Source organism: Triticum aestivum, chromosome 3A, assembly GCF_018294505.1.
Source record: "Triticum aestivum cultivar Chinese Spring chromosome 3A, IWGSC CS RefSeq v2.1, whole genome shotgun sequence".
Classification (NCBI taxonomy): domain Eukaryota; kingdom Viridiplantae; phylum Streptophyta; class Magnoliopsida; order Poales; family Poaceae; genus Triticum; species Triticum aestivum.
Genome location: NC_057800.1, coordinates 57946602 through 58090780, shown reverse-complemented (window position 1 = coordinate 58090780; position 144179 = coordinate 57946602). Strand labels below are relative to the sequence as shown.

Genomic DNA, 144179 nt, shown 5'->3' with positions numbered 1-144179 from the left:
ATGGCGCCCGTGCGTGCAGTGCATTCGGTGAGTGCATACGTTTCAGTGCATCTCATGTTGACCCCGACCACCATCCTCCATCGCCGTCCGTCTCATGCTGCCCCTCCTGACCGCGCGCCCCTGGATCCGGGCAACCAGGCCTGTGCGCCATGCCACGCGCGGCCCGCTGGACTTCGACCGCTGGGGGTGTGGTGGTGGTGGGCTGCAACTTCATCTCCCTTATGCCTGCAGGTGCCGCCATGGGCATCTCAATCTTGTCTCCCATCACAGGCATTCAGTTGAGGATAGGGCGCCGCCGGCTTGCAGTTCGCTTGGTTCCCCACGCTGTGGTGCGGTGCGTCACCGTCGCTCTATTGCACTTTGGGACCTTCTTTTTCTTCAGATTTTGCTTGTCTGCAGTTCGCCTATGATCTTGGTGCGGTGCCGTGGATGTGCCAGCGGCCGCTCTCTGTGTGGTTGGCCACGCTGTCCTTTGCAGATCGCTGGAGTGAGAGAGGAGGTGCTCTACATGGCGTGTTGCAGTTCCTGGTGCCACTCTAGTGCAGCTCGGTTTGTGCAAAAAAGTGGAGTTCTTTTTTTGTTGTTGTAGTAGTTCCTCGTCATTGTAATTTGTGTGTGTTTGTACTATGGATTAAAAAGAGGATCACTGTAGTTCGTTCGCCCCGGCTCGTAGTCCAGATATGTACAGATCGCATCTCTCTCGGAAATATTCATTGAAGAAAACAACAAAAAAATTGTTTAGGTGCAGCTCACTTGTTTCATTGCCGCAGTGATCTTCTCTCTCCCAGTGGTTCACTATGTTGCCGAGTGCAAAAACAAATTGGAAAAGTTGATTTTTTTAATGCAGCTCACTCTGTTGTTGTGTGCAGTAGAAAGAATATTGGAAAAAGAAAAATTGATGCAGTGCACTCACCTCGTCCCTGCAGTACCAACGCTCGACACGAAGTGCACTCCACCACGTTTGGAAAAATTTACGTCCCACAAAAAAAACCATGTAGTGCACTTGCCCATCTAATGACGTGCGGTATTCCGTCTGAAGCAGTGCGTTCTTCTTTCCCCGTCCGAGAAAAAATACGTCTAAACAAAAAGAAACCATGCAGTGCCCTTGACCATCTAATGAAGTGCGATATTTCGTCTGAAGCAGTGCGTTCTTCTGTCCGATGCAGTAAATATGACGATTTTGGTCTCACGAAGAACAGAGTGTCCGCTTTTCGGTAAAATCGAAACTGCTCTTAAACCGTAAGGTATTAGAGAGAGTGCTCTACATGAAAAAGTTGCGTCTCGTCGATATCTTTCTAACAGCGTATGATTTGAATTATTCTGACCAGTCGTTCGTAAAAATTTCGCGAAAAAACAGCCGCTGCCTCTCGAAGTCAGCCGCACAATTTTCAAAATTAAGTAAAATCCGTAAGGAATCTCAAAACCATTTCAACATATGAAAGTTGCGCCTTGTCCATAGCTTTCCAACGGCGTATCATATGTCTCGTTTCGACAAACGGTTAGAAAACTAGAGCAAAAACAGTATCGAAAATTTCAAAAAATTTGAAAAATAGAGTTCCGTGATTTAGTAAATTTGAAACTGCTCTTAAACCGTAATGAATTAGAGAAAGATTTATATATGAAAAAGATGCGCCTCGACGATATCTATCCAACAGTGTATCATTTGATTCATTCCAACAAGCGGTTTAGAAAAAAAAACATGAAAAAACGCTTGCTGCCACTCGTCATCCGCCGCACTATTTTCAAAACTGCTCTTAAACTATGTGGAATATCGAAAAGTGTTCAACATGTCGAAGTTGCGCCTAATCCATAGCTTTTCAATGGTATATTACACGCCTCATTCCGATAAACGGTTAAAAAATTAGAGCGAAAACAGTACCGAAAAAATAACGCGTGCAGTTTTTTTTCCGACGAGAAGTTCACTAGTCTCTATTGCAGTGCTCGTCGTCAAAATGATGCAGTGCGCTTCTGTTGAGCGTGCAGTGCTGAAGTGGTGTGCAGAATAGTTATTCTGCTAATATTACCAGAATAGATTGTCTATATATATATATTTATATATATATATATATATATATATATATATATATATATATATATATATATAGTTATATGATCTCTTATGCTAAATTAACAATTTAATCACAATTTCAAGTATGAATCATAAACGTCATTGAGAACCAACAAACTCTAATCTCAGTCCTTGAGACAATTACAATTTATCATAACATAGGAAATAGTCAATATAAGAGCTTTTCAGCAAGTCCACATACTCAACCATCTTTTAGTCTTTCACAATTGCTAACACTCACGCAATATTTATGGGTATGGAGTTTTAATCGGACACAAAGAAAGATAGGGGCTTATAGTTTTGCCTCCCAACTCTTTACCTCAAGGGTAATGTCAACAATAATAGTTCATGCAAACCCACATCTAATTAGCCATATATATCAGGATCTTTCCAACACATTATGCTTGCCAAAGGATAAAATGTAAAAAAGGAAAGGTGAAGATCACCATGACTCTTTACATGAAGTATAAGAAAAGAATAAAAGATAGGCCCTTCGCAGAGAGAAACAGAGGTTATCATGCGCTTTCATGGTTGGATGCACGAAATCTTAATGCAAAAGAACGTCACTTTATATTACCACTTGTGATATGGACCTTTATTATGCAGTTCATCGCTTTTATTTCTTCCATATCACAAGATCGTATAAAGCTTATTTTCTCCACACTAATAAGTCATACATATTTAGACGGCAATTTTTATTGCTTGCATCGATGCCAACTTACTTGAAGGATCTTACTCAATCCATAGGTAGATATGGTGGACTCTCATGGCAAAACTGGGTTTAGGAATATTTGGAAGCACAAGTAGTATTTCTACTTGGTGCAAAGAATTGGCTAGCAAGAGAGGGAAAGGCAAGCTCAACATGTTGGATGATCCATGACAATATAACTTATCTCAGATGTAAGAAAACATAATCCATTACGTTGTCTTCCTTGTCCAACGTCAACTCTTTAGCATATCATACTTTAATGAGTGCTCACAATTATAAAAGATGTCCAAGATAGTATATTTATATGTGAAGCTCTCTTTCTTTATTACTTCCTATTAATTGCAATGATGACCAAAACTATGTTTGTCAACTCTCAACAACTTTTATTCATCCTACTCTTTATATGTGAGCTCATTACTCTCCATAAGATCCATATGATCTCTTTATTTCTTTTTGTTTCTTATCTTTTATTTTATTTCCTCAAGATCATAGCAAAATAATCAAGCCCTTGACTCGACACTAATCTTTATTATATATAGCTCATGGACTCGATTACATAGAAGAATCATAAAACAAAACTCACAACTAGATCATACTAAACTTTATTCTACTAGATCAAGATATTATCAAAAGGATTGAACTAAGAAAAATGGTAAAGATAAAAGTGATGGTGATACCATACCGGGCACTCCCCCAAGCTTGGCAGTTGCCAAGGGGAGTGCCCATACCCATCTGTTTATGTCTCCTTCTTCGGGAGTGGTGATGTGATATTCTTGGTGATGATGCCCCTCAAGATACGATTCTCTTCTTCAAGCTTATTGACATGCTGCTTGAGGCCCATTATTTCTTTTCGGAGCTTGCCACTGACAGCTAAAGGTCCTTTCACCCATGGATGTTGCATAGCTGCGGGAGAACAAGTAACACTCTTTTTCATATTTTCATAAGAAAGAAATCTAACATTGGAAGAGATGACCGAGTTTGGAATGGCTGAGCTCTGTAGTTCCCCCATCGTGAATCCAGATCGAAAACAAGAAGTGACTTCTTGATCCTCTTCCATGGCATCTATCCTTTTCAAGTCAGCCTCCATCTCTTCTTCCGTTGATGGCCCAAACACTACAACAAAAACCCCACCACAGCAACGCATACCTACCAACGATGATAACATGTGTTGTTATTCCACCTCCCACTCCCACGCGGAGCTAACCTCCATCTGCCCACCTCCACATTATCTGTACCTCCACTGTGCGAATATCACGCAGCCAACTGTACAGTTGATTGAAAAGAAAAGTAAAAAGGTTATGCCTCTAAGTCGTGCTTCGACACGTAGGAGATATAGCCACATGGAGGGCGTTACAAGTTGGTAATCAGAGCCTTCCCCGACCTTAGGAGCCCCCTGCTTGATCGAATCGTTGGCGTTGTTGAGTCTAGAATAATGTTTTGAGTCATTTAGGATTTATATATCGGAGAGTTAGGAATTTTTTTACTCCTCAGTCCCTTCGTCGCTCTGGTGAGGCATCCTGACATTGAGTTTTGACTCTTCTCTTCTCAAATTTCACAAAAAAAAATTTAGGATCACGCGGGTATCTTGGAATCGCTTTGATGGTTTTGTGACGAGAACATTGTTCTTGGTGCCTCCTATCATTTAGGGGTTGTGGCAGTGTCCCGGGGAGTTGAGCTCCGAGGTGTTGTCGTCACAATTTTATCGTTGAGATTCTGGAATACCTGAGTTTCGCTGACATCGAAAATCTCTTTTATGCAGTTGTTGGTGAGATAACCTCGACGCCACCCAGTACTGGGGCGGGAGTTCGGGAGTATTGCCATTACTTGTATAACGGATGCTTTTCGAAGGTTGAGGTAAATGATTTCCGAAGGTTTCTCGGTTATGTGTTGAAGGATGGATACAGCTGGATGTAGGATTTGCTAGATTTGGATGAGATATTATGCTTCCCCTGTATCCCCAACACCTAATTGCATAACCGGAAAGGTTCGGGAGTTTCATAGGCGGGAATTCTTGTAGCTCTAGTTCTTCTTCCACGGATATTTGGTTTGAGATTGGGTAATCCTCACCAAGTATTTGTTCTTGTCCGTACCTTGTTTTTATTCTTCTACCTCAATTCTAAGTGGCTTCTCAATTTATGGAAATGTGACCATTTCAATTGGAATTCATTCGTTCATCTTGTTCGGATGTGAAGACTTTATGTTGCAATTTCAATCCATTTGATTCAGCTTGAATATATGTCGGTCATGATGCTAACGGATGTCACCTTCTTCAGGATGGCTCCTCCAACGCGCACGACTCTGAATCCTGATCCGCCACCACCAGCTCCACCTCCGGAGGCATGGCAAGTTGTGATGGCCGCTACCAATGCAAACACGCAGCTGATCATGCAACTTCTTCAAGAGCGCAACCAAGGGAATCATGGCCATGGCAACAATCAGAATCAGTTTGCTACACTCAACCAGTTCCTCGCTAACCAGCCAAAGACCTTCAGCAATTGTGTTGAGGCAACAGACACTGATGATTGGCTCGTGGACATATGCAAGCATTTCGAGTGCATCAACGTCAGGCCTGAGGACTTTGTCAAGTTTGCCTCCTTCTAACTCAAAGACCAAGCTGCAGAATGGTTTCAGCAGTACAAAGATTCCAGAGGAGGCCGTGTGATTACCTGGGATGAATTCCTTCAAGACTTCAAAACTCATCACATTCCTCAGAGTGTTGTTGAAAGCAAGCGTGAGGAATTCCGCAACCTGAAGCAAGGCACTATGTCTATTTACCAGTACAACATCATGTTTCAGAAGCTCGGCCGTTTCGCTAAGCAAGACGTCCCTGACGAGAAGAGCATGATATACCAGTTTAGGGGTGGTCTTAGAGAAGAACTCGAGCTAGCTCTCATCCTTTTTGAGACCAAGAAGTACGATGAGTTTTACAACATGGCAATGAAGCAAGAGGCTGCCCAACTGAAGTGCGATGCTTCCAAGAAGCGAGTCAGAGATGCAACTCCTTCTTCCTCAACTCAAATGGCTAAGCAGCAAAAGTATTGGCTACCTCCTCCTTCGTTCCGTCAGCCTTATCAGCAGAAGAGCAAAGGTGGCAGTGGATCTTCCCACCCACCCAACCCAGGCTTTCAGAACAAGACTTCGTCTCAAGCTCCAAGATCAAGTGCTCCGTATCACCGTCCGCTCTCGGAGGTCACGTGCAACAAGTGCCAACAGAAGGGTCACTATGCCAACAAATGCTTCAATCAGAGGCGTCTTCCTCCTCCTCCTGTGAGATCTGCAAGTACCGCAGTGGTCAAGCATAACCCCAAGCACACCAAGGTCAACTTGATGAACGCAACTCAGGTAGAGGACTCGTCAGATGTCATCATGGGTAACCTTCTTGTTAACGATATTCCAGCAAAAGTACTTTTTGACTCTGGTGCATCGCATTCTTTCATGTCATTCCCATTTGCATCGGAGGACAATTTTGGCACTAAGGCATTACCTAAAGCATTGCAAGTTGTTTCTCCGGCTAAGCGTCTGAGTTCTAGCATGATGGTTCCGGATATTTCTATCATGATGGGTGATTTCAAGTTTCTGGCTTCTCCAATGGTCCTTGGTAACTCGGATATTGATCTTATTCTTGGAATGGATTGGCTTTCTAAGCACAAGGCTCAGCTTGATTGTGCCGCCAGGCAGATTCAATTGACTCATTCGTCTGAGGATGTAATTGTCTTTGCCGCAAGGGATAATACTATCCGTCTATTTTCTCTCCATGAGAAGGATGAGCTGGATGCCATCTCTCAAATTCTGGTCGTTTGCGAATATCAAGACGTCTTTCCAGAAGAGCTTCCAGGAATGCCTCCGCACCGGCCAGTTGAATTTGTCGTCGATCTTGAGCCTGGCACGGAACCTATTTGCAAACGTCCTTATAAGCTGGGACCTAAAGAGTTGAAGGAGCTGAAGAAGCAACTCAATGAACAAGAGTGTATGGGTCTCATCCGACCTAGTTCTTCTCCGTGGGGTTGTGGAGTTCTTTTTGTGAAGAAGAAGGATGGAACGGACCGACTCTGTGTTGACTACCGTCCATTGAACAAGAAGACTATAAAGAATAAGTACCCACTTCCCAACATCAACGAGCTATTTGAACAACTCAAAGGTGCTCAAGTATTCTCCAAACTTGATCTCCGTATGGGCTATCACCAGATTCACATTCGTGAAGAAGATATCCCCAAGACAGCGTTCAGAACAAGCTATGGTTCATATGAATACACTGTCATGTCTTTTGGCCTCGTCAACGCTCCTCCGACATTCTCTCGCATGATGAACTTCATCTTCAACCCCTACACAAATGACTTCGTCTTGGTCTACCTCGATGATATTTTGGTCTTTTCCAAGAACAAGGAAGATCATGCTAAGCACTTGCGTTTGGTGCTGGATAAGCTCACAGAACATTAGTTCTATGCCAAGTTTTCAAAGTGCGAGTTTTGGCTCGATGAGGTTCTCTATCTTGGACATATCATCTCTGCCAAGGGCATAACGGTTAATCCTGAGAAGGTGTCTGCAATTGTGAATTGGGAACCACCTCAGAACGTGAAGCAACTCCGCAGTTTCCTTGGGCTCGCAAGCTATTGTCGAAGGTTCATTGAGAACTTCTCAAAGATCGCAAAGCCTCTTTCCAACCTTCTCCAGAAGCACGTCAAGTACGTCTGGTCTCCTGATTGTGACATCGTTTTCAACACCCTGAAAGAGAAATTATTCATTGCTCCAGTTCTGACTCTGAAAGTGCGTTATATCGACTAGAGGGGGGGGGGGTGAATAGGCGATTTTTATGAAATTCTTCACTGAGGAATTTGCCGGTGAGGAAATTCCTTAGCGAAGAACTACTAGCAGCGGAATAAGTACTCAAAAGTAAACATAACAGAATACAAGCATAGTCATTATGATGAAATGAAGACATGCACAGAGTACAGGAAGCGTAATCACAGGATAACACAGGATGAAGACAAACAGACTAAAGAAATTGAACTGAGGAAATTGAGAAAGTCTTCAGTCAAAGTCTTCAAACACAGATATAAACAAACACACAACACAATTATGAGGAAATAAAAGAGTTGAGGGAATAGAACCAGTAAGCTTGGTGAAGACAATGATTTGGTAGACCAGTTCCAACTGCTGTCTCAGTTGTACGTCTGGTTGGAGCGGCTGAGTATTTAAACTCGAGGACACACAGTCCCGGACACCCAGTCCTGAACACGCAGCTCAGGACACCCAGTCCTCACCGTATTCTCCTTGAACTAAGGTCAGACAGACCTCGTCCAATCACTCGTGGTAAGTCTTCAGGCGACTTCCAAACCTTCACAAACTTGGTCACTCGGCGATCCACAATTCCTCTTGGATGCTCTAGACCATGACGCCTAACCGTATGGAAGAAGCACAGTCTTAAAAGGTAACAAGCGTCAGATCCACGCAGGATCAATCTCTTCAGTGATGCTCAATCACTTGGGGTTTGTAGGTGTTTGGGTTTTGGGTTTTTGGTTTTTCCTCACTTGATGATTTTCGCTCAAAGTGCTCAGAGGATGGGTTGCTCTCAAATGACAAGTGTCAGTTTCTCTCGGAGCAGCCAACCAGCTAGTGGTTGTAGGGGGTGGCTATTTATAGCCTAGGGAGCAACCCGACATGATAAGACATAAATGCCCTTCAATGATATGACCGTTAGGTGGATAGATATTTTGGGACAGCTGGCGCATAGCACAACAATGGTCGGAATTTTTAGTAGCAAAATCCTCAGGGCTATCATGTTCCTCACTGTGTAGGCAATCCGCACTGGCGAATTCCTAACTCCTCAGTCAGGACAAATTCCTCAGAGACCAGAAAAACTTCGTCTCTGTCACTGAAGAAATTGACTGAACTTTATGAGATTTCCAATGGCTTCACTCGAAGGGATTGGTAGGTGTAGGATTTTGAGTTGAGCATCACATGGAAATTTTTTCTTAGTATTTCCTCAACCCCCTTTAACAGTACGGTGTTTCCTATGACTCAAGAAAGAGAAAAACAAAACTATGAAAACGAAAGTCTTCAAGCTTCATATTCCTCGCATGAATATCAAGTCTTCACGGACACACCAATTTCTTCACTTTCAAAGTCTTCATGAAAGTCTTCAGAAATATCAAAATCTTCAGTCGAAGATATTTATTTTTAGGGGTCAACTTTTCCTGTAAATATCAAACTCCTCATAGACTTATAGACCTGTGTACACTCACAAACGCATTAGTCCCTTAACCTATAAGTCTTCAATACACCAAAATCACTAAGGGGCACTAGATGCACTTACAATCTCCCCCTTTTTGGTATTGATGACAATATAGGTTAAGTTTTCAATGGGGATAAACATATGAAGTGTAACTACTGATATTGAGGAATTTGATTGCAAGATATAGAGGAACCCCCCTGAAGATGTGCATAGTGATGAATTTGCTTTTGAAGAAATGCACACTTGAAGAGTTGAATCATGGAGATCCCCCCTATATCTTGTAATTCATACACGCATTTAACATATAATATGAAGAATTTGAAATGCATGATGAAATATGGTGCCTGATGAAATTCAGCATGCGTGCAATAATATTAACGAGGAATAAGCATGCAGAATAGTGCATCAAAAGTATCAGAGCACCATCGGGTTTAAGATTACAACTCGATCCAATAAAGTTTCAGAAGAACGAGAGTTGTAACTTAAAAAAAACGCCCATATAGTAGACCCGCTTGAAGACTAACTCATATTTCTCCCCCTTTATCATCGAATGACCAAAATGATCGAAAATGAGGACTAATGCCCTTGAAGATAATCATGTTGATGAAGGAGCGCCAGCGTTGTTGGGGTCGTTTGTTGCTGTAGGGCCTGCTACTGTGTCGTCCAAATCTTCATGTTCATCAGTGTCGCGCGTTGAAGAATATGAGCTGGTCACCAGAGAAGGAACCTTGACCTTCTTGAATTTCTTCGGTGGAGGTGCAGACCAGTCAAAATCTTCTTTGAGACCCATGTTCTTCAGATCTTCTTCACCATACAGATGTGACAGGATTGCCCAGGTGCGACCGAAGACTTGATGGAGGTAGTAGTGGTTTTTCTTCACTGCATTGTGTGTGGCAGTCATATTGTGAAGAAGTGAACCAAATTGACACTTAACCCATTTGTGATTTCGATCCACCTTCTGGTGAAGACTAAGCAGAAGTTCACGGTCAGTCATCACGCGCGGAGCAGTGGCTTGAGGAGTGGACTTGGGTGCATTGGCAGAGTCATGTGTGGCAGAGTCATCATTGGTGGAATAAGATGCAGCTTTGCGAAACTGACCATCCAATGGACGAATGCCTTCATCTATTACAGCTGGTGCCTTGCCCTTTCCATCAACTAAGGAATATGTCTGCTTGAGGACTTCAATTGGGGGCAAGCAGCTGAGGTGATTCTGGAAATCAGCTTTGTAGTTGAGTGAAGACCTTGTCCTGAGGAATCTCATAATCCAAGGTGCATAAGGCTTCAGCTCAAACAGAGACAGTGCAACATTGGCCATAGTCCTCATGAAGAAATCGTGATAATTGACAGGAATGCCATGAACGATGTTGAATACCAGATTCTTCATGATGCCAACAATTTCCTCATCAGATGAGTCATGGCCTTTGATGGGACTGATTGTCCTTGTAAGAATACGATAGACAGTTCTGGGCACGTACAACAATTTCTTCACGAGGAATTTGGTTCTTGGTGCTTGACCTGGCTTCAAAGGTTTCATCAACACATGCATGTAATGATGTGTGAGCTCAGGTTCACTGTAGATGCAGCGAGCTTCTTCAACGGAAGGACTGAGTGGTAGAGCACGAAGCAATTCAGAGGCTGGTGCAGTGTAGTGAGTGTTTTCAGACATCCAGTCCAGCACCCATGAATTCACATCTTCAGCATCTCAGGTGATGTGCAGCGTTGCATAGAATTGAAGAATCAGTTCTTCATTCCAATCGCAGATGTCAGAGCAAAAGTTTAGCAGTCCAGCATCGTGAAGAACACTAAGGACTAGTGCGAAGCACGACAGAGATTCCATATCCACGTGAGGAATATGCTCATGGTAGAAGATCTTCTCCTTGTTGAACAGCACTGAGGAATAGAAATTGGCTTGACTAGCAGTCCAGAAACGCCTCTTCCTAATGCGAGCATAGTCATATGGGTTGTAATCTTCGAAGAATACGTGCTCACCGAAGAAATCATCACCCTTGAACTTTTTCTTGTGTGAGAATGGATCCTTTGGCTTCGACAGAGGAGTGTTAGTGAGTTGCATCACGACCTCAGGAATCTCAATCGTAGGTTCTTCAGGCTGAGGAATTTCTGGTTCCTCCTCAGTGGCAGTCTGTGTCGTGGTTTTGTCACGGCAGATGTCCTAGAGAAAGGACTTAGTCGTGGAGCCATCGTGACGGGTTAGCTTGAAGGGGTTAAAGCAGACACAGGGACGCAAGAGAGTTTATACTAGTTCGGCCCCTTCAATGAAGGTAAAAGCCTATGTCTAGTTGTGATGGAATTGATGGGGTTTCGATGACTAGGGAGCAAACAAGCTTCGCCTATGTCTCGAGTTGTTGTCTGTTGTTCCTGAACCGCCGCCGAGTCATCCCCTTATATACACGGGTGACTCCCGTCGGCTTACGGAGTCCCAATACCGGCTCATAGATGTGTCCGGTTTGGTCTCTACTTATTTCTAACTTATAATACAAGTTAACTACTAATGCCGGTTTACGGCTGCAGGCCTTGAACTGACCATGGGCCTTGAGCCCTCCTCTGTCTACTTGGGTTTTAACATACTTAACTACTAACGAAGTTAACCCGGCCCAGATTGACCGGTTTACGCCCAGTAGTAATATCCCCAACATTAGGCCCCAGATTGATTTGAACGGGTTCATGTCAATCCTTTAACAAAAACTTCATCTTCAACGTCTTCTCATAAATTGGTAAACCGCCATGATGTCATCTTCTCTGATTACTGTAAACCGGAGTGACGTCACCTGTCATAATGAAGATATCCATTATGCTTCTTTATTTAATATATCTGCAGAAATCGAGGCGACAGCTCCGTTTTGTGGCCCCTTGATTGTCGCACCTAACACATGTCTTTTTGCCTTATAAATAGGACCGAAGGGTTATTTCCTTTCTCTTTCCCTTCTTCCCCTTCTGCTTCGTCTTCCTCGCATTGCCCGGCTTTAGAGCTCCGCCTCCACCGTCGACCTCTGCCTCAACCTTGGCCGCTGCATCAACCTGGGCGCACCAGAGCATCGCGGCAACCTTCCGCGTCTTCCTCAGCTCCGGTAAACCTTCTATCCTTTCCCCTGCAGATCTGTTTTAGGGTTTCACAGTTCTTCAGTATTCATCGTCTGCCTCTTGCTCATACGATAGATCTTTAGATGAATCCGCAAATCTTTACTCTGTGCAATGATAGTTGTTTGACCTTCGCCTTCACTTATGCATCTCAAAACCATAGATCTATATGAACGTTTTGCTCATTGGTTCAGTACTACTCCTTTGAACCTCTAAGTATTTATCTCTTTTCTGAACTTGCTTCAGATCCAATGCTATAAGGAAATCTTGTGAAACCTGTTTCTGCGTACTTGTCCATCCGCAATGCTTAGATCAGGAGGTTTAACCTTATAGAATTTTTTCCCAAACTGGTATATGCCATTAGTCCCCTTATTGAACCGCCAGATGCTTGTTGCTTCATAAAACTTCGGTTCAGATAGTTCTGTCTCCGGTTTAACAGTGCCCATACCAATGTATCTTGATCAAATGCATTTTTGAACCGGGATCTTCTACCTTGTAGATTCCATCATGGCCAAGCAAGTGTATGAGTGCAATTGGGTTCCTTCTCGCATCACAGAGGCTCAACTGGACGATTTAGTCCTGATTGGCGCTTTAGGCAGCAAAGATACCATCCATTGGAGGGCTCCTGGCAAAGAATGCCCTCCCACACCTCGAGAAGGAGAGGTTGTTGTTTTCATAGATCACTTAGCCCGGGGCTTTAAGCCGCCTGGCTCTAAATTTTACCGGGATGTTTTAGCCGATTTCCAGCTCCATCTACAAGATACTAGCCCCAACTCTGTTACAAATATGTGTCACTTCCAAGTGCTCTGTGAAGCGTTCTTTCAAGAGGAGCCCACAGTGGAATTGTTCCGAGACCTTTTCCATCTAAACCGCCGTACTGAGTTTACTAACGGCTCCAATACGGAGTTGGGTGGCGTGGCGATTCAGAAAAGAAAGAGGTCACATACCCTCACGCCAAACTCCATAGCCACCCCAAAGAATGGAATCAGACATGGTTCTACTGCAAAGACACCTCCCCTGCTGGTGAGAATCCCTTGCCTGGCTTTCGTCCGGAGCGGCTCAGCAATACACACCCTTTTCCACAAAGATTGACTGCACAAGAGAGAAGCAAATATGCTCCTCAACTGTCAAAGCTCAGAGCCTTTATGGCCAACGGTTTAACAGGGGTTGATCTCGCTCGCTGTTGGATATCATGGAGCATACTGCCCCTTAGTCAGCACTCCGGTTTGATGTGCGAGTATACTGGCAGTGTTGATGACCCACTGCGACATTCCAAAATCCAGCTCACCGATGAAGAAATCACAGAGGCTGTGAATAAGATGATGAATGAACCGGAACACGTCTGTGCTAGAAACGGCCTGCTTCCCTTCTGTGCCACCAACAAACTGCCAGTTGTAAGACTTTGATTTTTCTTTTTGCTGAATCTGTTAATGATATATCTAGTCTTTGTTTAATATTAGTGTCTATGTAATCAGGGAAATGATCCGTTTTGGAGCAAGAAACTGTCGCAGGAGAAACCAGAAAAGCCAGATAAACCGGAAAGAGCAACTCGGCAAAAGACTAAAGCTGTGAAGAAGACTGCCCACAGGAAAAGAACCACTTCATCTTCTAATCCGGCCCCTGATGATGATGTGGATAATCCGGACTTTCAGGTAGATCTTGACTCACTTGGTTTATTTTTCACGCGTCTTATTGATGATGATATTTGTCAGGATGATGCCGAAGCCAGCCACGCGGATGTTGCAGAGGTAATTATTCTCTCTTCCGATTCAGAAACTTTGCCTTCACAAAAAATCCGTCAGGCAAACCAGAAAGTTAATTTTCTCATCCTCTTGCTTATTTGGATCCTTAATTTCTTATGAAGACCCAACAACACGAAGCTCGTCGCACAACCCGGCACAGCGGCCAGGTAGTTACCTCCGCCGATTTACCGAACAGTCCGGTTCGGAAATGCCATTCAGAGGTCTCTAATTTGCTTGTCAGTGCTTGTCCTAAAGCGGGCTGCTTTCGTCAACCTCTTAATCCGTCTGACTCCGATTACCAGGTTACTTCCCACTCATCTTCTGGCGAGTCATCGGCTACTCAGCTCCCACCGCTCAAAACGGTGCTTGGGTAAGCTATACTTATTGTGATGTTTGCAGTACATCGCCTTAGAACATATGCTGTATTTGATTTTGTTATTCTTCTCAAGGCCAAACCTAGGCCAAGCAAGAAGGCCCGCCTGGACAAAGCGGCCGAAGAAGATGTCGTTCTTGAACCAGGCAAGACACCCAATCTTGAAGCGGCTATTCCTAAGGATATACCCAACGATCCACCGCAGCAAGACGATGGTCTTATTGCTGAAGAGAGACCTACTGATGCCTCAGGTCCTGTCAATCAGCCCACATGTTCCATCCGGATTGAAAGCTCCACCGGTCCAGCAAAACCTACTAACAAGCCAACAGCCCCAGTGCAAACCGGCGGTACCCAGGATGATGAGGTTATCATTACTGGCACTGGCCATACTGAGCCAAGAAATCCTGTCGCTTTATCCAAACATTCTGCCAAGGAAGAATGGGCTGCCTTTGGCAAAGGCAAGTGGAACGCTGATCTGACAACTTATGCTACTCTGAACGCCCAAGATATCCATTCCGGCTATCTGAACCGGTTGTATACCAGTCGCGACTATGAAGCCGGTCTGGTTAATATGATGAAAGATAAATATGAGGTAACTTCCATATGCTCCTTCCTGCTTGTATGCTTCCATTCTTGCTGACTCTCCTAGCCCCCAAGGGGCGGTTTGTAATATTCTTTCAAACCGGGACTTACTATCATAAATCTTAATACTTTGAACTTTTGCCGATGTAGCCCCCAAGGGTCGGTTCAACTTAGCGTAGTTAAACCGGTACTTTAAGTAATTGAGATTGCCGCATCAGAATATATATACGAGCAAATAACCATTACCCCCCAAGTGCCAAGTTGAATACTTATATTGATCTTGGGACTTTGCAAGAAATTGAAAGATGAAGATCGAATATGCATTAGCCCCCAAGTGCTAAGTGCATAACTTGTTATGTGATTGGTACTTGAATCCTTATACCGATTTGTTGAAGCATATATCTGTATGCATGCAGGCGGAGCTGAAGACGAAAGAAAACCAAGTCACCGATCTCCAAGAAAACCTGAAAACCCAACAGGCTGAAACCTCCAAAGCAAAAGAGGAGTTGGCTAGCGCTTTAAGCGCCATGGAACATCTTAAGGAGAGCTTCAAGAAGAAACGGGCAGATTGGGCCACTGAAAAGTCCGCTTTGATCAAACGAGCAGAGGATGCCGAGGCTGCACTAAAACCAGTGGCGGATGAACTGACCAGCATAAAGCGACACGTGCATGCCATGACTACTGCTATCTTTGGTAAGCCAGTTTGCCTTCCGAATTGGCTCTGCCTTCTTACAGAGTCGCCGGTTTATTAACCCTTTATGGTATTTCAGGGACATGCATTGGTCACTTGGGGTCAGATGTGCGGAAGAAACTGAAAGCCGCCTATACATTGGTTGAACAATTGTATACTGGTGCCCAGCGGATCATCTGTACCACATCTCATAACAAACTGGCGCCCACTTTGATTCAAGATACTCTGATGAAACTGTCGGTGCTTCCTACCCGGGTTGAAGAGTTGAAGAAATCTGCTGCTCGAACCGGTGCAATCAATGCCTTAATCCGGGCAAAAGCCTGGGTGCCAGATTTTGATCCTATTGAAGCTGCTCAGGGCTATCCCAGCTTGAAGGAAGACGGGTCAGAATTTGATGAAGAGGATCTGTGAGCAATAAACCGGGAGGTACGTCCACTAGCTTGTCAATTAGCTGAAGAAGCAGACTTGTCTCATTATCAAGCCCAATATGACAGTCAGAACAAGCGAATAGCTGCACCAATCCATGAATCGGAAAATCTGATCCCTCCAATCCGTAAGCATACTTACGCTCCCGATATTGACTCGTCATTGCTGATCCATGATGAAGCTGTTTTTCAAGCATTAATGGGAATCGATTGGACAACTATGGATTTCCAGCCACTGGGTAGAGAAACGGAGGCTGAAGCGGCGCAGGATGACCCACAACCATCAGGCCAGGCTGGTGACCAAGCTTGAACCGGAAGCCGGTTTTAAAACTGCCTCTCCTTTGCGAAAAACAATTATATTATTATGGGCACCATGTTGCCTTGTAATAGGCTAGCTAATACTTTTGATGTTGATATGCCTTCGTGCATAATTTGTTCTTCCTGTGGTGATGAACTTTCCAAAGCACTTTCTGAAATGAGAAATTCATCAAGTGCCACCGCGGTTGTACCGTCAGGCGGAATATGATGTCTGCATATATGAAATCAAAACATCCAAAACAAAATTTTAAGTATATGATCAAAATTTTGAGATACATAATACCTGCCATCGTTGAGCGTGAAGTTGGCTTGGCCAATCTTGAAGCGGAGTTTTGCAAACCCACACTATTGAGGAGATAACAGCTCCTGTATATATATGACTCTGGTTTACCATGTAAACCGTGCCGGGTTATAATAAACATCGTGTTGCTCCATAAGAGGATGTTAACAACAAGGATCAAACCGGGCAAATATTCTTCGGATTGACGTGAACTGTGTTCCGTCAATGGATTGGTTAAAAAACTTTGTCGGTTTTAAAAAACGCAATAAAAGCAAAAAAAACCCTTCAAAGAAAAGTGTAAATCAAGTGCAATGACAAAACGTTGCAAAAAAAGGTTTATTTGAGCTGATCAGATGGTGTTACCATGGCCGAACACGACCAAGCTCCCGTTAGGTGTAACTATGGTTCTAGTCAGCCAGGTCCCCAAATGAAACCGTGGCATTTATGCCGATCAAGTGGCATGGTCATGGTTCCGGTTCGACCAAGCCCCCAAGTGATTCTGTGGCCTTAAGTCGATCAAGAGGCATGACTGGTTCAGACATGACCAAGTCCCCAAGTGATCTGGTGGCTCTCGCCTATCAAGAGGCATGGTATTGGTTCGGACACGACCAATCCTCCAAGTGATATAACACGATGCTTTTAGCAAAGCGAACTCAAGGGGTAAACCGGAAGCCGCTTTAGAATAACTCCGTGTAATCACACATGATGTAAAAGAACAGATACCCCGCTTTAGCTGAGGTTCCGGTTTATTATATTTAATCATAATATATACATTGTCGTAATATGTACATAAGTATAGCCAATGGCTCAGGTATAGTAAGGCCGAAGATGAGCTATGTTCCACGGCCTGTTAGTCTCCTCCTCTGATGTACATGAGTCTTTATGCTCTCGAATATCGATCAGATAGTACGACCCGTTGTGCAGATTCTTGCTGACCATGAAAGGCCCCTCCCAAGGTGGGGATAACTTATGCATATCAGTCTGATCTTGGATGAGACGAAGCACCAAATCTCCTTCCTGAAAGGTTCTGGTTCTGACTCGGCGACTGTGATAACGATGAAGATCCTACTGGTAAATCGCCGATCGGGCGGCTGCGATGTCACGCTCTTCATCCAACCGGTCCAAAGCATCTTGCCGTGTTGTCTCGTTGTCCGCTTCAATATAAGCCGTTACACGAGGTGAATCATGACGGATATCACTGGGGAGAACCGCCTCCGCTGCATAAACCATGAAGAATGGTGTGTATCCTGTTGATCTGTTGGGTGTTGTATTGATGCTCCATAACACAGATGGTAATTCTTCTACCCAACAACCCGGCGTTCTCTGCAAAGGAACCATGAGCCGGCGCTTGATGCCTCTCAAGATCTCTTGATTAGCTCTTTCTTCTTGACCATTGGACTGTGGATGTGCCACTGATGAAACGTCGAGCCGGATGTGCTCCCGTTCGCAGAACTCCTTCATAGCACCTTTGGACAAATTGGTACCATTATCTGTGATAATACTGTGCGGAAAGCCAAACCGGAAAATCACCTTTTTGATGAACTGAACTGCCGTGGCCGCATCACACTTGCTAACATGTTCTGCCTCCACCCACTTTGTAAACTTGTCAACCGCCACCAGGAGGTGGGTCTTCTTATCTTTGGACCTTTTGAAAGGCCCAACCATATACAGCCCCCAAGTCGCAAACGGCCAAGTAATTGGAATCATTCTCAATTCTTGAGCTAGTACATGAGCACATCTTGAGAACCTTTGGCAACCATCACATCGTCTGACCAGATTCTCCGCATCAGCATGAGCAGTTAACCAATAGAAGCCATGGCGAAACGCTTTAGCCACCAGAGACTTTGAACCGGCGTGGTGACCACAATCTCCTTCGTGGATCTCACGCAAAATTTCACGGCCTTCTTCAGGAGACACACAGCGTTGAAAAGCTCCTGATACACTGCAATGATGCAACTCGCTGTTGATGATAGCCATGGACTTGGATCGCCGGATTATCTGCCGGGCCAGAATCTCATCCTCTAGCAACTCGCCCCAGTTCTTGTACGCCAGGTAAGGAAGCGTCCAATCCGGAATAACATGAAGAGCTGCCACCAATTGAGCCTCCGGACCAGGAATAGCCAAATCCTCTTCACCAGGGATCTTGACCGACGGGTTGTGTAGCACATCCAGAAAAACATTGGGCGGGACCGGTTTGCGCTGAGAGCCCAGCCGGCTTAAAGCGTTCGCCACTTCATTTTTCCGCCGGTCCACGTGGTCCACCTGATAGCCTTTGAAATAACCTGCAACAGTATCCACCTCCCGACGATACGCTGCCATTAGTGGGTCCTTGGAATCCCAAGTGCCAGACACTTGCTAAGACACAAGGTCCGAGTCACCGAAGCACTTAACTCGACTTAGATTCATCTCCTTAGCCATCCGGAGACCATGGAGCAAGGCTTCATACTCAGCTGCATTGTTAGTACAAGGGAACATTGAGCGGAGAACATAACAAAACTTATCACCTCGTGGGGAAGTTAATACGACTCCAGCCCCCGAGCCTTCCAACTGCCTGGATCCGTCAAAATGGATGGTCCAATACGTGTGATCCGGCTTTTCTTCAGGTGCTTGCCTTTCCGTCCAATCATTGATGAAATCAACAAGTGCTTGAGACTTAACCGCTGTCCGAGGCACATACTTCAAACCGTACGGCCCCAGCTCTATGGCCCACTTTGCAATCCGGCCAGTTGCTTCCCGGTTCTGGATGATATCTCCCAAAGGAGCAGAACTGACCACCGTAATTGGGTGCCCTTGGAAATATTGTTTAAGCTTCCGGCTTGCCATAAAAACTCCATACACCAGATTCTGCCAATGCGGATACCTTTGCTTGGACTCGATTAGCACCTCGCTGATATAATAGACCGGTCGTTGAACCGGATGCTCCTTGCCTGCCTCCTCTCGCTCCACCACAATAGCCACGCTGACCGCCCGAGCGTTAGCAGCAACATATAGCAGTAACGGCTCCTTGTCAATGGGAGCAGCGAGCAAAGGTGGATTGGCCAACTGCCGCTTTAAGTCCTCAAATGCTTCATTAGCGGCGGAGCTCCAAACAAACTGATCCATTTTTTTCAACATCTGATACAAAGGGATTGCCTTCTCACCAAGACGACTGATAAACCGGCTTAACGCGGCAATCCGGCCTGCCAGGCGTTGAACATCGTTGATACACTTCGGTTTAGCCAGGGAGGTGATAGCCGTGATCTTCTCCGGATTAGCCTCAATTCCCCTGTTGGACACCAGAAAACCCAATAACTTGCCCGCCGGTACATCAAAGACACACTTGTCTGGATTAAGCATCATCTTGTATGTTCTCAGGTTATCAAAGGTTTCCTTCAAATCATCAATCAGAGTCTCCTTCTCCCTGGACTTAACCACGATATCATGCACGTAAGCATGTACATTACGGCCAATCTGCTTGTGAAGACAATTTTGTACACACCGTTGGTAAGTTGCCTGGGCACTCTTGAGCCTGAAGGGCATAGACACATAGCAGAAGGCTCCAAAGGGAGTTATAAATGCTGTCTTCTCCTGGTCCTTAACTGCCATTTTGATCTGATGATAGCCAGAATACGCATCCAAAAAACTTAAACGCTCACAACCCGCCGTAGCATCAATAATTTGATCAATACGGGGGAGGGCAAAAGGATCTGCTGGACAAGCCTTATTAAGATCTGTGTAATCCACACACATGCGCCAGGTGCCGTTTTTCTTGAGGACCAGCACCGGATTGGCAAGCCACTCAGGGTGAAAAACTTCAACAATAAAGCCAACTGCTAAGAGCATGGCTACCTTTTCTCCAATCGGCTTGCGTCTTTCTTCGTTAAACTGGTGGAGGAACTGTTTCACCGGTTTATATTTAGGATCCACATTAAGTGTGTGCTCAGCGAGTTGCCTCGGTACACCTGGCATGTCAGAGGGCTTCCATGCAAAAATGTCCCGATTCTCACGGATGAACTCGATGAGCGCGCTTTCCTATTTCAGATCCAAGTTGGCACTGATGCTGAACTGCTTGGACGAATCGCCAGGTACGAAGTCAACAAGCTTAGTTTCTGCTGCCGATTTGAACTTCAGGGTCAGATCATGCTCCGTAGTTGGCTTCTTCAACGGAGTCATGTCCGCCGGATCAACATTGTCTTTATAGTACTTCAACTCCTCGGTGGCACAAACCGACTCTGCATAAGCTGCATCTCCTTCCTCGCATTCCAAAGCGATTTTGCGGCTTCCATGAACCGTTATTGTCCCTCTGTGACCCGGCATCTTGAGCTACAAATACACATAACAGGTCCGTGCCATAAACTTGGCGTAAGCCGGTCGCCCAAACAGGGCGTGATATGGACTCTGGATTTTCACCACTTCAAACATCAATGTCTCCGACCTGGAATCATGGTCATCCCCAAAGGCCACTTCCAGAGCTATCTTACCAACGGGATACGCTGATCTGCCTGGCACTACACCATGGAACACTGTATTAGACGGTTTGAGATTTTTATCTGTTAGTCCCGTACGACGGAAGGTCTCATAATACAGGATGTTAATGCTGCTCCCTCCGTCCATGAGCACCTTGGTGAACTTATAACCTCCCACCTGAGGCGCCACCACTAGAGCCAACTGACCCGGATTATCGACCTAGGGAGGGTGATCCTCTTTGCTCCATATGATTGTTTGTTCCGACCAACGTAGATAACGGGGTATGGCCGGTTCAACAGAGTTGACCGCCCGCCTCTGAACCTCTCGGTCTCGCTTGTCCAAGCTAGTGGTGAAGACATGGTACTGCCCACTACTCAACTGCTTTGGGTTGCTCTGGTAACCTGACTGTTGCTGTTGTTGGTTGTAACCACCCTGGTTGTTCTGACTATTTTGACCATTATGTCCGCCCGGATTACCATTGAATCCTGAACCGGAACTTCCTCCACCGTAACCCGACCCGGATCCGGAGCCACCGCCAGATTCATGATCATACCGGAAATTATTAGAATTCTTGAACTCCTGCATAATAAAGCAATCCTTCCAAAGGTGGTTTGCTGGCGCCTCCTTCGTCCCATGTCTTGGACAGGGCTGGCTTAGCAGATAGTTTAGGCGGTTTGGGTTAGGGTTGGGCGCTCCACTACGATTTTTCGGTCTACCCTTGCGTTGCTGGCCATTGTCCTGTGCGTTGGTATTAGCCACAAAGTCCATGTTACCATCCGCTTTACGCTTGCCTCCACCACCATTGCCTGCCCAGTGATGCTGCTGACCTTTGGAGCTGCTGTTCTTCTTCCCTTTCCCTGTCTTGTCATCATTAGATTCGGGATCCTTGGTACTATCAGAATCAGCATATTTCACCAAAGCGGCCATGAGGGTCCCCATGTCAGTGCAATGACGCTTCATCCGTCCCAACTTCAGCTTCAGGGGCCCAAACCGGTAGTTGCCTTCTAGGGTTAATACTGCGGTGTCAGTGTTGATGCGGTCTGAGGAGTTCAACACTTGTGAAACCCGGCGCACCCAATTAGTCGTTGATTCTCCTTCCTCCTGGACGCATGCAGCTAAGTCCACTATCGACATAGGCTGTTTACAGGTATCCTTGAAATTGCTAATAAACTGGGCTCGTAATTGGGCCCATGAACTGATAGAATTAGCCGACAAGCTTTTTAACCAAGTACGGGCCGTTCCTTCAAGCATCATGGTGAAGTATTTCTCACACGCCACGTCATCCACATCAAGCATTTCCTGGCCATCTCATAGCTCTCCACCCATGTCTCTGGAGGTTGATCCGCCGTGTAATTTGGTACCTTGCGTGGGCCTTTGAAATCCTTGGGCAGGCGCACGTTGTGTAAAGCCGGGATAAGGCAAGGCACCCCCAAAGAACTAGAAGTAACACCAGGTTCAGTCAAGGTGGTTGGACGAACCAGCGTGAGCTGCCGAGCCTGATGCTGTGTGGCTAACTCGGCCTCCCTGCGCGCGCGGGCCCGGTCCACCACTCCCTGAGCGTTATCAGCACCACCCGCCGGGTTGTTGTCACGGGGTGCCCCACGTTGTTCATTACTCGACACTGCTGGTTCATCCATATGTCTGCTATAGCTCCGGCTTGGACGGGGGGTCGAGTGGATCCGGTCGCGGCTGTACGAGTATGCTTCCTGTTGGGCCAAAGCTGTCCTCAGAAGTTCCTTGACCCGTCGCGTCTTTACTGCCTGCGGCGAGTCACCTTCAATTGGAATGGCCTCCAGCCATGCAGCAGCGACAACAAGATTGTCCATTGGGTTGGAGTAGTGACCCGGAGGTGTCAAAGCAGCCTGAGGTATAACGGTGTTTTGACGAGGCGGGTCCATCTGACAAGGCTGAACCGGTGCACCGGTCCCAGGGGTTTCTTCCCGGTTTCCCTCCAGCGGATTGCCGGCTCTTGGTCCTGGAGTGTTGAAAAGGTCTCTGGCCTCGAAAACCGGAGGTAAGCGGGATCGGTGCTTCCTCCTCATGACTTCATGAGACGCACTCTGGTCCAACATAAGCCTGTAGGCCTGTGCGTCTAAAGCGGCCCGCTCTGCGGCCATCCTGGTGTCCTCAGCCGCCAGATCCGCCTTGGCCTGGGTGATCTGTTCCTTTACCTTTGCAATCTCCGCGTTGTGAACGTCCTAATCCGGCGGATTAACTTCCGCCATAAGCACAACCAACGCATCAAATAGTTCTGATAGAACCTGAGCCGGCAGGCGCACAGGGCCTCCTGCCTCGGCAGCCGTCACCGCTGCTGAACCGGAGATCGTTGCCACAGCTCTCGAAGAATGAAGCGCTGCTTGTGTTCCGGCCATAAATATTCCAACCCGGTTGGGCAGATCAGAGGGGTCCGGAATACTGTCGCCATCGGAACAGCTCCCAATCCGGCCATCTTGTAGCTGATAAAGAGATTCGGTTTCTCCGGTCAAAGATTCGTCACCGGAACAAATGATGGCCACGTCACGAAATTCCGATCCGTCCTCATAACTTCCTCCATGGATGACTCCCACGAAGGCACGCTTCATGGCCGGTTTAACCCGGGCAGATTGCGCACGCTGAGCCGTCTCGACGAGGTCAGTTCAGATGTCCGGCTCAGGGCCCGGTTCACCGATCTTGCCAATGAAAACGTGAATGCTACCAAAGGGGACCCGGTACCCGTACTCAATTGAGCCGGCCTCGGGGCCCCAGCTTGCGTCGTCGATGTAGAGCTTGCCGCGACGACTCTTAGTCATCCGGCCTACAGCATAGCCCTCGAGTCCTTCAAAGCGGCCCTCCAAGAACCAGAAACCATTATGCGATTGCCCCACGGTGGGCGCCAACTGTCGTGGTTTTGTCACGGCAGATGTCCTAGAGAAAGGACTTAGTCGTGGAGCCATCGCGACGGGTTAGCTTGAAGGGGTTAAAGCGGACACAGGGACGAAAGAGAGTTTATACTAGTTCGGCCCCTTCAATGAAGGTAAAAGCCTACGTCTAGTTGTGATGGAATTTATGGGGTTTCGATGACTAGGGAGCAAACAAGCTTCGCCTATGTCTCAAGTTGTTGTCTGTTGTTCCTGAACCGCCGCCGGGTCGTCCCCTTATATACACGGGTGACTCCCGTCGGCTTACGGAGTCCCAATACCGGCTCATAGATGTGTCCGGTTTGGTCTCTACTTATTCCTAACTTATAATACAAGTTAACTACTAACGCCGATTTACGGCTACAGGCCTTGAACCGACCATGGGCCTTGAGCCCTCCTCTGTCTACTTGGGTTTTAACATACTTAACTACTGACGAAGTTAACCCGGCCCAGATATGCCGGTTTATGCCCAGTAGTAATATTCCCAACAATCTGCGTCGTTGGTTGTTCAGCAGTAGTAGTTTCTTCAGCGCTAGTGGCTGGAATTTCCTCATGGACAGATGCACTGGGATGAGTTTCTTCAGATCCCATGTGAACAGTTTGTGTGGGGGACTGAGGAATTTTCTGTAGAGGGGTGAACATTGGAGAGTTTGGATGCTGACTTTCCCAGAATTCATCACTGATTACGGGTGTGGAGCAGCCAATGTCCACATCTTCATCTTCCATTTCTTCAACGCCAGCCTCTTCAGCTGTGAACTGAGGCATAGGCGAGGAGATGATAGGTGTTGAAGGGATCACATCCACTTCAATTTCTTCATCCAATGGTTTAGACGAAGCAGCGGAAGGAGTTTCTTCATCAGATCCGCTGGGGATCACATATTCTTCATCAAAAGGAACAAGGTCCTTTGATGACCTGGTTGAGATGGGAACAACATCAATCGGATTTGCAAATGAACTTGTCATAGGCTTCATTTTCTTCGGAGCTGAAGAATCTGAAGCAGCTGATGCTTTCCTTTTCTTCACTGCAGCACGCTCTGCAGCCTTGGTCTTCTTCACATCCGATGCAGATGGAATAATTGGAGTTGAAGTTGGTGCAGGAGCAGCTGAGGAATTCAGTTGATTTTCTTCAGGCACAACTGATGCAGTTGCCCTGAGTTCTTCAATTTCTTCAGGTGGACCACTAGTGGGTGCCCTGGCAATTTCTTCATTGGCTGGAATGCAGTCATCAGCCCTGGAACTCATATTTTCTTCAGCAGCCTGATTGTCATCAACGGTGCTGGCATTTTCTTCAGTAGGCTGAGCAGATGCTTCAGCCTGAGGAATTTCCTATTGCGTTGGGGCTACAACATTGGAAGTGAAGTTATCCGCAAGTTTCACAAAACGAACCTTGGCTCCAAGCCAATCAACGCGATATGCGTCAAAGTCATCACTGAGTTTCTTAATCTCAGTATGAATAGTGACGAGTTCTTCAGTTGTCATAGAGACAACGTTTTTCTTCAGATAACGCTCTTTCTTGTACTGCGCTTTCTTGATCTGCCTGGCTTTCTCAAATTTCCACTTTTCTTCTTGAATGAAGTGGGTCAGCATGTGACTCTGTCCAGGAGTCATCTTGAAGTCAGGAAAGGGAGTGTTGAGGTCCTTGTGCCAATCATCAATGTAGTCGAGGATCAGCTTGGGATCCAAAAGTAGTGGCACCTCTAATCCTTTGGCTCTAGCGGCTCTGACTTGCCTGCCTCTGATGATTTCTGCAAGTTCATCATCATCAGCTTCGTCTTCATCAGACGGCACTTGGAAAGCGACTTGCTTCTTTTGCGGACTTGAGCGAGGACCTCGTCCAGCAGTGGCCTTTGTCTTCGGCAGTGAGGGGCCAGCTGAGGAACTTGGTGCAGCTGAGGAACTAGCTGAGACACCTGAGGCAATGGAGATGCCGGCAGTCCTTTGGCATGAGGTGAGATGCACAGGTGCTGAGGATTAAGTCGGAACAGCTGAAGGCTTTGGCGGAGGAGCTGAGGACTTTGGAGGAACAAGAGCAACATGAGGAATTTGCCGTGAGGGCTTTGAGGATTCTGGCCGTGAGGGCATTGCTGAGGAACTTGGCCTTGAGGGCATTGTTGGTGAAGCACTTGGCTTGCGCGCAGGCTTCTTTGACATAGCCTTCTTTGGCTTGATAGCAAAGGCCTCAGCAGAGGCAGCAGCAGCAGAGTCTTCATTAAATTTCCTCACTGCTTCTCTAGCTTGCTTAGCCAGCTTGGCTTGGCGCTTGGCCCATTCATTAGGATAGTCCTCAGCATGCTTGAGGCTGGTGGGATCAGCAATTTGGCCAGATGCCAATGGAGCTCTTGGGCATGGAGGATTGAGTGCGAATTTCTTCATGTACTTAGGAGTGACGTATCTGTACTCCCTCCACTCTCTTGCCCATCTCCTCTCTATCTTCTGAATGTGCACTTTGCGCTCATTCTTGATTTCCTCAGTAGGTGTGCAGTACCCAGCATATATGTCATCAGGGATCTCAAACGCTATATTTACCTCAGGCCTCTTTCCTCCCTTCTGTGGCTTTTTACCATCAGCCATTTTCTTCAGTTGAGGAATTTGAACAATTGAATTCTCTGAAGAAGTATGCAACTTTTCTTCGAGGAACGCTGCAAATGAGTTAAGTTGATGAGAACCTAGTGATTCAGCAGCTGACATGTGTACCTGTGAACAGAGTATAGTTGCGAGGAATTTGGAGAGGTCATATGCGTTCTCAGAGGGTTTTTCAAAAGAGCAAGTTAGAGGAATTTGACCAGATGAGTCTTGAAGAATTTCCCTAAGCGTTCTTTGTCTTAGGTTCCAGAGATGTGTAGATTAAAAATCCACACATTTGAGGAATCTTGAAGAAAAAACATGGCTTAGAGAAACGAGTCAAGAACAGATTACTTGTGAGGTGTTTAGTGTGTGAATCTATGAAGAAAAACACCTTTAAAGATTTTGAAGATAATCATTCGAATCAACGAGGGTAGTAAAAGTAACTTTTAATTACCCTGGACGAAGAACACGACGAACTGGAGTGAGGAGATGTGAAGTTCGTCTGTGCAGATCTTCCACGCCCTAACTTGGCGGAGGAAGACAGCTATGGCGACGGTGGAGTGAAGATTTCCGCGGTTGGCGCGAGTACGTCGGCGACGAGGTCGAGGCAGTGAAGCTCTTCCTCACCGGCGGGGATGAAGTAGCAGCGGTGCTAGGGTTTGAGAAGCTCGAGCTGGAGAGAGAGGTCGAGCGGAGTAAAAGAAGTGAGGAAGGGAAGGAGGGGTATTTATAGCCACGGTGAAAAACTATTCGCCCGAAGAAATTGGACGAACGTGCCCCTGACCCTTCTCATTCGCATGACATGTGTCACCCACGTAGTGAGAGGTGGAGATCGTGTTAGATCATGGGTGAGTGGATAAGTGTATCGTGGGATGCGGAACGGTTTGAGCGGCAAAGCCAAAAATTTCGATAAGATAGGTTTTAAAGTTCCGTTCGCAATTTCTTCAGCTGACAAGGACACAGTCAAGATTTTGAACGAGTTTCAAATAGAACGCACATGAAGAATTTGTAAACAGATTGGGTTGAGTATAGCATAGAGGGGAAGGGTCCGATCACATTCACTTAGCAGAGAACCAACTTGAAGAAATAGCAATAAGTGAATGCTGTAGAGGACATAAACTCATATATATATATATATATATATATATATATATATATATATATATATATATATATATATATAAAACCAATGAAGAAAAACGACGGAACCAGTGAAGACTATGCAAAGTTGAAGAATATGAATAATTTGAGGAATTTCAACTTTTGGTGGTGGCGTGACCCACCGTATAAGAATGATGATTTCAAACACCGCGTACAATTATCGTAAGGTTCTGAGAATCAAATTCTGTTGGGGAACGTAGCAGAATTTTAAAATTTTCTACGCATCACCAAGATCAATCTATGGAGTCATCTAGCAACGAGGGGGGAGAGGAGTGCATCTACATACCCTTGTAGATCGCGCGCGGAAGCGTTCAAGAGAACGGGGTTGATGGAGTCGTACTCGTCGTGATCCAAATCACCGATGACCAAGTGCCGAACGGACATCACCTCCGCGTTCAACACACGTACGGTTGGGAAGACGTCTCCTCCTTCTTGATCCAGCAAGGGGGCAGGAGAGGTTGATGAAGATCCAGCAGCACGACGGCGTGGTGGTGGATGCAGCAGGATCCCGGCAGGGCTTCGCCAAGCGCAAGCGGGAAGGAGAGGTGTTATGGAGGGAGAGGGATGCGCCAAGAGCAAGGGGTGCGGCTTCCCTCCCTCCCCCCTCTTTATATAGGGGCCTTGGGGGGGGGGGCGGCGCCGGTCCTAGGAGATGGATCTCCAAGGGGGGGCAAGGGGTGGCTTCCCCCAAAGCCAAGTGGGGGGCGCCCCCACCCCTAGGGTTTCCCAACCCTAGGCGCAGGGGAGGCCCAAGGGGGGGGGGGCGCACCAGCCCACTAGGGGCTGGTTCCCCTCCCAATTCAGCCCATGGGGCCCTCCGGGATAGGTGGCCCCACCCGGTGGACCCCCGGGACCCTTCCGGTGGCCCGGTACAATACCGGCGACCCCCAAAACCTTCCCGATGGCCAAAACTGGACTTCCTATATATAAATCTTTACCTCCGGACCATTCCGGAACTCCTCGTGACATTCATGATCTCATCCGGGACTCCGAACAACTTTCAGGTTACTGCATACTAATATCTCTACAACCCTAGCGTCACCAAACCTTAAGTGTGTAGACCCTACGGGTTCGGGAGACATGCAGACATGACCGAGATGCCTCTCCGGTCAATAACCAACAGCGGGATCTGGATACCCATGTTGGCTCCCACATGCTTCATGATGATCTCATCGGATGAACCACGATGTCGAGGATTCAATCAATCCGTATACAATTCCCTTTGTCAATCGGTACGTTACTTGCCCGAGACTCGATCGTAGGTATCCCAATACCTCATTCAATCTCGTTACCGGCAAGTCACTTTACTCGTGCTGTAATGCATGATCCTGTGATCAACCACTTGGTCACATTGAGCTCATTATGATGATGCATTACCGAGTGGGCCCAGAGATACCTCTCCGTCATACGGAGTGACAAATCCTAGTCTCAATTCGTGCCAACCCAACAGACACTTCTGGAGATACCTATAGTATACCTTTATAGTCACCCAGTTACGTTGTGACATTTGGCACACCCAAAGCACTCCTACGGTATCCGGGAGTTGCACAATCTCATGGTCTAAGGAAATGATACTTGACATTCGGAAAAGCTACAGCAAACGAACTACACAATCTTTGAGCTATGCTTTAGGATTGGGTCTTGTCCATCACATCATTCTCCTAATGATGTGATCCCGTTACCAATGACATCCAATATCCATAGTCAGGAAACCATGACTATCTTTTGATCAACGAGCTAGTCAACTAGAGGCTCACTAGGGACGTGTTGTGGTCTATGTATTCACACATGTATTACGATTTCCGGATAACACAATTATAGCATGAACAATAGACAATTATCATGAACAAAGAAATATAATAATAACCATTTTATTATTGCCTCTAGGGCATATTTTCAACAGTCTCCCACTTGCACTAGAGTCAATAGTCTAGTTACATTGTGATGAATCGAACACCCATGCAGTTCTGGTGTTGATCATGTTTTGCTCTAGGGAGAGGTTTAGTCAACGAATCTGCCACATTCAGGTCAGTATGTACTTTACAAATCTCTATGTCTCCATTTTGAACACTTTCACGAATGGAGTTGAAGCGACGCTTGATATGCCTGGTCTTCCTGTGAAACCTGGGCTCCTTGGCAAGGGCAGTAGCTCCAGTGTTGTCACAGAAGAGAGTCATCGGGCCTGACGCATTGGGTATGACTCCTAGGTCGGTAATGAACTCCTTAACCCAGACTGCTTCTTGTGCTGCCTCCGAGGCTGCCATGTACTCCGCTTCACATGTAGATCCCGCCACAACGCTTTGCTTGCAACTGCACCAGCTTACTGCCCCACCATTCAAAATATACACGTATCTGGTTTGTGACTTAGAGTCATCCAGATCTGTGTCGAAGCTAGCATCGACGTAACCCTTTACGACAGGATTACTTTGGTACCTTCCTACCAAACTTACGGCAAGGTTTACATCAGGTCTGGTACATAGCATAGCATACATGATAGACCCTATGGCCGAGGCATAGGGGACGACACTCATCTTTTCTCTATCTTCTGCCGTGGTCGGGCATTGAGCTGTGCTCAATCTCGTACCTTGCAATACAGGCAAGAACCCCTTCTTTGACTGATCCATTTTGAACTTCTTCAATATCTTGTCAAGGTACGTACTCTGTGAAAGCCCAATGAGGCGTCTCGATCTATCTCTATAGATCTTGATGCCTAATATATAAGCAGCTTCTCCTAGATCCTTCATTGAAAAACACTTGTTCAAGTAGGCCTTTATGCTTTCCAAGAATTCTATATCATTTCCCATCAATAGTATGTCATCCACATACAATATGAGAAATGCTACAGAGCTCGCACTCACTTTCTTGTAAATGCAGGCTTCTCCATAAGTCTGCGTAAACCCAAACGCTTTGATCATCTCATCAAAACGAATGTTCCAACTCCGAGATGCTTGCACCAGCCCATAAATCAAGCGTTGGAGCTTGCACACCTTGTCAGCATTCTTAGGATCGACAAAACCTTCCGGCTGCATCATATACAATTCTTCCTTAAGGAAACCATTAAGGAATGCCGTTTTGACGTCCATTTGCCATATCTCATAATCATAGAATGCGGCAATTGCTAACATGATTCAGACGGACTTCATCTTTGCTATGGGTGAGAAAGTCTTATCGTAGTCAACCCCTTGAACTTGTCGATAACCCTTAGCGACAAGCCGAGCTTTATAGATGGTTAGGTTACCATCCGCGTCTGTCTTCTTCTTAAAGATCCATTTATTTTCTATGGCCCGCCGATCATCGGGCAAGTCAGTCAAAGTCCATACTTCATTTTCATACATGGATCCTATCTCGGATTTCATGGCTTCCAGCCATTTGTCAGAATCCGGGCCCGCCATCGCTTCTTCATAGTTCGAAGGTTCACCGTTGTCTAACAACATGATTTCCAAGATAGGGTTGTCGTACTACTCTGGTGCGGAACGTGTCCTTGTGGACCTACGAAGTTCAGTAGCAACTTGATCTGAAGTTTCATGATCATCATCATCAACTTCCTCTCTAGTCGATGCAGGCACCTCAGGAACATTTTCTTGAGCTGCGCCACTAACCAGTTCAAGAGGTAATACTTCATCAAGTTCTACTTTCCTCCCACTTATTTCTTTCGAGAGAAACTCTTTCTCTAGAAAGGACCCATTCTTGGAAACAAAGATCTTGCCTTCGGATCTGAGGTAGAAGGTATACCCAATAGTTTCTTTAGGGTATCCTATGAAGACGCATTTTTCCGATTTGGGTTCGAGCTTTTCAGGTTGAAGTTTCTTGACATAAGCATCGCATCCCTAAACTTTTAGAAACGATAGCTTAGGTTTCTTCCCAAACCATAATTCATACGGTGTCGTCTCAACGGATTTCAACGGAGCCCTATTTAAAGTGAATGCGGCAGTCTCTAAAGCATAGCCCCAAAATGATAGTGGTAGATCGGTAAGAGACATCATAGATCGCACCATATACAATAGAGTGCGATTACGACGTTCGGACAGACCATTATGCTGAGGTGTTCTAGGTGGCGTGAGTTGTGAAACTATTCCACATTTTCTTAAGTGTGTGCCAAATTCGTGACTCAAGTATTCTCCCCCACGATCTGATCGCAAGAACTTGATTTTTCTGTCACGTTGATTCTAAACCTCGCTCTGAAATTCCTTGAACTTTTCAAAGGTCTCAGACTTGTGTTTCATTAAGTAGACATACGCATATCTACTCAAGTCATCAGTGAGGGTGAAAACATAACGATAGCCACCGCGAGCCTCAACACTCATTGGACCGCACACATCAGTACGTATGATTTCCAATAAGTTGGTTGGCCGCTCCATTGTTCCTGAGAACAGAGTCTTGGTCATTTTACCCATGAGGCATGGTTCGCACGTGTCAAATGATTCATAATCAAGAGACTCCAAAAGTCCATCTGCATGGAGCTTCTTCATGCGTTTGACACCTATGTGACCAAGGCGGCAGTGCCACAAGTATGTGGGACTATCATTATCAACCTTACATCTTTTAGTATTCACACTATGAATATGTGTAACATTACGCTCGAGATTCATTAAGAATAAACCATTCACCAACGGAGCATGACCATAAAACATATCTCTCATATAAATAGAACAACCATTATTCTCGAATTTAAATGAGTAGCCATCTCGAATTAAACGAGATCCTGATACAATGTTCATGCTCAAAGTTGGCACTAAATAACAATTATTGAGGTTTAAAACTAATCCTGTAGGTAAATGTAGAGGCAGCGTGCCGACGGCGGTCACATCCACCTTGGAACCATTCCCGACGCGCATCGTCACCTCGTCCTTTGCCAGTCTCCGTTTATTCCGCAGCTCCTGCTTTGAGTTACAAATGTGAGCAACCGCACCGGTATCAAATACCCAGGAGCTACTACGAGTACTGGTAAGGTACACATCAATTACATGTATATCACATATACCTTTAGTGTTGCCGGCCTTCTTGTGCGCTAAGTATTTGGGGCAGTTCCGCTTCCAGTGACCACTTCCCTTGCAATAAAAACACTCAGTCTCGGGCTTGGGTCCATTCTTTGGCTTCTTCCCGGCAGCTTGCTTACCGGGCGCGGCAACTCCCTTGCCGTTCTTCTTGAAGTTCTTCTTACCCTTGCCTTTCTTGAACTTAGTGGTTTTATTCACCATCAACACTTGATGTTCCTTTTTGATTTCCACCTCTGTTGATTTCAGCGTTGAATATACCTCAGGAATGGTCTTTTCCATCCCCTGCATATTGAAGTTCATCACAAAGGTCTTGTAGCTCGGTGGAAGCGACTGAAGGATTCTGTCAATGACCGCGTCATCCGGGAGATTAACTCCCAGCTGAGTCAAGCGGTTATGCAACCCAGACATTTTGAGTATGTGCTCACTGACAGAACTATTTTCCTCCATCTTACAGCTGAAGAACTTGTCGGACACTTCATATCTCTCGACCCGGGCATGAGCTTGGAAAACCATTTTCAGCTCTTCGAACATCTCATATGCTCCATGTCTCTCAAAACGCTTTTGGAGCCCCGGTTCTAAGCTATAAAGCATGCCGCACTGAACGAGGGAGTAATCATCAGCACGTGACTGCCAAGCATTCATAACATCTTGGTTCTCTGGGACAGGTGCGTTACCTAGCGGTGCTTCTAGGACATAATCTTTCTTGGCAGCTATGAGGATGATCTTCAGGTTCCGGACCCAATCCGTATAGTTGCTGCCATCATCTTTCAGCTTGGTTTTCTCTAGGAACGCGTTGAAGTTGAGGACAACGTGGGCCATTTGATCTACAAGACATATTTTAAAGATTTTAGACTAAGTTCATGATAATTAAGTTCATCTAATCAAATTACTCAATGAACTCCCACTCAGATAGACATCCCTCTAGTCATCTAAGTGAAACATGATCCGAGTCAACTAGGCCGTGTCCGATCATCACGTGATACGGACTAGTCAACAACGGTGAACATCTTCATGTTGATCGTATCTTCTATATGACTCATGCTCGACCTTTCGGTCTTCAGTGTTCCGAGGCCATGTCTGTACATGCTAGGCTCGTCAAGTCAACCTAAGTGTATTGCGTGTGTAAATCTGGCTTACACCCGTTGTATTCAAACGTTAGAATCTATCACACCCGATCATCATGTGGTGCTTCGAAACAACGAACCTTCGCAACGGTGCACAATTAGGGGGAACACTTTCTTGAAATTATTACGAGGGATCATCTTATTTAAGCTATTGTCGTTCTAAGCAAATAAGATGTAAAACATGATAAATTTCAAATGCAATCAAATAGTGACATGATATGGCCAATATCATTTGCTCCTTTTGATCTCCATCTTCGGGGCTCCATGATCATCGTTGTCACCGGCATGACACCATGATCTCCATCATCATGATCTCCATCATCGTGTCTTCTTGAAGTTGTCTCGTCATCTATTACTTCTACTACTATGGCCAACGCTTTAGCAATAAAGTAAAGTAATTACATGACATTTATGTTGACACGCAGGTCATAAATAAATAAAGACAACTCCTATGGCTCCTGCCGATTGTCATACTCATCGACATGCAAGTCGTGATTCCTATTACAAGAACATGATCATCTCATACATCACATATATCATTCATCACATCCTTTTGCCATATCACATCACAAAACACTTGCTGCAAAAACAAGTTAGATGTCCTCTAATTGTTGTTGCAAGTTTTTATGTGGCTGCTATAGGTTTCTAGCAAGAACGTTTCTTACCTACGCCAAAACCACAATGTGAATTGCCAATTTCTATTTACCCTTCATAAGGACCCTGTTCATCGAATCCGATCTGACTAAAGTGGGAGAGACAGACACCCGCAAGCCACCTTATGCAACTAGTGCATGTCAGTCGGTGGAACCAGTCTCACGTAAGCGTACGTGTAAGGTCGGTCCAGGCCGCTTCATCCCACAATGCCGCCAAATCAAGATAAGACTAGTAACAGCAAGATAATTGACAATATCGACGCCCACAACTGCTTTGTGTTCTACTCGTGCATAGAAACTACGCATAGACCTAGCTCATGATGCCACTGTTGGGGAACGTAGCAGAATTTGAAAATTTTCTACACATCACCAAGATCAATCTATGGAGTCATCTAGCAACGAGGGAGAGAGGAGTGCATCTACATACCCTTGTAGATCGCGCGCGGAAGCGTTCAAGAGAACGAGGTTGATGGAGTCATACTCGTCGTGATCCAAATCACCGATGACCAAGTGCCGAACGGACAACACCTCTGCGTTCAACACACGTACGGTTGGAAGACGTCTCCTCCTTCTTGATCCGACAAGGGGGAAGGAGAGGTTGATGAAGATCCAGCAGCACGACGGCGTGGTGGTGTATGCAGTAGGATCCCGACAGGGCTTCGCCAAGCGCAAGCGGGGAGGAGAGGTGTTACGGAGGGAGAGGGAGGCGCCAAGAGCAAGGGGTGCGGCTGCCCTCCCTCCCCTCTCTTTATATAGGGGCCTTGGGGGGGGGGCTCCGGCCCTAGGAGATGGATCTCCAGGGGGGGGGGGGCGGCGGCCAAGGGGTGGCTTCCCCCCAAGCCAAGTGAGGGGCGCCCCCACCCCTAGGGTTTCCCAACCCTAGGTGCAAGGGAGGCCCAAGGGGGGGGGGGGCGCACCAGCCCACTAGGGGCTGGTTCCCCTCCCAATTCAGCCCATGGGGCCCTCCGGGATAGGTGGCCCCACCCGGTGGACCCCCGGGACCCTTCCGGTGGTCCCGGTACAATACCGGCGACCCCCGAAACCTTCCCGATGGCCAAAACTGGACTTCCTATATATAAATCTTTACCTCCGGACCATTCCGGAACTCCTCGTGACGTCCGGGATCTCATCCGGGACTCCGAACAACTTTCGGGTTACTGCATACTAATATCTCTACAACCCTAGCGTCACCGAACCTTAAGTGTGTAGACCCTACGGGTTCGGGAGACATGCAGACATGACCGAGATGCATCTCCGGTCAATAACCAACAGCGGGATCTGGATACCCATGTTGGCTCCCACATGCTCCACGATGATCTCATCGTATGAACCATGATGTCGAGGATTCAATCAATCCATATACAATTCCCTTTGTCAATCGATACGTTACTTGCCCGAGACTCGATCGTCGGTATCCCAATACCTCGTTCAATCTCGTTACCGGCAAGTCACTTTACTCATGCCGTAATGCATGATCCCGTGATCAAACACTTGGTCACATTGAGCTCATTATGATGATGCATTACCGAGTGGGCCCAGAGATACCTCTCCGTTATAAGGAGTGACAAATCCCAGTCTTGATTCGTGCCAACCCAACAGACACTTTCGGAGATACCTGTAGTGTACCTTTATAGTCACCCAGTTACGTTGTGACGTTTGGCACACCCAAAGCACTCCTACGGTATCCGGGAGTTGCACAATCTCATGGTCTAAGGAAATGATACTTGACATTCGGAAAAACTACAGCAAACGAACTACACGATCTTTGAGCTATGCTTTAGGATTGCGTCTTGTCCATCACATCATTCTCCTAATGATGTGATCCCGTTATCAATGACATCCAATATCCATAGTCAGGAAACCATGACTATCTTTTGATCAACGAGCTAGTCAACTAGAGGCTCACTAGGGACGTGTTGTGGTCTATGTATTCACACATGTATTACGATTTCCGGATAACACAATTATAGCATGAACAATAGACAATTATCATGAACAAAGAAATATAATAATAACCATTTTATTACTGCCTCTAGGGCATATTTCCAACAAATTCTTCATTAATTTCTTCACACTAAGAGTGTTATTCTTCATTGATTGAAGAAAAACGTTTCTTCATGTGTTGCACATCTAAGTCATCAATTTTGCATAAGTGTTAGGATGAGTGTCCTTTTCAAAGAACATTCGAAGATTCTAGGATATTTAGATCACACCGCAACTTGCTAAATCTCTTCTCATCCAAGGGCTTTGTGAAGATATCGGCTAGCTGTTTTTCAGTCTTCACATGCTCAATAGAAATGTCGCCCTTCAACACATGATCATGAAGAAAATGATGACGAATCTGAATGTGCTTTGTCTTCGAGTGCTGAACTGGGTTGTGAGCAATCTTGATGGCACTCTCATTGTCATAGAAGAGAGGCACATTCTTCATGTTGACGCCGTAGTCCTTGAGAGTTTGCTTCATCCATAGCAATTGGGCACAGCAAGAACCAGCGGCAATGTACTCAGCTTCAGCAGTAGATAGTGATACGCAGTTCTGTTTCTTCGAGGACCAACAGACCAAAGATTGTCCGAGGAAATGACATGTACCAGATGTTGACTTGCGGTCCACACGATCACCAGCATAGTCAGAGTCAGAATATCCAATGAGATCAAAAGCCGAGCCCTTGGGGTACCATAATCCAAGTGTTGGTGTGTGAGCTAGATATCGAAGAATATGCTTCACAGCCTTATGGTGTGATTCCTTTGGTGTAGCTTGAAATCGGGCACACATGCAAACACTAAGCATTATATCTGGCCTAGATGCACATAAGTACAATAAGGAACCTATCATGGAGCGGTATACCTTATGATCAAAGTCAATACCATTTTCATCAGTGTACATATGGCCATTTGTGGGCATAGGAATTTTGAGGCCTTTGCAATCTTGCATGCCGAATTTCCTCAGTACATCCTTGAGGTATTTCTCCTGAGATATGAATATGCCATTGCGTTATTGACGAATTTGAAGACCTAAGAAGAATTTCAACTCTCCCATCCTAGACATTTGATATTTTCATGAAGAGTTCCTTCAAGGTATCATACCAAGCCCGTGGGGCCTGCTCGAGGCCATAGAGGGCCTTGTTGAGTCTGAAGACTTTGTCAGGATTCTTTGGATCTTCAAAACCTGGGGGTTGAGCAACATATACTTCTTCCTCAAGCTTACCATTGAGGAATGCACTTTTCACATCCATTTGATATAAAGTGATATCATGATGGTTAGCATAAGCAAGTAATATGCAAATAGCCTCAAGTCTAGCAAGAGGTGCAAAAGTTTCATCGAAATGAATTCCTTCAACCTATGTGTAGCCTTGAGCTATGAGTCGTGCCTTATTCCTCACCACAAGGCCATTTTCATCTTTCTTGTTGCGGTAGATCCACTTTGTGCCGATGATATTGTGCTTGCGAGGATCTGGACGTTTGACCAGTTCCGAGACATTGTTGAGCTCGAACTGATGTAATTCTTCTTGCATGGTCTGAATCCACTCAGGCTCCAGAAATGCTTCATCTACCTTAATGGGCTCTGTAATTGAGACAAAAGCATAGTGCCCACAAAAGTTAGACAAATGTGAAGCTTTTGAGCATGTGAGAGGACCTGGCGCTTTGATGTCATTGATGATCTTTTCAACTTGCACTTCTTTTGCAATGCGAGGATGAGCTGGTTGTCATTGAAGAATTTGATCAGCGTTTTCTTCAGCACCATTTTCTTCAGCATTTTCTTCAGGTGCATTAGCTCGATGTTCTTCATGTTCTGGAATGAATTCTTCAGCAGATTCTTCAGTAGGAATGACATCCTCAGTAGCCTTGAACTTGATAGTTTCCTCAGGTGTTGGTTCATCTATCACAGTAGGTAGGTGCTCTCTTTGAGAGCCATTATTTTCATCGAACCGCACATCTACATTTTCAACAATTTTGTGAAGAACGTTGTTGAAGACTCTGTAGGTGTGCGAGTCCTTTCCGTAACCAAGCATAAAACCTTCATGTGCTTTCGGTGCAAATTTTGAGTTGCGATGAGGATCTCTAATCCAACATTTAGCACCTAAGACTTTGAAATAACTTACATTGGGTTTCTTATTAGTGAGGAGTTCATAGGCAGTCTTTTTGAAGAATTTGTGAAGATATAATCTATTGATGATGTGGCACGCAGTATCAATTGCCTTAGTCCAGAAATGACGAGGCGTTTTGTATTCATCAAGCATAGTGCGAGCCATCTCAGCAAGAGTCCTGTTCTTGCGCTCCACGACGCCATTCTACTGAGGAGTGTAAGGAGCAGATAACTCATGAGTAATACCAAGTTCATCAAGATAGTCATCGAGACCAGAATTCTTGAACTCAGTGCCATTGTCACTTCTGATGTGCTTGATCTTCACACCAAAGTTGGTTGAAGCCCTCAAGGAAAATCGTTTGAAGACTTCCTGCACTTCATGTTTGTAAGTAACAAGGTGTACCCATGTGTAGCGAGAATAATCATCAACAATAACAAAGCCATATTGGGATGCTTCATTTGAAATAGCAGCATAATGATTAGGACCAAAGAGATCCATGTGAAGCAATTCAAACGGGCGAGTGGTGGTCATGATAGTCTTTGCTGGATGCTTGGCCTTCGTCATCTTCCCAGCTTCACAGGCTCCGCATAGGTGATCCTTGAGGAATTTGACATTCTCAATGCCAATGACATGCTTCTTCTTCGCAAGCGTGTGGAAATTCCTCATGCCTGCATGACCAAGTCGTCGATGCCAGAGCCAGCCTTCTGAAGCTTTTGCAAGTAAGCACACGGCTGGTTGTGGTCCTGTAGAGAAATCAATAATATACAGGTCTCCTCTCCTAAAGCCTTCGAAGACTTTGGAATTGTCAGCTTCCATAACCACAACACAACGGTACTTGCCAAAGACAACAACCATATCAAGATCACAAAGCATTGAGACAGACATAAGGTTGTATCCTAAGGACTCAACAAGCATGACTTTGTCCATGTGTCGATCCTTTGTAAAGGCAACCTTACCTAGACCCAATAACTGACTTTTGCCTTTGTCAGCAAAGATGATATGCTTCAGATGCGATGGAGATAATGGAGCATCCATCAATAGATTCTTGTCACCAGTCATGTGGTTTATACATCCACTATCAAGGACCCACTCAGTGGCTTTGGGTTGATCATCCTGCAGACGAATTAGTGCAGCTTACAAACTCATATACTTCATCAGTGAAGAATATGACATCAATTCATCAGATCAATTTCATCAAGTAAAAGAACTAATAATGCAATATGAGGACGTGAGAAATGAAAGTTCATTTCTTCATGATTAGCCTGCGTCCTATCAGGCATGCTCAGGTCTCCAGCAAATTCTTCAGACGATTACGTGCGTCTGGAGACCTGACCCTGCAGAAGAGATTAGTTATTTTTCTTCACCACCCACATCTGAAGGGGTGGCAAAGAGTTCATCATTCTGTGAGCTCCATATGAGAAGGATGGCATAGAAGCCAGTCCATTTCGTTTCACATAAGAGGGGTTAGAGTAGGCATGAGAGTATGCAGAGAAATTCTTCGAGGACTTATGGACATAATGATTTGAAGAGTAATGCACATATCCATAATCCTTAGATCTTCCCTGCGAAACAGACGGGTTAGCACGATGATGTTCATGTGAGGACTTTGATCCTTTTGAGGAATTTGATCCATGTGAGGAGTTTGGTACGTATGAGGACTTGGATCCATATGAAGAATTTGATCTGGGGTTCCTATTCTTCACAGGTGGCGTCATGATGACATTCACCTGAAGATTTTCAAGGCATCTTTTGGGAACCAAGATTTTCTTCATAGGGGAGCCGTTCCTGCAGTTAGTGCCAACATATCTAGGAAATACTTCACCATTCTGATTTTTGAACAGTTTATAGTTGGAGTCAATTGACTCATCATTAGAATGAGGAGATTCACATGCAAATCCAGATAAGTTAGATGGATTAACTGGAGGTCCCTTTGCAGCAACCCATGTAGTTTTGGGGTACTACTCAGGCTTCCAATATGTACCATCAGTATTGAGTTTCCTCTCAAAGGAGATACCCTCTTTCCTAAGGTTCCTGTTGAGGATCTGCTTTTTAAGCACATCACAAAGAGCCTGATGCCCTTTGAGGCTTTTGTACATGCCTGTCGTGTACAATTCCTTCAGCCCTGCATCGTCAGTGATACTAGCAATGTCCTCAGATGAGGAATTAGTGATAGTAGAGGCATGTGAAGAATTTGAAACATTAGCAGCATTTGAGCATTCAGGTGAAGAATTAGCAGATTCACGTTCAATGCACTTCAAGCATGGAGGAACAAATTCTTCCTGAGAAGCGCTGATTTGTTGAGCAAGTAATGAATCACGCTCCTTCTGAAGATCTTCATAACTCACTCTTAGATTCTCAAGATCTTGCTTTCTTTGAAGAAATTCATAAGAAAGCTTCTCATGATCAGATAAAAGAGTGTTATGTTGATCTTGAAGGGTGTCATACTTAGTATGAAGTCTCTGAAGACTTTCAACCAAAGCTTTTGACTGATCCATTTCTTCACCCAACATATCATCGCTCTTATTTAGCATGTAGTAAACCTTTTCCAAAGCTCTTCGTTGTTTAGTGGCAAGGGAACCAAGTTTGACATAGCTGGGTCCAAATTCATCACCAGATTCATCATCACTAGACTCGGATAGGTAGCATTCAGTTACCTCAGCATCTTTTGCCATAAGGCATGATGCAGAAGATGATGATTCTGGTTCGAATGTCATTGCTTTGAGAGATTCCTTGAAGTCCTCAAACCAAGGATCATGACAGGTTCGATGACCTTCATAGACCTCAGAGAGACAGTCCCAAACGAGCTTCGCATGATCGAGATGCATGATATTCCTGAACTAATTCTGTGACAGACTGGAGCAGATGACATCCTTCGCGGTGAGGTTGAGAAGAGTGTACTTGCGAATGTCATCAGCTTCCGCCATCTTGTACAGATCGGTCAGACCAATCTCTGTGACGGTCCACAGCTCGCTGTTCATTGCCATGAGGCGTTTCTTCATCATGGCCTTCCACTTGGGATACTCGTGACCGTCAAAGATGGTGCATGTCACTTTCGTCATACCTGTGGTCGACATAACTAAAACTCCAGGCGGTTAAACCAAAATCACACAGAACAAGGGAGTACTGTGCTCTGATACCAATTGAAAGTGCGTTATATCGACTAGAGGGTGAGTGAATAGGCGATTTTTATGAAATTCTTCAACGAGGAATTTGCCGATGAGGAAATTCCTTAGCGAAGAACTACTAGCAGTGGAATAAGTACTCAAAAGTAAACATAACAGAATACAAGCATATTCATCATGATGAAATGAAGACAGACACAGAGTACAGGAAGCGTAATCACAGGATAACACAAGATGAAGACAAACAGACTAAAGAAATTGAACTAAGGAAATTGAGAAAGTCTTCAGTCAATGTCTTCAAACACAGATATGAACAAACACACAACACAGTTATGAGGAAATGAAAGAGTTGAGGGAACAGAACCAGTAAGCTTGGTTAAGACAATGATTTGGTAGACCAGTTCCAACTGCTGTCTCAGTTGTACGTCTGGTTGGAGCGACTGAGTATTTAAACTCGAGGACACACAGTCCCGGACACCCAGTCCTGAACATGCAGCTTAGGACACCCAGTCCTCACCGTATTCTCCTTGAACTAAGGTCACACAGACCTCGTCCAATCACTCGTGGTAAGTCTTCAGGCGACTTCCAAACCTTCACAAACTTGGTCACTCGGCGATTCACAATTCCTCTTGGATGCTCTAGACCATGACACCTAATCATCTGGAAGAAGCACAGTCTTCAAAGGTAACAAGCGTCGGATCCACGCAGGATCAATCTCTTCAGTGATGCTCAATCACTTGGGGTTTGTAGGTGTTTGGGTTTTGGGTTTTTGGTTTTTCCTCACTTGATGATTTTCGCTCAAAGTCCTCAGAGGATGGGTTGCTCTCAAATGACAAGTGTCAGTTTCTCTTGGAGCAGCCAACCAGCTAGTGGTTGTAGGGGGCGGCTATTTATAGCCTAGGGAGCAGCCCGACATGATAAGACATAAATGCCCTTTAATGATATGACCGTTAGGTGGATAGATATTTTGGGACAGCTGGCGTATATCACAACAACGGTCGGAATTTTGAGTAGCAAAATCCTCAGGGCTATCATGTTCTTCACTTTGTAGGCAATCCGCACTGGCGAATTCCTAACTCCTCAGTCAGGACAAATTCCTCAGAGACCAGAAGAACTTCGTCTCTGTCACTGAAGAAATTGACTGAACTGTATGAGATTTCCAATGGCTTCACTCGAAGGGATTGGTAGGTGTAGGATTTTGAGTTGAGCATCACATGGAAATTTTTCCTTAGTATTTCCTCGACCCCCTTTAACAGTATGGTGTTTCCTATGACTCAAGAAAGAGAAAAACAAAACTATGAAAACGAAAGTCTTCAAGCTTCATATTCCTCGCATGAATATCAAGTCTTCACGGACACACCAATTTATTCACTTTCAAAGTCTTCATGAAAGTCTTCGGAAATATCAAAATCTTCAGTCGAAGATATTTATTTTTAGGGGTCGACTTTTCCTGTAAATATCAAACTCCTCATAGACTTATAGACCTGTGTACACTCACAAACACATGCATTAGTCCCTTAACCTATAAGTCTTCAATACACCAAAATCACTAAGGGGCACTAGATGCACTTACAGACTCCTCCTAATGAATCCAATCCGTTTGAGGTCTTATGCGATGCTTCTCTTCAAGGTCTTGGTGCAGTGTTGATGCAAGAGAAGAAATTTGTGGCTTATACTTCTCGCCAGTTGAAGCCCAAGAAAAGAACTACCCCACTCACGACCTCGAGTTGGCGGTAGTTTTCCATGCTCTTTTGACTTGGAGACATCTGTTATTGGGACGAAAAGTGGACATCTTCATTGACCACAAGAGTCTCAAGTACATCTTCACTCAGCCTAATCTCAACCTCAGGAAGACTCGTTGGGTCGAAATGATTCAAGAGTATAATCTGAGCATCGAATATACTCCAGGCAAGGCCAATGTAATTGCTGACGCATTGAGCAGGAAGGCTTACTGCAACAGTCTGATTCTCAAGCCTTACCAACCCGAGCTTTGTGAAGCTTTCCGCAAACTCAACCTGCAAGTTGTTCCTCAAGGTTTCCTCGCCAACCTTCAAGTCTCTCCTACTTTGGAAGATCATATTCGCGAGGCTCAACTTCTTGATGCTATGGTGAAGAAGGTGAAGATTGGGATTTCCAAGAGTCAACCCAAGTACAAGTGCTATCGCCTTGATGACAAGGATACTCTCTTCTTCGAGGATCGCATTGTTGTGCCTAAAGGTGACCTTCGTAAAGTCATTATGAACGAGGCTCACAATTCACTCCTCTCTATCAACCCTGGGAGTACAAAGATGTACCAGGACCTCAAGCAGTCGTACTGGTGGACTCGAATGAAGCGCGAGATTGCTCAGTTCGTGAATGAACGTGATGTCTGCAGAAGAGTGAAGGCAGAACACCAACGACCAGCTGGTCTCCTCCAACCTCTTGCCATTCCAGAATGGAATTTTGACCACATTGAGATGGACTTCATGACGGGATTTCCAAAGTCCAAGCGTGGCAATGATGCTATATTCGTTGTCATCGACAAACTCACTAAAGTGGCTCACTTCCTACCTATCAAAGAGTCTATCACAGCATCTCAATTGACAGAGCTATATACTTCTCGAATTGTCTCTCTGCACGGCATTCCGCAGTTGATATCTTCAGATCGTGGCAGCATCTTCACCTCCAAGTTTTGGGATTCTTTTCAGAAGGCCATGGGCACCAACATCCGTTTCAGCACAACTTTTCATCCTCAAACTAGTGCCCAAGTCGAGCGTGTCAATCAAATTCTTGAAGATATGCTCAGGGCTTGCATTATCTCTTTCGGTATGAAGTGGGAAGATTGTCTTCCATATGCCGAGTTTTCCTACAACAACAGCTTTCAAGTGAGTTCGGGCAAGGCCCCATTTGAAATTCTCTATGGCAGGAAGTGCCGTACTCCTCTCAACTGGTCAGAGACTGGTGAACGTCAACTTCTTGGCAATGACTTGATCACAGAGGCAGAAGAGATGTGCAAAGTCATTCGTGATAATCTCAAAGCAGCGCAATCGCGCCAGAAGAGCTACGATGATAGTAAGCATCATGAATTGGCTTTCGAGATCGGAGACCATGTTTACCTCTGTGTCTCTCCAATGAAAGGTACTCATCGCTTTGGTATCAAAGGGAAGCTTGCCCTAGATATGTGGGTCCTTTCAAGATCGTCAGCAAGATAGGCGATCTCGCCTATCAACTCGAGCTTCCCTCCAACTTTGCAAACGTGCACGACGTGTTTCACGTGTCGCAACTCTGCAAGTGCTTCAAGACCCCTGACCACACCGTCAACTTCGAAGACATTGATCTCCAAGAAGACCTCTCTTATCATGAGCACCCAGTTGCTATTCTTGAAGAAACTGAGCACAAGACTCGCAACAAGTCAATCAAATTCCTCAAAGTCAAGTGGTCACATCATTCCGACCGTGAAGCCACCTGGGAACGCGAGTGAGGGAGTCCTGGATTAGGGGGTGTCCGGATGGCCGGACTATACCTTCAGCCGGACTCCTGGACTATGAAGATACAAGATTGAAGACTTCGTCCCGTGTCCGGAAGGGACTTTCCTTGGCGTGGAAGGCAAGCTTGGCGATACGGACATGTAGATCTCCTACCATTGTAACCGACTTTGTGTAACCCTAACCCTCTCCGGTGTCTATATAAACCGGAGGGTTTTAGTCCGTAGGATAACATACAGAACAACAATCATACCATAGGCTAGCTTCTAGGGTTTAGCCTCTCCGATCTCGTGGTAGATCTACTCTTGTACTACCCATATCATCAATATTAATCAAGCAGGACGTAGGGTTTTACCTCCATCAAGAGGGCCCGAACCTGGGTAAAACTTCGTGTCCCTTGCCTCCTGTTACCATCCGGCCTAGACGCACAGTTCGGGACCCCCTACCCGAGATCCGCCGGTTTTGACACCGACATTGGTGCTTTCATTGAGAGTTCCTCTGTGTCGTCGCCGTTAGGCTTGATGGCTCCTACGATCATCAATAGCGATGCAGTCCAGGGTGAGACCTTCCTCCCCGGACAGATCTTCGTCTTCGGCGGCTTCGCACTGCGGGCCAATTCACTTGGCCATCTGGAGCAGATCGAAAGCTATGCCCCTGGCCGTCAGGTCAGATTTGGAAGTTTAAACTACACGGCTGACATCCGCGGGGACTTGATCTTCGACGGATTCGAGCCACTGCCGAGCGCGCCGCACTGTCACGACGAGCATGATCTAGCTCTGCCGCCGAACAGTGCCCTGGAGGCCGCACCCGCATCGGCTTCGACCCTTAATTCGGAGCCAACTGCGCCGATCGAGGATGGGTGGTTGGACGCCGCCTCGGGGGCTGCGATCCCAACGGCGATCGAGCCGAACACCAGCCCCGCACTCCGCGAGACTCGTGACTCCAAGGAGCCGGACTCCTCTCCGGACTCCGAACCCTCCGCGCCCCTGCCGATCGAATCCGATTGGGCGCCGATCATGGAGTTTACTGCCGCGGACATCTTTCAGCACTCGCCTTTCGGCGATATTCTGAAGACACTAAAGTCTCTCTCTTTATCAGGAGAGCCCTGGCCGGACTACGGTCAGCAAGGTTGGGATACGGACGATGAAGAAATTCAAAGCCCACCCACCACCCACTTTGTAGCCACTGTCGACGATTTAACCGACATGCTCGACTTCGACTCCGAAGACATCGACGGTATGGACGCCGATGCAGGAGACGATGAAGAACCAGCGCCTATTGGGCCCTGGAAAGCCACCTCGTCATATGACATATACATGGTGGACACCCCAAAAGAAGGAGATGGCGATGGAACAGCGGAGGATGACCCCTCCAAGAAACAGCCTAAGCGCCGGCGTCAGCGGCGCCGCTCAAAATCCCGCCAAAGCAAATACGGTGATTCCAGCACGGGAGATAATAATACTCCGGAGAGTGCCGAAGAAAACCCCCTCCAGCAAGATTCAGCACAGGAGGATGGAGAAGCCAGCCCTCATGAGAGAGCGGCAGACAGAGAGGTCGAGGACGATAATTATATGCCTCCCTCCGAAGACGAGGCAAGCCTCGACGACGACGAATTCGTCGTGCCAGAGGATCCCGTCGAGCAAGAGCGTTTTCAACGCAGGCTTATGGCCACGGCAAGAAGCCTCAAGAAAAAACAGCAACAACTTAGAGCTGATCAAGATTTGCTAGTCGACAGATGGACTGAAGTCCTTGCGGCCGAAGAGCATAAACTCGAACGCCCCTCCAAGAGCTACCCAAAGCGCAGGTTGCTACCCCGATTAGAGGAGGAAGCACTTAAACCTACATCACCAGCACTTGATACGGCCGACCGGCCACCTCGTGGCCGCGACAGAGAGGCCTCTCGGCCCTCCACTCAAGCCGCACCCCGTACCAAGGCACGGGAAAATGCGCCAGACCTGCGAGATATGTTGGAGGACAAGGCAAGGCAAACAAGATCGATCTACGGATCGCGTGGGCGCCCCACGACTCGAGACGATAACCGTCACGCCGGACACAAATCCGGTAGGGCCGAACACAGTAGACAAAGCTCATTGGAGCTACGTCGTGATATAGCCCAGTACAGAGGCGCCGCACACCCACTATGCTTCACAGACGAAGTAATGGATCATCAAATCCCCGAGGGTTTCAAACCCGTAAACATCGAATCATATGATGGCACAACAGATCCTGCGGTATGGATCGAGGATTATCTCCTTCATATCCACATGGCCCGCGGCGATGATCTCCACGCCATCAAATACCTCCCACTCAAGCTTAAAGGACCAGCTCGGCATTGGCTTAACAGCTTGCCAGCAGGATCAATCAGTTGTTGGGAGGACCTGGAAGCCGCATTCCTCGACAATTTCCAGGGCACTTATGTGCGACCACCAGACGCCGATGACCTAAGCCACGTAATTCAGCAGCCAGAGGAATCGGCCAGGCAATTCTGGACACGGTTCCTAACAAAGAAAAATCAAATAGTCGACTGTCCGGACGCAGAGGCCCTAGCAGCCTTCAAGCACAATATCCGTGACGAGTGGCTTGCCCGGCACCTTGGACAGGAAAAGCCGAAATCTATGGCAGCACTCACGACACTCATGACCCGCTTTTGCGCGGGAGAAGACAGCTGGCTTGCTCGTAGCAACAATATGACCAAGAACCCTGGTAATTCGGATACCAGGGACAGTAGTGGCAGGTCGCGTCGCAACAAGCAGAAGCGCCGCATTAACGGCGACAATGCTGAGGATACGACAGTTAATGCCGGATTCAGAGGCTATAAATCCGGTCAGCGGAAAAAGCCATTCAAAAGAAATCCTAGGGGCCCGTCCAGTTTGGACCGAATACTCGACCGCTTGTGCCAGATACATGGCACCCCCGAAAAGCCGGCCAATCACACCAACAGGGATTGTTGGGTGTTCAAGCAGGCAGGCAAGTTAAATGCCGAAAATAAAGACAAGGGGCTGCATAGCGATGACGACGAAGAGCCCCGGCCGCCGAACAAAAGTGGACAGAAGGGTTTTCCCCCACAAGTGCGGACGGTGAACATGATATACGCAACCCACATCCCCAAGAGGGAGCGGAAGCGCGCGTTAAGGGACGTATACGCGGTAGAGCCAGTCGCCCCAAAGTTCAACCCATGGTCCTCCTGCCCGATCACCTTTGATCGAAGGGACCATCCCACTAGCACCCGTCATGGCGGATTCGCCGCATTGGTTCTAGACCCAATTATTGACGGATTTCATCTCACTAGAGTCCTTATGGACGGCGGCAGCAGCCTGAACCTGCTTTACCAGGATACAGTGCGGAAAATGGGCATAGATCCCTCGAGGATTAAGCCCACCAAAACGACCTTTAAAGGCGTAATACCAGGTGTAGAGGCCAACTGTACAGGCTCAGTCACACTTGAAGTGGTCTTCGGATCTCCGGATAATTTCCGAAGCGAGGAGTTAATCTTCGACATAGTCCCATTCCGCAGTGGCTATCACGCACTGCTCGGGCGAACCGCATTCGCCAAGTTCAATGCGGTACCGCACTACGCATACCTTAAGCTCAAGATGCCAGGCCCTCGAGGAGTAATTACGGTCAATGGAAACACCGAACGCTCCCTCCGAACGGAGGAGCACACGGCGGCCCTTGCAGCGGAAGTACAAAGCAGCCTCTCCAGGCAGTTCTCCAGTCCGGCCATTAAACGTCCGGACACCGTCAAGCGCGCCCGGAGTAACCTACAACAAGACCGCCTGGCACGTTCCGAGCAGGCGTAGCAATGCGGCCCCAACCCCAGCCCTCGCAAAAATGCGACACCAGTGCTTCGCGTACATAACTACGCTCTAGAAATACCATGGGTACAGGGGGAGGGGCACCATCACGGCACGCCCGAAACACGGCTTAAACCGCACCAGGGGCTGCCGATTTTTTAATTTTCTCTTACTTTCAGGACTCCATTCTTCGGAAGGCCTGTTCGGCAGTTCAATTGCCGCACAAACGATGCAAGAACCAGGGAAGCAGACAAGCCATGCCGCATTACGGAACTCCCAGGTGGTCTCTATCACGAGCAGTATACCTGTTTCGCATACCATTCCGCAGCCTGCCCCTGGAACGGACATGTTAAATAGTCCAACCTTTTGCTTATCGCATTATTTGTATCGTTCTGCTTTGATCGCAGCCCTTTTTAATAAACAATGCATAGCTTTTGTCTATTTTTGCATTACTCTTTTTTTACAAATATATGTTCCTTAACGACATGTTGCACCCGTACACTTTGGTACGGCCAAAATACGCCAGGGGCTTTAGTACCCCTCAATATGGTGTGAGAAGTCCGAACACTTTAACAAGTGCGGCACCCCGAACTTATAGCATTATATGCATCGGCTCCGAATCATGTCTTGGGTCAATAGTTGGGTTTGCCCGGCTCCTATGTTTTGGTGCCTTACGTTCCGCTATGTCGGCTAAGGTAGCACTAGGAGAACTACTGCGATTGTGCCCCAGTTGAGCTGGGTCGAGCACCTCAGTAGAGAAAGCTAAAACTGACTGTCATGATGAAGCGAGAGCTGGTCGCTGTTCGAGAGGTTTTTCGAGTCCCTAAAGACTTATGCCGCTTAGAGCGAGGAGTCGGCTCTGTCCGGCCAAGGCGTGGATAGCGCCCCGAACTCGGTCTTCCGAATACCAGGGGCTTCGCCGAAATTTAAAATTATAGAATTCTATGGCTAAGTGAGAGTGTTCACGCATTATAGTCCGATTGCCTTGTTCGTTGTGCTGAGCGCCTCCCTCGAAGGACCCAAACATGGGAAAAAGAGCGCTCAGGTTTATCCCCGAACACCCCAGCACTAGCGGCACGGGGGCAGAAGCCGACGACTCGCCATCTCTCAGAATTGATAAACAGCCGCACAGAAGGTAATATTTTAAATTCCAACAGCATTGCTTAGCGCATATGAACAAGTTTTCAGCGCACAGGACAAAACGAGCGAGTTTTACTCAAAATTACATCCCTGGAACATTCATCCGCCATAAGGCGGGCACCCTTCAGAACATCCTTATAATAATTCTCGGGCTTGCGATGCTCTTTCCCCGGCGGTGGCCCGTCCTTCACAAGCTTCTCAGCATCCAGCTTGCCCCAGTGCACCTTAGCACGGGCAAGGGCCCTACGGGCACCTTCAATGCAGACGGAGCGCTTGATGACTTCGAGCCTTGGACAGGCCCCCACCAGCCGCCGCACCAGCCCGAAATAGCTCCCAGGCAGAGCCTCTCCAGGCCACAGCCGAACTATGAGGCCCTTCATGGCCTGTTCGGCCGCCTTGTGGAGCTCGACCAGTTGCTTCAGCTGGTCGCTCAGGGGCACGGGGTGTCCGGCCTCAGCATACTGAGACCAGAACACCTTCTCTGTCGAGCTGCCCTCCTCGGCTCGATAGAATGCGGCGGCATCGGACACGCTACGGGGAAGATCTGCGAACGCTCCTGGAGAGCTCCGGATTCGGGTAAGTAACAAGTAACTCACGTTTATGTGTTTGCTTTGCATAAAGAATGCCTTACCCGCCGCTATCTTTTTCACCGCATCCAACTCCTGGAGGGTCTTCTGGGATTCGGCCTTGGCAGACTTGGCATTTTCAATAGCCACCGCGAGCTCGGACGCTCGCGTCTTTGAGTCAAGCTCCAAACTCTCATGTTTTTTCATGAGAGCCTGGAGCTCTTTCCGCACCTTGCCAACCTGGGCCTCATACTTCTCCCGCTCGGTGCGCTCCGTGGCCGCCCTCTTCTCGGCCTCGAACAGCGCTTGCTTAAGGGTCGCCACCTCAGACGTGGCCCCTACAATAGCCACGATAATCCTGTCATTTTTTGCAATTGCACTTTTTTATATATATTTAAACAAGGTATTTCTTACCTTCCTTGTCCTCGAGCTGCTTCTTGGCACGCCCGAGCTCTTGCTCGGACTGCTCGAGGTTCTGCTTTAGCGTGTCCACTTCCGCAGTCAGTGCGGCGGACGCCAGCAGAGAAGCCTGCATACGCATATTGACTCCTTTTTGTTAGACTCCTGCGAATTTTATTTGATCCTCTATTCGGCTTTTCTTCCCGAACGCCAAACAGAGCATCAGGGGCTACTGTCTATGCGGTAATATTATTTACACATTCTTTACTTACCTCAAAGCCTGTTAAAAGGCTAGCACAAGCTTCAGTCAGTCCGCTCTTGGCGGACTGAACCTTCTGGACCACCGCACTCATAATGGTGCGGTGCTCCTCGTCGATGGAGGCGCCTTTGAGCACCTCCAACAGATTGTCCGGCGCCTCCGGTTGGACGGGGGTCACCGGCACGGTGGGCTTGCTCCTCTTGGAAGGAGGTCGCCCGCCGGACTCTGGAACCTTTGAAGGTTCCGGAGCGGTGTCCGGCCTAGAGCCGGACTTGGAGCCCTGGGGGGTTTTATCCCCTTTACTCCTGGAGTCCGGGAGGTCGCCTTGCGGCGCCTCCAGGACCACCTCCTCCTGGCTTGGAACCTGTTGGGACAACACTTCGGCGTCGTCCGTAGGGCGGGGGGAGGTAGCCGTCGGAAGCGAATTCACATCCGACGAGTCCAGTGAACCGCTCGACGACGCGTCGAGCCGGTCTTTGGGTGGGCTGCATAATCATATTCGACATAAGGGAAAGCTGTGCAATAAAGGAATACTATGAATTACTCTGGTATCCGGATACTTACGATTTCGCCAGGGGCTTGGCCCTGAGCGGCCACTCCTCTCCGCCGTCGTCGGCGTTGGTGGAGTAGTCCGGAGGAAGGGTTTTCCCCTTCTTGGACCCTTCGGCCTCCCCAGTGAGGGCGGCCTTCCTTTTCTTCTCTCCCCCCGCTGAAGGGGGAGAGGTCTCTTCTTCCTCCTCCTCATTTTCGCCGGAGGAATGCGCCTTGGAGCCGTCGGATGATGAACCCGACACCTCCTGGCGCCGGGCACTTTTTCGAGTCCCCGTGGCCTTCTTCATGGCCTTCTTCTCTGGCACCACATAGGGTGCCGGAACCAGCAGCTTCGCCAAGCGGTCATCAGCTGGGTCTTCGGGCAAAGGAGTCGGACAGTCGATCTGTCCGGACTTCGCCTGCCAATCCTGTCAAAGGTAAGGGAGCTTAGACCCCGCATAGAGTTAAACTATGAAAAACTAATACCCTGTAAAAGGTACAAACAACTTATCGTGCTAGCGTGACGCTGTGCTCAATCCGCGATCCTCGGTAGCGGATGCGGGAGCCTCAGCGCCCTTGAAAAGCACCTTCCAGGCATCTTCGTGCGTCGTGTCGAAGAGCCTGATCAGAGTTCGATGCTGCGCCGGGTTGAACTCCCACAGATTGAAGGCCTGTTGTTGACATGGGAGGATCCGACGGATGAGCATAACCTGGACTACGTTGACAAGCTTGAGTTGCTTGTTCACCAGGGTTTGGATGCATGTTTGCAATCCAGTCACCTCTCCTTTGCTGCCCCATGACATGCCCGTCTCTTTCCAGGACGTGAGCCGTGTTGGGGGTCCGGACTGGAACTCGAGGGCTGCGACCCACTCAGGGTCGCACGGCTCGGTGACGTAAAACCACCCCGATTGCCACCCCTTCAGGGTCTCCACAAAGGAGCCCTCGAGCCATAAGACGTTGGGCATCTTGCCCACCATGGCGCCTCCGCACTCCGCCTTGTTGTCGGGCACCACCTTCGGCTTGACATTGAAAGTCTTGAGCCATAGGTCGAAATGGGGGCGGATGCGGAGGAAAGCCTCGCACACGACGATAAACGCCGAGATGTTGAGGATGAAGTTCGGGGCCAGATCATGGAAATCCAGGCCATAGTAGAACATGAGTCCTCGGACGAACGGGTGGATAGGAAAGCCCAGTCCGTGGAGGAAGTGGGGAAGGAACACTACCCTCTCATGGGGCCTTGGGGTGGGGAGGAGCTGCCCCTCTTCGGGAAGCCAATACGCGATGTCGTTAGACAAGTATCCGGCCTTCCTCAGTTTTTTGATGTGTCCCTCCGTGACGGAGGAGACCATCCACTTGCCTCCCGCTCCGGACATGGCTGGAGAAGGTTGAGGTGGGGAGTGCGGACTTGGGCGCTGGAGCTCGAGTGCGTGAAAAGGGATAGGCAAAGGAGGAAGAAGGCGTAGGTGAAAAGGTGGATCCTTATCCCCTTATATGGGTGGACGCAACTACGTGTCCCCACCAGCCTGGTAAAACTCGCTTATCTCCAAGCGCCATAATCAATGGCGCAGTTGGGTTACCCACGCCCGTATTGATGAGAATCCCGGAATAAGGGGACACGATCTCTGCTTTAACAAGACATGCCAAGGAAACCGCCTCGCATGACACGCTGAGGTGGGATAATAAAACGATTCGAAAAAAGGCTTGGCCGTGGTGTTGTCATGCTACGGAATACGTCAGCAGATTAGATTGATGTGAACATTATTCTCTCTATGGCAATATGTGGAAATTTATTTTGTAGAGCCGGACACTATTCTTTGTGTTCAAAATCTTCTATGAAGTACTTGGAGGAGGAACCCGCCTTGCAATGCCGAAGACAAACTGCGCACCGGACTCGTCGTCATTGAAGCCTGGATCAGGGGCTACTGAGGGAGTCCTGGATTAGGGGGTGTCCAGATGGCCGGACTATACCTTCAGCCGGACTCCTGGACTATGAAGATACAAGATTGAAGACTTCATCCCGTGTCCGGAAGGGACTTTCCTTGGCGTGGAAGGCAAGCTTGGCGGTACGGATATGTAGATCTCCTACCATTGTAACCGACTTTGTGTGACCCTAACCCTCTCCGGTGTCTATATAAACCGGAGGGTTTTAGTCCGTAGGACAACATACAGAACAACAATCATACCATTGGCTAGCTTCTAGGGTTTAGCCTCTCCGATCTCGTGGAAGATCTACTCTTGTACTACCCATATCATCAATATTAATCAAGCAGGACGTAGGGTTTTACCTCCATCAAGAGGGCCCGAACCTGGGTAAAACTTCGTGTCCCTTGCCTCCTGTTACCATCCGGCCTAGACGCACAGTTTGGGACCCCCTACCCGAGATCCGCCGGTTTTGACACCGACAGCGAGGATCACCTCCGTTCTGAGTACCCGGAGTTTTTCCAGTCCTAGATCTTGGGACGAGATCCTTTCATAGTGGTGGAGTGTTGTAACACCCCGGATGTAATTTACCTTATCTGTACCCCAACTCTTGTCGTATCCGGCACTAAGTTATTTTATTTTCCTTGTTGTCGGGTTTTTGTCTCCGTATGTTTTTCCTTGTCATGCATCTCATATCATGTCATCATGTGCATTGCATTTGCATACGTGTTCGTCTCATGCATCCGAGCATTTTCCCCGTTGTCTGTTTTGCATTCCGGCGCTCCTATGCCCTCCGGTGGTCCTTTCTACCTCTTTTCTTGTGTGGGTGTTAAACATTTCCGGATTGGACCGAGACTTGTCATGCGGCCTTGGTTTACTACCGGTAGACCGCCTGTCAAGTGTCGTGCCATTTGGACTTCGTTTGATACTTCAACGGTTAACCGAGGGACCGAAAAGGCCTCGTGTGTGTTGCAGCCCAACACCCTTCCAAACTGGCCCAAAACCCACCTAAACCTCTCCCATCGTCTAGAGGGTTCGATCACGATCACGTGGCCGAAAACCGCACCTTATTTGGAGCTTCCTAGCTCCCTCTACCTCTATAAATAGGTCCCCTTTCGAAATCCCGGGTCTCCCCTCCCCCTAAACCCTAAAAATCCGCTCCGCCCTCGGCCGGATATGTCTGTCGTCCGCCGGACAAACCACGCCGCCGCCCCACACCAATAGGAGGGCGCCACGTGTCCCCACCGGCCCTCTCTCTCCTCCGGCCCGGAGAGCCCGGATCGGGCCATACCGGCCCGCGCGCCGCCGCCGCCCGGTTCCCTCGTCCGCACCACCTGCGCCCGCTCGCACCGCCCGCCGCCCGGCGCCGCCCCTCGCCGCTACTCCGGCGCCGGCCGCCGCCTTCGCCCACCGCCGCCTTGTCGTTCCAGCAAGTCCGCGCCGCCACCGCGCCGGCGAGCGCCTCCTCACCGCCCGACGCCGACCTCGTCCAAGTCCGGCTCCCCTCCATCTCCGGCAAGCTTCCTCCAGCTCCGGCCATCGTCCGCTCTGATTCCGGCGAGTTCCGGTCATCCTCGAAGAAAGTGCCGATCCAGATCTGAAAATCTCGAGGGTTGACCTAATTTTGCCCTAAGTCCCAGTTATTTTTAGCATTTTTCCGCATGCCATAACACTGCATCCGTAGCTCCAATTTGTGCGTGTAGCATATCAAAATTTTCGCCTCGACGAGTACATCATTTCATCTTATTGCATCATTTTCATTTGATCTCATCTTGATGCCCAAAATGCTGTTGAAAGAGGGCTATGTGAGGAATATGTCAGATCTGTTTCAGCAAATGGCATTTTGTCATTTTTGCCATGATTAATGTGTGCATGCTATGATCCTGAGCTCTACATGTGTTTTGTAGAATGCCATGCCATCTTTACAGGGGTGTATGCCATGTATTTTTGTGATCTATGTGGTGACTAGCACAAGCTTGCAAAGTAGCGTAATCGTTGATGCTGATTTTAGGGACTTAGAATTTCACTAAGTCTTTGTCCTGTTTTTGTTGTTATGCCATATGTTAATGTTGTTTCCTAGTGATCCGTGCCTCTTTTGAGGATGATTAGTAAGGATGTTTTGTTAACAATGTAGTGTTCTATCCATCCTTGTCTTTGTTTGCATTTATGGAGCATCCTAGCTTGAGTCAATCGAGCTCTAGTTTTGCTATAAAATGATCCTGGCAGATTGTTGACATGTTTAGCGATTTTGTCGAGGATGTTGCTATTGATCCGTGCATGCTATGTTGTTGTTCTTGCCATTTCTAGCTTCTATCCCATGTCTTCTTGATGGGTGTATGCTTATTTTGTCATTTCATGCTCTGTAGTGAGTGCATCGAGCTCGTAAACATGCCTACTCGCTAACTGTTTTGCATGCTCCAGTTTTTCACTAAGTCTGAATCTGTTTATGTTTTTGCTATGTTCACATGCTTGCAAATGTATTTTCTGATCCCTTTTGGCTCAAGGTCACTAAGGGACTTTTGTTAAGTGCTTAGAGTAGATTCATGTCATGCCTTGCTTTGCCGTGATATGTTCCTGTAGCATGTAGTTTTCATGCTCTAAAGATTGCTTCCTGATGATAAATTTCAGACTTGTGTTAATTTCACTAAGTCTGAAACCTGTTATCATTTGCACTTTTTCCATGCTTGTTTGAATCTGTAAATGGATGAATTTGCCGTAGCTCCGTATTCATCTTTTGTCAAGCATCATGAGTGGATCCCTTCCATGTATTTTTTTGCCATGTTTGAGTGTTGTAGCATATTTATCTTGATGCATTTAGTTGGTCACTTGCTGATTATCGCAGACCGATGCCATATTAGTTTTGCTTGCCATTTCCAAACCGTGCATCCGATTTTGGTGATATTTATATCGATTTCAACCGGAATCATCTCACCTTTCCAGTGGCACTCTTGGATTTCCAAGTTGAAGCCAGGTTCAATCATTCCTTTGCAAATCATGCATATGCATCACATACCGCATCCCACATATCATACCATGTTTGCATCATGTTGCTTGAGCATTGCACGTGGTTGATTGTGTTCCTTTGTGCTTGTTGTTCTTGTTTGGGTAGATCCGGGAGACGAGTTCATGAACGAGGAGCCCGTTGAGTTCGCTTACAAGGATCAAGGCAACTCTGAGTACTTTGCAGGCAAGATGACCATACCCTCGAAATCACTTCTATCTTTGCTTGCTAGATGCTCGCTCTTTTGCTATGCCTATGCTACAATACCTACCAATTGCTTATCATGCCTCCCAAATTTCCATGTCAAACCTCTAACCCACCTTATCCTAGCAAACCATTGTTTGGCTATGTTACCGCTTTGCTCAGCCCCACTTATAGTGTTGCTAGTTGCAGGTGAAGATTGAAGATCATTCCTTGTTGGAACTTGTTTATTGTTGGGATATCACAATATTATCTTGTTTATCTTAATGCACCTATATACTTGGTAAAGGGTGGAAGGTTCAGCCTTATGCCTAGTGTTTTGTTCCACTCTTGCCGCCCTAGTTTCCGTCATATCGATGTTATGTTCCCGGATTTTGCGTTCCTTACATGGTTGGGTTATAATGGGAACCCCTTGACAGTTCACCTTGAATAAAACTCCTCCAGCAATGCCCAACCTTGGTTTTACCATTTGCCACCTAGCCTCTTTTTCCCTTGGGTTTCCGGAGCCCAAGGGTCATCTTTATTAAACCCCCCTGGGCCAGTGCTCCTCTGAGTGTTGGTCCAACTGAGCTGCCTGCGGGGCAACCTCGGGGAAACTTGAGGGTTGGTTTTACTCGTAGCTAGTCTCATCTGAGTGTGCCCTGAGAACGAGATATGTGCAGCTCCTATCGGGATTTGTCGGCACATTTGGGCGGTGTTGCTGGACTTGTTTTACCATTGTCGAGGATGTCTTGTAACCGAGATGCCGAGTCTGATCGGATTGTCTTGGGAGAAGGAATATCCTTCGTTGACCATGAGAGCTTGTGATGGGCTAAGTTGGGACTCCCCTGCAGGGATTTGAACTTTCGAAAGCCGTGCCCGTGGTTATGGGCAGATGGGAATTTGTTAATGTCCGGTTGTAGTTAACATGAAACATAACTTAATTAAAATGCACCAACCGCGTGTGTTACCGTGATGGTCTCTTCTCGGCGGAGTACGGGAAGTGAACACGGTGTTGGAGTAATGCTTGAAGTAGGTTGTTCTAGGATCACTTCTTGATCATAGTTGTTCGACCATGCTTTTGCCTTCTCTTCTCGCTCTCTTTTGCGAATAGGTTAGCCACCATATATGCTAGTCGCTTGCTGCAGCTCCACATCATATCTTGCCTTACCTATAAGCTTAAATAGTCTTGATCGCGAGGGTGTGAGATTGCTGAGTCCCCGTGACTCACAGTTTACTTCCAAAACCAGATGCAGGGACCGATGATACCGCTCCAGACGATGCGCTTGAGATCAAGTGGGAGTTCGATGAAGACTCTCGTCGTTACTATGTGTCTTTCCCAGATGATCAGTAGTGGTGCCCAGTTGGGGCGATCGGGGACTTTGTCGCATTTGGGGGTTGATCTTTATTTTGGTACCATAGTCGGACCATGAGTGTATTGGATGAATGTAATGACTTATTTATCTATTTGTGTGACGTGGCGAGTGTAAGCCAACTATGTACCTTTCCCCTTTATTTATTTACATGGGTTGTTGTGAAGATTACCTCACTTGCGACATTGCTTTCAATGCGGTTATGCCTCTAAGTCGTGCTTCGACACGTAGGAGATATAGCCGCATCGAGGGCGTTACAGTGCTGTCCTTACTTGGACAAGCATCCCACTTATGATTAACCCCCATTGCAAGCATCCGCAACTACAAAGAAGTATTAAGGTTAACCTAACCATAGCATGAAACATATGGATCCAAATTAGCCCCTTACGAAGCAACGCATAAACTAGGGTTTAAGCTTCTGTCACTCTAGCAACCCATCATCTACTTATTACTTCCCAATGCCTCCCTTTAGGCCCAAACAATGGTGAAGTGTCATGTAGTCGACATTCACATGACACCACTAGAGGGATGACAACATACATCTCATCAAAATATCTAACGAATACCAAATTCACATGACTACTTATAGCAAGACTTCTCCCATGTCCTCAGGAACAAACATAACTACTCATAAAGCATATTCATGTTCATAATCAGAGGGGTATTAATATGCATAATGGATCTGAACATATGATCTTCCACCAAATAAACCAACTAGCATCAACTACAAGGAGTAGTCAACACTACTAGCAACCCACAGGTACCAATCTGAGGTTTGGATACAAAGATTGGATACAAGAGATGAACTAGGGTTTGAGATGAGATGGTGCTGGTGAAGATGTTGATGGAGATTGACCCCCTCCCGATGAGAGGATCATTGGCGATGATGATGGTGATGATTTCCCCCTCCCGGAGAGAAGTTTCCCCGGCAGAACAGCTCCGCCGGAGCCCTAGATTGGTTCCGCCAAGGTTCCGCCTCGTGGCGGCGGAGTTTCGTCCCGTAAGCTTGCTTATGATTTTTTTTCTCGGACGAAGACCTCATATAGCAGAAGATGGGCATCGGAGGGCCACCAGGGGGCCCACGAGGCAGGGGGCGCGCCCAGGGGGTAGGGTGCGCCCCCACCCTCATGGCCATGGTGTGGCCCCCCTCTGGAACTTTCTTCGCTCAATATTTTTTATATATTCTGGAAATAACTTCCGTGAAGTTTCAGGACTTTTGGAGCTGTGCAGAATAGGTCTCTAATATTTGCTTCTTTTCTAGCCCAGAATCCTCGCTGCCGGCATTCTCCCTCTTCATGTAAACCTTGTAAAATAAGAGAGAATAGGCACAAGTATTGTGACATAATGTGTAATAACAGCCCATAATGCAATAAATATCGATATAAAAGCATGATGCAAAATGGACGTATCAGTCCTGTTCATCCAGCGACAACCGCCTACATGGTCGGGGTCCTGTTCATCCAACCCCCACCGGGAACTGTTCATCCATATCCAGACAACCGGCTAGGTCGACTCGTTCTACGTATCACGCGCGGAAGCAACAGGGACTATTCATCCAGAGGCAACCCAACCGGCTAGCTATACGTCTCACACGGGGGCTCGATCGGGTTCAGTTAGCAACGAAGTGATCGCTCAGATTCAGTTAGCTGCGAAGGGATCACTCGGGTTCAGTTAGCAACGAAGGAATCAATCGACTTCAGTTAGCAGCAAAGGGATGATCGACTTCAGTATGTAGTGGGATCGATTGATCGCTCGGGTTTAGTAAAGCGAGCGCCTCACTAAGGTTCAGTTAGCAAGCGCCTCGCACACACGCGTACGAGAGAAACGTGCAAACCACACTGCATCGCTCGGCCCCAACCACCCATCATAACCGGGAACTCCCTTAAATTTTTCTCACCCTCACTTCTACCATGATTTTTTACGTCATGGATGGTCCAAAGAATGTCACACAGGTGCGTCTCCAGCTTGCCCAGGATGAAAAGCCTAATTTCTGTCATAAGTTTTTGTCATAGAAGTAGGAGCTCACCACATCTATGATGATACGTGTTTTTGTTACAATTATTGTCATAGAAGTGTCATAAGCATGATAGAAAAAGTTTTCATTCAGGTCATAATGTCACTGATGTATCTTTTTTTGTAGTGTTATCAACCTGTCGGGGTGGTAGTCATTCAGCCAGTGGTACAATAGTACGTAGCCTGGTCCCTTGCGGTATGCAGTTATGGACTTCTTTAAAATAGCAAATTTCAGTGCAAAGTTTGGATATAATGTTGGCTTATCAAAATATACCGTTTGAAGACAAACTGACCTTGTGGTAGCCAGCAAAGTTATTTGTGAGATGACATTGGATGGTCCCTAGAACAACAAATCCACAGTCATGGCTGGATATGCATAACAACATACAGTTAGATACATGGGTGAAGTTATGTTTTACTACCTCGATCACGCAGAAAAAAGACTTACTTGTTTATCTGTATGTTCGTTGCCAGGTACTGTTTACGGAAACTAACGTGTGTTCTTGTTGACTTCCCAGTTGCGGTGTTATACACATGATGCAAGTTCTTCCCCTGTGGTCCACACATGTATTTGATAACTACTTATCAGGTAATATTAAAGTATCATATATATGCAATTTACAATTAATCCATTATAATTTACACATGTAGTCTTACTTACAATTGTATCCCATATGCCTGTATGTGGGTCCTCTCCATCTTTCGTTTTAGCCAAAGAATAGTAGATCTGGACTTTCCCTCCCAGAAAATCGATAAGGGGCCGCGCTATTCGTCACCCTAGGTGAGAAATTCTTATTCCTCACCTCAGCCATCTTCCATGGAGGTAAGAAAGAGGTAAAATTACAGCCTGCAAAATGGAACCGAGAAACGCAACAAACAAAAGGTTTAGATGTAAATTTACCTGACGCACAGTAGGCAAAAGGCTACGGTAGGACCTGTAACAAAGCCTTGCGAGGTAATTTTACCTCACGCGAAAAAAATACATGGATCGTGGGAGGGCTCTACATTCTCCGCACCATCTCTACCAGGTCACCTCCACTACCCGGACCCGCTCCTCGTGCAGCCATAGCGGTTCTTCTTCTGCGGATGCCAGCGGAGCAGGTTAGTCTATCCCTACGCTGGATATAATGTCGGCTCCGGTGGCTGGGTAGAAGGGGAGGAGGTCGTCCCACCAGCGGGATATACAGTCTAACAGAAGCAGCGGCACCAAGTCATACTTCGACCTCGACGCTCTCCGCGATCTCAACTATTGTATTGTCTCCTAGGCTCACCTCCCTGATTGAATCTGGATCCAGAGATTTCACCGGCGTTTTTGAGTAGTCATGTTCTAGTTATCACCGGCCTCCTCTTCAAGTTGGTCACGACCTCCTAGTTCATGGTAAGTTGTGGCTGGCTCCATCAAACGTGGCTGCTTCCACCCCCCTTGTGACATCCCTACCTATTTTTTATAAACTGAAGCTTGTTTGTGTATTCAGATTTCAGAGTGCATCTGATTTTTTTGTGAGCTTGGCATATAAACAGTGGTGCTAAGTTGTGATGGGGTAATTACTTTTCAAGGAATCACTTGTCCCTGTTGTAATGAGAGCAGAACGAAGTGACCATGTTATGTGAAATAAAAATGCTTGTGTTAAGGCTGACCATTCAACTGGTTATGTTGTGGGAGTATGGCTGAACATTCAACTGGTTTTGTTTTGTTGTTGTTTAGAAGTTTTCATATAATGTCTGAAGGCTTAAGTGATTCCCAGTTCATACAATGACCTTGCTCTTGCTGTATTTCAATTTTGTGTCGTATCGTAATCAGGTTTTGAGTTCTCTTGACTTAATAGAGAACCAGATCAATATTTTCTAAGTAAAGCTTTATTGCAACAGGAAACCGTTACAATGATTTGACACAACACTTTCTACATGCTCCGACACATGCAAGGTCCAAATATAACCAGACCCTCAAACTCTAATCTCAAAAAAGAAAAATCTTTAGTTTACATGGTGTCACAATGTTGCAGTTGGACATGACAGGCAACTCTTGTCCAACATGTTCTTAAAATGCTGACTTCAGATGTTCACTCTGACAAATTATTGATGCAGAGAAATAATGATCTTCTGTCAGTTTTGCATGTTAACAACTCTTGCTTGTTAATATCTATCAATTTTCTCTATGAGAATTAAAATTTTGCACATTTCCCAAATGTATTCTCTTGACACGAAGGGCATGGAGAATACATATCAAATTTTCCTTCTCATTCGCATGCAACTTCAGCTATAGGTCTTTTATACATGTCGTCTAGCTTACCGTGAGACCTGCATCCTTGCTTTGTAGGTGGTAACTGAATGAAGTAATTTAGTACAAACTAATAAATTGCGGGGGGTGCACAGATATAGTCGCCAGGAATGAGCCGCGAGGAAGCAAGTGGAGTGGTGTTGCGGCAATGGCATGATGCTAATGTCACTTGCGAGAAAGAGCACAACCACAACCATGTGCAGCTGCTCGATCTACCGACGCTTGCGTGAAATCAGAAGCCCGACTAAAGTCGTGCCAATGCCAGAAGAAGAGAGAAGAACTTTGGTTACTCGGTCTAACAAGATCTAGATACAATTGAAATTTGTAACGGGAAGTCAAAGATTTCACCATTGTATTATTCCTGATGTATAGCAAATACTTTATTGGGTTGCAATGCATTTACCTTGAATTATTCTGTTGATAAATTTGCCTCATGTGAGTGCTTGTCAAATTTGCTTGTATAAATACCATTGTAAGTTTTTCTTCTAATTAGTATGTGTTTTCAGCATATTGTCATAGGCTTGTCAGTAAATGTCTTCTTCAGTGTATCTGAGAAAATCATGTTGCTTTCTTGGTCTTGGATTTATGCTCTGTAATTTCCTCCAGTGTTCCACACAACAAGTTGTCTACCGGATCATCACGTTGTGTTTTCTACTCATTAGCGTCTTCTACTTATTAGCTCTAGACCACACAAAAAATATTCCTAAGCATTGTTGCCAAGACATAAAAATTACCAGAATGGCACATTACGCCACATAAGAATGACATAACTACATCGGTCTAACAAGGAGAAAAGATGATCTGAGTTCACATATAAATCACAGAGACAATAAATTTGATACACTGCTTGACAAAGTAGCACGTAGAAATTTAGTCTATAGAGAAAACTAAGTGAGATGGGCAGTGGTTTGGCCATGCCAAACTGCGGACATTTTATTTCCAATTAGATGTTGCCAAATCCACATCGGATGACCCTACAGTTTTTGCTGTATTTCCAGTTAGCCTTTGCAACATCCACGTCTGGATGACCCTACAGTTTCAGCAAAGATTACTGAAAAGGTTCCAGGGCCTGGAGAACTGTTCCATGTACACATATATTGCAGCTCCTCGTGACTTCTCTGTCATGTTTCTTTGTGGGAGATGCATGGCAAATTGTAAGGAAGAAAAACTGTAAGCTGAAAAGAGAAGCATTAGTATGAAAGGTAATCTCCATAATCCATCAACCACATGTTACAAGGAACTAAATAGATATTAGAAGGAACTAAATAAATATTAAATGGAAACAAATAGACGCTTATCCATGGCAGTGGTAAAAAGTTCCCACGGACAAAGAAAGTAATCATATTTCAATAGATAGCTCTGAAAAATTGAAAGAATGGGTTAATGATGAACAAAACCAACCCCCACGATTCCCTAAGCACTTGACGACATCAATAGATAGCTCCGTAATACACATGCAACCGTATTTATATTTTGTACTCTTTATAGGTGTATATTTTGTTCGCTTAGAAGTTTCTTCACTGGCCTTCTCAATGTACTGTGAGGTGACTAAACACTCATGGATCCATGATAATATTTCCTGTTCAATCCTACTAATACAACTCGATGCTTTACAAAATTCTAATGTCGTGGAGAGGTACCACTTGACGACACCAATAGGAAGGTGTATCATCCGTAACACTTTTTCAACTGTGCCATAGCTACACCACCAAAGCCTGGAGATACATAACTTGCCACAAGGGGAAATTTTGTCCTATAGAAGTTACAAATTAAAAATTGATCAATAATATTAGGCATATAATTACACATTAAAAAACTGAATACTACTTAACTTGAAAGCTGATTACTACCGAACTTGATGTTCAAGCGGCTTAATTTGCAGGTGACTAGAAATTTTACACCAACTTCATCTATTGAGCAATCTCTCCAGTGACTGAAACATTATTATCCATGGGCTGTAATACAAATGGCATGAAACAAGTACGCGTAAATCTTCCTCCGATCCTGACTGAGATGTACACCAAGGTTGTTGTTCATGTTGCAGGCAGGTGCCAAATGCAGAGTGACCAGAGGGCGATCCGGCCTACCGTGGCAATCTGAAATGGCTAGTATAACTATTTCAGTTAGCATTCTGAAAATTGTGTGGAAAGACACGACAATCTTCTCTATGACTCTCATACAAGCTAAGCTTCACAACAATTTCTCCAACAGTATAGTATGTGTCACCTCAGCAGCTTGGATATCAAATGAGGAAAGAAAGGAAACATCAGGCAATCAAAACAAAAGAATTACACCTCTGCAGCTTCAGAATTTATTAGTATCAATTAAAGAAAGACACTAATCAGCATGCCTACCTTTTGTTCTAGATGATATGACCCTTTTATACATATATATGCTAGCTAGCTTTTGCCGTTCTCAAAAGAAGCATCAAGCATTCAGGCACTCACATGCATGTTTCTCTATAAATTGTGGAGCATTAATATTTCTGTATCTTTTGATACATATACATGGAGTTTAATTTTCTCTTGTTATCAAATGAGCAGTGAGAAACTAGCAAGGTACAACACCTAATTATATGAGTAAATCATGATCCAACCTAATAGCTACAAATTACAAGTAAGCAGCTCATCATGTTTAATTATATAGGTAGACATGTCATCATGCTTAATTAACCCTACTTCATTTTTTTCTCTCCTGTGCCAAGTAGAGAGCCAACACTGGACTAGGGGTTCTCGCCTCAAAAAAAAATGATGCAGCCTCCATCAGAAAGAAAAAAGAACTAATTATGCACCCTCCAATTAAATTTCACTTTATCTTATTTTCATGAGAAATTAATTGATTAAAAGAGGGGCTAGTCCTGTTCATCCAAAAACAGTGGAGCTCAAAGAAAGGAAGGGACTATTAATCTACAACAGAGAAGAGACAGAGGTAGCAGTAGCACCCTTGGCTTGATCAAAGAAGATAACCCCTCCTCCTCAGGAGCCTTGTGCTACTTCTCTTCTTCTTTGATAAAAAGCCCATTGCCGTCCAGCTTCTTCTAATCTCCCTCGTCAGCAGTTCCTTTGCAGTTGTGCATCCCATTGTCCAGAGTCAAGCTAATTAAATTTCTATCAATCTCAGAGCTTAGAAAGCATAAGCGTGCATGCGTCTAAATAAAGAGACGGAGGAGGAACATTTACAATCCAATTTATAAGCATCAATCTCCAAGAAGGAAGAAATCATGGGAAAACCAGACCAAGGAGAAAAGGAAAAAACTAGGTTAGAGAGAGAGCAGACCATACGGAGGAGGGCAGTCACCGCCGTCTTCTTGTTGCTGGCGCCTTCTCCGACAGAGCAGGGCTGGATTTGCAGTGGACGGCACGGCCGCACCCCAAATCGCCGCCCCCTCTGCCCCTTCACCACGGGGTCCACAGCCGCCGCCTCTGTCACCTTCTAATCGCCAAGTTACAGGGGAGAGGAGGACAGGGGCGACAAAAATCTTCGCCAAGCATCACGCCGTCGAGCCCCACTGCTCACCACGCCCTCCTTGTTCAAAGTGGAAACCGCTCGCAGGTCAGCACCTAATTAGCGAAGGCATCTACGAGTGGGCTGGCTCCTCCCAGCGTCAAGGTAATCTTACATCGGTATTGATACAATTTTACATCGGTTGAAACCTGCCCAAGCTGTACCGTGGCTGGGTCGATCGACCGGGGTGAAGAATAAGTAATTCTTCACCCTGGATTACTAATAGACTCTCTCTCTCTCTCTCTCTCTCTCTCTCTCTATATATATATATATATATATATATATATATATATATATATATATTAGGACACCTAGGTGCCTGGGCACCTTGCCTCTTCATCGTTGGATCATATTTAGCGAATGATTTGGAAACCAATAAAAATGCATTAATTGCTAGTTAATTTGGCAGGCTTAATTCGTGGACCGTCCCATGCATGCATGTCGCATGATAAAAAGGCAGGGTTTTAATATGTAAGTTAACATTTATTACTTTCTTATATAGCGTGTATTCTGCCCTTGTATAACAGATCAAATTAGGATATATATGCACCCTGAGAATGCATATAATTTTGGTAGTAGGTATTGCTTACCCGTATTAGATAGTTAGAAAATAAAATAAAACATAAATAGTTCTAAAAATAAATTATTGGGTATATACGTACCCGCATGTGTACATAATTACATAAGTAGGTATTAGATACCCGTATTTGTACATAATATCATTAGTAGGTATTTTTTGTGTGGTATCGTTAGTACGTATTAAATACCCATATATTTACATAAATTATTAGGTATATACATACCCGATATGTACATAATTTCGTTAATAGGTATTAGATACTCATTAAATAGTTAAAAATAGAACGTAATAGTTAAGAGAATAATTTACTGGGTATATATACCCGCGTATGCACGTAATTTTATTAGTAAATATTAAATACCCGTATTAAATAGTTAGGAAACAAAAATACACGTATTAGATACCCATAGTAGTTCAGAAGAAAATAAAATATTACTACAATTTATTGTATGGCAAGTCGTGCATGCTTAATAGTTAAAGACGAAAATAAAATGTAAACATGGAAAGTCTTGCATGAAGAATAATTAGCAAACAAATCAAACATTCATTGTGCGGCGGTACATCTATATCTATACTAATATAAAAAGATCCAAAGGGGCAGATCCAAACCATCTTAACCGCCAAATCATGTTATCTAATAGTTCAAATCCCTCCAATGGTGAGCACCAAACACGTTTAACGCTTTAATTACCCACCACTGCCATTGATTATAAACACGTTTTGACTCAGCATTATCCCATGAAATCTGTCATATAATTAATATCCTACCATTCCCGCGAAAAAGTAATTGATATACTACTAAATACCAGCGTGCAACAGATATATCTTACTTAATATAACGTGCAACTAATATCCTACCTAATAAAAACGTGCATTGCACGTACATTATTACTAGTCCCCACTACTACTAAATAATCAAATATAAATTTTCTTACGTGCACCCTGCAATTAGTCCCACAATACCCCACGATCCAGTCAGCACCACACGATTTGTCCATAAATCTCAATCTAACAGCCCTCATTGATTTAACAATTCTATGGTGTGCACTTCGCAATTTTCAGTGACTGACCGTACTCCACCGAGGATAACACCCCACATCCCGCATCGGAAACTCCTACAATCACGCAACGCATGCAATCTGAACTATCATCAATTAACCTCTCTCCCTTCATTAACGCTCACCTTCCAATCTAATCAATTCCCGTACGAAACCTCCATCCAAAAGCGAGAAATTCCCAAGAGCATGCAAGCCGCCCGGCAATGCAAGCGAGCCGCTGCCACCGGGACGCGCGAGGAGCCCGTCGTTGAGGAACCCAAAGCAACGCATGAGGGAGGGAGAACAGGGCACGCAGAGAAGAAGACGCGCCCAAGGTGGCTCCCGGCAACACGCACGCGGGCCGACCCTGTCCGGCGCCGGCGGTGCATGTCCCCAAGGATCGAGGGGCGAACGCTCCCATGAATTTAGGTTGACTGACTGTGCTTTACCACAGAGGAAAATAACAAACTCTACGCCAATGTCCTCTACCCCTACAATCACGCTGCGGTGATGGATTTCTTCATCGGGGCCGACGGGGGCGGGCTGAAGCGTTGGAGATGTACCTCAGCGCGCACCGGCTATTGCTCTTGGCCCACAACGGCGTGACCCGTGCCGAGCGGCGGGCGGCGACGATGGCAGGCGACAACGGCGAGCTCCGGGCGGCAGGATGTGGGGGCCGGGGCCTAGGCGTGCCTTGTGCGACGCGGCTTGCAGCGGGCGGGACGAGGCCGTGGCTCTGTGCCCGACCAGGCGCATGGCAGCTGTGCCCGACCAGAGACCGGCGCCGGCGTACGCGGTCGGTGGGGTTCGCACAGCAGGGCCCCCGCGAGCTAGCGCATCGCGGCGACAGGCTCGGCCAGCATGGCTGGTGTACGGGGCACGAGGCGCACTGGTGAGCGTCGGCCTAGCTCGACCAAGCTGGTGACTTTGCTAATGACGCCGACGATCATGCGAGGATATCTCTCGGCTTGGCTTCTCGCCCGAGTGGTGCCACAGGCTCTCGCTGACCCACCATGTTTGTGCCACTCTCAGCTGCTCCTCTCCATGTGGTACCGGCAGCGGTGCATCCATGGAGCGGCGGCTCCGTGCACATGCTCTGAATGATGCCTCTGTGTCGCGTGTGTGTCTTGTGTGGTGCTGTTGCTCCGCGTGTACGCACACATGTTGCGTGTGCTCTGTTTGTATGATGGGTGAGGGGCGGCCTGTGCTTGCTTGTGCCTGGCGAGTGCCGACTGCACCTGCTGCTACTGATCAGTGCGGTGAAGCAGTTCACTACAAAGTACTCCCTCCGTTTCCATTTACTCGTCGTGGTTTTAGTTTAAATTTTATGGCCACTGCTAATGATACTATGATTCTTTCAGTACCAGTTTTTACCTGATACAACTAAAGTCTAATTGTTGCAGGAAATTGTATTTGTAGATGCTCCCAAAAATTTGAACATCCGGGTGTTCAGGGGCATGGCCTATGTGACAAGCTATACCCCATCATTCACTCTGACCTAAAGCCAGAGCAAGAAGAGGAAATGGAGTGACTTGGTCTTCTCCGTTCTCTTGCTGCATTCTCTAGGAATCATAAATACTTGCATATCTACCTATTTTACTATTTTAATCTTGGTAAGCTGCCATAAATATATTTTTGGTGATTATGAAATCCTAATGAAGGTCGGGGGATTCTGCCTCGTGAGGTTGTCCAAGATCGCCTCCGAAAAGGTGAACCGGTGAACCACAAGGCCCTTGTCGACAGTTTCAGTAAGCCCACTTTTACTAACATCAAAATAAGAAATATACAGATAATAATCCTTGGCTGACAAACTTAAAATATTCTTCTGTAATTTAGGTTACTACATTGCACCTGAGCTGTATAGAAACAAAGTGTTCGACACGAGTACGCATGCACATTCGGCTTCATCCTTTACAAGGTCAGTCTAACTTTCTGTTCCACACGCAGTTATTGTGCAATGTGCACAAATCAACATGGACCTATTGCAGTTAACATTCTTTTTATTTATAACCAAGTATAATCAACATTACAGGCTGGCCTCATGTTGACATGCAAGTTAACCACAAACAATCTTTTCATATCCCATTACGACCATGGAGCAAGAATACTTCACAATGATCTTTTTCCTTTAAAAAAGGTGGTATCATGCAAAAAAATAAGGTAGTATCATGCAACTTTTTTTCTTTTGTCTGCATTATTAATCAGCTTCCATGGTTAAGGTTTTTTTCCCCTGATTGCAGGATGTTGTCATGAATTTTATCCCATCCATTGCTTTGGAGATCATCTCTGGCTGCAGCAAAAGTGTGTCAATCTAGCTCGCGTGAGTTGAGTTGCACCATGTCCCATTATTACTCTGTTACTAAAATAGCTGGTATGCCAAAAATAGCAACAATAGAGAAGATTTTTAGTGAGTTATTGCACGTATTTTATTCTTATCTTCTAGAACAATATTCATGCAACCCATATTATAGTTCTTTTATACCAGTTAAGTTTATTATTCAACAAAATTCCTTTTCACTGAAATAAGAACCACGTAATGCTTACAATTTAATATGGTCATCTAGAAAACTAAATGAGTTAATGTTATGCATAGTATCTTTTGACTATGATGAATGATGCACTCTCAGAAAATGTTTCCAGTATTATTTGTCAATTTCCCGTGTGTGTAATTACTAAAAAATTGGTTCGTAGCATTACCTATTTGATGGGAAAAAACTTGAATACCAGGGATCTCCAATATGTTCACTAGAGTTTTAGTCCGAGTAAACTTTTTGTGTAACAACATTGCTAAACATCTTTTATCGCCTCTCTTATGTTGGTGCTTCTTTATATTTTGTTCATATTATTGATATATTTTTTCTTAGGATGAATGTTGATTGTATTCACATGATAATACGTGCATTGCACGTGCACCCTTACTAGTACCTAAAACAATCGAGGTGCCTAGGCATCTAGGTGTCCCAGTTAATTTACCTATATATATAGTGTTACTATTCATCATCCAGGGTGCAGAATAAATTATTCTTCACCTGAGGTAATTTTACCGTCGCTTCCTAAAGAAATTACATTTACAATATAAATAGTTACATGCATATTGATTCAATATTTAAATTTGATAAAAAAATAAAAAATAGGTTATAAGACCAGAAAAATCATATTTTATTTTAGGTAATATAAAATACTTTTTACGACGAGTACATATTTTCTTACGTTTTTTTCTTATGTATGAAATAAGACAAAATTTACGAAACGTAAAAATACGTTGCATTGATGGTAAAATAGAGGGGGGTGAAGAATAACTATTCCTCACACAGGGTGACGAATAGCGCGACCCTTCACACCTGTACATGTATATATACTGGCCTATGGCCACATAAAAATACAAGTTGCATATTCCTATCATGGTACCAGAGCTAGGTTAATTTTATAGCACGCGCAACTCGTATTGTTGATCCACCTCCGTCGCGACACCTCCATCCTTGGCTGCGCTGACTCTTCGTGGTGGCCAAATCCTCACGCTACAATGTTGGCAGAAAAAGCTACATATATGAAATTCATTATTATATTTCTGTATGCATCGCATACCTATTTTACAAGGTGTTGCTTGTAAAACATAAATGCGACTTACGTGCTCAAGGTTGTCCAGTGCTATCTTCTTGAATTTCTTGAGAAACTTCTTGTGACCACACATGTTGTACGACTTCATTAGTTCGTTCTGTAAAAAAAGGTACCTGGTTCAACATCAACTGTGAATGAACCGCTTATTTGCAATGGAGTCTGAACTCATGATTGTTGGCTAGTCGAGTATATGTTTCCTCTTTGACCCATCATCCGCCATCAATGCAACATCGCATAACCACATGAAGTTCCTTTCAGCTTCACCGTTTGGCACAAGCACATCAACGAACTCCTGTTCAAAAACATGATTTTCATGAATTCTGACCTTGGTTGATGATTCAGCAGTATCAACAGAACTAGCTCGCCTTCCTCTTTTTGACTTCCTAGTTTGTCACATGATCTTTGTAAGCTTCACTTGATGCGGTACGGTCGACTTTGTCTGGATTCACGAAGCTTTGACCATCAGGAATGGGCTTCTCGAGCTCTGATACGTTGGTTCCAAACAGGGCACTAATTGGCAAGCGCTTCAAACTCGATTGATTGGCTCCATATTTGATAGCTCGCGATCATGCATTCAGTAAGTTCATGAAACTCAATGCACAGTACATGCATATATGTGGACGAAATGTAGAATATAATTAGTATTTTCCTAATGGTAAAAGATTTATTATTGCTTTTTGGGTTCAACGTGCGTATTTTTTATAGTGGCACCTCCTTGCAAATAATCCCGTGTGGACATGCCATCACGCGCGGGTGATATCCATACCGCACGACGCCGCGAGATTCGCGCAACATCAATACGCGCCGGCTGTATAATCAGTTCACTTATTCGTATAGCACCCGGTATTCAGACAGTATTTACCGCTGACACATCCCGCGCGTGGCCCACTTCGCGGGGCAGGCATTTAAAATGCTGGCGGGCATCTAGGACGGCAGCTCCAACGGCTAGCTGCACGACGCGCCCCGCGGCCTATTTAAACTGCCGCGCCGCTTGTAGATACACACCCCGCTCAAGTTTTCACATATCCTCTCTGCGCTTCTCCTCTCGGAAGCATGTGTTCATCCAAGTCCGAGCTTAGTTCCCCCCCCCCCTCGTCACACCACTTCTCCACCGAGATGCCTGCCCGGAGTGCAATGCCGGCAACGTGCTCTGGTTCGTCTCTGGAACGGTAGAGAACCCAGGGAGGCATTTCTACAAGTGCGAACGCCATGGAGTAAGTTTTTCCAGATTTTTTGCATACATCTCCCTCCCCCGGAGGTCGTCAACTCAATCCACCCTTGTTTTCCGTTTATTCAGTTTGGTGGGTGCCGTTTTTGGAAGTGGGAGAACAAGTACATACAGTACTTCAGCACTCGGTGGGGGCACCTTCTCTCGCACGCATCTGTGTATCGCCATGTCTCTCTGCTCGAGCAGAACCAAGCATGGTTGAAGAACATCTTCATCTTGGGCGTACTGAACATGGTGCTAATGGAGATATGCTGCATGCACAAGTTATGAAGCAACATGTGGTTATCGAACAAAACTGCAAGTACATGTTATGAGTGCTAGTGCCCCCAAGATTTTTACCCAAGCATTTGTACTGGTTTCAGCCGTTGCAGCATATGTAGTGGAGTCAGCTGTTCCAGCTTTTGTACTAGATGTAGTTGTAGTTCATGTAGTTTTATCTCTTATGCATTCATTTGTATCACGTACGTACCGTGTATGTACGCCGTTTGAGATGCAAGGAACTGGCAGTGTTTGCGAGCATGTCGTTGATTAAGCCCGCCGAATCGATGGAGAGGATGAAAATGCATTTACACCAAACCCACACACCGCACCCACCACATGCATTGGACCGGCAATAATTCGTCGCACCGGCAAGGCAATAAATCAACGACATGCATAATGAATGAAGTAGCTGGATCTGCAGGACGTAAATCCACCCATCAGCCAATCGATGCACGATGCGTGCACCGGGCTCCACACGGCTGGCTTATAAAATCGCCTGGGATCGTCATCCGTTCCACAACACACTCGCTCCCGCCAGCAGGCCTCTATCACTAGCAAGTAGCAAAAATCGATCGCTGTCGCCGGCGTCTCCTAGTTGCCGGACCCGGTAAGCAACCGCCATTTGTTTTTCACCATGGTGTTCGATTGTGAACCCGAATCGTCTTGCTAACGCCTCCTCCCCCTTTTCTTTTTGCTTACACAGCACATGGACGAGTTCATGCAGTCACAGGAGACGAGCGACAGCATGGTCATGTCGACGCAACCTTCTCCCACATCAAGGGCCTCTCCAACCAAAATATGTGCCATGGTAGACTCCCTTGATACATTCAAGAAATCTCTGGTTGAGGAGATGGAGTCTGGAGGCATTTTGCACGTGCCACATATATCTAGGATGAATTTGAAGTTAAGCATATGGTTGATGTCTAGAGTAGACGAAGTATCTAGGACCATATACATTCGGCCTGGTCGGCAAATGTCCTTCAGGGCATCCGACGTGCACAAGGTTTTTGGTGTACCATGCGGTCCTTTGCATATACAGAAAGCGTCCGCCTTAGACACAACACATATGCGCAATTTTATGCATATCAGTCAGCACGGGAAAAATCTTCTCACTGTCGTAGAAAAAATCATCTATAGACCGTTAGACAAAGATAGCTCGGATAGGGAGATTAGCTCTTTCAAAATGGCTTTTGTCATGTTTGTTGTTGGTTATCTGCTAACCCAATCACCTAGCCATGATTGCACAAACACACAGTACTGGGGCGCGCTTGCGCAAATAGATCACGTCGCAGAGTTCAACGGGTGCGAATACCTGTTAGAAGAGCTGATGGCTGCATGCTTAAGAGTGAAGGCAGATATCAGGGCAGGACGGGATGTCACGTATCTGCATGTCTGCCATTTATTTCTGCAGGTCAGTCTTGCGTTCTTTGTCAGCTTCCCAATTGACGCGGCGCACACGCATTAACACATGTTTTTCTTATGACATAGGTTTTCTACCTAGACAACCTTGATCTTGGATCACTAAACCTCTCGCACAATACATTTCCACGAATATCTGCATTTGACGAAACGCAATACAAGCGTATGTGGGTACAATGCAACGTGGGGCATTTTAAAGGGACACCAGACTTCTCCGGAGCAATGGTTTATTTTTACCTTGAATGCCATTTCATTAGTAGCCGTTATAATTATGACCACCATGTTTCAACCTTTTTTTATGCAGATTCGGTCTGCGGACCAGGTCTGCTATGCCAGGAGCGCGTGGGACACCCCTTCGGATCCGGTGCCCTGCGACAACAGCATGTTCCCCGGGCGACTAGCATGTTTCAACAACACCGTGCCTGGCTCCAGCCGGCCTCACGGTGCCCCCCTCTTCACCAATGCACAGCCGATATCGTTTAGGCTGCCACATGGCCCACACGGGGTCCCACCCTCGCCAGCGACTCCAGCGCCTACGTTCACGCGGGCAGCCACGGCCGGTGACTTTCTCATGTACATGAAGGCAAATTACCCAAAGTTGGTAAGCCGATGATGTCCTAAACATCCTTATTCATCAGTAGTAAATGATATATGTACAACACTCTCACGTGAAAAAAACAGGCCACCTCGAAGATCGGCATGCTGATGAAGAAGCATAACGCCACCACATTTAGGCTCGCTAATAGTCTTAAGACAGATCTGTTTGCCGAGGACACCGCTTTTCTGAACGCACTCGTTAGCGAGCTTGGCGAGGGCTGCATATGTTGCAGCCTACGTACTCTGCCATGCATCATTAACAATCCACCAAGTCCCGACTCTCCATGCTGCACCAATATTTACAGGCGCAAATTGGATATGGCCGACTCCGATGGTATGTCCATATTTTTTCATGCCGTTAGACACATATTTCCACCGGAGTAACGGCTACAAATCTTCGCAGGAGAAATCTTCGCAGGACACCACCAGCGGGGATCGTGCAGGTTTTCTCACGCCAGTACCATCCAAGAGCCTGGTTATCGCCCAATCTTCAGCAGACGAACAGAAAGGATAGTGGGACGGGCTTGCAGGTTTAATTATGATGCTGGACGGCGAGGCCACACACACCGCCGGGACAGTGGTTTTTGGTCAGGCATCTCGTGACTTCCCGCCCAAGCAAGAAGCCATGCATGCAGCGTATGCCACGCCGCACTGGATTGACGGCCGAGATCGTCCAACTGTGTTGGTGTCCGTGTGGAAAGCGGCCGACTTGTTTTTAAAAACGGTCTCGCCGGAAGAGCTTGAAAGGTACATGCATGCATCACACCCCCGAGTGGCTCATACACGCTTGTTGCCCAATGTTCATCTAGCTAACACTTTTCATCACACTGCAATTATGACTCATGCCACCCCAAGGTTCATCTCGATCACCCCGACGCCACTGCTTACACAGATTGTCAAGTCAGACCATCTCGACCACGAGTTATGCGCGTTGATTTTCCGTCGCCGAGACCAAATCGACGGCGCGATCCTTTACCCTAATAATGCACCTAGATGGCGTAAATTTATGGAGCCAGATTTTTCGGTGAGTTTTTTTGTACATAAACATGCTTGCATTCCCTCCAATTTCTTCTCACACGTTGTATTTTTTCGCACATCCTCAGACTGCTGCACTAGCTGGAGAAGAAACATGGACTCTGCTATCCGTACGCGCGCAGCTTGTGGGGCCCCAAGTGTCATTCAACGTAGCCGAGTGCACCATGGTGAGGAACAAAACGACCGCATGCGTTCGCTCTGTCTTTGGTCCCACACTCAAACACGTGTCTCATGATTTGATTTTCCTGTAGTTCCACGTGCCGACAGTTTTCGATTTCGGATGGTGCTTGTGTGCTTGGGACATCCAGAGGAAGATCATCAACATTTTTGATCCATCGTACGATAGTTGCACCACACAACGGCGCAAGGATCTGCTAGGAGCCGTCGCTGACAAGCTGCACGTTGCCTTATTCACCCTAATTTACAAGTTGTTCAGCAACTGGAAAGTTGACTGCATCAGGAGGGACAAAGTGTTCCATGTCACCTCACCGACCACAGTGCGCCAGTAAGTTATATGTTGATCTCGCATGGATTAGTTGTTTAACCTCTGTACCGCTCCCTCCCCCCTTAACAACATGTTTGTTCAGGACTGACACAGGCGTGTGGATCATTCGTGTCGCCAAACACTTTGATGGGAGGAATGTCATGGCGGACATGTCGGAGGTAATCAAGTTTACACTTTTTTTGCACTTACACGTGGTCACCATTGCACATGCATTAACTAGGCCGTTGATCACACAGGGCGCCATCATCGCGGAGCGGCAGGAGATTCTCGCAGAGCTCGTTCAAATGAAAGAGAACGTCGCATCCCTCCCGACGAACATCAACGACATAGTTAATGCATGGGCAATCGAGTAGTGCCGCCCAGTCAGAACTAGTTGTTGTACTGTTAGAAATAATGCGGATGTACGCTTGGGAGTACGGCACCGTCACATGATGTATCCAGTTTAATCTTAGTCAAAGTCACACAGATTCGGTCAGCCGCCCATGTTCTGACCACACCGCGGCGCCATCACGCTATCCCCGTGCCTACCAGCGAGCTAGGCACGCAAAGAACAGTGTAGCAGATCGCCTCTGTATTTCAGACACTGTAGACAAATCTCGCGCGCATGATCTCTGACGTTTCAAGAAGTTGACTTTTCGTAGTGAACGGACCCCACAGTGCATGAACAGTTTTACGAATGATTTTGACCAGTTTTCCAAACTATCATTGTTGGAAAGCAAAATTCCATGGTATACCCATCTGGAGCCTTGTATCGAGATATGCATTCTAACCATTTTTATTCCGACGCATAGTGATGGGTGGAAGTACCACACACTAGAATGGCCGAGCTATATGTTGTAAATGGTTCTTTTATTCACCAAACATGACATAAAAACTGTTAATGGGGGGAACGCATCGGATTTTAATTTTTTTTGGATTGATGCAAAGGATAATGGAATATTTTTTATCTATATTATGAAAAGGAGGAACTGGTTGAAACAAATGATTTCATTTCAACTAGTTAAATAAGCCACCATTTGTAGTACACACACATCAGAACGAACACAAAATCTTCACACGTTTCAACCATTTTTGAACTCCTTGGTTTTTTCACAAAATCAAAAAAGTGATAATGCTCCCGTGCCATTCATCAAATTAAAGGAAGCACTATCGAAAAAAGGTAGTTATAGGAATGTGTTTGCCAAGTTTGTAGATCAACTTCGTCGATTGTTTATATATTCAATATATCGGTGGAACGAGTGGATGATGGTTGTTGAAAAAGGAGAATCGGTTAACTTATTGTTGGAAGAGAAGACATCAACACAAAATATACCCCTACTATTCCAAATCATGTTGTCCTCCGCTTTCGAAAAAACAAAAAACATGAGAGTTTTCTTTCCCATTTGCACGGGTTGATCTAATTCAACTTAAATCGGTGAGTTAAACACCCCCTCACTCCACCGCAATGCATTGCCAGTGTAGAATATTATCGAAAGATAAGACATCATTCAAAACATTATCCATCCCAACCCAGTACACTACAAAATCAATGATAGTAGCTAAATATTTTTTCGTAACTTTAAAGTATTACCAGCCAGGGGGGAATGATAAAAGGTTTTTTGTCTCTTTTCGACAACGATTTACACTCGTTTGACAAAAACCAGGAGAAATATGAACTAGCAAAAAAATCTTCACACGTTTCAACCATTTCTGAACTCCTTGGTTTTTGCGCAAAAAAGGTGATAATGCTTCAGTGCCATTCATCAAATTAAAGGAAGCACTATCGAAAAAGGTAGTTATAGGAATGTGTTTGCCAAGTCGGTAGATCAACTTCGTCGATTGTTTATATATTCAATATATCGATGGAAGGAGTGGATGATGGTTGTTGAAATAGGAGAATCGTTTAACTTATTGTTGTAAGAGAAGACATCAACACAAAATTTACCCACACTGCTCCAAATCATGTTGTCCTCCACTTTTGAAAAAACTAAAAACATGAGAATTCTTTTTTTTCATTTGCACGGGTTGAACTAATTGAACTTAAAAAGACAAGTTAAACACCCCACTCACTCCCCCACAATGTCTTGCCAGTGTAGAGTATTATCGGAAGAGAAGATATCATTCAAAACATTTATCCATCCTAACCCAATACACTATGAAATCAATGATATTAGCTAAATATTTATTCATAACTTTTAAATTATTACCACCTGGGGGGATGATAAAAGGTTTTCGTCCTTTTTCAACAACGATTTACACTCGTTTGACAAAAACCAGGAGAATTGTAAACTAGCAATAAACTACAATCGTTTCAACCGTATTTTACACCGAAAATAACCATGGAGAAAACAAACACAAAATCTTCACATAGTTGTAGATCAACTTCGTCGAATGTTTATATATTCAATATATCAGTGAAACGAGTGGATGATGGTACTTGAAAAAGGAGAATCTGTTAACTTATTATCTTAAATCGGTGAGTTAAACACCCCCTCACTCCACCGCAATGCATTGCCAGTGTAGAATATTATCGGAAGATAAGATATCATTCAAAACATTATCCATCCCAACCCAGTACACTACGAAATCAATGATAGTAGCTAAATATTTTTTTCGTAACTTTAAAGTATTACCAGCCAGGGGGGAATGATAAAAGGTTTTTCGTCTCTTTTCGACAACGATTTACACTCGCTTGACAAAAACCAGGAGAAATATGAACTAGCAAAAAAATCTTCACATGTTTCAACCATTTCCGAACTCCTTGGTTTTTGCGCAAAAAAAGTGATAATGCTTCCGTGCCATTCATCAAATTAAAGGAAGCACTATCGAAAAAGGTAGTTATAGGAATGTGTTTGCCAAGTCGGTAGATCAACTTCGTCGATTGTTTATATATTCAATATATCGATGGAACGAGTGGATGATGGTTCTTGAAAAAGGAGAATTGGTTAACTTATTGTTGTAAGAGAAGACATCAACACAAAATTTACCCACACTGCTCCAAATCATGTTGTCCTCCGCTTCCGAAAAAACTAAAAACATGAGAATTCTTTTTTTCATTTGCACGGGTTGAACTAATTGAACTTAAAAAGACGAGTTAAACACCCCACTCACTCCCCCACAATGCCTTGCCAGTGTAGAGTATTATCGGAAGAGAAGATATCATTCAAAACATTTACCCATCCTAACCCAATACACTATGAAATCAATGATATTAGCTAAATATTTATTTATAACTTTTAAATTATTACCACCCGGGGGGGTGATAAAAGGTTTTCTCGTTTGACAAAAACCAGGAGAATAATAAACTAGCAATAAACTACAATCGTTTCAACCGTATTTTACACCGAAAATAACCATGGAGAAAACAAACACAAAATCTTCACATAGTGGTAGATCAACTTCGTCGAATGTTTATATATTCAATATATCGATGGAACGAGTGGATGATGGTTCTTGAAAAAGGAGAATATGTTAACTTATTATCTTAAGAGGAGACATCAACACAAAATATACCCCTCCTGGACCAAATCATGTCCCCCTCTGCTTTCTCTTTGGTTTTCTCGCAAAATCAGAAAAGCGATAATGCTTCCGTGGGGGAATGATAAAATATTTTTCTTCTCTTTTCGACAGCGATTTACACTCGTTTGACAAAAACCAAGAGAAATGTGAACTAGCAAAAAAATCTTCACACGTTTCAACCATTTTTGAACTCCTTGTTTTTTGCGCAAAATAAAAAAAAGTGATAATGCTTCCATGCCATTCATCAAATTAAAGGAAGCACTATCGAAAAAGGTAGTTATATCGATGGCAAGCGGATGATGGTTGTTGAAATAGGGGAGTCGGTTAACTTATTGTTGTAAGAGAAGACATCAACACAAAATTTACCCCCACTACTCCAAATCATATTGTCCTCCGCTTTTCATTTGCATGGGTCGGACTAATTGCACTTAAAAAGACGAGTTAAACACCCCACTCGCTCCCCCACAGTGCCTTGCCAGTGTAGAGTATTATCGTAAGAGAAGATATCTTTCAAAACATTATCCATCCTAACCCAATACACTACGAAATCAATGATATTAGTTAAATATCGAATATATAAATTTAAATTATCCCCACCCAGGTGGACTGATGGAAGTTTTTTCGTCTCTTTTCGAGAACGATTTACACTCGTTTGACAAAAAACAGGAGAAAAATGAGCTACTAAAAAATTACACTCGTTCCAAGCGTATTTTTATACCGAAAATAGCCATCGAGAAAACAAACACAAAATCTTCACACGTTTCAATCATTTTTTAACCCCGTGGGAGAATGCATATAATTTTGGTAGTAGGTATTGCTTACCCGTATTAGATAGTTAGAAAATAAAATAAAACATAAATAGTTCTAAAAATAAATTATTGGGTATATACGTACCCGCATGTGTACATAATTACATGAGTAGGTATTAGATACCCGTATTTGTACATAATATCATTAGTAGGTATTTTTTGTGTGGTATCGTTAGTAGGTATTAAATACCCATATATTTACATAAATTATTAGGTATATACATACCCGATATGTACATAATTTCGTTAATAGGTATTAGATACTCATTAAATAGTTAAAAATAGAACATAATAGTTAAGAGAATAATTTACTGGGTATATATACCCGCGTATGCACGTAAGTTTATTAGTAAATATTAAATACCCATATTAAATAGTTAGGAAATAAAAATACACGTATTAGATACCCATAGTAGTTCAGAAGAAAATAAAATATTACTACGATTTATTGTATGGCAAGTCGTGCATGCTTAATAGTTAAAGACGAAAATAAAATGTAAACATGGAAAGTCTTGCATGAAGAATAATTAGCAAACAAATCAAACATTCATTGTGCGGCGGTACATCTATATCTATACTAATATAAAAAGATCCAAAGGGGCAGATCCAAACCATCTCAACCGCCAAATCATGTTATCTAATAGTTCAAATCCCTCCAATGGTGAGCACCAAACACGTTTAACGCTTTAATTACCCACCACTGCCATTGGTTATAAACACGTTTTGACTCAGCACTATCCCATGAAATCTGTCATATAATTAATATCCTACCATTCCTGCGAAAAAGTAATTGATATACTACTAAATACCAGCGTGCAACAGATATATCTTACCTAATATTGAAGGAAATATGCCCTAGAGGCAATAATAAAGTTATTATTTATTTCCTTATATCATGGTAAATGTTTATTATTCATGCTAGAATTTTATTAACCGGAAACATAATACATGTGTGAATACATAGACAAACTTAGTGTCACTAGTATGCCTCTACTTGACTAGCTCGTTAATCAAAGATGGTTATGTTTCCTAACCATGAACAAAGTGTTGTTATTTGATTAACAAGGTCACATCATTAGTTGAATGATCTGTTGACATGACTCATTCCATTAGCTTAGCACCCGATCGTTTAGTATGTTGCTATTGCTTTCTTCATGACTTATACATGTTCCTATGACTATGAGATTATGCAACTCCCGTTTGCCGGAGGAACACTTTGTGTGCTACCAAACGTCACAATGTAACTGGGTGATTATAAAGGAGCTCTACAGGTGTCTCCAATGGTAGATGTTGGGTTGGCGTATTTCGAGAATAGGATTTGTCACTCTGATTGTCGGAGAGGTATCTCTGGGCCCTCTCGGTAATGCACATCACATAAGCCTTGCAAGCATTGCAACTAATGAGTTAGTTGCGGGATAATGTATTACGGAACGAGTAAAGAGACTTGCCGGTAACGAGATTGAACTAGGTATTGGATACCGACGATCGAATCTCGGGCAAGTAACATACCGATGACAAAGAGAACAACGTATGTTGTTATGCGGTCTGACCGATAAAGATCTTCGTAGAATATGTAGGAGCCAATATGGGCATCCAGGTCCCGCTATTGGTTATTGACCGGAGACGTGTCTCGGTCATGTCTACATTGTTCTCGAACCGTAGGGTCCGCACGCTTAACGTTACGATGATAGTTATTATGAGTTTATGCATTTTGATGTATCGAAGATTGTTCGGAGTCCCGCGTGTGATCATGGACATGACGAGGAGTCTCGAAATGGTCGAGACATAAAGATTGATATATTGGAAGCCTATGTTTGGATATCGGAAGTGTTCCGGGTGAAATCGGGATTTTACCGGAGTACCGGGAGGTTACCGGAACCCCCCGGGAGCTATATGGGCCTTAGTGGGCTTTAGTGGAAAGGAGAAAGGGGCAGCCCAAGGTGGGCCGCACACCTCCCCCTTCCCTAGTCCTATTAGGACAAGGAGAGGTGGCCGGCTCCCTCTCTATCTTTCCCCCCTCGAGGAATCCTATTCCAACTAGGATTGGGGGGGGGGGGGATCCTACTCCCAGAGGGAGTAGGACTCCCTTGGCGCGCCCTCCTTGGCCGGCCGCCCCCTCCCCCTTGGCTCCTTTATATACGGAGGCAGGGGGCACCCTAGGACACACAAGTTGATCCTTGAGATCGTTCCTTAGCCGTGTGCGGTGCCCCCTGCCACCATATTCCACCTCGATCATATTGTAGCGGTGCTTAGGCGAAGCCTTGCGACGATAGAACATCAAGATCGTCACCACGCCGTCGTGTTGACAGAACTCCTCCCCGACGCTTTGCTAGATCGGAGCCCGGGGATTGTCATCGAGTTGTACGTGTGCTAAGAACTCGGAGGTGCCGGAGTAACGGTGCTTGGATCGGTCGGATCGGGAAGACGTACGACTACTTCCTCTACGCTGTGTCAACGCTTCCGCAGTCGGTCTGCGTGGGTATGTAGACAACACTCTCCCCTCTCGTTGCTGTGCATCATCATGATCTTGCGTGTGCGTAGGAAACTTTTGAAATTACTACGTTCCCCAACAGTGGCATCTGAGCCTAGGTTTTATATGTTGATGTTATATGCACGAGTAGAACACAAGTGAGTTGCGGGCGATATAAGTCATACTGCCTACCAGCATGTCATACTTTGGTTCAGCGGTATTGTTGGACGAGACGACCCGGACCAACATTACACGTACGCTTACGCGAGACCGGTTCCCCCGACGTGCTTTGCACATAGGTGGCTTGCGGGCGACTGTCTCTCCAACTTTAGTTGAACCGAGTATGGCTAGGCCCGGTCCTTGCGAAGGTTAAAACGGAGTCAAATTGACAAACTATCATTGTGGTTTTGATGCGTTTGTGAGATTGGTTCTTGCTTAAGCCCGTAGCAGCCACGTAAAACTTGCAACAACAAAGTAGAGGACGTCTAACTTGTTTTTGCAGGGCATGTTGTGATGTGATATGGTCAAGGCATGATGATGAATTTTATTGTATGAGATGATCATGTTTTGTAACCGAGTTATCGGCAACTGGCAGGAGCCATATGGTTGTCGCTTTATTGTATGCAATGCAATGCGATGTAATGCTTTACTTTATCACTAAGCGGTAGCGATAGTCGTGGAAGCATAAGATTGGCGAGGCGACAACGATGCTACGATGGAGATCAAGGTGTCGCGCCGGTGACGATGGTGATCATGATGGTGCTTCAGAGATGGAGATCACAAGCACAAGATGATGATGGCCATATCATATCACTTATATTGATTGCATGTGATGTTTATCTTTTTATGCATCTTATCTTGCTTTGATTGACGGTAGCATTATAAGATGATCTCTCACTAAATTGTCAAGAAGTGTTCTCCCTGAGTATGCACCGTTGCCAAAGTTCGTCGTGCCCAGACACCACGTGATGATCGGGTGTGATAAGCTCTACGTCCATCTACAACGGGTGCAAGCCAGTTTTTGCACACGCAGAATACTTAGGTTAAACTTGACGAGCCTAGCATATGCAGATATGGCCTCGGAACACGGAGACCGAAAGGTCGAGCGTGAATCATATAGTAGATATGATCAACATAACGATGTTCACCATTGAAAACTACTCCATCTCACGTGATGATCGGTTATGGTTTAGTTGATTTGGATCACATGATTACTTAGAGGATTAGAGGGATGTCTATCTAAGTGGGAGTTCTTAAGTAATTTGATTAATTGAACTTAAACTTATCATGAACTTAGTACCTGATAGTATCTTGCTTGTTTATGTTGATTGTAGATAGATGGCTCGTGCCGTTGTTCCGTTGAATTTTAATGCGTTCCTTGAGAAAGCAAAGTTGAAAGATGATGGTAGCAATTACACGGACTGGGTCCGTAACTTGAGGATTATCCTCATTGCTGCTCAGAAGAATTACGTCCTGGAAGCACCGCTGGGTGCCAGGCCTGCTGCTGGAGCAACACCAGATGTTATGAACGTCTGGCAGAGCAAAACTGATGACTACTCGATAGTTCACTGTGCCATGCTTTACGGCTTAGAATCGACTTCAACGACGTTTTGAACGTCATGGAGCATATGAGATGTTCCAGGAGTTGAAGTTAATATTTCAAGCAAATGCCCGGATTGAGAGATATGAAGTCTCCAATAAGTTCTATAGCTGCAAGATGGAGGAGAACAGTTCTGTCAGTGAGCATATACTCAAAATGTTTGGGTATAATAATCACTTGATTCAGATGGGAGTTAATCTTCCAGATGATTGCGTCATTGACAGAATTCTCCAATCACTGCCACCGAGCTACAAGAGCTTCGTGATGAACTATAATATGCAAGGGATGAACAAGACTATTCCCGAGCTCTTTGCAATGCTGAAAGCTGCGGAGGTAGAAATCAAGAAGGAGCATCAAGTGTTGATGGTTAACAAGACCACTAGTTTCAAGAAAAAGGGCAAAGGGAAGAAGAAGGGGAACTTCAAGAAGAACGACAAGCAAGTTGCTGCTCAGGAGAAGAAACCCAAGTCTGGACCTAAGCTTGAAACTGAGTGCTTCTACTGCAAGCAGACTGGTCACTGGAAGCGGAACTGCCCCAAGTATTTGGCAGATAAGAAGGATGGCAAGGTGAACAAAGGTATATGTGATATATATGTTATTGATGTGTACCTTACTAGAGCTCGTAGTAGCACCTGGGTATTTGATACTGGTTCAGTTACTAATATTTGCAACTCGAAACAGGGACTACGGATTAAGCGAACACTGGCAAAGGACGAGGTGACGATGCGCGTGGGAAACGGTTCCAAAGTCGATGTGATCGCGGTCGGCACGCTACCTCTACATCTACCTTCGGGATTAATATTAGACCTAAATAATTGTTATTTGGTGCCAGCGTTGAGCATGAACATTATATCTGGATCTTGTTTGATGCGAGACGGTTATTCATTTAAATCAGAGAATAATGGTTGTTCTATTTATATGAGTAATATCTTTTATGGTCATGCACCTTTGAAGAGTGGTCTATTTTTGATGAATCTCGATAGTAGTAACACACATATTCATAATGTTGAAGCCAAAAGATGCAGAGTTGATAATGATAGTGCAACTTATTTGTGTCACTGCCGTTTAGGTCATATCGGTATAAAGCGCATGAAGAAACTCCATACTGATGGACTTTTGGAACAACTTGATTATGAATCACTTGGTACTTGCGAACCGTGCCTCATGGGCAAGATGACTAAAACGCCGTTCTCCGGTACTATGGAGAGAGCAACAGATTTATTGGAAATCATACATACCGATGTATGTGGTCCGATGAATATTGAGGCTCGTGGCGGATATCATTATTTTCTCACCTTCACAGATGACTTAAGCAGATATGGGTATATCTACTTAATGAAACACAAGTCTGAAACATTTGAAAAGTTCAAAGAATTTCAGAGTGAAGTTGAAAATCATCGTAATAAGAAAATAAAGTTTCTACGATCTGATCGTGGAGGAGAATATTTGAGTTACGAGTTTGGTGTACATTTGAAACAATGCGGAATAGTTTCGCAACTCACGCCACCCGGAACACCACAGTGTAATGGTGTGTCCGAACGTCGTAATCGTACTTTACTAGATATGGTGCGATCTATGATGTCTCTTACTGATTTACTGCTATCGTTTTGGGGTTATGCTTTAGAGACGGCCGCATTCACGTTAAATAGGGCACCATCAAAATCCGTTGAGACGATGTCTTATGAACTATGGTTTGGCAAGAAACCAAAGTTGTCGTTTCCTAAAGTTTGGGGCTGCGATGCTTATGTGAAAAAGCTTCAACCTGATAAGCTCGAGCCCAAATCGGAGAAATGTGTCTTCATAGGATACCCAAAGAGACTATTGGGTACACCTTCTATCACAGATCCGAAGGCAAGACATTCATTGCTAAGAATGGATCCTTTCTAGAGAAGGAGTTTCTCTCGAAAGAAGTGAGTGGGAGGAAAGTAGAACTTGATGAGGTAACTGTACCTGCTCCCTTATTGGAAAGTAGTACATCACAGAAAACTGTTTCTGCGACACCTATACCAATTAGTGAGGAAGCTAATGATGATGATCAGGAAACTTCAGGACAAGATACTACTGAACCTCGTAGATCAACCAGAGCGAGATCCGCACCAGAGTGGTACGGTAATCATGATGAACCTACGAACTATGAAGAAGCGATGGTGAGCCAGATTCCGCAAAATGGCTTGAAGCCATGAAATCTGAGATGGGATCCATGTATGAGAACAAAGTATGGACTTTGGTTGACTTGCCCGATGATCGGCAAGCAATTGAGAATAAATGGATCTTCAAGAAGAGGACTGACGCTAATGGTAATGTTACTGTCTACAAAGCTCGACTTGTCGCAAAAGGTTTTCGACAAGTTCAAGGGGTTGACTACGATGAGACTTTCTCACCTGTAGCGATGCTTAAGTCTGTCCAAATCATGTTAGCGATTACCGCATTTTATGATTATGAAATTTGTCAGATGGATGTAAAAACTGCATTCCTGAATGGATTTCTGGAAGAAGAGTTGTATATGATGCAACCGGAAGGTTTTGTCGATCCAAAGGGAGCTAACAAAGTATGCAAGCTCCAGCGATCCATTTATGGACTGGTGCAAGCCTCTCGGAGTTGGAATAAATGCTTTGATAGTGTGATCAAAGCATTTGGTTTTATACAGACTTTCGGAGAAGCCTGTATTTACAAGAAAGTGAGTGGGAGCTCTGTATCATTTCTGATATTATATGTGGATGACATATTACTGATTGGAAATGATATAGAATTTCTGGATAGCATAAAGGGATACTTGAATAAGAGTTTTTCAATGAAAGACCTCGGTGAAGCTGCTTACATATTAGGCATAAAGATCTATAGAGATAGATCAAGGCGCTTAATTGGACTTTCACAAAGCACATACCTTGACAAGATTTTGAAGAAGTTCAAAATGGATCAAGCAAAGAAAGGGTTCTTGCCTATGTTACAAGGTGTGAAGTTGAGTCAGACTCAATGCCCGACCACTGCAGAAGATAGAGAGAAAATGAAAGATGTTCCCTATGCTTCAGCAATAGGCTCTATCATGTATGCAATGCTATGTACCAGACCTGATGTGTGCCTTGCTATAAGCTTAGCAGGGAGGTACCAAAGTAATCCAGGAGTGGATCACTGGACAGCGGTCAAGAACATCCTGAAATACCTGCAAAGGACTAAGGATATGTTTCTCGTATATGAAGGTGACAAAGAGCTCACCGTAAGAGGTTACATTGATGCAAGCTTTGACACTGGTCCGGACTATTCTAAATCGCAAACCGGATACGTGTTTACGTTAAACGGTGGAGCTGTCAGTTGGTGCAGTTCTAAACAAAGCGTCGTAGCAGGATCTACATGTGAAGCGGAGTACATAGCTGCTTCGGAAGCAGCGAACGAAGGAGTCTGGATGAAGGAGTTCATATCCGATCTAGGTGTCATACCTAGTGCATCGGGTCCAATGAAAATCTTTTGTGACAATACTGGTGCAATTGCCTTGGCAAAGGAATCCAGATTTCACAAGAGGACCAAGCACATCAAGAGACGCTTCAATTCCATCCGGGATCTAGTCCAGGTGGGAGACATAGAGATTTGAAAGATACATACGGATCTGAATGTTGCATACCCGTTGACTAAGCCTCTTCCACGAGTAAAACATGATCAGCACCAAGGCTCCATGGGTGTTAGAATCATTACTGTGTAATCTAGATTATTGACTCTAGTGCAAGTGGGAGACTGAAGGAAATATGCCCTAGAGGCAATAATAAAGTTACTATTTATTTCCTTATATCATGATAAATGTTTATTATTCATGCTAGAATTGTATTAACCGGAAACATAATACATGTGTGAATACATAGACAAACTTAGTGTCACTAGTATGCCTCTACTTGATTAGCTCGTTAATCAAAGATGGTTATGTTTCCTAACCATGAACAAAGTGTTGTTATTTGATTAACGAGGTCACATCATTAGTTGAATGATCTGATTGACATGACCCATTCCATTAGCTTAGCACCCGATCGTTTAGTATGTTGCTATTGCTTTCTTCATGACTTATACATGTTCCTATGACTATGAGATTATGCAACTCCCGTTTGCCGGAGGAACACTTTGTGTGCTACCAAATGTCACAATGTAACTGGGTGATTATAAAGGAGCTCTACAGGTGTCTCCAATGGTAGATGTTGGGTTGGCGTATTTCGAGAATAGGATTTGTCACTCCGATTGTCAGAGAGGTATCTCTGGGCCCTCTCGGTAATGCACATCACATAAGCCTTGCAAGCATTGCCACTAATGAGTTAGTTGCGGGATGATGTATTACGGAACGAGTAAAGAGACTTGCCGGTAACGAGATTGGACTAGGTATTGGATACCGACGATCGAATCTCGGGCAAGTAACATACCGATAACAAAGGGAACAACGTATGTTGTTATGCGGTCTGACCGATAAAGATCTTCGTAGAATATGTAGGAGCCAATATGGGCATCTAGGTCCCGCTATTGGTTATTGACCGGAGACGTGTCTCGGTCATGTCTACATTGTTCTCGAACCGTAGGGTCCGCACGCTTAACATTACGATGACAGTTATTATGAGTTTATGCATTTTGATGTACCGAAGATTGTTCGGAGTCCCGGATGTGATCATGGACATGACGAGGAGTTTCGAAATGGTCGAGACATAAAGATTGATATATTGGAAGCCTATGTTTGGATATCGGAAGTGTTCCGGGTGAAATCGGGATTTTACCGGAGTACCGGGAGGTTACCGGAACCCCCCGGGAGCTATATGGGCCTTAGTGGGCTTTAGTGGAAAGGAGAAAGGGGCAGCCCAAGGTGGGCCGCACGCCTCCCCCTCCCCTAGTCCTATTAGGACAAGGAGAGGTGGCCGGCCCCCTCTCTCTCTTTCCCCCCTCGAGGAATCCTATTCCAACTAGGAATGGGGGGGGGGGGGGGAATCCTACTCCCAGAGGGAGTAGGACCCCCTTGGCGCGCCCTCCTTGGCCGGCCGCCCCCTCCCCCTTGGCTCCTTTATATACGGAGGCAGGGGGGCACCCTAGGACACACAAGTTGATCCTTGAGATCGTTCCTTAGCCGTGTGCGGTGCCCCCTGCCACCATATTCCACCTCGATCATATTGTAGCGGTGATTAGGCGAAGCCCTGCGACGGTAGAACATCAAGATCGTCACCACGCCGTCGTGCTGACGGAACTCCTCCCCAACGCTTTGCTGGATCGGAGCCCGGGGATTGTCATCGAGCTGTACGTGTGCTAAAAACTCAGAGGTGCCGGAGTAACGGTGCTTGGATCGGTCGGATCGGGAAGACGTACGACTACTTCCTCTACGCTGTGTCAACGCTTCCGTAGTCGGTCTGCGTGGGTACGTAGACAACACTCTCCCCTCTCGTTGCTGTGCATCATCATGATCTTGCGTGTGCGTAGGAAAATTTTGAAATTACTATGTTCCCCAACAAATATAACGTGCAACTAATATCCTACCTAATAAAAACGTGCATTGCACGTACATTATTACTAGTACCTAAAACAATCGAGGTGCCTAGGCACCTAGGTGTCCCAGTTAATTTACCTATATATATAGTGTTACTATTCATCATCCAGGGTGCAGAATAAATTATTCTTCACCTGAGGTAATCTTACGGTCGCTTCCTAAATAAATTACGTTTACAATATAAATAGTTACATGCATATTGATTCAATATTTAAATTTGATAAAAAAATAAAAAAAATAGGTTATAAGACCAGAAAAATCATATTTTATGTATGTTTTACACTATGTTTTTTACGACTAGTACATATTTTCTTACGTTTTTTTCTTATGTATGAAATAAGACAAAATTTACGAAACGTAAAAATACGTTGCATTGATGGTAAAATAGAGGGGGTGAAGAATAACTATTCCTCACCCAGGGTGACGAATAGCGCGACCCTTCACACATGTACATGTATATATACTGGCCTATGGCCACATGAAAATATAAGTTGCATATTCCTATCATGGTACCAGAGCTAGGTTAATTTTATAGCACGCGCAACTCGTGTTGTTGATCCACCTCCGTCGCGACACCTCCATCCTTGGCTGCGCTGACTCTTCGTGGTGGCCAAATCCTCACGCTACAATGTTGGCAGAAAAAGCTACATATATGAAATTCATTATTATATTTCTGTATGCATGGCGTACCTATTTTGCAAGGTGTTGCTTGTAAAACATAAATGCGACTTACGTGCTCAAGGTTGTCCAGTGCTATCTTCTTGAATTTCTTCAGAAACTTCTTATGTCCACACATGTTGTACGACTTCATTAGTTCGTTCTGTAAAAAAAGGTACCCGGTTCAACATCAACTGTTAATGAACCGCTTATTTGCAATGGAGTCTGAACTCATGATTGTTGGCTAGTCGAGTATATGTTTCCTCTTTGACCCATCATCCGCCATCAATGCATCATCGCATAACCACATGAAGTTCCTTTCAGCTTCACCGTTTGGCACAAGCACATCAACGAACTCCTGTTCAAAAACATGATTTTCATGAATTCTGACCTTGGTTGATGATTCAGCAGTATCAACAGAACTGGCTCGCCTTCCTCTTTTTGACTTCCTAGTTTGTCACATGATCTTTGTAAGCTTCACTTGATGCGGTACGGTCGACTTTGTCTGGATTCACGAAGCTTTGACCATCAGGAATGAGCTTCTCGAGCTCTGATACGTTGGTTCCAAACAGGGCACTAATTGGCAAGCGCTTCAAACTCGATTGATTGGCTCCATATTTGATAGCTCGCGATCATGCATTCAGTAAGTTCATGAAACTCAATGCATAGTACATGCATATATGTGGACGAAATGTAGAATATAATTAGTATTTTCCTAATGGTAAAAGATGTGTTATTGCTTTTTGGGTTCAACGTGCGTATTTTTTATAGTGGCACCTCCTTGCGAATAATCCCGTGTGGACATGCCATCACGCGCGGGTGATATCCATACCGCACGACGCCGCAAGATTCGCGCAACATCAATACGCGCCGGCTGTATAATCAGTTCACTTATTCGTATAGCACCCGGTATTCAGACAGTATTTACCGCTGACACATCCCGCGCGTGGCCCACGTCGGGGTGCAGGCATTTAAAACGCTGGCGGGCGTCTAGGACGGCAGCTCCAACGGCTAGCTGCACGACGCGCCCCGCGGCCTTTTTAAACTGCCGCGCCCCTTGTAGATACACACCCCGCTCAAGTTTTCACATATCCTCTCTGCGCTTCTCCTCTCGGAAGCATGTGTTCATCCAAGTCCGAGCTTAGTTCCCCCCCCCCCCCTCGTCACACCACTTCTCCACCCAGATGCCACCCCTCCCACGGATCCGCTGCCTGGAGTGCAATGCCGGCAACGTGCTCTGGTTCGTCTCTGGAATGGTAGAGAACCCAGGGAGGCATTTCTACAAGTGCGAACGCCATGGAGTAAGTTTTTCCAGATTTTTTGCATACATCTCCCTCCCCCGGAGGTCGTCAACTCAATCCACCCTTGTTTTCCGTTTATTCAGTTTGGTGGGTGCCGTTTTTGGAAGTGGGAGAACAAGTACATACAGTACTTCAGCACTCGGTGGGGGCACCTTCTCTCGCACGCATCTGTGTATCGCCATGTCTCTCTGCTCGAGCAGAACCAAGCATGGTTGAAGAACATCTTCATCTTGGGCGTACTGAACATGGTGCTAATGGCGATATGCTGCATGCACAAGTTATGAAGCAACATGTGGTTATCGAACAAAACTTCAAGTACATGTTATGAGCGCTAGAGCCCCCAAGATTTTTACCCAAGCATTTGTACTGGTTTCAGCCGTTGCAGCATATGTAGTGGAGTCAGCTGTTCCAGCTTTTGTACTAGATGTAGTTGTAGTTCATGTAGTTTTATCTCTTATGCATTCATTTGTATCACGTACGTACCGTGTATGTACGCCGTTTGAGATGCAAGGAACTGGCAGTGTTTGCGAGCATGTCGTTGATTAAGCCCGCCGAATCGATGGAGAGGATGAAAATGCATTTACACCAAACCCACACACCGCACCCACCACATGCATTGGACCGGCAATAATTCGTCGCACCGGCAGGGCAATAAATCAACGACATGCATAATGAATGAAGTAGCTGGCCCTGCAGGACGTAAATCCACCCATCAGCCAAACGATGCACGATGCATGCACCGGGCTCCACACGGCTGGCTTATAAAATCGCCTGGGATCGTCATCCGTTCCACAACACACTCGCTCCCGCCAGCAGGCCTCTATCACTAGCAAGTAGCAAAAATCGATCGTTGTCGCCGGCGTCTCCTAGTTGCCGGACCCGGTAAGCAACCACCATTTGTTTTTCACCATGGTGTTCGATTGTGAACCCGAATCGTCTTGCTAACGCCTCCTCCCCCTTTTCTTTTTGCTTACACAGCACATGGACGAGTTCATGCAGTCACAGGAGACGAGCGACAACATGGTCATGTCGACGCAACCTTCTCCCACATCAAGGGCCTCTCCAACCAAAGTATGTGCCATGGTAGACTCCCTTGATACATTCAAGAAATCTCTGGTTGAGGAGATGGAGTTTGGAGGCATTTTGCACGTGCCACATATATCTAGGACAAATTTGAAGTTAAGCATATGGTTGATGTCTAGAGTAGATGAAGTATCTAGGACCATATACATTCGGCCTGGTCGGCAAATGTCCTTCAGGGCATCCGACGTGCACAAGGTTTTTGGTGTACCATGCGGTCCTTTGCATATACAGAAAGCGTCTGCCTTAGACACAACACATATGCGTGATTTTCTGCATATCAGTCAGCACGGGAAAAATCTTCTCACTGCCGTAGAAAAAATCATCTATAGACCGTTAGACAAAGATAGCTCGGATAGGGAGATTAGCTCTTTCAAAATGGCTTTTGTCATGTTTGTTGTTGGTTATCTGCTAGCCCCATCACCTAGCCATGATTGCACAAACACACAGTATTGGGGCGCGCTCGCGCAAATAGATCACGTCGCAGAGTTCAACTGGTGCGAGTACCTGTTAGAAGAGCTGATGGCTGCATGCTTAAGAGTGAAGGCAGATATCAGGGCAGGACGGGATGTCACGTATCTGCATGCCTGCCATTTATTTCTGCAGGTCATTCTTGCGTTCTTTGTCAGCTTCACGCATTAACACATGTTTTTCTTATGACATAGGTTTTCTACCTAGACAACCTTGATCTTGGATCACTAAACCTCTCTTACAATACATTTCCACGAATATCTGCATTTGACGAAACGCAATACAAGCGTATGTGGGTACAATGCAACGTGGGGCATTCTAAAGGGACACCAGACTTCTCCGGAGCAATGGTTTATTTTTACCTTGAATGCCGTTTCATTAGTAGTCGTTATAATTATGACCACCATGTTCCAACCTTTTTTTACGCAGATTCGGTCTGCGGACCAGGTCTGCTACACCATGTTCCAACCTTGACTAGCAAGTTTCAACAACGCCGCGCCTGGCTCCAGCCGGCCTCACGGTGCCCCCCTCTTCACCAATGCACAACCAATATCGTTTAGGCTGCCACATGGCCCACACGGGGTCCCACCCTCGCCAGCGACTCCAGCGCCTGCGTTCACGCGGGCAGCCACGGCCGGCGACTTTTTCATGTACATGAAGGCAAATTACCCAAAGCTGGTAAGCCCATGATGTCCTAAACATCCTTATTCATCAGTAGTAAATGATATATGCACAACACTCTCACGTGAAAAAAACAGGCCACCTCGAAGATCGAGATGCTGATGAAGAAGCATAACACCACCACATTTAGGCTCGCTAACAGTCTTAAGACAGATCTGTTTGCCGAGGACACCGCTTTTCTGAACGCACTCGTTAGCGAGCTTGGCGAGGGCTGCATATGTTGCAGCCTACGTACTCTGCCATGCATCATTAACAATCCACCAAGTCCCGACTCTCCACGCTGTACCAACATTTAAGAGAAGATATCATTTAAAACATTATCCATCCTAACCCAATACACTACGAAATCAATGATATTAGCTAAATATCGAATATATAAATTTAAATTATCCCCACCCAGGTGGACTGATGGATGTTTTTTCGTCTCTTCTCGAGAACGATTTACACTCGTTTGACAAAAAACAGGAGAAAAATGAGCTACCAAAAAATTACACTTGTTCCAACCGTATTTTTACACCGAAAATAGCCATCGAGAAAACAAACACAAAATCTTCACACGTTTCAATCATTTTTTAACCCCGCGGGGGAATGATAGAATGTTTTTCTTCTCTTTCGACAGTGATTTACACTTGTTTGACAAAAACCAAGACCCATATCCGAAGTTTTCGGTTTTTGCGCAAACTCAAAAAATTGATAACACTCGCGTGCCATTCATCAAATTAAAGAAAGCACCATCTAATTAATGGTAGTGATATGAAGTGGATGCTGGTTATTAAAAAAAGGAGAAACGGTTGTTTTCAACAATATAATAAGGAAAAAAACGTAAAAGAGGAAGCATATTTGCACACCCACAAACTGGTAACACCGGCCCGATTGTTTTCAACAGGACCAAGATCCACCAGACAATAGTTTTAATTATACAAATACTAGTGCGAGACGTCGAATCTTGTTCAAGCGATTAAACTATGAATTATGAAAATACTAGTACGAAGCACACGATTATCGGACGAGAAACCCTCTATCCATCACATGTCAGGGTCCACCACGTCCTCTGGAGGCAGCGCTCTGTTTCCGGGCAGGGTGAGAACCATTCTCATGAGTTGCTGTCTGAACGGCGTCAGCTGGTCCTGCGCGAAGAAAAATACAGCAAAACAGACATCTATCAGGTCCCAACGTACCAAATAACAATATGTGCGCAATAACATAGAGTATGGTCCAGTTTACCGACCTGCCAGATCTCTTTCTGCATGTATTCACCATCAAACGACCACATGAAGTGAATGTTGTAGAAGGTGGAGTCATTGCTGCCACAAGATAGCGATCCAGTTAGAACTGCAAGCAAATCGATGGACCACTCAAAAATTTCCAACGCAATTTTACCTTGAGGATGGCTCATGCATCATGCGGTGCGCTTTTCTTGTGAATTCATCCTCTCTAACATGCCACCCATCGAAAAACCTCTCTATGCACTTGCACAGTGCGAACAGGAGCCTGTCGATGCATCCTGTGTGCTTCCTTTCGAGCTCAACAACATTGTAGTGCGCCCTCTTAGGATCCATCACATGGACAATTTTCTTCATCATGTCGAAGATGTACAACGCGTGGTAGCCGCTCCCACCCTTCATAGGGACCAGTATCTAGAGAAACACAAGCATGGCAGGTGATGTCAAATTCCTATACTTATATTGGAATGAGAAGCCCAAAGCAAGTTATAACAAGAATTTACCAGACGGCATGTCTTCACATCATAACGCACGTGCTCTCCAACAAACAGTTTTTATGTAAGGATCAGTCAAGAAATCGTACCCTTCCTCCATGACTTTGGCCTGAAATTATACAACAAACTTCAGCCACACACATTTGCATTACGATTGCCCTGGTCATGGAAAGCTTACCGCAAAGTACGGCGGCAAAGGGTGACGGAAACGGCTCCCGTCGGAGCTTTTGTGCCACCTTCCATTATGCTCGACCATAACCATGTTTACAACCTCAAAACCCTTGTCATCAAGCCCCCCCCCCCCCCCGGCTGATAAAAGTTTGCATAGAACTCGCTCCCGGACATTACGATGTGGGGCGGCCCAGCGAGATCAAACCATGTACTGAAAAAAAATGCAAGAAGCGTTAGTAAACTTTTTAGGTAACAGAAAAATCCAAACTAGTAATCTCTCGCGCCACGCTACCTGTCTAAAACATCACGTGAGCACTGAGTCATGTTTTCCCATCCTTTGTTGGCGACTGCTGGTGAAATAAACTCGTAAGTGAAGCCAGGTATGCTGAATGGAGATCTCCCGTCATGCATGCATGGCACGGAGCTGCTGCTAGAGTTGTCAGCTCCAAAACTTGACAACAAATTCAATTCTATAGGAGGGGCGCCTACGACAATGGGAGCAACATTTGATTAGATCAGGAAATCAGGTTGCAAAAATGGGAGCTGTTTATTCTGCAAGCTAAAGAACTTACGTTTCCCCTCGTAAATAATTATCTCACCCCCCTCGTTAAAGTCTCTTTCTTTTCTCTTCCCCAGGTGCACAAACCCCATGTTTTCATCAGGCCGTGGCACATTAGCTAGGCCACCATTTAGATAAAACTGTCCAAAAGACCCCATGGACATACGAATTGGCATGCTTGGCAATACTGGATTGGCCATCTCGTCTACCTCAGCCTCCCCGGGCAGCATTAAGGATGAAACTGGACAGAAAGAAATTGATTTGGTTAAATTCAACTACCACTAGCATTCTCACTGTCGAATTCTGCATTTATTCTAGTACTCACCACTATCAGTATGCTGCAGGGGCTCGCGATTGGGGACCGGGGGATGCACTGGTTCAGGACGAATGGCAACTGAAAGGCATACAGATGTTCAGCGAGCAGCAATAAATTCTTCACATATATCAGACCACAAAAGGAAATCATACCAGGACGGAGCACACCCGCTGCAGGAATGGATTGGCCAGGATTTAATGCTTCGTTTCAGCTCGTCCCTTCTCCAGTCCCACTGTAGGCACCTGCATATTGATGATGCAATGATTTATTTTTACCATATAAAGACAGACAAAATGGATAGGACCATTTATGCACTAACAGTTATATACCTGTTTGAGCCGCCACATCAATGAGTTGTTGTTTTAGGTCGTTTCCAAAGTCTCCCAGGCCCAGCTCATCAACGTACTTAATTAAAGTTTCCATGTGCCTCCTCGTCACTACCCTCTCATTTTCCATGTGCATTTCAATCTCCTTGCGCATGTTGTTGTTCACAAAACAAATGGCCCCGCTGTTAAGCTCAGATAGCCTCTGGGAAAACTTCTTGTTGCGCTCTGTACTAGCCAGCGAGTGTTCATGCAGCAACCTGTTTATAAAAGCTTTAGCCTGAAACAAGTTCAGCCAGCGGTCAACGCCAAATGAAATCATGGTAAACCAATTACTAGCTTGTACACGGGAGGATTATGATTCACCTCTGCGATTTTGCGCCTGACATGTGTCGTGTCCCACGGGAGGTTTTGAGTTGGCACCACCCTAGCCTGTTTCACTTCTCCAATCAGTTCATGCGAGAGGTTTCATAAAACAAAGTTAAGAAAAATGATGGCAGGCGTCTCTCACCTTCATCACACCGTACTGCTTAGGAACAGTGCCTGGGATGGTGTTGCCAAGTATAAGTCTGCCGAGGTTGCCAGCTGTGAAGAACCTTATTCTTGGACGCACGGACAGATCGGGATTGACAAACGCAGAGCAGTCAACAGAGTCAAAGTGGAGCGCCTGCGCGAAAATAAAGCACGCTCATCAACTCGTTATAGCCTAACAAAAAACTAACATCCCTGATGGCGCTACCAAATCCTACTCACCTGCAACACTAATATGCCTCCGTACGCGTGGGGCGTCCTCCTTTCTCTTAAAAGCTTCTTGCATCTTGTTGCCGCGCGGAGTAGTTCACTATGTATGTATTTCCCCCAGTTCACCTTATGCAGGTTCGAGGGGTCCATGCATATCTCATACGCTTCCCCTGGGATTGTTGTTCTTTTGTCCCTAGGACTAAAACAAGTGGAAATGCAAAGCATGGCAAAACCAACCTGGGTTCGGACTCTGTCTTCCTCGGAAAAGGGGTTTTGGCATGGTTTCTTGAGAGCCCACCGCAGGTCAGCGGGCGTCAGATACAGAGGGAGATCTTCTAAATCTAGCATACCCCTAATCTTCTTGATTTGGTCTGACGTGGGTGCAGCATATGTGTTTTCTATGTTGATCTCTCCCTCGACAGGCGTGCCTAAGATGTTGTGAATGTCAATCACATTAAAAGTGACGTAGACGCCTTCTTCTATCTTAAGGGCAGAGCGCTCGGCATCGGTGTTCAGTAACAAGTTCCAGGAGAACTCATGGTCCATGTGCATGAAGTTGTCTATGTTCAGCATCCCCCCGAGCCCAATATCCACTACGGTCGCTCTCTGGTCAGCCGTAAACTGAACTACTACTTCATAAACATCTTTTGGAGCGAAACAACTATCGACATGGATCTTGGCCCCCTTGGATTTCTTCCTAGACTCGTATACCCTCGACTATGATTTAGTCCTATGCGGGTATCTTTTTGCATACGCATCTAGATCGTTGGACATCTAGCGAACGAAATAACAGATGAGAAACAAGCAAGGACACACGCATAATGGGGGAGAGTAAGCAACCAAAGGCAGATCGACGATTAAGTGGAGGGAACGGAAAGAATGCTCACCCCATCATCGGTTGCCGCTCCCAGTGGCAGGCACTGTTCCAGCTCGGCACTGCCAGTCCGAGAGGAAGCAGAGAGCTTGCTCTTGCACTAGCTGAAGCTCTCCTTCTGCCGAGCTAGCTTGCCGGGGACGCGTTCCTTATGCAAGCGGTGCAGCGAGCAAGGACGATGAAGTAATGGCTAACTAAACAGGCCTCTGCCTAGCCGTCAACTCGAGCAGCCACAGGGGCAAAGCGTCATGATGGCCCCTGTACACACCGGCAGTGGATTCAAAGCAGCTCCCTCTCCGCTGTCCATCCCCTCGCGAGCAGCGTACGACCCAGCCATGCCGTTACGTAGCGCCAAAAGCGAGGGCCACTGCTGCCGCAGGCACACGTCATCCATCCTCGCCGGCTCTCATTTATCCCTCCCCTGGCATTAAACGTTTTTCAGGAAGCTAGTCGGTGAAAAAAATGATGAACCCGGGATTTAACTCGCTCTTGTTACAGCAGTAACATTAAGAAGCAGCTGGTGTCTTCATGAGGCGAGACCCATCGGAGCAACCAGCGGTAGCAACGTAGCACAAGCAACTAGTCATGGCTGGGGCGAGCTGTGTACATGTCTGTCCACAATGTACCACATCGCATTTTGAAAATAATGGTGGAACTGTTCCCATGCCCCGGCCACATCACACACGTTGAGTCGCCCTGATCATACCATGATCGCCCCCATTAGGGATCAAAAAAATGAAACGAGATCAAGACGCATGGGGTGCTACGAAGTTGATGTTATTTTTTCTCTGTGGTATTTTGCGTGGCGAATTTGGGTTCGAATTCTTTTTACACACCTTTTTATCTCTTTGGATGATAATAATAATAAGGAATTTTTTTCGACCATGCAACTTGATGATTGTATCACCTCGATATATCTATTCAATGAAACTCTTTTATCTGAAAAAATGGGGACTTGTTGCAAGGAAGAGTTGCATCTCTTCCGTCGATAATTCTCCATTCTCCCACATCGTTTTATTGTCTTCGGTTAATTATTTACACTTATTTCAAAAAATCATTGTTCCTACCTTATCAACCTCGCTTCCCTCCACTAACTATGAAAAAGTAGACAGCACGGCCCTGCTCAATGACGGGGCCACTGCCCACGACAGTGCTCATGGGCGGTAGTTGCGTTTCGGTAGAGTCTGGTTGTAGAAGTGATTTCTTCTATGAAAAACACTTCGGAAGCAATTAGAAGAAGGATCGTGTTCATGACGAGTGGTTTTATCTATTCCGATGATAGTTCTCAAACGAGGGAATTTTTTCAATCGTGCAGCTTGTATCTAGAAAGGGTTTCATATTTTTTCGGTGATAATTCTACTTTATCCGCCATCACTAAACACCAAGGCATTGTGGGTATAGTACGCTAGGGACAGTTTTTTCCCTCTTCCGTTAATTGCTTAAACCTCGATATATCTATTCAATGAAAAGTCCTTTATCTGATAAAGTGGGACTTGCATCTCTTCCGTCCATAATTCTCCATTCTCCCACATCTCTAAACGGCAAGGCATTGTGGGGATAGTCGGTTTGGAAATATGTTTTATTGTCTTCCGTTAATTATTTACACTTATTCCAAAAAAATCGTTGTTCGGTGGTATAGCTTGATTGTGAAAGTGATTGCTTTTAATTGAATAACATTCTAAGCAATTGGAAAAAAGTTCGCGCCAAGGCGAGCGGTTGCAAATTTCATTTTTAGAAAAAACACAATACAATATATGTGTACACAATCAGCGACTGACGATAGTTGGGCTTTTTTTTCAACCGTTCAATTTTTTACAATCATGCCACGATAAAAATATGTGTACACAATTTTTTGCACTCCTACGATAAAAATGACACGATGATAGTGTTCAGTCATTTTATAAAACCGAGTTTATAAAACTCATTCAAGAACATCACACGCACAACCCCGCACGACACAACATTTTTATTGGATGCTGGGTGGATACATCGGAGCACGCAGGCAAACTTCTGAAACGGGGTGGGGGTGAGTACGGCCCCAGACAGGATGCTGCTGGGCCTTACAAGTATTTGGGCCTCTTGCACGCAAGGCTGTCAACCTCGTCGTCGTCCTCCCATGAGGCCCATGCCCGCTTGTACAGCACAGCGGTGAAGAGTCGGTCGACAGATGGTTCAGGTTCTATCTCTTCCACTGGATCGAGGCAAGCGACTGGATCATTCTCGCCAAATCCTTCGGTCAAATCATACGGTTCTTCTGTGGAGGTCGGGCAGGCTGCCAATTCCGTCTCATCCTTTCTTTTAATCTCCCTTGGCTGTACCCAAAAAAACAGCATGCAACTGTAGTGAGTCATCGTAACTGCAGGTGTTCTGGCAGAAAGAATACTGGACAAACCATCAGCAAATGTGTAGTCGTATCGTGTGCTTACATTCGTTTTGCCACAATCTCCGCCCTGTATTGCAATCTGCCCATCGGTACTCCAGATCGAAGCTCACGCTGCACGCATGTAGCAACAAAGAATGTGAGATGCAGAGGAAGAGACGGGGGTTGCGGGGACAGAAGGTAGACGAACCTGTGGTGTCTCCGAGCAAATGATACTGCTCTCTCTCTCTCTCTCGCTCGAGTACGTAGAGCTAGAGCTCGACATGACTGCCGAGCGTGTGATGCCACCAGGATGAGCTTTGGAAGGCTTTATAGACAGGGGGATAGCGCGTGGCAAGAGGCAGATTTTGAAATTCAAAAGTCCTGCCCCCACACACGGCTTGTTTGCATCAATGCATTCATAAATGCCTGGAGCAAGGCTACAAGTTATGAATTCCTGGTTACATTTTGAAGCAGGAGTTTTCATCACGTACATGTGCATCTAGATACGTTCAGACATCTGGATACACATTTTCATCGTTCAAACACGTTTGATAGATTATATAAAACGCAAGTACATATGTTCAGACAGCACGACACATGTGCATCTAGATACGTTCAGACAGCACACCCATACCTACACTAGTAGAAAACAGGGCTTTGGTCCAGGCCGGATCAGCCCATTAGTCTCGGTTCAGTTCAGAACCGGGACCAATGTGGGCATTGGTCCCGGTTTGAGAGCCCAGGGGGGCGGCCGGGCCACGTGGGCCATTGGTCCCGGTTCATCTGGACCTTTTGGTCCCGGTTGGTGGGATGAACCGGGACCAATGGGCCTCGCTCCTGTCCCACCACCATTGGTCCCGGTTGGTGGCTTGAACCGGGACCAAAGGCTCCTCTTTAGTCCCGGCTCATGTCACCAACCGGGACCAATGAGGTGCCTATATATACCCCTCGCTCGTGAGCAGAGCACCCCAGTGCTCTGTTTTTCTCTGGCTGAGGGGGAAAGGGCTTGGTGGTGCTCTAGCTCACCTCCTATGCACACAAGGTGTTCGATGGAATGCCCGAGCCATACTACTTAAGCTTTCTCCTCTCCAAGCTCAACCTCCAAGCTCCATTTTCCATAATATTTGTCTAGGTTTAGCGGTCCGTCACGCCCCGTCCCTGTCTTTACCGCCGTCGATCACCCGCGTCGAGCTCATCGCCGGCACCACCGTGGTGAGCCTCTTGTTCTTATCTTCTTTCTGAAAGGAAAAATATTCTTATTTGTATGTTTACATAGATACTTGTATTATTTTCTTACTTTTATTATTGCATCTTATATAGTGCGATGGTTTTGGTATCCGCCCCCATCGGCCCTCGTCCTGTCTATGATTCGAATGTGGTATATATATTATCTTTATAACTATTGGTTCATTTATTGTTTATGAAAATTATACCGACCAACGTGACATAGATTTTATTTATGTAGGAGGTATGTGAATCGAAAATGCCAACCGACCCTATTGTCGAGAGGTTAAATTTAGTTGAAGAAGAAAACAATTTGTTGAAGGAAAAAATAAAAAAAATTGAGGAGGAGAAGATGATATTGGAGTTGCATGTTGCGGATTTCGTCGATGATCACAAGATCAAGATGGATGCAATGCGCTTGAAGATTAGAAAGATTAGAAAATATGCCATTCATACCGAGGCTTGGTATCATTATGTCGTTGGATCAATTGTTACCTTGGTTGCGGTTATGATCGCATTTGTTTTCGCATTGAAATGTTTTACATAGTTTCAATGTATGGTTTAATTAATTAGATGCTCTGGAGAGCTATATGTTGTTAGATGAGAACTATGTATGCACTTTGGTTTTAATGTGATGATGAACTTCTATTAATTTGGACACTTAATTATATATAATGAACGCAGATGAACCGGCAATGGATGTATGGTGACAGACACACCCGCGAGTACATTAAGGGCGTGCATGAGTTTCTCGATGCGGCTGAGGCAAACAAGCAGAATGGTTTTATGTGTTGTCCATGCACTCAATGTGGGAATACGATGTCTTACTCTAACCGGAAAATCCTTCACTCCCACCTGCTTTATAATGTTTGGATGAGGCACGGAGAAATAGGGGTTATGATGGAAGACGGCGAAGAAGAAGAGTACGATGACAACTATGTGCCCCCTGAATATGGTGATGCTGCAACGGGGGAGCTGGTGAAGATCAAGAGGAACCAGACGATGTGCCCAATGATGCTGCAACGGGTGAAGCTGCTGAAGATCAAGAGGAACTAGACGATGTGCCCGATGATGATGATCTCCGCTGGGTCATTGCCGATGCAAGGACGCAATGCGAAAGTCAAAAGGAGAAGCTGAAGTTCGATCGCATGTTAGAGGATCACAAAAAAGGGTTATATCCCAATTGCGAAGATGGCAACACAAAGCTCGGTACCGTACTGGAATTGCTGCAGTGGAAGGCAGAGAATGCTGTGGCTGACAAAGGATTTGAGAAGCTACTGAAAATATTGAAGAAGAAGCTTCCAAAGGATAACGAATTGCCCGACAGTACATACGCAGCAAAGAAGGTCGTATGCCCTCTAGGATTGGAGGTGGAGAAGATACATGCATGCCCTAATGACTGCATCCTCTACCGTGGTGCATACAAGGATCTGAACGCATGCCCGGTATGCGGTGCATTGCGGTATAAGATCAGACGAGATGACCCTGGTGATGTTGATGGCGAGCCCCCCAGGAAGAGGGTTCCTGCGAAGGTGATGTGGTATGCTCCTATAATACCACGGTTGAAACGTCTGTTCAAAAACGAAGAGCATGCCAAGTTGATGCGATGGCACAGTGAGAACCGAAAGAAAGATGGGAAGTTGAGAGCACCCGCTGACGGGTCGCAGTGGAGAAAAATCGAGAGAAAGTACTGGGATGAGTTTGCAAAGGACCCAAGGAATGTATGGTTTGCTTTAAGCGCGGATGGCATTAATCCTTTCGGGGAGTAGGACAGCAATCACAGCACCTGGCCCGTGACTCTATGTATGTATAACCTTCCTCCTTGGATGTGCATGAAGCGGAAGTTCATTATGATGCCAGTTCTCATCCAAGGCCCTAAGCAACCCGGCAACAAAATTGATGTGTACCTAAGGCCATTAGTTGAAGAACTTTTACAGCTGTGGAATGGAAACGGTGTACGTACGTGGGATGAGCACAGACAGGAGGAATTTAACCTTAAGGCGTTGCTGTTCATGACCATCAACGATTGGCCCGCTCTCAGTAACCTTTCAGGACAGACAAACAAAGGATACCACGCATGCACGCACTGTTTAGATGACACTGAAAGTATATACCTGGACAAATGCAGGAAGAATGTGTACCTGGGCCATCGTCGATTTCTTCCGACCAACCATCAATGTCGAAAGAAAGGCAAGCATTTCAAAGGCGAGGCAGATCACCGGAAGAAGCCCGCCATGCGCACCGGTGATCACGTGCTTGCTATGGTCAATGATTTACACTACGTAATCTTTGGAAAGGGTCCCGGTGGACTAGCTGTTCCGAATGACGCTGAGGGACACGCACCCATGTGGAAGAAGAAATCTATATTTTGGGACCTACCCTACTGGAAAGACCTAGAGGTCCGCTCCTCAATCGACGTGATGCACGTGACGAAGAACCTTTGCGTGAACCTGCTAGGCTTCTTGGGCGTGTATGGGAAGACAAAAGATACACCTGAGGCACGGGAGGACCTGCAACGTTTGCACGAAAAAGACGGCATGCCTCCGAAGCAGTATAAAGGTCCTGCCAGCTACGCTCTTACGAAAGAAGAGAAAGAAATCTTCTTTGAATGCCTGCTCAGTATGAAGGTCACGACTGGCTTCTCGTCGAATATAAAGGGAATAATAAATATGCCAGAGAAAAATTTTCAGAACCTAAAGTCTCATGACTGCCACGTGATTATGACGCAACTGCTTCCGGTTGCATTGAGGAGGCTTCTATAGGAAAATGTCCGATTAGCCATTGTGAAGCTATGTGCATTCCTCAATGCAATCTCTCAGAAGGTGATCGATCCAGAAACCGTACCAAGGCTAAGGAGTGATGTGGCACAATGTCTTATCAGTTTCGAGCTGGTGTTCCCACCATCCTTCTTCAATATCATGACGCGCGTCCTAGTTCATCTAGTCGACGAGATTGTCATCCTGGGGCCCGTATTTCCACACAATATGTTCCCCTTTGAGAGGTTCATGGGAGTCCTAAAGAAATATGTCTGTAACCACGCTAGGCCAGAAGGAAGCATCTCCATGGGCCATCAAACAGAGGATGTTATCGGGTTTTGTGTTGACTTCATTCTTGGCCTTAAGAAGATAGGTCTCCCTAAATCGCGGTATGAGGGGAGACTGACTGGAAAAGGCACTCTTGGAAGAGACTCAATAATATGCAGGGACGGATATTCTTGGTCTCGAGCAAACTACACAGTTCTACAGAACTCTACCTTGGTGACCCCGTATGTCGATGAACACAAGAACAGTCTGCGCTCCAAACACCCGGAGTAGTGCGACGACTGGATTACATGTGAACACATCAGGACTTTCAGCAGTTGGTTGGAAACACGTCTCAGAGGTGACAACACTGTTTGTGATGAGTTGTACTTGTTGTCCAGGGGACCATCTTTGACTGTATTGACTTACAAAGGATACGAGATAAATGGGAATACATTTTACACAATCGCCCAAGATCAAAAGTGCACCAACAAAAACAACGGTGTCCGCTTTGATGCAGCAACCGAGAGCGGAAAGGACACATATTATGGTTACATAGTGGACATATGGGAACTTGACTACGGACCTGATTTTAAGGTCCCTTTGTTAGGCGGCGGGTCTACCTGTTAGGCCACAGTGCAAATGGGTCAATCTGTTAGGCGGCGGGGTACAGGTAGACCCACAGTACGGAATGACAACAGTGGATCTGAAAAATCGTGGGTACACTGACGAACCATTCGTCCTAGCCAATGACGTGGCACAGGTTATCTATGTGAAGGACATGTCTACCAAACCGAGAAAAAGAAAAGATAAGGAAGCGAATAGATCATACGATGAGCCAAAGCGCCACATAGTTCTTTCAGGAAAAAGGGACATCCTGGGAGTGGACGGCAAGACAGACATGTCTGAAGATTATGAAAAGTTTCATGAAATTCCTCCCTTCAATGTCAAGGCTGACCCAAGCATCCTGATAAACAATGAAGATTATCCATGGTTACGGCGCAATAAGCAAATGACACAAGCGAAGAAAAAGTGAAGACTTTCTCCCGCAACTATTATGATGATACCATGCCAACTTTGTAACACACGAACATGCTACCATTGTTCGTTTTGTACATGCACATGCTATGTGGGTGAAATTATATATGATACCATCCCAACTTTCAACTTTTTCAGACTTCATTTGAAATGCTTTCATGTCTTATGGTTCGGCCCTCGTAATACCATCACCATTAGTCCCTGGCCCATGCCAACTTTCAACTTTCAACTTTCGAAAACTAATGGCACTAACAGAAAGTTTATAATTTTGCTCCTCGCCCTTGGCCCATGACCATTAGTCCCGGTTTGTGCCACAAACCGGGACTAAAGGGTTGGTCCTCGTTGCGGGCAGAGTTTAGTCCCACCTCGCCAACCGAAGGGGGCTCACACCGATTTATAAGCCCTTTCCTCTCTGCCTTGTTGAGCTCCTATCGAAGTGAAAATAGATGCCCTAATAGAGAAAAGTTTAACCTAAATTCATACTGAATTTCTTTGAAATTCATAGAAATTTACTAGGAATTTAGGTTGAATTTTCTCTATAAGCGCATCTATTCTCATTTTATTAGTAAGTTAATCACAAACTTGTGATTCAAACAATTTTCAAAGAATTCAAATTTTAACTATTCAAATTTGAAAACTAATGGCACTAACAGAAAGTTTATAATTTTTCTAAAACTAATGGCACTAACAGGAAGTTTATATTTTGCTAACCTAAAAGCAAACATAACTAAAAATTAAAGCAAAACACAAAAGAAAATAAATAATGCAAAAAACAAATCAAAAAACAGGAAAAAACTATTTTTATAGTAAAGTTAATCAAAAAATAAAATAAATAAAGCAACAAAGAAAACAAAAAAACTAAAAAGTGTTTTCAAATTTGAAAACTAATGGAACTAATAGAAAGTTTATAATTTTTCTAAAACTAATGGCACTAACAAAAAGTTTATAATTTTGCTAACCTAAAAGCAAACAGAATTAAAAATTAAAGCAAAAAACAAAAGAAAATAAATAATGCAAAAAACAAATCAAAAAAAACAGGAAAAAACTATTTTTATAGTAAAGTTAATCACAAAATAAAATAAATAAAGCAACAAAGAAAACAAAAAAAACTAAAAAAGTGTTTTCAAATTTGAAAACTAATGGCATTAACAAAAAGTTTATAATTTTTCTAAAACTAAAAGCATAAATAATTAAAAAATAAAGCAAAAAACAAAAGAAAATAAATAAAGCAACAAAAAAACAAAAAAATGCCACCTACTGGGCCACCACGGCCTGAATACGACTAGAAACCCAACCATGGGCCAGGATTCAGGCCCGCAGCAGGCCTAGTAGGCCCACAGGCATTGCAGTGACAGATTAGGCCCGAAAGCCTGCAGTTGAGAGGAGCTCGAGAGGGTGGGCGCAGCAGCACTTATAAACCACTCCCGAGCCCTCTCAACTAGCGAGGTGGGACTAAACTTTTGGGCGCGGGGCAGCACAAGGCCATTGGTCCCGGTTGGTGGCACCAACCGGGACTAAAGGGGGGCATTAGTCCCGGTTGGTGCCACCAACCGGGACCAATGGCCACCGCTTCCCACCCTTTGGGCTGCTGAAAAGAGGCCTTTGGTCTCGGTTGGTGGCACCAACCGGGACTAAAGGGGGGCATTGGTCACGGTTTGTGCCACGAACCGTGATCAATGCCTTTGCTATATAAGCCAGCACTTAGGAAAATTTCACATTTCCCTCGCAGTTGCCCCCGACGACGCCGAGCACATCGATGTCGCCAGGCTGCCCCAACGCCGCCCGCCGCCCCGGCCATCACCGTCGCCCGCGCCCCGAGTCGCCGTCGCCCGCGCCCTCGCCGGCCGTCGCCCGCGCCCTCCCCCGACGCCGTCGCCCGCGCTCTCGGCCGACACCGTCGCCGCGCGCCGCCGTCCCCTGCCCCGACGCACGACGCCCCTGCCCCGTCGCCGTCGCCGTGCCGCCGTCCCCTGCCCCGATGCGTCGCCGCCTCTATGAGCATGCACCGCACGTCTGCCGCCCCCGCCGCCACCATGCATTTTTTATTATATATGCTATTTTTTGATGTATGTTCATATATGTATGTATGTATTTTTTACATGTTTTTTGTATGTATGTATGTTTTTTTTCAATTGTAATGATGTTTAAAAAAAGTTTAGGTTAGTTTCATTTTATCTATATATGCTCTCTGATTTAGTACATTTTAGGTTAGTTTCATTTTAAAAAAAGTTTTATATATTTAGGAACAAGGAATAGAAGGAAGAAAATGTTTTATATATGAGGGTCGAGAGGGGGTCGACGGTCGAGAGGGGGTCGAGAGGGGGTCGTCGAACATGAGAGGAAGAAAAAAAAAGAGGGGTCGACGGTCGCCTAGGGGTCGAGGGTCGAGAGGGGGTCTAGGGTCGCCGAGAGAGGAGAGGAAGACGAGGAGAAATAAATAAGAAGAAGAAAAAGAAGAGGAGAAAAGAAAGGAATAGAGGAGAAGAAGAGAAAAATAGAATATATATTCTATTTTCTCTTTTCTCCTCTATTCCTTTCTTCTTCTCCTATTTTTTTCTTCTTTTATTCTTCGACACGTGGGGGGTCGAGAACGTCGGACATTCATGAGAGAGGCGAGGAAGAAGGGGAAGAAGAGGGAGAAGAAGAGGAGAGGAAGAAGAGGAAGTCTTCTCCTCTATTCTTTCTTCTCTTCTTTTTTCTTCTTCTTCCTATATATGTATTAGTTTTTTTATTTAGGTTGTTAATTAGTAGATATTAATTTTGTTCATATATGTATGGATGCATGTGATGTGTATGTATGTATGCATGTATTGGGTATGTCGTTGTCGATATACCCCCTACCCGATAACTTCGACCTGAGGGGGTCGAGAGGGGGTCTAGGGTCGTCGAGGGTTCGAGGGGTCGAGGGGTCCAGGTTCGTCGAGGGTTCTAGGGGTCGAGGATCGCCGAGGGGTCGAGAGAGGTTTCCTAGTGTCAAAGTATTGAAGAAATCCATGGCTTCATCATTAGCCGGAAGTAACCAGGGCATGACGAAGTCCTCCAAAGTTATTTTGGAATGGTGTCCCGGATAGGATAATTTTCCTTTTTGTATGAATTTCAGCAAAGGCCTTCCAAATAACGATATTTGGAAGGTTCTTACTGAACTTTGTACCAAAAAGCGAATTATCTTATCTGGGACTCCGTTCCAAAATAACTTTGGAGAGCTTCGTACCATCATGCACCTGTTACTTTCGCCTAATGATGAAGACATGGTTTTGTTGAATCCTTTGACACTAGGCAACCTCCCGACCCTCGGCGATCCTCTTGAACATGAGAGGAAGAAGAGGATCGCCGAGGGGTCGAGGGTTCCAGGGTCGTCGAGGGGTCGAGGATCGCCGAGGGGTCAAGAGAGGTTTCCTAGTGTCAAAGTATTGAAGAAATCCATGGCTTCATCATTAGCAGGAAGTAACCAGGGCATGACGAAGTCCTCCAAAGTTATTTTGGAATGGTGTCCCGGATAGGATAATTTGCCTTTTTGTATGAATTTCAGCAAAGGCCTTCCAAATAACGATATTTGGAAGGTTCTTGCTGAACTTTGTACCAAATAGCAAATTATCTTATCTGGGTCTCCGTTCCAAAATAACTTTGGAGAGCTTCGTACCATCATGCACCTGTTACTTTCGCCTAATGATGAAGACATGGTTTTGTTGAATCCTTTGACACTAGGCAACCTCCCGACCCCTCGGCGATCCTCTCGAACATGAGAGGAAGAAGAGGATCGCCGAGGGGTCGAGGGTTCCAAGGTCGTCGAGGGTTCGAGGGGTCGAGGATCGCCGAGGGGTCGAGAGAGGTTTCCTAGTGTCAAAGTATTGAAGAAATCCATGGCTTCATCATTAGCCGGAAGTAACCAGGGCATGACGAAGTCCTCCAAAGTTATTTTGGAATGGTGTCCCGGATAGGATAATTTGCCTTTTTGTATGAATTTCAGCAAAGGCCTTCCAAATAATGATATTTGGATGGTTCTTGCTGAACTTTGTACCAAAAAGCGAATTATCTTATCTGGGACTCCGTTCCAAAATAACTTTGGAGAGCTTCATACCATCATGCACCTGTTACTTTCGCCTAATGATGAAGACATGGTTTTGTTGAATCCTTTGACACTAGGCAACCTCCCGACCCCTCGGCGATCCTCTCGAACATGAGAGGAAGAAGAGGATCGCCGAGGGGTCGAGGGTTCCAAGGTCGTCGAGGGTTCGAGGGGTCGAGGATCACCGAGGGGTCGAGGGTTCCAGGGTCGTCGAGGGTTCGAGGGGTCGAGGATCGCCGAGGGGTCGAGAGAGGTTTCCTAGTGTCAAAGTATTAAAGAAATCCATGGCTTCATCATTAGCCGGAAGTAACCAGGGCATGATGAAGTCCTCCAAAGTTATTTTGGAATGGTGTCCCGGATAGGATAATTTGCCTTTTTGTATGAATTTCAGCAAAGGCCTTCCAAATAACAATATTTGGAAGGTTCTTGCTGAACTTTGTACCAAAAAGCGAATTATCCTATCTAGGACTCCGTTCCAAAATAACTTTGGAGAGCTTCGTACCATCATGCACCTGTTACTTTCGCCTAATGATGAAGACATGGTTTTGTTGAATCCTTTGACACTAGGCAACCTCCCGACCCCTCGGTGATCCTCTCGAACATGAGAGGAAGAAGAGGATAAAAAAAGAAGAGGAAGAAGAAAAAAAAGAGGAGAAGAAAGAATAGAGGAGTTCTTCTCCTCTATTCTTTCTTCTCCTCTTTTTTTCTTCTTCTTCCTCTTTTTTTTATCGGGAACGAGGGTCGTCGAGGGACATAGATGTAGTGTCGTCGTTGTCGATATATACCCCCTCCCGATAGCTTCAACACATGGGGGGGGGTCGATATTACCCCCTCCTTGAAGCGTTCTCGAGGCCACCCCAAACCCTTGAAGCATTGTCGAGGCCACCCCAAACCCTAGAGAAGCAGCGTCGAGGCCACTAATTAATATATATGATTCCTTACTATGATTAGGTAGCTAGTTCTACGTTTGCCACTAATATATCCATCTGTCATGTTTGAATAATAATTGCCATGTTGTAAATATTTGTAGAAACTATGGACACCGCCCGAGACGAAGCAAAAGAAGCGTTGTTGAGGGACATAATTGCAGAAGGAAGTGATGTCGTCTCGTTGTTTCTCAATGACACCGATGGTCTGGAAGGAGAGGGTGAAGAAGCTGGCTATGGTGACCTAATGCCGGTGCAAGAAGAAGAACATGAGGACGGCTCCGGTGACCCAATGCCGGTGCAAGAAGGAGACCGTGATGACGGCTCCAGTGACCGAACCGAGTCCTGCCAGGTAAATATATTAGTTAAGCTTGTGCTGACTAGCTAATTGATGCATTCATTGTTTTGGTATGTACACATATTAATTAAGTCTTTGTTCTTTTTTCTAGCCCTCCGGATCGAGCACAACTTCGGTAAAGAGATGAGGCCCGAAGAAAAAGTTGAGCTCGGATGAAAGGTTTGAGATCATAGCAATCGCGCCCGATGGCCAACCGATTGAACCCATCCGAACAAAGAACGCATTTGTTGCTCAGTGCGGGGTTCTGGTTAGGGACAAGATCCCGATCAGCTTCCAGCAATGGTTTAAGCCGGCTACAGAAGACCCTGAGGTGTCTTATGTCAATGATATGCAGAAAAATGATCTTTGGACTGAGCTGAAGTCAAATTTCACCCTACCGCCAGAGGATAATCCAGAGAATCCAGTTAAAGAGCAATTAATCAAGTCTTTTGCTCTTAAGAGGATGGCAGAACTATTCAGGAGGTGGAAGAAAGAGCTGAATAAGTTTGTCAAAAATGATGAGACACCAGAATTCAAGGGCAGATATGAGAAGATCAGAGATCACTGGCCCACATTTGTGGCCCACAAGACATCGGAAAAGAGTAAGAAGATGTCGGCGACAAACAAGAAAAATGCTGCGAAGAAGAAGCATCACCATCGCACGGGGTCAGGTGGCTACCTCGTAGCCCGGCCTAAGTGGGCCAAGACTGAGAATGATCTGGTTGATAAAGGGATCGAACAAGAGACAATTAACTGGCCAGACCGTTGCCGGACTTGGTTCTTCGGGGCTGGCGGAACCTTGGACCCTGTAACAGGGAAGTGCATTTGGACGAACGATCAAATGGACATACCAGTCAGGAAGCTTAAGCAGTATATCGAAGCAGCGCAGCAAGGGACGTTCTTTCCAGACAGAGAGAACGACGAGCTCACAATGGCCCTCGGGAATCCTGAGCACCCTGGACGGACACGAGGCACGCCAGGCTCCATTCCGTGGAAGGTTGGGTTTCCAGACGCAGGCGGTTACAAATCCCATGAGAGGAGGAAAAAAGTGCAGCAGACCCAAATGCAGGCGCTGCAAGCAAGGGTAGACGCGATAGAGGAACGAGAAGCAAATCGCAGCAAACGTACTGCCGAAGCTTCCCCCGAAGCTACCCCGTCATCTCAGCGCAGAAGCAGCGTGGCTTCCACCGAGCTGCTTCAGCCGGAGCATGACTTGACGGCTCCTGCCAGCTATCCCGTGGATGCTATCACGGAGTCTTAAAATTGCCACCTTATGATGCAATGGATGAATTTGAAGGTCAAGGCGGCTGTTGGCTCTGTTTATCCTACTGAACCCGACGCAACTTTTCACTGCCGGCCGATTCCAGAAGGATATGCTAGGGTGATGGTGGATGAAATAACGGAGGGATTTGAGGACCTCCAGCTTGACCACCCTACCGGTGAAGGGGAGACTAGGCTGGGGTCTGCTCTGAAGACTCCATGCCTATGGCGGAAGGAGCTCATCAACCTTCCGAACTGGACGCCACCGCCTCCTCCTCCTCCTCTGGCAAGTTAGGGCACTCCGCCTCCTCCATCGCCTCCTCCTCCGGCGAGTGACGATCAGGGCACTCGACCGACTCCTTCTCCAGCGCGTGGCGCCACTCCGCCTCCTTCTCCGCCTGCGCCGACACGCTCGAGCAGCCAGCCTCCTCCTTCTCCGCCTCGTCAGAAAGGGCGGAAGAGACCTGCCGCCGCTCCGGCTACTCCGGCACGTCGTAGTCCTTCTCCTCCGCCTCGTAAGCAAGTAAAGAAGACAATCACTCTGTTTGCTCAGTCGGCATCTAGCAGTACAACCAGAGGCGGGAGGACATACAGATTCGGTCCTTCTCTGAAGACTCCAGAGAAGTTACCATACAAGAGGACCCCAGAGGAGAACGCCGAGATCGCACAAACCAAAGTGGATGACTGGTTTCAAGGGTTGAAAGCAAAGAGACATCCACTTCCGGAGGAGAAGGTAGATCCGGTGAAAGCGAAGCGCACTCTGGCTGCCCTGACAAAACCACCCAAGTCTCCGCCAAAAGAAAACTATGAGCGCATTATTGGAAAGGAATTTGCCAAAGTGGAGCGGTCGGGAAGTACTGTCAGTGATCAAAGGCTGAAAGAACGACAAGCTGGGAAACAAATTGCCCAGCTCGGCGAACAAGCGAAGCAATCGTGCCCCCCGCTCAAGGTGCCTAGCCACAACATTGCTAATGATCCGAGGATGGTGCCCGGTTATAGCAATCTTGCAGATTACCTGCCCAACGATGTACATTATGAACCCATGGACGTGCAGATACAAAGATACGAGTATGGGAAGCCTCTCGTCAAAGATGAAAGATTTCTTGTAAAGTGGTTATGGCAGGAACAAGGGAATGATTTCTGTGGATACTACGTTTGCGAGTCCATCTGCCACACGACCTGTGAGCGGGGCTACACTGACGAACAATATGAAGTACGTAAATAACAACATTCACAATTTTATTTTATTACCATCATTTGTGTTGAGTTTCATTCATTCATATATATATATATATATATATATATATATATATATATATATATATATATATATATATATATGTATTGACCCCCTTCTTTAAATTAGATGTTTCGGAAGCGGGATGAACTCCTAGCACCAGCTCGCATGCGAGCAATTCAAGAGGAATTGGCGGCATTCTTTATTGACCACGTGATCCCTGAAGACGGAGAATTCTATGTGGACCCTGAGTCCGTATGATTATATTTGTAAGAGATAATTATTGTATATATGTAGCCAGTAGTGTCGGATAGATATACGAGAACTTGTTGTTCGACCAATCTCTCGGAGAAGGAGAGGTGGTCGATATCACTTCTCTCTGTATGCATATATGTTCATGAAGATCTTCTATTTCCTTCGTTTGCTTACTAGCTAGCTAGCGTGTCTAGTCCTCTCTATACGTATGTATAGTACATAGCGTCGACCAAGCACGGACATAAGAGAGGACACTTCTCTCTATTAATTATAGCTAGCTAACACAATATATGAAACACCTAAATTAACCCCCCAAAACCCCAAACCCCCCCCCCCCCCCCCCTTTCAAAAAAACAAAAACCCCAGCCACAGAAATGCTGACGCGTGGATGCCTATTGGTCCCGGTTGGTGCCACCAACCGGGACCAAAGGATCTCCTGCCTGGGCTCCGCGCACAGGCCACGTGGAGCCCCATCTGTCCCGGTTCTGGATTGAACCGGGACTAAAGGGACAGGGCATTAGTACCGAGCCTTTAGTCCCGGTTCCAGAACCGGGACAAAAGGCCCTTACGAACCGGCACAACAGGCCCTTTTTCTACCAGTGCTAAGCAAATGTTACACGGGGGAATCAGCGTACGAAATTCACCGTCTAATGTGAAGGAGGGACACCGGGCATCATCGAGACGAGAGGCTTGCTGCAAGTCATCCTTCGGTGCCCTGGAACCCCACATTTGCCGCATGTGGCCACCTTCCTTTCCTTTCTGGGGATATCACCTCGATCAGGGCAAGTGCTGGCTTTGTGACCTTTGCCCCTGCAGATGGAACAGAACCTAGAACTCTTGGCGCTGCCTTTGTCATAAGGAGCTTTATCACGGCTAGTGGTTGGCGGCCTCGTTTGTTTTTTCTTTCCGGGGCAAGCAGTTGTTGTTCAACATTGGCCATCAGGCTGGACGCGGCTTCAGAGAAATCTGAATTGTACCCATCACCATTTGGGCATGATGCTTCTAAGCCCTGGCTAATTGGAGGATGCACAGACACCGACGCGGCATCGCGTGATTTAGTTCGATTGCCTTCCACACTTCTTACGGAGCAAGATGTCTTGCCGTTGACAAACTTTGATTTTGGACCGCCAAGAACTACATTGTTGGATACCTGTTGCTCAATGACGCCAAGGCCGTCATTGAACGCGCACACCTCGGCGCCTCTTGTTCTAAGTTCAACCAGGCCTGTCATCATAAACTCAAAAGCCGCCGGGTTCCTGTCCCCCATATTTGCAACCTCCAGGGCAGTGATGTACAGAGCAGAATGCCTGAAAGTGGGCGCATCCGGCGGACCATGTCTTGTTGATAGTGCTTCAGATGCGATGGCAGGTTGTCTCTGCCGTGTATGCTCCACCTTTTCAGTATATGCCTCGAAGGTATCTGCTTTAGGCGTAGTAGAACCATCACCTGCTCATCATGAAGGCAATTGTGAAGTTGTCGAAAATAAAGCACCTATCAATGTATATTGATCATAAAAATGGTCGTGCGAAACTAACCTGTAGCGAGTGACAGCAAACCATGCCCATGTGCTCAAACAGACCGCAAATGCACGAGAAATAACCAAGGTTATCAGACACGTTGACCTCAAACCGGCACTTGAACCACTTCTCACGGAGCTCGGCTTTCCGGTGTGTCACTATGTATTTCTGCTTCTCTATGATTTCTTCGACATCATACATTCCAGATTCATACAGTATGCCACCAAAAATCTCAAACATCTTCCTGGTATATATCTTGCTTGCGTGTACTTCAAGAGAGGTGTTCACCTTCAGCACAGCATGACTCTGTTTGAAAAAAAAGATATCATTTTTCACAGCGAGTCTGAGTAAGCAATTGGTCATGGCATACAAGAAGAAATTCTCACCAGTCTAGTACGTTTCTCCTGGAATCCTTCCTCCTATTCTCGGTCGAACTGGAGCTTGTTGTATTGCTTGACAAATAGATTCATTGAGCATGACGGGGGGACATACTGCTTCAGCATATGGTTTGCACTCTCACTCCTGCCAGTGCTGGTTCGGCGAGCACAGAATTTCCCGACAAAGTAAGGTTTTGCGCACTTCTGCCTAGTCTCGCAGATCTGCATGAGATATGGATTTGTTTCCAGTGAATATTTGTCAAGCAATGCTGCCCAGCCGTCCTCGAATTCATCAATAGTCAGCATCTCATGCACAAGCTTGTGGAATTCAGCCCTGAAATCTGACTTCTTGGTGTAATGAGCACCCAGGTTTTCTTTGGCCTTCTTCAGCACGTGCCATTTGCACCACCGATGCGTGGATTCAGGATACACCTCCTCAATTGCCTTTTCCATGGCTCTAGCTTGATCAAGGAAACATGCAAAAGTCATGCACCCGGTTGGCTGTACTAAAGACGATATAAACACAAAAGCGCTCCGGAGACGCCCCCATTACCTGTTAGAATAGTAATTGGTTTTTTACCACCCATCATCTTCACGAACTCGTCAAAAATCCATTTGAATGTATCCTCGGTCTCGTCTCGCATAAAGCACACTCTGAAAATGATTATTCACCCCCACAAACAGACCAAATGGCATATCATACAGGTTTGTTTTGTATGTCGTGTCGAAGGTGATAACGTCACTGAAGTGATGGTACTGTGTTTTGCTACGCCCGTTCGTCCACATAAGGGTCCATATCCTACTCTCATCATCTACCTGAACGTTGTATGTGAACTCGCTGTCTTGTGCTTTCATTTCTGAAAAAATAGCCATTGTCTTTCGCACATCGTCATCAGCTTGCTCCCTGCTAAGCTTCCCACACAGAGTCCTTAAACATCTCTTGGTGAACGGCACATTCTCAACTCTACCAAAAAATGTTGCGATTATACTATAAACCTTGCTCAGATTAACATTGTTCTGTCTCAGTTGGGAAACAAGCTCACGGGTGTATTTGTCAATATGCCTATGTGATGGGAAATGCAACTTCTCAGCACAAGTGTTCAACATGGGGTGGTTGTGTTTGGACCTGAATTCGTTGATGTACCAGCCTTCGTCGTCCGTTTGGAGAAGCCTTATCATGGCTTGGCATTGACACCATGTAGACTTCGAATTTGCTTCTTTTGGTTTGCCCTGCAAGAAAATAACCAACCAAAATGCATTTAGATATGCAACAAACAGCATGGTAACAGATGACACATTAGACAGTGAACACTTGTTTGTAGGACTCATATCGAGCAGCAGCAGACGAACTCCTGCATGCATTTTGTCCCTTTTACATTCGTCATGCTCTTTGCATAGCGAACACCAAATCCACACTCCCAAGAATACAGGTTGTAGAATTCATATGCCTCATTTATCGAGTCAAATGATAGCCCAACGGACGGAGTCACAACAGAATCTGAATCCCTATCTGCAAACCCGGTTAGAGCTTTTTCCAGCGCGGTGACCCTGTCTGCACTTGTTGGTCTTTCGTCTGGCATGACATCCCGCCGTTTCCTGAACCACGGACGCAGGCAATCAAATCAGGCCAGCCGGCCGGTATGAGCTAAAACAGAGAAGCAAGAAACAGGGATTACCTGCTAACCCATCCAACCTTGTCGTCCAGGGCTACATACACATTCTCCGCCCTGCTGGGCTTATTCTCTTCTGAATCGCTGACGTCTGGGCGCAGAACAACTTCAACTGTATCTAATAAATCTGGGAATCGGCCGCTGGGATCATCTTCGGCGACCTCACGAACTGCACCCAGGAATCGAGGATGCCTTGCAAACCGCGGCGAATCTGGTGAGACTGCCGGGCCGCTACATCCATTGGATGCACCAGATCCAGAACCGGGGAACGTGAAGCTAGGGGATTGAGAGGAAACGAGGCACTGTGTAAGCATGAACTCCATGCTGAAAGAGAAAGAACACAACAGATGGATTGGTGCAGACATACTGACCTGATCTCCGTCCCCGCGGACTCCATCTCCATACCTTGACGCCGACGCGCGAGTGGGGGGGGGGGGGGGGGGGAGCTAGATCTGCTGCGAGTTCACCGGACGGACACCCAGGGAAATTAATTACCTGGTCGGGGAGCTATCTTGTCCGTGTATTCACACGATACTTAAATGCGACGTGGGCCAGATCACAAAACGTATAAAGAGATGTATTATCACATTTATGGATCGAGCAGCCCCGTATTGCCAGAGGGTCTATTAAAGTTAAGAATTGCAAAGCGCGCGTGGACGGGCTGGATATCGGCAGCGCGTGGCCGCATGTCCCAAAAATCCGCGTCACACCTCCTTGATGTTAACTTCATTTTCATTATCGACATCCAAGCTACTATCATGTGACACATTCTTGGCCTTTGGGGTTACCACTATGGCATGGGCTCGAGGTGTTTTCCTCTATTCTGAAGTACCCTTGTTGATGCTTTAAGTACATTGTTTATCTCCCCCGATTCCATCGACGTGCTCTGAATGTGTGTGGTATGCTTCTGTGTTAGCGATAGCGTTGGTGCGTCAGCATGTATCTTTTCTTTTCCAATACTTGTGTTGCCTGGAACTTTATGTGAATTGTTTGCAGCTACATCATCATTAGTCTGTATTGATGACAAAGTTGAATCAGCAACGTTATGACATACAAGCTGATCAACCTGTTGAGAACCATGCACTCTTTCGACTTCATCAACAAAAGGAATGTCACTTTTTAAGAAATCGGCCGCGGCGGTCTTATCGTGCAACAAGACCTCTCCACTCGATCACTTATCAATCTGGTTGTGCAGCTGGGCAACAACCTCTTTTGTGTCAACGGTAACATTGGAAACATTGTTATCTGATGTTTCTTGTTGTTTCATCAGTAGGTTTTTGTTTGTGTTCTCGACACACACGACTTCAACACTTTGGGGCGCATCAGTGGCTACCCCGTTGGCTTCTGGTCTCTCACTATTGACTTGAGCAACATCATTGCTTGGTAGTTCCATGCTATCTGGGTGAGCGCCTGATTTCTCTTTTATTTGGTTCTCCTGTCCTTCAGCTTGTCCGTCATCTTGTGGCTTCAGACGGGCAGCACCATCAAGACCACGAACAGTAGCTAGCTCTAGATCACGCGAAGAACTAAGCAACATGTCATCATTGTTGCTAACAGTGAGTGTGTCGCCCTGTCTTGATGTTGGCAGGCGGTTAGACAGGTTTGCCACAACATCCAATGATGATCTTTGTGGAGGTTTTCCCGTGTTGAAGCCAGATTGTGTACATCCACCAAGTAGAACAAGCATGCCAGCTCTCCTCTTCTTATCTAGTTGAGCCATCTTTGACATTCTTTCCTTTTCCACATGAGCCTTCGCTAACATGTACTCCATCTCAATCCTCCCAATTGAAGCCTTCAAGTCCCGTAAATGTGATCACGACATACATTGATTAGATTGGAATACCATATAAAGGCCCTTGACACTACAGTAAATAAGACATTCATATTGACTAGGATTGCCTCTGCGAGTTCAGGAACAACGAGTTCCCCAAACATTGTTGTACTTCCATCTTTGATAGTCGGATCATCCTCCTAATCAGTTAAATCGTGTCCATTAACAATGCTACCCTCGATACCTGCAAAAACAACCTGGCAAGAAATGCACGGTATATTATAGATGGTCTACCATTATTCGTTGTTGGCAATGTGTTGAATTCTTGTTGTTGTGCTACAATCATACCTATAGATTCCCATGTAGACCAAATACTTTCATGCCGGGCGTGTCTAGTGTCTCCAACATCTTAGTTGTTACATGCTTGAAGCTTGGTACACCTTCAGGGACGACAAGCATTGGCAATTGTATATACAACATCAATATATATGAGCTGTTCATCAAAATGGTATATCAAATAAATATGTTCTGTTTTTACATAGTAGTGTAAAATGAATCACGCATCCGTTGTCACTGATAATTGAGTATTCCTTAACTTACCAGCAAAACATGTAAACAACCATGCACATTGATGTTTGCAGCTCAGCTCTAGACTCGTTGTACATGCGCAGCTATGCAATCTGCCACAATTGTACACCAGTCCATCTCAGGGATACGATCGAGATTCTGAACAATTGACAGAAAATTCCTGTTCATCATGTGGCCACTTCCTGGGGCAAGGTACACACACAACAAAATGAGTAGGAAGTACTTCTTGAACTTATCCCTCTCCATTATTCCGGCCAGCTTGTCAACAAAGTGCTTAAGTGGCTTCCCACTACTTCTTAACTCTTGTCTGAATTCCTTTTCTTCTTCGGTTGGATGCCTAATCTAACCTTATGCTTACCAGGCCCATGCCGAGGAATTGGAATTTCTATCCTACCATCGGGGACTCCCAACATCCTCTTGACAAGCTTCCAGATTTTAATGTGTTTGCCTCTGATTACCAATGTTTTCTTCTTCCAGTCAACCTGGTCAATCGTTTGTGTTAAGTGCGGGTGTGGGCTTCACTGTATCTATTGTGTGCGAATACACAAAACAAAAAATCGTTTGGCCACTGTAGATACATTGACTACGGTACATGATTGATTTCTACGCGCGCATCGCAGAATGGATCCAACGCCTTTGCGATACCCGGTAGAAGCCGCCTCCACTAGTTTTTCATTTCGCCAGCGCCTCGGCTTCTGTATTCCCTCTCGGGACATTCAAAGTCTATGTGAGACTGTCTCAGTGGGGACTAACTTAGAGCAGTAACATGCATATGCATATGTTACTACTCTATGTTACTAATTCCACAGTGGGTACTAATATATGTATTATGTCATGCGTCACTTCATTTATTAGGATATAGACTCACATTTTCTTGATATGTGTGATGTTACAGTAACTAGCTATGTTACCACATGCATCTCTTTCTTCATTAATTACATGACGCATCATCTATTTTGCCTAAATAAGTGTGATGTTATCATCTATGTTACTTCCACTATGGGTAGTCTGAGGCGCCCACTGTCACCGCTCTTGGCCCTTTGTCCTCCTAGATCCTATGGAAAATATGGGATGCTAGGAATGCTACGGTCTTCCAGCACTACGACACTCATCGAGGATCTTGATTTAGACTAGCCACAATGGAAAGTAACATACACTAGTAACATACACATATCCCTAGACTATATTACTATTTCCATAGTGGGTAATAACATAGGTGTGGTGTCATGCAAAGCTCTATTTATTAGGTTCTAGACTCATACTACATTGGGACATGTGATGTTACAATAACTAGCTAAGTTATTAGAAATATCTCTCTCTTCATTAACTCATTGCCACATAGACAAATGTGTTAAGTTGAATTTGAAGTTACTGCTGAAATTACTCCCACTGTGGCTAGTCTTATGGTCACATCGAATCTCCAATGTTGGAGATAAGGAAGCCATCTTCTCGTGGCGTTCTTTCCTGTGCTCATGTGCAAGCGTGCCTTTTTTTAGAAAAGGAGGATGATCCTCGGCCTCTGCATTTGGGAGATGCATGCGACCATTTTATTGATTATTTTCGAGAACATTACAAAGTAGTACAACAATATGACTGAATCCGCCATCTTGGCAACATCTGCCGCTACTCTTATCCATATGATGAAGGGGGTGCAAGCTGGACCAAATACCCAAACCTCTCACATAAGCCTAACATCTAAAGCCAGAGACCCCGACCGAGCCACATACCAGGTCCGGGGCATAATCTGGTCTGACGCACTCACATGTGTCGTTGCCGCCATCTCCCACTGGTCCATCTTCAGAGCAGATTGAGGTGTCAACCTTGACAGGTTCCTCCACCAACGAGGCCACCATGACGCCAAACGACGACCACCATCTACGCTAGTCCATCTCCAAGCAGAAGGAGCGCTACCTATGTAATTCAAATTTCTTCGTTCCAGCACACATCCGGAGGAGTGAGTTGTGGAGCTATTCGACGACACCAATCTTTGGCGCCTCCATTCGCGTTCGCTTTGTCGTTGAGGAGCACTGATAGCAGCTAGCCATGGTCCTCGGCCTTGCGCTCGGACCCCAAACTTACGCCTGGCACGGCGACGGCGATCTGCCCACAGAGGGAGGCAGCCTAGTCTTCAGCGGCGTCGGCACGGGCGAGCAGGCTGCTCTCGGTCTTCACCCACGACGCACGGTGGCCCGCGTCTATCTTGGCAGCGCCGGCGTCCTGGCGCCGACGTACGCGCGCGAACTGTCGCCGCTTGTCCGGGATTTCGTGACCCAACCCAACTGAACAGGCGAGAGTTGCAGCCGTGGATGGAGCGCTGACATCCACGAGGAGCCGCACATGGCATGCTCCAGCGAGGCTGCAGACGATTGGCGCATCGGCCGGCGCCGGCGCCGTAGCCGTCACGTTGATGATGCTGTTGGTGGTGGCGCTGGCCGTGGCGGCGGTGGCAGCTAGGGCGGCATAGACGGAACAGGGCGCGAAGTGTCCACGGGTACCACAGTCCTGCACGGCTTCTCGGTGCGCCTCACCGAGAGAGAGGCCAGCGACATGGCGGGCATGGAGGGCGTCTTAAGCCGTGAACCCCGAGATGCGGTGCGCGAGCTGCACTGCACACCATGCGCACACGTGAGTTCTTGGGGCTAGACCAGAGCGAGGGCTTGTTCCCGCAGTCCGGCTCCGGCACGGTGGGCGACGTAGTCATCAGAGTGCTTGACACCGGAGTCTGGCCTGAGAGCAAGAGCTGCGAGGCCGCGGGCCTCGGCGATGTTGAGTTAACCTTGGTCTTCATTTACGTAGCTAGTCTCAGATGCACACATGCATGGCTGCATGTCGGCACGGCAGCAAGTAAAATCAGTGGCGGAGCTTGAAAAAAAAAGTTGGGCGGGCCAGAGAGCACAATATTCTTCAAATTCTAAAGCATATATACTTTCAATAGATATAGTCAGTACACCTTCTGTTCACATTGAATACAAGATGAGCAGATGCATATATATACATATATACTACCGAAACCAAAATAAGCCATAACATTTGACCATATATACTACTCCAAACCAAAATAAGCCATACCATTTGACCATCAGGCAAAGTTGTGTGGAGTTACATACTACAAATCAGCATTCCGTTCCTTCGCGCATTTGAAATCTTCAATGATATCTTCATAGCTGTACTTCTCCAGAAGTTCACCCTCTATGTTAACTAACAAGTTATTGGCAAGAAAGTCATCCTCCATTGTATTGCGCAACCTTGTTTTAATGATCTTCATACTGGAAAATGCACGCTCAGCACTCGCCGTAGAAACTGGAAGGGTAATGAGCAAACGAAGTAATCTTTCAATCAAATTGAAGACAACATGTCTTCCTGACTCCACAAGGCATCGACAAAGATCAATCAAGTTTGATATATTTCTCATATATTCATCCTTCGAAGCATCCAAAACAAAATGTTTTAGTTGTAGTTGTAATCCATAGATATCTTGTTGGGGGAAGTCTGCTGGGTAGTACTTTTTCACCATGTCACATATATCACTAGCTTTAAATCCTCTAAATTTGTTTCTAGGAATCAAGGTGGCACTAGTGGTTAGAAGATCCATTACCTTCTCATTGAACCTATGATTTAGTTCAAATAGTTGAGTGTCCAGTGTTGCATAGAATATTTCGACTCGAAAGTAATGCTCCTTGGTCAGCTGATTGGGTTGATGGCGGGCACGGCCACCACGCATGATGTAAGCTTCCTCAAAGTCAGGAATGACAATGGAGTGGTTTGTACAGAACTCAACAACTGTGACAATAAATTCTTGGTAGTCATCATCTGATCTTAGCTGTTGGAGACACTCTTTAGTTGAGGAGACTAAACGGACAACATTCACTATATCTTGTGACTTCTTCTGTAAAGCTTGGCCAAGCACTTCGGTTATCTCAAATATCTCCTTCATCAAACACAAGTTAAATATGAACTCGAAGGAGGACAAGTAGCCGAAACAAGTGTCGGCATCTGCACGCAATGAGCCAATTGATCTATCGGCTGCTATATCTTGGATGACAGAAAAAACAGCACCAAACATCTTCATAAGGCTGTAAACTGAACCAAAATGAGAACCCCGCCTTGTGTCTCCTGGTCGCTTAAGAGTATGAATCTGATTTGCCCCTTGTCCTGTCTCAATATTGGCATTAGCAATTGCATTTTCAAGTTCAACTAGTTGGGCTTGATGGAGCTGATCATGTCGCTTTGAAGATGAGTCAACGGTGTTTATGATATAGAGCAGTTTTTGGAAGAATTGAGAAATAGAAACCACTTCTTTGGATGCATCAACAAGAGCAAGTTGCAAGCGATGGGCATAACAATGGACATAATAAGCATATGGACATTCTTGGAGGAAAAGAGCTTGAAGTCCATTCAAGTCGCCTCTCATGTTGCTAGCACCGTCATAACCTTGTCCCCGAAGGTTCTGAATGTCAAAACCATGGTTGGTTAAAGCAAAACTCAATTTGTCTTTAAGTGTCAAAGACCTTGTGTTTGCTACATGTATCAAGTCAAAGAACCTCTCTTGCAAAATACCACCTTTATCAGCAAATCTAAGAACCAGAGCCATTTGCTCTCTCTTTGCTACATCACATATTTCATCCACTAATATAGAGAACTTAGAATCCCCAATTTCCTCACGGATATGATTCCTGATTTTAGATGCAAATATACTCAAGATCTCCTTCTGAATTGCTGGTGATGTGTATTTAGAACCATATGGAGCATTCGCCAACACACATTTGGCAATATCAGGATTGAATTCAGCAAGAAGCTCCACCATTTCAAGAAAGTTGCCTTTATTCTTTGACTCGGGTCTTTCGTCATGTCCTCTAAAAGCACAAGATTGAAGTGCGAGCCACTTAACCGTTGCAATTGAAACTTTCAGTCTGAGACGGTTTCTTTCTACTTTCTCCTTGTCCTTAACTACCATAATAGTTTCTATGTGGCATGATTGATTCAGCAAGGCTTGGCCATCTGTGAATGCATTATTGTGTGGTGAGCATGGTCCAGAGCCCATGTGGGTTAAGAATGCACAATGTTTTCCAGAGTTAACTCTCTTCCAACTGTCAAATCCATCTACTGTGAAGACATGAGAACCACCTCGTCTATTCTCATTTTTACTAGAGACAAAGCAATACAAACAATAAGCACGATGTTTGTCCTCCGAATACTCTAGCCATTTCTGGAAATTGTCAAACCATTTGTACTGGAAGCGGCGTTGATGCCCTTTTTCACCAGAAGGTTTATAGGTCTGTAGCTCAGGTTGCATAGGACCTAACATCAAATATGCTCTCCGCACACTATCTCTTTGTTCGGGTGGATATTGCCAAATTTGCGGGCGTAATCCTGGGTCTCGCTGCAAGAACTCGACACCTCGAAATGTTATAGGTTCATTTGCATGAAGACCTTCATCTTGGCTCTCTGGGTGTGGCTGTTCAATTTCAAGCATTGGCAAAGGTTGATCTGCCATTGGTGAAGGATCTTCCTCAAATCCAATCATGTCATCATCTCTTTTTCTTTTGAAAACCAAATCAATTTTTTGCTGACTGGCCTTGCCCATGGCTGCCTAGACCTCAACTTGTAACCTGTAAACACAATGGAATGAGTTATTTATGCTACAGCAAGCCCAATTGCTCAATTCTGGAAACGAAACTTGCCTACTAAATTAGAAACCATCTACTGTGTTCTGTGGACACTTGACACTAAACCAGTATGACCTTCAGACCTTCAGTGAAATATTCAGTCAATTGGGAATTTTGGGGATCTAGGTTCTGTTCAGGGGAATGAACGATGACCTAGGTTCTGTTCAGGGGAATAAAATTGGTATGATTTGAATCGATTTACCTTCGCAGCTTGTAAGGATTCAAAGAAGGATTTTCCCAGTTGGCAGTTCACTGCCTCGCCCTCGCGCCGCCGCCGTCGCCAGCTAACCTGCTCGCGGATGCGTGTGCGCGTCCGCGCGTGGGTCGGCTAAGGAGTGGTTGTGGCCAGTGGGGCGTTGGATGAAGGGAACTAGGGGAGATAGGGACTGATGTGCGCCGCGCCCGTGGGCGGCGCCGGCCGGAGGCGGGCCCGCGGCAGCCGGCGGCTGCGCTATGAGACGGCGGTCAGCGGCAGCTCTGTCGTGTGCTTTTTTTTGGACGTGCGGCTGTGCGTCTTTGCGAGTCTGCGAGGCAGAGGCTGATGTGTGTATCGGCAATGGGCTGCACCTGCGTACTGGTTGTGGGCTGGGCTGGCCGGCTGGGCATGAAGCATATATATATATAAAAAAAAATTGCTCCAGACCTGGGTGGGCCACGGCCCACTTGGCCTTGCAGAAGCTCCGCCAGTGAGTAAAATCATGCATTTACTAGCAAGAGCAGCAGGCGTGCCTTAGTAGCTAAGAGGGTGCTTGGATCCAAGGAACTTATTTTAGTTTGATTAAAAATAGTCTTTTTAAGAGGCTAAAGTTTCAAGTATCCCTGACTAAAGAAGGGCTAAAACTAGTCTTGGAACTAAAAAAAATTAGTCAGGGGTATCCCTACTAAAATGTGGATTAGTCATCTCTCTCTTCATTTAACTCCTCTTCTTTAACACATGCGAATTCTGGATTGGAGGGTTTGAAGGATAATAAATGCTCATTAACTTGATTTCAGTCTTTTTAGTATTTGGATCCAAGCATGGGTGAGGCTAGCAAGTTTTAGTCCCACTACTTTTAGTCATGAGACTAAAACGTACCCAAGCACTCTCTAAGTAGTGTAGGTCAGCAGTGATGTGGTTTGTTGAAATGACGTAAGAGCTTAGCTCAGATGAAACAGTAGGTCGGTTCAAACTGCTATATAAGGAGCAGCTCACCCCCCGGTTGTAGGCATTCCCATCCCGACCAGAATCAAGGCAACAAGCCACTTCAGTTTCCTCCTTTGCTCAAGTAGTACTACAGTCTCTAGTGTGTGTGCATTACACTAATCCGAGGTGCAGCCACTGAGTGATAAGTAAATAGGCAGTTTTCCGATTAAATTAATCCTTGAATAAATCATGAGCATGACATGGACAACATTGATAACACACTGATTACGATCTAACAGAGTATGTATTACGCACATAGTAGAAACATTTACGCATATCGCTAATACTGCTACAACAGAAAGAAACACGAGAGGGATAAGCGATGTATACTCTCCAATCGGCCACACGATGGTGGTTGCGGTGACAGCAACCGCGGCATCCTCGGCGACCTTCTTGTCGGCCTCGGCCTTCTCAGCGGCGGCACGGTCGGCGTCGGTCGACATGGTGATGACGAAGGTGGTGCGGACGTAGATAAACAGAAGCGAGCAGTCGCGTAGTCGCTACCCAAAAAACCTAATCGCCCCTCTCCCGTACAGGATCCGGAGAGGCGGGGTTTCGGAGGCCTGCTCTCCCGTCAACCGTGTACGCGGTGAACGGGGTGGAGTCGCCGGCGTCAGCAGCAGCAGAGGAACGACGTGGGCATGGAAGCGGAGATGGAGATGCGTTCTGGTTTTCGCGACGGCTAGGGTTGGCAGTGCACCACATATATATGTGCGGCCGCGCGTGGAGAGACGTGGGCTGAACCCACGTCCAAGTCGGTAGCCCATGATCCGACGTCTCAGATCGTGGCCCTATCTGTCAAAGACTCTCCGTTCCTGACCGACAAAAAGAAGCGCATAGGAGTGAGCTCGGCTCGGCTCAATCCCGCAACCCGCGGCGCATCGTGACGAGGCGAGGCGAGGCGTGGCGAGGCGAGCAGAGGAGGAGGAGGAGTACGCGAGGGCCTCATCTCTTTTCAAGCTCCAATAGCATGAGGGAGAGAATCCCTTATAAACCACTCCAACTCTCCTTTCACTTCCGGGGTGGGACTAAACTTCCCACCACCTTGTCATGCCACCTACATGTGCCCTTAGAGATTAAATCTGAAATTGTCATATGGGCTCTAGGCCCATCTCATATTTCAACAATCCCCCACCAGATCTCAGGGCCCACTTTGTCCTTTGTTCCAAACGCTGTTTTGATATACCAGCATCTTAGTGGAGACCGGTTAAGGTTGAGCTCCACCTAGACCAAGTAGCTACACTCCTTCACAACTGAACAATGGACTATGCCTTGAATTGTTAGTTTGGCGTCAAGAAGTTTCACCACAAGTCTCACTGATACGAGGCTGCCGAAAGCCGACCCCTCGGGTGGAGCATATTAGTCACACTTCTGGCCTGTTCATGAGCTTGCTAGAGACCACCTCATTCTCATAGACTGTGATTAGCAGTCGGGCTCATATAGGTGTGTTCCTCCAAAGATCGCTCTGTAGGATAGCATCTTGCTTATACATATAAGCCTTGGAACACATTAAGACAATAGTCATCCTTCCATACAGTTTCCGAGAGTATTACATCTCCAACGGAGTGGGTTAGTAAAGTTACTCTCCTCAGTTCACCGCTGGCTTGTTTTCCCAGGTCCTACTTCACGGGATCTCCGATCACATAGGTTGGGTTACTACCATGGCAACTCATGTGGGTCTCATACCCATCTCCCTTGATGCGCTATCTATCACAACACGTGATAGCCCTTTAGTAAAGGGATCTGCCAGATTCTTAGCCGTTTGAATGTAATCCAACGCTATCACTCCAGAGTTCCTCAATTTTCTGACAGCTTTCAATCTCATTCTTATGTGTTTGTTGGACTTCATGTTGTCCTTTGAACTCTTCACCTTGACAATAACTGTTTGATTATCGCAGTTCATAAGGATGGCCGGAACCGGCTTCTCAACCACTGGCAAGTGCATCAACAGATCTCGAAGCCATTCTGTTTCGCCACCCGATGTGTCTAATGCTGTTAATTCCGCTTCCATTGTCGATCTTGTTAAGATCGTTTGCTTGCAAGACTTCCAGGAAACAGCACCACCTCCAAGAGTAAACATATACCCAGTTGTGGCTTTCATCTCATCAGCATCAGAGATCCAATTCGCATCACTATACCCTTCAAGTACCGACGGGTATCCGGTATAGTGAAGTCCATAGTTCATAGTACCTTTCAGATAGCGCATAACTCTCTCAAGAGCACGCCAATGTACATCACCCGGTTTGGAAACAAATCGGCTCAGTTTGCTAATAGCAAATGCGATGTCAGGCCTCGTTGCGCTCGCTAGATACTGGAGTGAACCAACAATCTGAGAGTATCTCAATTGATCTATAGCTGTGCCTTTAGACTTTCGAATCAGCACACTAGAATCATATGGTGTTTGAGATGGTTTGCAGTCCGAATATCCAAAGCGACTCAACACCTTCTCAACATAATGGGATTGCAGAAGTGTAATCCCACCCTCATCATCTCTCAATAGCTTGATGTTCAAGATAACATCAGCCACTCCAAGGTCCTTCATCTCAAAGTTCTGAGATAGGAAAGACTTAACCTCCTCGATCAACTTGAGATTAGTTCCAAATATCAGTATGTCATCAACATACAAACACAGTATAACTCCTTCGCCCCCACCATAGTGATAGTATACACATTTGTCAGCCTCATTAACAACAAAGCCAACAGATGTCAACGTTTCATTAAACTTATCATGCCATTGCTTAGGCGCTTGTCTCAGGCCATACAAAGATTTCACCAACTTACACACCTTTCCTTCCTGACCATCCATCACGAAGCCATCAGATTGTTGCATATAGATTTCCTCCTTTAGCTCCCCATTCAGAAATGCCGTCTTAACATCCATCTGATGAATGAGAAGACCATGCGAGGCCGCCAACGAGAGTAATATTCGGATGGTGGTCAGTCTGGCCATAGGTGAATAAGTGTCGAAGAAATCTTCTTCTTCTTTCTGGACGTAGCCCTTGGCCACGAGCCTAGCCTTGTATTTTTCTATCGTACTGTCGGGCCTAAGCTTCTTCTTGAACACCCACTTGCATCCCAATGGTTTGCAATCATAAGGACGTTCAGTAAGCTCCCAAGAACCGTTAACCATGATGGAATCCATCTCGCTACGGACCGCATCCTTCCAGTAGTCAGCTTCTGGAGATGCATACGCTTCTGAAATAGAAGTGGGATTATCCTCCACGAGGTATATGAAGAAATCATCACCAAAGGTCTTTACAGTCCTTTGTCTCTTGCCCCTACCAAGGGTTTCCTCATTATCCTCCTCAAGATTTTCATCATGTGTTTAATTATAATATTCCATCAGAATGGCAGGTTCAAGAGTCTCCTCATATTCCTGTCTAGAAGTGCTTTGTACATCTCTCATGGGGAAAATGTCCTCAAAGAATGTAGCATCTTTAGACTCCATAATTGTACCGACCTTCATGTCAGGTACGTCAGATTTCACTACTAGAAATCTATAGCCAACACTATTCATAGCGTAGCCCAAATTAACACAGTCCACAGTCTTTGGTCTAAGCTTACGCTTTTTGGGAATCGGCACATTAACTTTCGCCAAGCAGCCCCAAGTACGTTAGTACGAGAGTGTTATCCATCTCTTGGTCCACTTCTCGTAAGGAGTGATCTCGTTATCCTTTGTCGGAACTTTATTCAGGACATGACATGATGTCATTATAGCCTCCCCCCGCCATGCCTTGGATAAACCCGACGTATCTAACATGGCGTTAACCAAATCAGTTAGAGTACGGTTTTTCCGCTCGGCAACCCCGTTTGACCGGGGTGAGTAGGGAGGCGTCCTCTCGTGAATAATCTCGTGTTCCGCACAAAAGGCATCAAACTCTTTCGAGAAGTACTCTCTACCACGATCTGACCGAACTCGTTTAATTTTCTTTTCAAGTTGATTCTCAACTTCTGCCTTATAGATTTTGAAGTAGTGTAGAGCCTCATCTTTAGTATTTAACATATACACATAGGAATATCTAGTGGAATCGTCTATCAAAGTCATGAAATATTTCTTTCCACCTTTAGTCAACACACCATTCATCTCACAAAGATCAGAATGTATGAGTTCCAGTGGCGCCAAGTGTCTCTCCTCTGCTGCCTTGTGAGGCTTGCGAGGTTGCTTAGATTGCACACATGAATGACACTTAGAACCTTTGGCTAAAGTGAAACTCGGGATTAAGTTCGATTTTGCTAGCCGCGTCATAACGCCGAAACTAATGTGACAAAGACGTGAATGCCAGACTTCAGATTCATTAACACTCAAATGAATATTGTTCACAACTTTATTACATAGATCTGCAAGAGAAAGGCGGAACATGCCTCCGCATTCATAACCCTTTCCAACAAATAGTCCATATTTCGTAACAACTAATTTATTAGACTCGAATACCAACTTAAATCCTTCTCTACATAGAAGGGAGCCACTAACGAGGTTCTTCTTGATGGCGGGGACATGTTGCACGTTCTTCAGCTGCACGATCCTTCCCGAAGTAAACTTCAGATCGACTGTGCCAACACCAAGAACAGAAGCACTCACGCCATTCCCCATCAGTACGGACCCATGACCTATGGCCTGGTAAGAAGAAAACAATGAAATGTCAGCACACACATGAACACCTGCACCTGTGTCGACCCACCAATCGGTGGACGGCCAAACTGAAAATACAGCAAATAAATTACCGTCCCCAGATGCACCACTCTCATTGTTGCTCACAATCATATTGACAGACTTGGAATCCTGCCCTTGCTTCTTGTACTTGTTTGGGCACTTGTTGGCCCAATGTTCAACTGAACCACAAGTAAAGCAGCCCTCATCCTTCTTGTTCTTCTTAAAGGTCTTCTTACCCTTATTCTTAAAGTCGGCACTCTGTTGGACACCGTTCTTTCCCTTGGACTTGTGGGAATTGGAGTTCTTCTGATGCACCATATTGGCCACAGAAGTTCCTTCGACCCCTTTTCCGTGCGAGTCCTTTGCCCTTGAATTCTGCTCAACACTTAGATGGCCAATGACATTCTCCATAGAGAATTCACGCCTCTGATGTTTCAGAGTGGTGGCAAAGTTCCTCCAGGAATTGGGGAGCTTAGCGATTATGCAGCCCGCGACAAACTTGCCCGGTAACTCACACTTAAGAAGCTCAAGCTCCTTAACAATGCATATTATCTCATGAGCCTGCTCCAATACAGGACGGTTTTCAACCATCTTGTAATCGTGGAACTGCTTTATAATACACATCTCGCTCCCTGCATCGGCAGCCCCGAACTTAGATTCGAGCGCCTCCCACAAGTCCTTGGCAGACCGCACATGCAAATATGCGTCAACCAGCTTATCTCCAATCACGCTCAGAACTGCCCCGAGGAACATGACAGTGGCCTCCTGTAACACCCACGATGCAGCTATATTTCCCACGTGTCGGAGCACGACTTAGAGGCATAACCACATTGTAGGCATGTCGCAAGAGGGGTAATCTTTACACATCCCATGTACTGAATAAGAAAAAGATACAGAGTTGGCTTACAATCGCCACTTCACACAATACATGAATATAGCATTACATCATCCAGATACAATCAAGGTTCGACTACGGAACCAAAATAAAGACAACCCCAAATGCATAAGATCCTCGATCGCCCCAACTGGGCTCCACTACTGATCAACTGGAAATGAAACTACACAACGAACACGATCTTCATCGAGCTCCTCCGTGAGCTCGGTTGCGTCACAAGCACGGTTATCATCGGCACCTGCAACTGTTTGAAGTAATCTGTGAGTCACAGGGACTCAGCAATCTCACACCCTCGCGATCAAGACTATTTAAGCTTATGGGTAGGAAAAAGGTAGTGAGGTGGAGCTGCAGCAAGCACTAGCATATATGGTGGCTAACTTACACAAATGAGAGCGAGAAGAGAAGCAAAGCACGGTGGTGAACTAGAAGTGATCAATAAGTGATCCCGAAACTACTTACGTCAACCATAACACAAGAACCGTGTTCACTTCCCGGACGCCGCCCGGATGTGCTGGCAAATCCCGATAGGAGCTGCACATATCTCGTTCTCAGGGCACACCAGATGATCGCTCCGTATAGCTAAAACCAAACCTCGAGTTTCTCCGAGGGGGCGCTGCAAAGGACTCTAGTTTGTACCAACACTCAGAGGAGCACTGGCCCGGGGGGGGGGTTAAATAAAGATGACCCTCGGGCTCCGGAAACCCAAGGGAAAAAGGCTAGGTTGTTAGTGCAAATGTAAAACCAAGGTTGGGCCTTGCTGGAGGAGTTTTATTCAAGGCAAACTGTCAAGGGGTTCCCATTATAACCCAACCGCGTAAGGAACGCAAAATCAAGGAACATAACACCGGTATGACAGAAACTAGGGCGGCAAGAGTGGAACAAAACAACAGGCATAAGGCCAAGCCTTCCACCCTTTACCAAGTATATAGATGCATTAATTAAATAAGATATATTGTGATATCCCAACATATCCATGTTCCAAACCTGGAACAAACTCCATCTTCACCTGCAACTAGCAACGCTATAAGAGGGGCTGAGCAAAGCGGTAACATAGCCAAACAACGGTTTGCTAGGACAAAGTGGGTTAGAGGTTTGACATGGCAATATGGGAGGCATGACATAGCAAGTGGTAGGTATCGCGGCATAGGCATAGCAATAGAGCGAACAACTAGCAAGCAAAGATAGAAGTGATTTCGAGGGTATGGTCATCTTGCCTGCAAAGTTCTTCGAGAAGACGAAAGCTTGAACCTCATAAACGTACTCAACAGGTTCCTCGAACACGTACTCGTCTCCTGGCTCTACCCAAAGCAAGAACACAAGCAAAGGAAACGACAATCAACCACGGTGCAATGCACAAGCAACATTATGCAAAACATGTCATGATATGCGGGACGTAATATGCAATGCATAAGCGAGCTCCGGAAGGAAAAGATTAAACCAGGCCTCAACTTGGCAAACCAAGAGTGCCGCTGGAAAGATGAGTTGATTTCGGTCGAAATCGATATAAAGATCACCGGAATCGGATGCACGGTTTGCAAATGGCAATCAAAACAATAATGGCACTAATCTGTGATTAACAGCACAATGCCATCTAGAATGCAACAAGAAAATAAGCTACTGCACTCTAACATAGCAACAAAGCACATGGTAGTGATTCACTCAAGATGCTTGACAAAAGATAAACACTGAGCTATGCCTAAATCACACAATAGCAGACTCAAACAAGCATGGCAAAAGTGCAAAAGATATCAGCTTTTCAGACTTAGTGAAAATACTAACATGTGAGAAATTAACATCAGGAAGTAATGTTTAGAGCAAGATAACAACATGCTACAGGATCAGATCATAGCAAACCAAGGCATGGCATGAATCTACTCAAAGCACATAACAAAAGTCTGTTACTGACCATGAGCCAAAAAGTATCAGAAGATATGATGGCACTCATGTAAACATAGCAAGTTTCGTTAACAGATTCAGACTTAGCAGAAAACTGGGCATGACATAAACAGAATTATGAAGGCATGTTTGCGAGCTCGATGCACTCAACACAAGGCATTGCATGAAAAACTAAGCATACTACCAGCAAGAAGACATGATGAAGAAGCTAAACATGGCAAGAACAAACTCATAGAATGCATGAATCAATTACAACAACCTTGGCAAAATTGATTAACACGTAAACAATCTGCCAGGAACATTTTATAGCAAAAGTAGAGCAAGATTGAGTCATGCTAGGGCATAACAATATCTAAAAATCATCTAAAAATCAGGGACATGGATGGATAGAGCATAAAAATATCTAAAAATCATCCTTACTGAACATGCTCAAAAGAGGCATGGAATACTCTGTAGCAACATGAATACGTGGCATAAAAATAACAGCAGGAAAAGGACTTAGTGAAATTCTAAGTCCGTGAAATCAACAACATCACGAGAGCTACTTTGCATGCTTGTGCTAGTCACCACATTGATCACAAAAGTACATGGCATACACCCCTGTAAATATGGCATGGCATAGCCCAAAACACATGTAGGGCTCAAGTTCATAGGGGTCACACAATAATCATGGCAAAAAATGACAAATGTCCATAATCTGTTAAGAAACAGAAACTAACATTTTGTAGCACTCTTGCAATAGCATTTAGGGTATCAAGGTGGACTCAAACAAGCATGGTGCAATAGAATGAAATGAAGAGGACAACCAGATGAACATTTTGATATCTTATATGCGCAAAACGGAGCAACGGTGATGAAGTTATGATGCGATGAACAGGGCTCCAAAAAGTGAGATTTTCAGAACTTGGTAGATAACTACCTTCGAGATCTAGGGTTCGTCCATGGCACGCGAACCGAGGCGCGGCCGGAGCTTCGCCGGAGAAGCTGCCGGAGAGGAGGGAGTTGCCGGCGAGGATCGGGGGCGCCGGATCTGGTCCGGCCCGACCGGATCCGCGACGGGCGCGGAACTCGAGGCGGCGGTGGAGGAAGTAGGCAAGGCGGTGCAGCGCGCGGCGCTGTGGAGCAAGGCGGCGGGGCGCGGTGGCCGGCGGCGGCGCACGCGGTCGGCGGGCGGGGGGAGGCGGTGACCGGCGCTGGAGGCGGGCGGCGGCGCTGGCGGTTCGGGCCGGGCAGGCCCCGCCTGGGCTTCGCGGGCCACGGCGGGCGCGGGGCAGATGGAGGCTGAGGTGGCCGCGCGCGATAGGAGGAGGGGGGCGGCGGAGGCGACGTGGCAGGGCGGGGTGGACGTGTGCGGCCATCGGGCGGACGTGTCCGGCGGCGCAAGGAGGTAGAGGGCTAGGGTTCATCTGCGTGAGAATTTCGGAGGGAGACACATATTTATAGGTAGAGGGAGGTAGGAGAGTCCAAATGAGGTGCGGTTTTCGGCCACGCGATTGTTATCGAATGACCGAGAGGATGGAGGGGGTTTGGATGAGTTTTGGGGCACTTTGGAGGGGTGTTGGGCTGCAACACACATGAGGCCTTTACTGTTCCCCGGTTAACCGTTGGAGTACCAAACGAAGTTCAAATGGCACGAAACATGACATGCGGTCTATCGGTGGTATATCAAGGCCGCTTGGCAAATCTCGGTCCAATCCGAGAACATTTAACACTCGCAGACGAAAAGAGACAAAAGGGGACGCCGGAGGACACAGGAGCGCCGGATTGCAAAACAGACAACGGGGAAAATGCTCGGATGCATGAGACAAACATGTATGCAAATGCGATGCACATGATGGCATGATATGAAATGCATGACACGCAAGCAAATGACAAGGCAACAACAGCGAATAACTGAAAGACACCTAGTGCAACGATCGCGGGGCATTACACCTCCTTGAACGCCTTCTCCTGTTCAGGAGCGATCGTTTTTGTGGGAGTCACACCGGTGATCCAGAACACGTTCATGGCCGTGAGCCATAAGGTGATTTTAGTCTGCCAACTCTTAAAGTACGTCCCCGTAAACGGGAACGGTTTCAGTGCAGCAGCAAAACCAGAATTTGAAAAACTCCTACACACGTTAGGTTTTTTGGATTGATAAGTAAATAGGCAGTTTTCCGATTAAATTAATCCATAAATAAATCATGAGCATAACATGGACAACATTGATAACACACTGATTACGATCTAACAGAGCATGTACTACACACATAGTAGAAACATCTACGCATATCGTCAGTACTGCTACAACAGAAAGAAACACGAGAGGGATAAGCGATATATACCCTCCAATCGGCCACGTGGTGGTGGTTGCGGTGACAGCAGCCGCGGCATCCTCGGCGGCCTTCTTGTCGGCCTCGGCCTTCTCAGCGGCGGCACGGTCGGTGTCGGTCGATATGGTGATGACGAAGGTGGTGCGGACGTAGATGAACAGAAGCGAGCAGTCGCGTAGTCGCTACCCAAAAGCCTAATCGTCCCTCTTCCGTACAGGATCCGAAGAGGCGGGGTTTCAGAGGTCTGCTCTCCCGTCAACCGTGTACGCGATGAACGGGATGGAGTCGCCGGCGGCAGCAGCAGCAGAGGAACGACGTGGGCGTGGAAGCGGAGATGAAGATGCGTTCTGATTTTCGCGGCGGCTAGGGTTGGTAGTGCCCCACATATATATGTGTGGCCGCGCGTGAAGAGACGTGGGACCGGCAAAAAGAAGCGCGTAGGAGTGAGCTCGGCTCGGCTCAATCCCGCGGCGGGGCGAGCGGATGAGGAGTGTGCAAGGGCCTCATCTTTTCTCAAGCTCCAATAGCATGAGAGAGAGAATTCCTTATAAACCACTCCAATTCTCCTTCCACTTCTGGTGTGGGACTAAACTTCCCACCACCTTGTCATGCCACCTACATGGACTTTAAAGATTAAATCTGAAATTGTCATATGGGCTCTAGGCTCATCTCATATTTCAACATTGAGTGTGCATCTGCTGTTGTGGTGTTCTACTCGCTAGTAGTTTCGGGCCAACAGGCGAGACGTCGCGTCCTCGAAGAACACGTGCGTGGTGTGGACAAGGTCGGTTGGCTTGGCAGCAGCTTAAACGCAGGCATTCTCGCCGGTATGGCTGCGACGTACTCTTGCTCTCGCTTGTTGGTGGTTCCGCCGACTGCGCGCAACAGCATCGCCATCGACGCGTTCGCCGCGGTGGAGCGGAACATCCTGGCGTCCTGCTCTGCTCGTAACTATATTCTCCAACCTGGCGCCTTGGAGCACCACCTTGAGCGCGGGCAGACCCGGTCGCGATTTCCTCGTCTCCGGGAACGGCAACAACTACCCCGGTGGCCGGTGCCGTACGTTGTGTCCGTGGGCGCGACACACGCATCGCCTTGTCCGCATCTGCGGCGGCGTCTGGACACGCGCATGCGGCCCACGTCGGCGCCGCGGCCTCCGGTGGTTTGTTGCAGCGCACGGCGATCACGCACACGCTTTTATCGTCGGGGGCGCCCGCACGGCGGAGCCGGAGCAGACGACTACATGGTGTGCGCACCTGCGGCGAGAGACGACTTGGATGCAGAGAGGCCCTGCCACCTCGTTTTTCCTCTTGGATCTCCCTTTCTTTCACCTGAGTAGAGTTGTATCTCCACGTTTCCTACCCTGTTAAGTTTTGATTTGTCCACACACAAACCTGAGATCTGTTGTTTTTCTTTGTTGAGAAGGGGCTCTTTTTTACAATCTCAAAAATAGGGGCTTTCTTGTTTTTACTCGTATTTTATCTGCTCTAAGGGGAAAAATATTAGTTTATTGATATGAACACCGCCATGTGATGTACGTAGTAGTTCACCGAGGGATACCACGCCCCATCATCTTCTTTTTGTTGAGTTGCTATTTTGGAAGAAAAAAAACACCCTTTTTATCCTGCTGGATTGTGGGTTCCGTTGGATTGTTTTTGTATAAAATAAATTTGCCTTCAAATGTGAAGAAATGCAGCTGATGTTTGCTTTGTTACCTCTGTATGTGTGGCGATGCAGAGAGATGGCGTGGCCATGGATCTGGAGGGCGCTCCAAAAGGCCGGCCGGGCGATCCAGCGGAATCCCGACAGCGTGTGGGATGCCTACAACTGGGCCAAGAACCTGCTCGGGGCAGGCATGCCTGCGGCGGCCGGGCTGAACCCTGCGCCGGCGGCCAGGGTGATCCCCGTGGAGCCCGAGGCCGAGATGGAAGATGATGGGGCGTGGATCCTGTGGCTCGCCGGAGGCGCCCTGCTGATAGTCGCGGGGGTGGCCTTCGCTGTCTATCTGGGCGGGGGCGGCGGCGGCGGCGGAGGAAACGGTGGAGACAACGGCGGCGGCGGCAACGGCAAGTGATTGGTCAGCTCACCGCGCGCATGACTCCTGGGCTCTGTTCCGCTTACCTTAAAGCTTAGTTTTGCGCTTGCTGTATGCCTGTATCCTCGGCTCCTCGCCTACCCTTTATCCAAATTGCTTAGTTTTCATTTCATCCCAAGCAGTTCATCGTATGTCGGTCTGGTGCGACCTGTATCACAAATGGAAAATCATCTTTATCAGGATCAAACGATGGGATTTTTAGTCTGTCAATTTACATGATGTTTATCAGTCTTCACTTGTGATTGCACATGAGATACATTTTGGATGGGTCCTTGTTGAGGCAGATTCGGCTTATAAATTCTATAGCCATTGCGTTGGTTCCACAGCAAATACTCCCTCTGGAAAAGATTGTCCCAAGCTTGTTCCTTAAATGGATGTATCTAGCACTACATCCATTTGAGGGGCAAGTTTTTTCGGACGGTGGGAGTATATATTTTGAACGAAACGTTGCCGGTTCATAGAATACAATACTCATCATTATGTACACTTCAATCTTTTTGTTACACTCGCTGACAATCAAGCTGTGCAATGTACACAAATCCGCTAGACTAGTGACCACTACACTACTACAACACCAATATCACTGATACAATTATGACAGTTTCCTGCACATTGAGGCTCCCGTCTGTCAACTGCCATGCAAAAGACAGTGCCATTGAAAGCCTCATCATCATCCATGATTTGCAACTATTCTTCAGAGCTACATATACAAAGATAAAAGGGCATGAGGCGGATATAAGAAAGAAATTGCCTTGTTATGCAACATTATCTTGTCAAGGGAAATAAACTGAACATGCGATGCATTGAGCACCATCACCTTGTTATGATCGCTTAAAATGTCGCCCCAAAACATTTCAAGGTGGTGATAGCCATGGTAAATAGGTCGATGAAGGTGACTGCTCCTATCCACACTATGTTAGGCGGTTGAGATGTTAAAGTGGGCTTGAGAAGTTAAAGTGGGCAATTGTGCAGTCGCTTGGCATGAGGTGTGCCACCCGGTCGAATTTGCAGGCCTTGGCATCAACAATAATAAAAAAGATGTGATGTGCCCCCAAGATCAATTCATCCGGCAGTTCTCTGCTTCTGGGCAGTACTAGGCAAAGTCAGCATACAATGTGTTATCTGCCGTGTTGGCCGAATCCTTGCTCTGGAGAGCAATTTGGTCGGGCTGCACAACGCTTAAGGTGTAAAAACCTTTGCATGACTGACCTCCAAGAACAGATGTTGGACTTCAGATCGCTTGGAGCACCTGGATGTGATCAAGGAGGATGAAACCATTGCGCATCTCCTCTCAGGTTGTATCTTCGTGAGGCAAGTTTGGTTTGAAATTCCGCATGCCTTCAGTCTGCAAACTAGTGGATTGTGGCGAAAGTGATTAAAGGTTCAAAGTCAAAAATTATTACTTGGCATATATGCAAAAAGATATCTGTGAACCACACTAATACTGCATTTTGGATTTATACTGACCAAACTTTTGTGGTCATTCATATCCTATGGCAGAATAAGAGATCACATCTCTAAAACTCATATCAAGAAAAGCAGAATGCGATCAAGCACACATGCTGACCTAGCTTGAATCTTGATCGCCAGACGCCAATGTAGTAACAATGCCAAGATGCGCCTTTCGAACTGTTGCTTGCACTCACAGGGATTTTGAATGTAATAAACTGACGCTTTCCTCGATCATCCAAAGGTAAACCTTTTAGAATTTCAAGAAAATAAGCAGCCATGGTAATCAATAAGCTGAATGCTAAAATGCGATAAGCGGTCAGTATGATAGTTCCTCGCTCATATTGCAAAAACCTGAGCCTTTTGTAAATGTCAGATATCAAGTTCAGCACTGATTCCATTCATAATGGGGTGAACTGATATATCATTGCAACTATGTCTGCAAACTGATAATGCGTTTATGATTTACGAGTTGGCAACTGACATATACAAAATGACTAAATTGTGGCATGAATCAACTTGGTCAGGTTTTCGAATTGAAACAAACTTGTGGTCGGTGGCAAGCTGGGAGGCAACCCAAAAAAGAAATGGACCGATCAGAGAACCATTGACAAAAACAAATCACATATTCAAGTAAAGCAGAATGAGATCGAGCACATGTACTTACCTAGCTTGAATCTTGATGGAAGGCCAATGTAGTACGTAGTAACAATGCCAAGATGCGCCTTTCGAACTGTTGCATGCACTCACAGGGATTTTGAACCTAATAAACTGACGTTTTCCTCGATGTCCAGAGGCAAACCAATTAGATTTCCAAGAAAAGAATCAGCCATAGTAATCAATAAGCTGAATGCTAAAATGGAATAAGCAGTCAATATGATAGACAAGAAGAGGAGCATTCTTTGATATCAAGTTCACAACACAATTCGATTCATTATGGGTTGAACTGATATACCGATGCAACCAGGCGTGCAAACTAACATTTAAACGAATTAGACTTCCAAGAAAACAATCAGCCATGGTAAATTGGTAATCAATAAGCTGAATGCTAAAATGCACTAAGCAGTCAATATGATAGTCAAGAAGAGGAGCATTCTTTAAATGTCAGACATCAAGTTGACAACATAATTCCATTCATTATGCGTTGAACTGATATACCGTTGCAACTCACTAGTAGAAAATGGGGCAATGGTCCAGGCCGGGTCAGCCCATTAGTCCTGGTTCAGTCCAGAACCGGGACCAATGGGGGCACTGGACCCGGTTCGTGAGCCCAGGGGGCCGGCCGGGCCACGTGGGCCATTGGTCCCGGTTCATCTGAACCTTTTGGTCCCGATTGGTGGGACGAACCGGGACCAATGGGTCTCGCTCCTAGCCCACCACCATTGGTCCCGGTTGGTGGCTTGAACCGGGACCAAAGGCTCCCCTTTGGTCCCGGTTCATGCCACCAACCGGGACCAATGAGGTGCCTATATATACCCCCTCGCGTAAGAGTAGAGCACACTGCTCTGTTTTTTTCTGGCCGAGGGGGAGAGGGCTTGGTGGTGCTCTAGCTCACCTCCTATGCACACAAGGTGTTCGATGGAATGCCCGAGCCACACTATTTAAGCTTTCTCCTCTCCAAGCTCGACCTCCAAGCTCCATTTTTCTCAATATTTGTCTAGGTTTAGCTGTCCGTCACGCCTCGTCCCCATCTTCACCGCCGTCGATCACCCGCGCCGAGCTCATCGCCGGCACCACCGTGGTGAGCCTCTTGTTCTTATCTTCTTTCTGAAAGGAAAAATATTCTTACTTGTATGTTTACATAGATACTTGTATTATTTTTTTACTTTTATTATTGCATCTTATATAGTGCGATGGTTTTGGTATCCGCCCCCGTCGGCCCTCGTCCTGTCTATGATCTGGATGTGGTATATATATTATTTTTATAACTATTGGTTCATTTATTGTTTATGAAAATTATGCCGACCAATGTGACATAGATTTTATTTATGTAGGATGTATGTGAATCGGAAATGCCAACCGACCCTATTGTCGAGAGGTTAAATTTAGTTAAAGAAGAAAACAATTTGTTGAAGGAAAAATATAAAAAATGAGGAGGAGAAGATGATATTGGAGTTGCATGTTGCAGATATCGTCGATGATCACAAGATCAAGATGGATGCAATGCGCTTGAAGATTAGAAAGATTAGAAAATATGCCATTCATACCGAGGCTTGGTATCATTATGCCATTGGATCAATTGTTACCTTGGTTGCGATTATGATCACATTTGTTTTCGCATTGAAATGTTTTACATAGTTTCAATGTATGGTTTAATTAATTAGATGCTCTGGAGAGCTATATGTTGTTAGATGAGAACTATGTATGTACTTTGGTTTTAATGTGATGATGAACTTCTATTAATTTGGACACTTAATTATATATAATGCACACAGATGAACCGGCAATGGATGTACGGTGACAGACACACCTCCGAGTACATTAAAGGGCGTGCATGAGTTTCTCGATGCGGCTGAGGCAAACAAGCAGAATGGTTTTATGTGTTGTCCATGCACTGAATGTGGTAATATGAGGTCTTACTCTAACCGGAAAATTCTTCACTCCCACCTGCTTTACAAGGGTTTCATGCCACACTATAATGTTTGGACGAGGCACGGAGAAATAGGGGTTATGATGGAAGACGGCGAAGAAGAAGAGTACGATGACAACTATGTGCCCCCTGAATACGGTGATGCTGCAACGAGGGGCGCTGGTGAAGATCAAGAAGAACCAGACGATGTGCCCAATGATGCTGCAACGGGTGAAGCTGCTGGAGATCAAGAGGAACCAGACGATGTGCCCGATGATGATGATCTCCGCCGGGTCATTGTCGATGCAAGGACGCAATGCGAAAGTTAAAAGGAGAAGCTGAAGTTCGATCGCATGTTAGAGGATCACAAAAAGGGTTGTACCCCAATTGTGAGGATGGCAACACAAAGCTCGGTACCGTACTGGAATTGCTGCAGTGGAAGGCAGAGAATGTTGTGGCTGACAAAGGATTTGAGAAGCTACTGAAAATATTGAAGAAGAAGCTTCTAAAGGATAACGAATTGCCCGACAGTACATACGCAGCAAAGAAGGTCGTATGCCCTCTAGGATTGGAGGTGGAGAAGATACATGCATGCCCTAATGACTGCATCCTCTACCGCGGTGCATACAAGAATCTGAACGCATGCTTGGTATGCGGTGCATTGCGGTATAAGATCAGACGAGATGACCCTGGTGATGTTGACGACGAGCCCCCCAGGAAGAGGGTTCCTGCGAAGGTGATGTGGTATGCTCCTATAATACCACGGTTGAAACGTCTGT

General features: G+C 45.8%; 4 protein-coding genes and 1 long non-coding RNA gene across 11 annotated transcripts; 3 read left to right on the top strand and 2 right to left on the bottom strand.

The window, feature by feature from the left end:
• Nucleotides 1-73521: 73521 nt before the first annotated feature.
• On the top strand, nucleotides 73522-76743 carry LOC123057880 (uncharacterized). Its single transcript, XM_044480755.1, has 9 exons — nucleotides 73522-74123; nucleotides 74201-74732; nucleotides 74813-75062; nucleotides 75132-75475; nucleotides 75584-75752; nucleotides 75832-75930; nucleotides 76015-76268; nucleotides 76351-76426; nucleotides 76505-76743. The coding sequence occupies exons 4-9, from the start codon at nucleotides 75267-75269 to the stop codon at nucleotides 76619-76621; spliced, it is 924 nt and encodes a 307-aa protein (XP_044336690.1). The 5' UTR covers nucleotides 73522-74123; nucleotides 74201-74732; nucleotides 74813-75062; nucleotides 75132-75266; the 3' UTR covers nucleotides 76622-76743.
• A 16166-nt stretch (nucleotides 76744-92909) lies between these two features.
• Nucleotides 92910-97432, top strand: LOC123057879 (uncharacterized). The gene is made up of 3 exons (XR_006426989.1): nucleotides 92910-92985; nucleotides 93082-93174; nucleotides 97127-97432. It is a non-coding gene; the product is annotated as an uncharacterized lncRNA (long non-coding RNA).
• LOC123057878 (uncharacterized) lies at nucleotides 95145-99331 on the bottom strand. 2 transcript variants are annotated; one of them, XR_006426988.1, is made up of 13 exons: nucleotides 99050-99325; nucleotides 97933-98088; nucleotides 97788-97853; nucleotides 97428-97701; nucleotides 97251-97340; nucleotides 97108-97176; nucleotides 96796-97023; nucleotides 96516-96708; nucleotides 96231-96434; nucleotides 96062-96161; nucleotides 95716-95972; nucleotides 95564-95639; nucleotides 95145-95462 (listed from the first exon to the last, which is right to left on the bottom strand). XR_006426988.1 is itself a non-coding variant. In XM_044480754.1 (13 exons), the coding sequence occupies exons 1-5, from the start codon at nucleotides 98733-98735 to the stop codon at nucleotides 97306-97308; spliced, it is 1092 nt and encodes a 363-aa protein (XP_044336689.1). In that variant the 5' UTR covers nucleotides 98736-99331; the 3' UTR covers nucleotides 95145-95462; nucleotides 95564-95639; nucleotides 95716-95972; nucleotides 96062-96161; nucleotides 96231-96434; nucleotides 96516-96708; nucleotides 96796-97023; nucleotides 97108-97176; nucleotides 97251-97305. The 2 variants fall into 2 exon arrangements, 1 of the variants encoding a protein (XP_044336689.1); XM_044480754.1 differs by having other exon boundaries at nucleotides 98175-99331.
• A 17571-nt stretch (nucleotides 99332-116902) lies between these two features.
• LOC123060256 (uncharacterized) lies at nucleotides 116903-118835 on the bottom strand. Of its 4 annotated transcripts, none has more exons than XM_044482867.1 (5): nucleotides 118697-118835; nucleotides 118332-118601; nucleotides 117782-118251; nucleotides 117209-117619; nucleotides 116903-117116 (listed from the first exon to the last, which is right to left on the bottom strand). In XM_044482867.1, exons 1-3 carry the CDS (start codon nucleotides 118726-118728, stop codon nucleotides 117981-117983), a joined length of 573 nt encoding a protein of 190 aa, XP_044338802.1. In that variant the 5' UTR covers nucleotides 118729-118835; the 3' UTR covers nucleotides 116903-117116; nucleotides 117209-117619; nucleotides 117782-117980. The 4 variants fall into 4 exon arrangements, with proteins under 4 accessions (XP_044338802.1, XP_044338803.1, XP_044338801.1 ...); XM_044482868.1 differs by having other exon boundaries at nucleotides 117209-117559; XM_044482866.1 differs by having other exon boundaries at nucleotides 117209-117718; nucleotides 117800-118251.
• Nucleotides 118836-138083: 19248 nt separating this feature from the next.
• On the top strand, nucleotides 138084-139569 carry LOC123057877 (putative uncharacterized protein FLJ45840). Of its 3 annotated transcripts, none has more exons than XM_044480753.1 (2): nucleotides 138084-138630; nucleotides 139025-139569. In XM_044480753.1, exon 2 carries the CDS (start codon nucleotides 139029-139031, stop codon nucleotides 139359-139361), a length of 333 nt encoding a protein of 110 aa, XP_044336688.1. In that variant the 5' UTR covers nucleotides 138084-138630; nucleotides 139025-139028; the 3' UTR covers nucleotides 139362-139569. The 3 variants fall into 3 exon arrangements, with proteins under 3 accessions (XP_044336688.1, XP_044336687.1, XP_044336686.1); XM_044480752.1 differs by having other exon boundaries at nucleotides 138086-138652; XM_044480751.1 differs by having other exon boundaries at nucleotides 138086-138921.
• Nucleotides 139570-144179: the final 4610 nt, after the last annotated feature.

Excerpts from the sequence above, each read along its gene's own strand:
- LOC123060256 (XM_044482865.1), bottom strand. The coding sequence starts at position 118,728 with ATGGAGATGGAGTCCGCGGGGACGGAGATCAG. Across the intron at positions 118,602-118,696 it reads TCCGCGGGGACGGAGATCAG|CTTCACGTTCCCCGGTTCTG; the intron begins GTCAGTATGTCT and ends TCAATCCCCTAG. Across the intron at positions 118,252-118,331 it reads AAGGTTGGATGGGTTAGCAG|GAAACGGCGGGATGTCATGC; the intron begins GTAATCCCTGTT and ends TCCGTGGTTCAG.
- LOC123057880 (XM_044480755.1), top strand. The coding sequence starts at position 75,267 with ATGATGCTGGACGGCGAGGCCACACACACCGCCGGGACAGTGGTTTTT. Across the intron at positions 75,753-75,831 it reads TTATGGAGCCAGATTTTTCG|ACTGCTGCACTAGCTGGAGA; the intron begins GTGAGTTTTTTT and ends GCACATCCTCAG. Across the intron at positions 76,269-76,350 it reads TCACCGACCACAGTGCGCCA|GACTGACACAGGCGTGTGGA; the intron begins GTAAGTTATATG and ends ATGTTTGTTCAG.
- LOC123057878 (XM_044480754.1), bottom strand. The coding sequence starts at position 98,735 with ATGCTGAACATAGACAACTTCATGCACATGGACCATGAGTTCTCCTGG. Across the intron at positions 98,089-98,174 it reads GAGGCATATTAGTGTTGCAG|GCGCTCCACTTTGACTCTGT; the intron begins GTGAGTAGGATT and ends ATTTTCGCGCAG. Across the intron at positions 97,854-97,932 it reads AGCAGTACGGTGTGATGAAG|GCTAGGGTGGTGCCAACTCA; the intron begins GTGAGAGACGCC and ends GAAGTGAAACAG.
- LOC123057877 (XM_044480753.1), top strand. The coding sequence starts at position 139,029 with ATGGCGTGGCCATGGATCTGGAGGGCGCTCCAAAAGGCCGGCCGGGCG.